Source organism: Larus michahellis, chromosome 3 (assembly GCF_964199755.1).
Source record: "Larus michahellis chromosome 3, bLarMic1.1, whole genome shotgun sequence".
Lineage (NCBI taxonomy): Eukaryota > Metazoa > Chordata > Aves > Charadriiformes > Laridae > Larus > Larus michahellis.
This window is the reverse complement of record NC_133898.1, coordinates 118,665,800-118,809,978: the sequence shown is the minus strand read 5'-3', so window position 1 is coordinate 118,809,978 and position 144,179 is coordinate 118,665,800. Positions and strand designations below refer to the sequence as shown.

The following is a 144,179-nucleotide window of genomic DNA, read 5'->3' as shown; positions in this document are numbered from 1 at the left end:
ATAGATATATGCAGGAACTCTGCGTTGACCATTGGTGAGAGGCAGGAATGAGCCGCTTTCATGTTTTTTAGTGAAGATGTCTTTATAATAATGTGAAAGTAATACATTTTAAAACTTGCCTTCATTTTTAAGCCTCACAAAACACACAAGTCAAGGTTGAACAAGACAATTTCAATAACTTAAAGTCAGCCATGTGAACTTCTGTATTAGTTTGTTTCAATACAAACTCAGAGAAATTTATTGTTTGTATAGAGACAAGAAAAAGGTATACCAAAAAGGTGTGATTCAACAAGTATAATGAAGACACATGGAAAGCCTGCTGAAAATGATAGACATCCAAATAACAATCGGTCCCTCTGTAGTTTCAGTGTTTCTGTTTCTTCTTGATTAGCTTATCATACAAGACTTTGAATAACAAAGAAAATCAGCAAAAAAATGGAACTTAAGTGAAAGAACTGTCAGAAGCCACAATTTCTCATAAGCACTTCTTTAGGGGTAGTGAGGGCCAGGTCGTGCATGAAAGACCATGAGACCACACCTGGAAAGGGGATGACACATGTGAATTCTGCTGCACGTCACTCCCTGCCCAGAAAGTATGAGCATGCTAAGAACACACGCAAGACTTACATAGGTGGGGATAGACAAGGGGGATGGGGCCAGGAGAAAGCATAACAGAAAAATGTCCAGTCTGACTTCTGCTGTCCATGTTTACTGGGATTCCACCTGTCTATTCCCCAAACCCTTCCTGTCTAAAGTCGTAAATTCCTTTGCCTAATAAATAGGAAATCACTGTGGAAAAAGGATGCCATCCACAGGGAACTGCAGGATTCACCCATACTTTTACCATCGGATTTACATCATGGTTTGCGTCAATATGTTCTAGGTCATGATCAATAAATTGAAAGACAGTTACAGAGAGGGCACTGAGTAGATGCCTGTTAAAAACGTTTGCTGTTAACTGTTTGAGAACTGAAAACTGTACTTAGTGTCCAGCTCTTAGGAGAGAGTATCCTGTGTGCACTGGTTGACGGGGACTTTTCATTCTCATTGGAGACCTCTTGAGGGCTCACGACCCTGTACCTAGTACAGCCCATCTCTGTCTAGTAACAATGAAAAATCTCACGAGTAGAGGATGCATTGTTATTACAAGGAAGGTGGACCCAAAATGTAGTTTTCTCACACAACAGCCGTTGTCTGTGAGCAGCACCACTGTATTTGCATGTTTACATGCTCAAGGAAAAACCTTCTTCAGCTTTCTTTTCCTCGTCCTCTATCATGCATATTTAAGTGTATCACATACCATCAGTCTCATACTGCCTGCCACTCTCTGCCTCGGCTGTGTTCTCTCATCCTGAGAAAATGTGGATCTCAGACCTGGATGGATTGCTTCATTAGGTGCCGCAGGCAGAGCACGCAAGGAAGTCAGGAAGCAGGGAGCTACGCCAGTTGTCTGATCAACTGTAAGTGCCTGTTCAATGCCTTCCTCAGGGCTGGTAGCTGTGTCCAGTCCCTGGCACTGTTAATTGTCCATGTATAAGAACATGGATAACTCTGAAAAGGTTCTCAAGTCTCACTTTAGGTGCCTGTGAATTTATCCTTCCTGTTTGGGAGCCTGGTTCAGTTCCCAAATTATCCAGTGAATATGTTACAGTTTCTCATTAACTGTTTGTTTTCTGTATTCTTTCATGTTCCTGTGTATGGACAAGGAGTAACACCCTAAAGAGGCGTTTGGGGGACAAAATATTGCTTTGTACTCAATGACATCAGTCATTCCATTTTTAATTTGCTGTCAGATGCATCCCAGGGCACAAGAAGAGCAATGAAGGAATCCCATAGAACCATCCTCTGAGTTACAGATTTCCTGCTACAGTGTGGTCAGCACATTGCAACACTGGCCTATTACCTCTGGAAGTTTTCCAAGTCATGTACGAATGTTCAGCTGCGTGACTTATATATGGGATCAAATCCATTTTTTCAGCACAAGCCCAGTGGGTGCTAAAGGATGAAGATATGACCAGATGATTTTGCAGTCATTATAGGCACTTGCATATCTTATCCTCTATTTTTTTATATGGGAAAAGATAAAGATTTTTTAAAAAAACATTAACATATTAAAGATGGGATGAAGTAATTGAAAAAAAGAGTAAGATAGAATATGCAGAATATGTATATTTTGTATACAGGTTGGAAACAGTAAGGCTTTTTAACAGTTTCTAAACGTGCTAAGAAATTCCTCTTAGCAGGATTCTGCTGCCAGTTTGATGACTACAACCACTTGGCCAAACATACAGACAAATGGATAGGCTTTGTAATACCTTCAAGAAACATTTCATGATGGTTTCCACCAAGAATAGGAAAAAGAATCATATTTGAAATAGTTTACCACTTTATGTTTTCATTCTGCTTCTCACAGTCCTGACAGCATCAGGATGAAGGAAAAAACCTTCCTGACTGTGCCCTTGTCTATCAGTCTTGAGTCTCTTGTCTATCCATTGAACTTTGCATGGCTTCCTCTATAGTGTTTTAATCAGAGCATGCACAGATAACGTAGTTGCTTCTTTTCTTCACTCATCCTTCATGTTATCTTCTTTTTGCCTCCTGTATATGGTTTCTTAAGCTGAAGGCTGTGATATTTAGTGAACAAGCTCACTCTTTTGCTGACAGACAGACGAGATTGGCTGCAATCTTTCCAAAAGCACTGCTTCTTCATTTGTATGCACCGCAGCCACCCCTTTCTCTGCAGGCTAGATCAATCTCAGTATTAGGGAGATTATATTGCTGTCAGAAAGCCTTCAGCTTTTTCCTCACATTGCTGTAGCACAAGGCTACATAGTGAAGCCTGGATGAGCCTGACATTTCATTTCACCCATTCAATATACCAAAAAGGAATTTTGCTTGAAGAAAAAGTGATTCCAATAGAACATTATGTAGTTTATAGGGAACAGCCCCTCTTCTTTGTGATCAAGTTAGAGACAAAGGTTCTCCTTAAGTATACATGTCCGTTCCCAAGATGTTTAGCCAAAACCAGCCTGCAAATACCATAAAGTCCTGTGGGCAACATTTGGTAGAGTAATGAAAAAATGGGGAAATAGAGTCAAGTTTTCTGAGTTCTGGTCCTAGCTATGACTCACTCTATGAATGTGGCTTAATCTGTCACAAAATATTTCTTTCTCTTCACCTCTAAAACTGGTGAGAACCTTGTAAGCCTTTTATTGATTTTTAATGAAAGCTTGCCAAATATTTTGAGATCAATGATGTTTTAAAAAATAAGAAGCTATATAAACTTACCTAGTGTGTGTTCCCAGCAAAGCTGCATAAGCACGTCCAGCCTTGAGTATTCTGCTGCATAAGATTTGGAATATACAAACTATAAATTTTAAAAGAAACTTTCAGATTTAAAAAACCTCACATTTATTCCAGAGCTTCATATTAGATAGTAGCGTAGCTCAGTTACTTAACAATGGCTTAGTGGTTGCTGTATTTTTGTTTTGTTTTGTTTTCTCTAATGTAAAACTTCCACCCTTGGGGAAAAAAAAAATCTAAACATCAGTAGTCTCAGCTATGTATTTAGATTAAAAAAAAAAATAAAAATCAGGAAAATAGAGGAAGAGTAATAAGGAGATTTTCCCAAGGTAATATATGGACTGGATGATTTCCATTAAGGTCAAAAAAGATGTGATCAGAAGTGAGAGCAGCACTTAATTTACAGATAGCCACTCTCTAAGGCAAGATTCTTCCATCTTTCACTTTCTCACAGAATGGATAAGGCCTTAATTTGCTCAATTGGCTTTATGTTCTTTTTTTTTCTTTGAAAAGTAGAAGTTAGACAGAAAAAGTGGTGCGTTTACAGTCTCTCAGGGCATTTCTGGCTGCATCTCTTGAAATTGTATGTAATCTCTGTTTATGCGAGTGGCACAATTGCTGCTTTCAATGTGCCCATTTGGGTGTGTGAGAATCGCCAAAGTGGATTGCAGATCCAGGATCAGGCACTAAATTCTGCTTGCTCACTTACTTTGGGTGACTGTGCATGGATATGAAAGAAATTCAGGAATGTGGGGCAAATCACGGTGGCCTGTGGACTAGCGAGAGTAAACACACAGTTAGAGTTGTCCTAAAAGTCAGAGGATGTCAACGTGACGTTAATGAAAGATTGTGATGGACGGAGTCCTAGCCATACGTTGCTGTTTGGCAGCTTGCTTCTTTGTATTGTGATTAGCGTTATTAAACATCCACGCATTTCTCACCAGGTGTGTTACTAGGCAGAAGGAGCATGTATCTCCATTCAGAGTCCTGTCAAGGAACATTATCTTTTGTTTTGCAGTGGATTGGGTTTGCGGTGGGTTTTTTTCCTTCTCTCTTTCTTTTTTATTCTCTGTTTCTCAACTTCTGTTAGTCCTGTCCCCACCCACCCACACCCCCCCACACACACCCCCCCAGCACTTCCTTCTCTAAAACATATTCCAGTCCTTTGGATATTCCTCCTATTTCTTGTTGATTTGTGTAAGGGCAACATCTTTGTAATGGTCAGTGGTGAAATTCATTGCCCAAGGTTATAACTGAGGCCACAGAAATATGTGGGCCAGATGTCTGGCCTCTAGAACGCCTGTCATGTGAAGTGTTTGGGGTTTTATTGCTTTGTTTTGCAGCAGTAGAATGATTCCAATTTGTGAGGAAAGTGCTGAAAGAAATGGGAAAATTTAATCCTGTCTTCTCCGCTGGAACTGCTGGCACATATATATGAGAGTAGAGACCTATGATAACAAGAAAATTACTACCTTTCTGTAATTCTGTTCTCATCTGAGCAGGAAATATGCAATGAAGCAGAGCAGTAACCACTGAGGAGGTTCAGGGACAGCCCTGGGAAGGTTGTTTTAGCACATGAAGACAAAGTGGAGGCTGTTCCTTTTGGCACAGCTGCGGGCCAAAGTGGTCACAGTAGCAAACCCCAAACCATATGTACGGGAACAAAGCAAGAAGTGTGTTAGTGGAGACCGGGATGGGTCACCAGAAAGATGAGCTTTCTTCCCACGCACTTGGTCTTACCTGCTGGATCATCCTAGGTAAGGCACCGCACTGCCTTGAGCTTCTCTTCCTGTTGGCTGCAGGTAATAAGATTATCTTTAGAAATATTTGCAGAATTATGTGATTTCTAATTACGGAAAGTTGCATATTTATTATTATTTGTGAAATTATCTTTAGTTTACAAATGCAAATAACTTCCTTCACTCTTCCATGATTTTTTCCTCAAAGTTTACAACGTACGAATAGATTAAATACTCCAGTCAGCTAATGAAAGAGGGAAAAAACATGCAAAACTGAAGCTGTAGACATTAGGAAATGCAGTTTGTGAGAAAATTTTGGAAAAGTTTGGTTTCTGTGCCAGTCTTTTTGCTTGTTTTTATAGATTAAAATTTCATCTAAGAACAGCTGACTGGGGACTAGGTATTTATTTTTTAATTACAAACACCTATTTCCTTTAAGACAGAACCGCTCATTCAAGAGCTTACACTTGCTATTTCTCATTTTTCCCAGCAAGAGATCCACAAAAGTATTCAACACAGTCATATTTCTTCCAAACCTGCAGCACTTTGCAAGAGCCCAGCTTGACTGTCAGGGATTTGAGACGAATTCTCCATTTTCAGCCCTGAGCTGGAATGTCAGAGATTCTAAACTGGATTTGCTCTTTAGGTTGATGATTATGACTGGCTGGAGGAAGCTGGGGAAATCTGACCAGCCGTTGTCTGAATTTAATTACTTCCATGTGTGCTGAACTCTGACAGTTAAAGGAGAATTTTTTTATTGCAGTTTTTTGTTTGGTTGTTGGGTTTTTTTTATATTGACATTATGACCCATGATAATAAAGCTACTTTTAGCAGATAGAAAGAGATGTCAGAAAGAAAGCAAAAAAACTAATTTAAAGGAACAATAGCAAGTTAAGAAGACCTTTGAATTAATGTATTGCATAGGTCTGACAGCCTGAAAATGGGAAAACTTTAGCTATGTTCCACAGTGCACAGTTGCAACAATGATGTAAAAATAGAGGAAGATCAGTCTGTGGAACTGTCACTCACATTTGTGACTTCTTATTAGTGTGAGAATTCCCATACAAATGAACAGGAAACATCCTGAGTTCCCCGGTGCCAGTATTTAATAACAGTGCTTGAAATTTGAGCTGAGCTTCATAGAACCATAGAACAACAGAATCATAGAATGGTTTGGGTTGGAAGGGACCTTAAAGATCACCTAGTCCAACCCCCCTGCCATGGGCAGGGACACCTCCCACTAGACCAGGCTGCTCAAAGCCCCATCCAGCCTGGCCTCGAACACCTCCAGGGATGGGGCATCCACAACTTCCCTGGGCAACCTGTGCCAGTGCCTCACCACCCTCACTTTTCCTTCCTTCCACAAGCATTCAGCTCTTACTTGGATTTTGCTCAGAGCATGATCCTTTGAAAATAGTGATGTTGAATGCCTTCTCCCGTTCCCCTTTTAAACCAGGGCTACTGGGTACGCAAGTATTTGCCGAAGCTATTACACAAACAGAACTAGGACATTTTCAGTTTAAGTGTACATAATACATTTGGCTTATACGAGCCATTTCAAACAAACCGGAAGAATTGATGGAGCCCCAATTGTCAATAAAGCCATTAGCTTCAGGGGAATTACTCACTGAAGCGGGATGTGTTTTGGATTCCACTGAGGTTTTTAAAGGGAAAATGTGAGCAGCTTGTCTTTCACTGAAAGAGCCCTCCTGACTTTAGCCAGTCCCTAAACTGCACGTATTAATCTTGTGTTTTAAAGTACTTCAAAGCTTCAGGACTACTTTGAGAAAAGCACACACTGGGTATCAATAAGTTATGCTATAATAATTAATGTGGTTTAAGTTTTGAACATATACCAGAGCTATGAAATCTTAAAAAATCTTCTAAAAAATTACAGACTGTGCTCCCACAGCTATGCAGAGCAGTCCTTGCCTTTTGTCCACATGTAGTTGATTTCTTTAATTTCTTCAACATAAGTAAGCGTCATAGTCAGTGTAAGAAACGTTTGCAGTTTGAGTCTGATGGTTTTGGAGGAGGACAAAATCATGAAGACTACCTTACTTGCAAATGAAAGAGGCTTTATATCCACATGACCATCCAACTCCCTTCTTCACCTTTGTTTTTTTTATTTATATATTAACTTACAGGTCATCCCTAAGTGGGTTTGTAATCTGAGTAGCTATTGCAAATCCTGTTCCTCTATTGCATTTTACCCTGTGCTGAGGGAGCTCACTGCCACACGAGAAATTGTGGTCTGACCATGGACCATGTTATGTCTATTCATTAAATACTACATAGGTCAAGGCTGAGAACATTACTATTCTCATGTCATACCATCACAGTTCACATCTGTAGATGTGAAAGAATGGAAAATTCACTTACCTGCATAAAATAGAGCTTTCGAATACATGTAAGCTGAAGATATTTTTTACTTTTAGAATATGTATTCTCTCTTCACCCAAAAAGCATTTTAATTGAATGACACACGGGGCTCATTTGAGCTGGTTAAACGCGGGTAACTGAAGCACTAGAGTTCACAAGTCTCCTATACAGCCATTTCAAGGTGGATGTCCCACATGCCTGACGGCATTTCAAATGGAAGTCAATACCTATGCTTTGTGAATTTGAAACAAGCTGCAAATATCACCTGTTCCCTAGGAATTAAAAATTTGAAACGGATAAAGAATTACTAAAAGGGATGTGACATTTTTTACACAGATCAACTCAGAAGCTGGCTGCTGCACTTCAATTATACCTGGATAAGTCAGGGAGTCATAACATTTAAAGATTTATGATTGTCTTCCTACATTGGAAAACAAATTATTTCAGACTCCTAGTTTTTGCATCTTGTCTGTAAAATATGGAAAAAACTTTCTATACGAAAACTGCAAAACGTGAACAAAGGCTAGCCAAAGAGGAGACATTAGAATCACAGAATCATAGAACAGTTTGGGTTGGAAGGGACCTTTAAAGGTCATTTAGTTCAACCCCCCTGCAAGGGACATCTTCAACTAGACCAGCTTGCCCAGAGCCCTGTCCAGCCTGACCTTGAATGCTTCCAAGGATGGGGCATCTACCACCTCTCTGGGCAACCTGGGCCAGTGTTTCACCACCCTCGTCTAAGGAAAAATAAGGTAGATTATAAGGTCCCTTCCAACCCCTACCATGCTGTGATTCTGTGATCTGTGATAATTATCCAACCTGTTTCTTGGATATCCTGAGCATACTGGGAGTTCACAGTGTGTTTAGTCCATTCATAGAAAGAGGAGTTCTTCCAGATCCAGTGCCGAGCAGAGCTCAGGAGGGGTGACATCCATTACCTTTCTCCATAGCAAGTGGACTTCTTTTCTGGGGAAAACGTTCTCCAGCTCTACCTCCCCCACCCTGGAGGAAGCAGGTTCAGCACAGCAGTGGCATGTTTCCCCACTTGCTGTGCTCCTTTCCTTTCACAGTTCATGAACCTTCTTTCCTTCACTTTTCAGAGGGATACACAAATTGGCAACTTCTCCTGCCCAAGGCCCCTCTGAGAAGAATTTATTCAACGACCAGCGGCACTTCAGTGTAACCCCCAGGAGAGGGTAAAACAGAGCTGCTTCATTAAGAATCAGATCAAGAAACAAAGTGTGCGTTCGATCACTGTTTGATTCCTGATTAATTTTTTGGGATTATTTTTTTTTTTTATGGAAGTCTGGACGTAGGATGTGGCTCACCTCAGACCTCCATGTGGAACAGGACTGATGATGATGAGTACTGGCCATGCTCTGTAGAAGTCAGACTGAGCACAATGCTGCTGTTATTTGGGATTTGTCAGATAGTATTTTGGGAATGGCTGTAAAGCTGTATAGTCTCATTAAACTTCTTCCTGTGATACAACATGAGGCAACAATGCTTCTTCCTTAACGAAGGGAGAAAAGGAAACTGGAACATTAGTTAGTGTCCAGGAGAAGTATGCTTGCATCGTAATAGTTTCAGAAGTAGTATCATTTTATTTTGTATGGTAAACTTCATGTCACAACACAAGACCATTATGATGCAACGACAAATTCTCAAGCATATGCCTATAAATGCTCAAACAATATTTGCTGCAACACAGCTCCTCCTAGGCAGGAGCAGAGCAATTGTATGGTCAGGGGCAGATGGGTTACAATCCCCAGAAACTTCCAGTATTGTGAAGGGAAAAGGGAAGTTTGTAAAGATTAAAAAAAAAAAACAAAACCAAACAAAACCACCAAGCTGTTATTATTGCTGCTATGGAAACCGAACAAAGGACAATAACTACTTGCCAATTTCTTTGGCTCCTACAGTGAATAAGCCTAAAATTCTGAGATTTCAAGGCCAAAAATTGCTGTCAATAACTAAATATTTTGCTATTCTGGGATTTACGAGCACATTAAGAAACGTCTAGATTTGGCACTTCAGGGCAGAGATTGTAGGTTGTTTGAACTCAATGATCTCAAAGGTCCCTTCCAACCCTGAAGATTCTATGATTATTCTATGATTACCTTGGAGTTGTTTAGTTTCTAAACCTTTGTGAATTGTTGTTTTTTTTTTCTGAAGGGCAATGCATTATAAGTACAGGAAGCATGCTGTTATGAAAAGGCAATTAATTTTACATGGAGAAATCAATTAAAGAGTTGATCTGGTCCTGAAATTAGGGATGTATTCACCGCATTTTATTTATATCTATGAAGGACAATGCTTTTATAAAACGAAGAATCACGTTAAGTTTAAAGGTGTGCCTAGTCCTGCACAGCACCTGGGAACTTGTAAGGGATGGAACATCATTGTTCAGATGTTTATTGTCACGCAGTTATAACATGCTCATTGCAATTGTATCCGTGTAAGAGGCTACGGCTGAGACTCTGTTGCTTCTTACTCACACGTATTTCATCTCTGAAAGGGAGAAGCAGCCAATGTATTTCTGCCCAATAATAACTTAAGTCATGAAATATTTTTTTAATAACCAGCACTTTTGACTTCATCCGGAAGTGAAGGTGCAGCTAATTTAGGACTTGGAGTATGAATTTCAGTATGGTTTCATCATGTTTTCCCACTCTGAAAACACTAACTGAATCCTGAAGTTACTGGTATGAAATGGCAGCGTTCGTCACTCAGTTGGGAACAATGTATTAGTTGTTTATTAATTTAGAATAGTGCAGGCAAAGTTAACCACGGGAAGATTGCATCTGTGGGGAAAAAACTATCTAGAGTCTTCTGGCAACTAAAATGTGAGGGAAGTCCCTTCTGTTCTCTTTTGCCTGGATTTTCAGTGGTTGTTCTTGTTGAAAAATATCTCTCAGTAAGAGATGGACATCTTCCCTTATTCAAGTTCCTCAAAATGCTCTCTACTGTCAGTCAGCATCATCTTCATCTTACCCAGTCTGTGTTTAAGGCATATGGTATTCTTCCAAGTAATTCTCTTTGCCAGATGTTAACTTGACTATCCTTCTATGTGAAAGAAAAAGAGATATAGTTTAAATATCACTCAGCTGTAATTTATCTTACAACATCTCGGTGACATGAATATTCTCGCTGTGGGAGTGCAGAGGAAAAGAAAAATGGTGGGGTAGAATGGGTGCTGAAGGTCTTTTAAACATGAAGGACCCCTTAATTATGATCTCTAAGAAATATTAAATAGTTGTCCAACACCATTTTTTAAGGATATCTTCAAGCAGAATAGATAAAAATATTCAAGGTCTGAATTCTGAAAGACTTTGAATAAAAAATAGTCATGGAAATCACAGATGGTAGAGGAGGCAACTCACCACCAGCAATGTTCCCTAGAAAGAGTTGGTGATTTTCCTGCAGTATCATTTCTAACTTGTCTTGCAAGTGCACCTCAGCCATAGCGAGTGTGATAATGCGGAGGAGGAGATGCTATCATTCAAAATAGTAGCAGCTATAAATCCCAAACCCCTCAAAATTAACACCTAAATTCCCAAGGATTTCCAATCCTATTAGGGACTCTCCTACTAAAGAGTTCCATAAATTCATTTTCAGCCAGTCATTTGCAGGAGCCTCTGCACTTTCTAATACAACCTTTAATGCAAAGGTTTCCTGAATATAATATAAATGCAATATGGTAGCACCAGTTGTTACCTTGTGCTTTTATTACATACTTATTTTTAAGATAGACAACTCTAAGGTGTTTTCCTGTCAAGAGTGCACAATTCTGGAAATCCCTTGCTATTATGCATATAACATCCAAAGGCTGTGCTTTGAATTAGAAGGAGTTTCCAAATGTAGATTTCCTCATCGTTTTCCCAGTATAGCAGTGAATGCAAATGACACATCTGGCTGCGTTTTTCCACCTTACAATCCAGTTATGACACAAATCTGCCCCTGGTTTGCCATTCTAAGTCCACAGACAGTAGTCATTCAGTCAAATGTTGACATTTAAATTATGTACAAAACCCTATAATTGCACCATTGCAGAACTGCTGGAGTAGGTGGATACAACCATGAATTTGAAATTCAACAACAGGCTAATTACCGTATTATTTTACTGTACCCGCAAAGCCCATACAGTACTTCTCTGCCATATATAAAGCTATATTTTAAACAAAGTTACTTGGATATCTTGTCTTTTCTTTGCTTTCTATTTTGTAGTAAATTCAGTTCCTTCTATATTGATATAACAGCAAAAGAACAGAGTAATATCGTATCTATAATTGATGACAGATATAGGTAAATTGTGGGGTGAGGCCAAATAAACAGTATTATTTACTGATGCACTAAATGAAGATTCTTTCTTGTCTGTACTTGAATAAGTAGGGCTACTCTTAAAATACCCAACCTTTTATTTGGAAGTAAGTAGGGAGAGTGACGGGGGAACCTCTGTGTTCACAGAGATATTTGCAACCCAAATCAGCTTAGTTTTGCCATGCTGGGAAAGGGAGGGGAACTGGTAATCTCTGCAGTCCTAAACATAGCTCCACTAAATTTGTCTACGATTCTGTCAAGACTAATCATAATTTTGTCTACTACAGAACGTGTTCTTCGCATGGCAGCAGCTCATTCCGACACTTAGAAAATTGCAGGTGGATTTTTGGCTGTGTGAAGCTGAAGAGTAAAATTCTTGCTATTTTTAGAGAAGTCAAAATTACACCCTGCATTTTTAGATGTTTGCGGAATAAAGGCTTCAGGACTGTTGGTCCAAAGGAAGTTATTTCCCTTAGGCCAGATTTTCAGGTAAGTGTTAAATAATTAGTTTAAATGTCACCTCCATTTGCTGGATGACCCATCCTTTCCTCTGTAACAGATATAGTGGAACCATGGAGGAAAACATTGATGAAGAGTTCTTAAAAGGGTTAATAAAATTTTAGCCAAATTATTTTCAATGCAAAATTGGAGCTTTTACGTAAATGTTTCTATTTTGGTTATATCTTCTACAGAGAACAGGCAGTACAAATCATTCTAGTTTTGTTCTGACATATTTGACCTTGTTGCTTTTTCTTGACTTTTCCATTTTGACATTTCAAACTTCTTTTGAATGAAATGTTTGATAAATGTGAATCACTTTTTTTCCATTTTTCTTGTCCTAACAAAGTTAGATGCTTTAAACTTTTCTTCCCTTGAAGGATAAAAACTTTAAAATTCTGGTGTGCTTCCTACAGAAAGAGGATTCCACTTAAAAAAAACATTCTTTCAATCTGTGGACCTGATGTCCAACAGTACCAAAACCTGTGTGGAACTGTCTTTGCAAAATAGTATGCTGTCTTGTGTACTCCGTGACGTCTGGTTCCCTGGCACTCCTAACTCTTCTCCATGTCTATGTCTATGCTGGTAAACTGAACAGGGAATGGGCCTGAGCTCTGCCGTGGAATCATCCATACTCATAACTTGCTATGGTCTATGGCATGGTTTTGGCTCCAGCTTCCTACCGCTCCCTCAGCCATTGCCTGGGCAGGCTTCAGGGTTTGCACCTGCCAGGAGCGTGAGCAACAGAAAGTTTGGGTTTGAACCCTCTGTTTTACGGGAATAAGGAAGACCAGCTGTAAGGACACGGACTGCGTCATGGTCAAGAATGTGCATGATCTGTATTATCTGTGCAGATACAGCAAAGAAGAAGAGGGAAGACCTACTCTTTGAAATGTCTTTGTGGAAGAAAAATGTTCACTGGATAAAAATCATACTTCTGTTACAAGACATTCATTAACAGCAGTCTAATTTTTTATAAGATGAAATTGAATAGCACTATAGCAGCTTCTGCTCTCATGCCACACTCCCTCCCTGGGGCCTGAAAGAACTGGAGAATATTTGAGCTACTTGTTAGTGGGATCAGAAGACAACATTTGTTCTTCGGAGTGTATGCGAAGCCAAAAACCCAGAATGGCACAAGGGGTATGTGTGCGGTTAGAGGATTGAGGATTGATTTGTCACATCAAACAGGTAAGAAAAAAAGGGGAATCAAGAGAACAAAAGGATATTGTTGTGGTTTAAGTATTTCTTTCTTGTATTGTTTTTTTTCTTTCAGTTCTTCCTAGGTACTAATCCTTCAGCTATATTCCTAATTTTTTGTTTCTCCTACCTGTTGATTTGGTCTTTATCTTTTGGAGGGAAGTTATGCAATAGTTGGTCTCTTATTGGGAAGCACGAAAACTCAGTATTTTATCATCAGTATTCACTGCACTATTCAGATAAGAATTCATTCTGAATATAGCTGTGTGAGAGGAGATTTACTGCAAACTACTGGTCTCTGCACAAGGCTACAAATGCCAATAAGATACTGGGGGCTCAAAGATAATGCTCGGTGCTCTGCAGCCAACATGCAAGGGTCAGCTAGATAAGTGAAAGGCAGATTGTTTTACATCATACTGGTAATTTCCATTTCATTTGGCATTTTGTTCCTGCTGAATTATATACTTCATCTAAATCATGTAGAATCTGAGAAACTTTTTCATTACGTTTTTTGCATCTAAATAAAAAATAATTAAAATAATTTCTAGGCAAAGGAGTGGAAAAATTTTAATTTCTATTGAACAGATCATGCCAATGCAAATAGCAACAGTGAAAAGATTTCTTTAAATTGTCTGTTCTTTCCCTCAAAGTGCAAGCAGTCATGCTGTCAGCACATTTTACTTGCACTTTCTTCGCTCAGATCTTAGTGCTGTTCAATAGTATTCAGCTCCAAAATGGATCAAAGTAGTGCATCACCATCCAGTTCATTTCACTAGATTACTCAAGATTGTCAGTGTATAAGACCTGCTTGCCCTGACTCCCCTTTGTCTCCGTAAGTCCAAACTACATATGTCATACATAAAATCAAATGACAGTGTGGAGGGTAAATAGATTTGCATACTAAAGAACTTCAATCACAGATATATGCAATTTTATTGATTACATGACTTCCCTCTGCTGCGGTAGAGATGGTGCTTGGAGGGAGAGGAGCCAGCTGGGTTGACATAGAGGGACCTACATGACCTCATTCCACGCAAGACACAGTGCAGTCCTGCAGGAAGGCTTGGTGGTGAGCGTAGTGGTTCCTCCTGTGTTATGCATAGTCCTGGTGCAGGCTTGTGGGGCTTCCCTGGGCTCTACTCTGCTCCATGCGTTCCCCAGAGGATGAAGAAATGGTCCTGAATCCTGGTGCATGGCTGCAGGACTCCCATCTCTGGAGCAGGTTTTCAGCCATCTTTGGTTATTCCAGGACTCTTCAGTGTTCTTAGCTGTAGAACTGACTAAAGAACACCTTGCTGATGATCAAACCAACTCCTTTCTGATTTGCTGTTAGTTTCTGATTTGCTTCACTATTGTTTGTGCTTACAATCTGCTTGTTCTGGACACTTCTGGACACTTTGGGTAGGAATTCTTGGTGTTCTACAAGTTTTCCTAATTTGGCTATTTCCTTGATCACACCACACCAACTATTTTGTTGTCTGAAACAGAGGGTTGATCATGTTTTCATCTACTTCTGCTACAGCAAGAAGTTGATTAAAGTTCACATGGAACAATGGTATTACAAGTTGGACCCATTGGGAGCAGTCGTGACTCCTAGATGTCAAGGAAAGAACATCTGAAAACATGCAGATCATCCAAAAAGGCAGAAAACCTTGGCAGCTCCATTTCTATATTCTCTGACATTAATCTTAATGAAAAGGCTTAGACCCCTGATTTGGGAAGAACGAGGATCTCACTGACTGGGTTTCAACATAGCAATATATTTTACACTGTTCTAGAAGGAAATTCAGAAATTTAGCCTGGACTATATTAAACTGTATGTTTTTACTCTGTGCTTGAATTTCAATTTCTAAAGCCTTAACTAGAGAGATTTGTAACCAAGGAAACAAGAAGTGGTATTTCTCTTATTATTCAGTAAATTTGACACAAACTACAGAAAGCATCTATCCATTAGCACTCTAAAGCTAGAATGTTGTCCTACTTCCTTTCCTATAATTTCTCTCTGCCTCTGATAAATGACTTATAGCTTCAGTGTCAGATATCACAGATATACAAACCACGGTAGGAGAAATAAAAAAAAAAAGCAATTATTCTCCTTGGCATATATAAAGAAAGATTTATGATTTCTGTTCCCTCCGTAGATGAAATGCTTCTTGCAGAGCTGTAGTATATTACCCAGCAGTTCCCTCGGCAAAGGGTCATAAGGGGGGGTCAAAGATTCCAGAATGTTATCATTATCTCTGTTTTCAATTATTAACGGTTTTGACAGCTTTCAGTCATAGTTAATTCTAAGAAAGTGCTTCTAAGAATAGTGATGATGTTCTGATTAATACACATAATCAGGACTGAGGAGACGAAAGTTAATCCTATAAGCTGGTTAGAGAATTCTCTATTTTGTTTAAAGCAGTGTTCAAGATTTCTTATGGTTATTTAGACCCCAGCCAGGCTAAGTATTGAAAAGAGTATGAACATGGTTTTTTAGTGAAGCAGAGAAGATGGTTTGGACTAACTAATTAATGCCAAATGAACTCTTTGGCTTCCACTGCAGAAGTGAAAATAACATCCTCCATGACTTACAAATGTAGCACGGAATTTTCCATTGTTTGGGGTTATGTTTTGTTTTCTTCTTTCTCTGTCCACAGCAGTCGGAAGTGTACCATGTAAACTATTCTGCCCAAACTAGAAGGGTTATCCATGTTGCTGTCAACGATGCGTATGCAGTTTGGGTTGCAGACACAAGTCATCCACCTGCCACTTGCGATGAAGGTCTTGAATTGTGAAGGTGCAAGCAGCAATCAAGTTATTCAGTGCCTTTTACTACGAGTATGTGATTTATTATATCTGTCATAGTACCAAAGCAATTGGTGATTAGTGGAAATAGGAGGAAGCTAGACTTGGTGCACATAGAAATTCAGATTAGATTAAAGTCTTCTGCAATAGCTATACCAGATTGGCAATATGATATGATTTATGAACTGTTAATTAAATCTACCTTCTCTGTGTCAGATTAAATAGACGTCCATAAATATCTTTATCTAAATTGACAGCAGATAGCCAAGCTATAGCTTATATGATGACTGTGCATGGCATACTGATTAAAAACTAGACTCAAACAACTAAACAGTTTGTAAATATGACCATAAAAGACAATCACAAGCGGAATAAATTCCCACTTGTCAGCTACTCTTAAATAAAATTGAGCATAAGATCAATATATAGTTCTTGCATTTTCTGTAATCACGTAATGAAAATACTTTTATAAATACATTCAACATATTTTATTAAGGTAGAAACACCTATGCTAATTGCTAGAATAATATGAATTCCTTGATTCTAGTAGGCTGCTAAAGTTACCAAAGGTAATTTTGTTATTTGCTAATAATTTAAAAAAATATAAAATACCTGATTTTTATTATTGTATTATGATTAATTTTATGGCTATGATGTGTGAAATATGGGAAATAGCTTTGCCCAGCAAATAAAAGTCATACCTGTGACATTCAATTCTATATATTGTAATCTAAGCAATCTATTTTGTAAAATGAGTTGCACAAGGATGCATTTTTCATCACTTAATCCATTACAGAAAACAACTTTCACCATGTGTTGTAATCTTTGTGCTTTGAGCTCTAGCAGCTTCAGATAGAAACTCAGTACTGTTACAGCAAATTCTATATTTTCTTCTACATAATCTCATCAACTGGTTCATAACTTGTAGTACACATATCATTAGAGTCAATTACAAGAAGCAGGAAAATGGTGCAGTAGAATATTTTAACAGTTAATATGCAGAAGTTAGGGTTTTGTGCCTCTCGATGCACTTTAAATCTTGATTTTCTTATTCACTTGAGTAATTCCATTTTCATCTTTATGATGGTTCAGATAGCTAATGTGACTTCTTTTTGATGTAGTATTATGTATTTGCATAGCACCTCTCCTCTAAAAGGGTGACTACATGTGATAGTCTTGGTCTGTGTTTCTTGTTGCCTGCTATGTTACATCCTATTCAGAATTATTGAAGGCGTAATGCTGATGGCATTGCAATTGTGCTATTTACCAACAGACAATAATAGTGAAAAGGGAAATGATTATTAATGAATGTCAGAAAAGGGGACAGGTGAAATTTAGAAAGCATTCCATATTTCCAAGATTACTGATACCATATTTCTGGGAAGGAAACTCAAAATATTGTACTTCACAATATTGGCTTGTTGCAGTGCTATCACAATTTCTTTTGCAATAAAGGAAAAGTTATCACCCCAAAGTAATCAGATAATTAATTCTGGAAAAAGAATACAGGACAAAACGGAGGGTTCTTGTCCATGTTACAAAACTTTTACCACATCTGCACAACATTGCTATCCATCACATCAGTGTCATTTGATTCTGTGTGCTTTAGATTGGATTTATTTTGCCTGACTTGAATCTCTCGGTCTCTATCCAAAACAGAGAGACAACAGACTTAATTCAGTTGTCTGAACATAAGCATTCATGTCTATTTGAGATAGCCCAGAGAAGCCTTCAGCTGCTGCTACAGAAGGATACAAGCCTCTGCCAAGTCGTGTGTTGCATTTATCAACCCCATGCAGATGTTTGGACAGAGCAGGACACCCCAAATGATGCTAGACAGCCTGTGTTTAGGTATCTGAATTGAGACCACACGTGGACATATTTTCAGAATATAAATCATCCCATTTGTTTGAGCCATGTAACTCACAACGATGAAACACAATGCGAGAAGGTACCCTTTCTCTGCATTTAGTAGAGGCAGTCTAGGGACTTCATTCAGTTCACTTCTGTGGTTATGTTTCCACTAAATATGTGTTCATCATAACAGATAAAAATGGAAAAAAATAATTCAGACAGTAATATTTCATAATATGGACTTTGAAAACTGAACGTTCTGCTTTATAAGAGCTGAAGTACAGCATAGGCTCCACTGACTGTATTTGTCTTGATCTCCATCGGGTATAATAGGAAGTCAGACATCTCTAGCTCAATCCACCAGCACATGCATAGATGTCTAGGGCATGCGAGGTGTCTTAGGAAGACCACAAGGCATCTACAAGGGGCTAATAGATATGACACAGGACCTGTAGAAGACACACGCCTTTCCTACTAGAATTGCAGCTACAGACCTTAAAGGATGGCCCTAGCCATCTGAAATGGTACTAGATAACTGTACAGGTAACTGAATTCCACTTACAGTGTTCACCCAACAAATGCAGTGATACTTTCCCTTCCCTTCTCTTACTATAGCAACTCAAGAGTTAGAAAATTAACTAGAGTTTAATTTCTACCTCTGGTTTAGGACCTTTTTTAAAAATTTGCAATAACGTCTTGGCCACTAGGATACTACATCCTCTTACTCTTTCCAGACTGATCTGTTCATGTTTGTATAAATATGATTTAATAGGCTTTGGAGCATGGATTAGAAAGCCGGTGTTTGACTTCTCAGGGGACTGTCATAACCTCCAGCCTCCAGAGTCAGTTCAATGCCGCATCTCAGACCATGGCTGGCTTCCACGGCAGCCCCAGAATAAGGCAAGGCTCCAGTACAGTCACTGCAGGTAAATGCTATAATAACTCATCTTTTAGGCAGTATGAGAGGAACCCAAATACTTTTTGCTGGTTTTGGAAGGAAGATTCTGTCTATTAACATTAAATCCTATGAATCCTGGTTTACGTTACTAAAGAAAGCTTGTTTCAGTACAAAACACATTTTTTTAAAAGCGCACACGCTCACAGAAGTGCTGCATCTTTTCAAGATATTTTCCCCCTTAACTTTCCTTGCACAGGCATTTGCTATGGTCTTTGTATGGAAAATCAAACACAAAGCAATAGGTCCTGAATTGGATGTGTGATTTCTGTAGAAATACCTGTTATTTCTTCCTTATATCTAGATTCTCCAATGTTGCTATTGGACAATAAATTTAAAATGCATTACCTTAAATTTTATAATGTGCTGTTACGTATTTATAATAAGAGGTATTCATGAAAAAATGCAAAAGATTTTTGAAAACTCATCATATCAGAGAGGATAATTTTTCTAAATCCAAAGCAATTACTCAAACAGCTAATAATCCGTTGCTTATTAGTACAACATGTTTTTTTCAAGCATCTGGATGTGGGTGTTAATCCCTAACAGCTGTTAGTGATTCCCTGCTGTATTCCTGTATTTTTATTATTGTAATCCATGTATCTCTTGAATATTAGAAGCATTTTAATATGTAGAGTTACCAGGCAACTGCTCAAGACAGCTTTATTTTACGTTTCTTGCATGCTTCATGATACTGCTCTATGAACAGAATTATCAAAGCGAGAGAATAGAAGAGTAAACTGGAGAAGGAGATCAGCTAAAGGAGACAGCAACTTTAGAGGACTAATTCTACAAAATTCACTCTAATAAACCTCAAAGACTCAAAGGGTGTAGATGCTGGTAGCTTTCTACAGCTCCAGCCTTCACACTTGGCCGTGTGAGGTTGGCTGCAAGCTTCTTACCACAAATAAGTTTTTCAAGGACTTAAGTCCTTCCGTCTTGGCCCTGAAACTGTACCTGTGTGGAGCATGTTCTCAAACATACAACCTTAAACACAAATCTAATGACCTCAGCATGAAAAAACAGCTTAAAATGACAGAATTTGTATGTGGTGGTTGTACTCATAAAACGAGGTGTGTGTATCCCTCATTTTATTTACAATCTAGTTTTTGCACCTTTTAGGTGCATCTCAGCATATTTTTAGGCCCTTTCCCAATAACAAGGGAGCTCAAAGCTTACATCTTTTAGATAAATCTGATATTTCCTATAATCACATGATTTCTTAAAGCTGCCATGTTTGGAAGGAAGCAACTACATATATTTGACATACACTAGTCAGTATACTTTGGTTACGGTTAGACTGCCTATGGTTAGATACTAAGGAACTAGCATACCATGATGTTTTTGGAAAACTGCTATTTATCTACATGCTAAAGCTGGAACTTTAACAAAAATACAATTTAATAAGAGATACGAGGAGAAAGTGGCAAATAATATCCCCTTCTGGAAGACAAAGTATTTCTGAGAATGATGATACCAAACAGGACTACAGCACAAACAAATGAATACATGAAATATTGTTCATTGAAAGGATTTTTGTTTTAAGGCTACGTATTTGTTAAGGCAACATCATTTGGTTCAGTCTAGAAAATAGAAACCGTGTTTCTTTGCTTCTGTACTTCTAACTCCACGTGTGGTATAGCATTGTAGCATGAATTCTCTGTAATATTTTTTTTTCTAGAAATAACACCCACAAGAGGCACTGCAGGAGTTAGCACATCTCCTGCAGAGCTTGTGTTCGGGCAAAATTAATAAATCTTTCTGGATAAGAGCTGACATGCAATAAAGCCACGTGTCTTTTCCCTGCAAGCTCTAGAACTCCAGCTCCAGGTACTCAGCTTACTGCCACGATAACAGGGCTGTTACCCACAGGCAGTCGCCTTGGGCTTTGCAAAGTGGTTATGCTGCCGGCATCAGAAGCAATATAAATGCATTTACATGCTACTATGCTTGGACTCATAATTAATAGTCCAAGCAGAATAAGCTCCAGCATCTAATTTGCAAGCTGCATAAACCGTTTCTGCATAAATGAGAGTTTGTCATTGATAAATGCAATGGTATGCTTTCATGTAGTTAATCATATAGCATCTAAACATGCTGAAATGCTGTAACATCCATATTTCCCATTAAAAGGATGCTCACCTTACAGTTACAGTGAAAAGCCCTATATGATAGCTCGAAAAAAATAGCTGTGTGGTATTAGCAGGAGAAATCTGATAGTTTTTCCAAACTACAATTCAGGGTCAAATTGATTTCAGATTATCTGGATTGTGAATTCACATCAAAAACTGCAGCAATCCTTTCTTGAGCAACTCAGATCTGAGAGCTGCGCTAGTGGTTGCCATAAATTGCCACTGGGGAGAAAGAGGACTGAAGAAAAGACAGGATGACTTTCTCCGCCCCATCTAAAACCATTGCGGGAATCGGAGCAACAGCTGCACATGAGAATACAGCATGTCTCATACGGCATAAAGAACAAAATGGACCAGGTGGACTCACACTGGGAGCTTTTAATTTCTAAGTGTTTTATCACAACATGCAAAGCTCAGTTTTATGTTGCAAGGACACAAAGAAGATTTGCTTATAGGGGTGGCTTATTTGATCCGTTAGTAACTGGCCACACAATTTCAGACTTTAACATCCTGCTTTTCTACTGACAAGCAGCTGTGGAGTTCTACCTGCACCTGTGGGTCATAAACCATTAACCCTTCAGGCATTACCTGAAAGACTCGTCCACTGATTTTTGAAGATAGGCCAGCAAAACTCAGCACTAGAAGGGCACAAAGCATTATGATGATCATGCTGTTGCAGACGTCGTCTTCTCTGGAATTACACTCACCGGCCTTCCCCCAGTCCCCTGAGGAATTCTACAGGATAATAAAGATGATCTGGGCTTCATTTCTTAAGGCTACTCCATTTTAGCTGGAGACGGAACACGGCACTGTAGATAGAATATGCTTCTACTAAACTGTTTTTTGTGCAACATCTAGAAAAAGAAACCAGCTTTGTGTTTTCTTTTGCATAATACATTAACACCCTGTCACCTATAAATACTCAGACTCAACCTCCTGTCAGATTCCATTTGTATTTCTATTTAACGTTTTCTCCCCCTCCTTTCAGCACACTGGTACTCTGTTTTTTACTGGCTTCTTGAGAGCTTGTTTGCACATGAAATTAATTCAGCAACTCCTTCTGAATATTCCTGTTTTGAAATAAAAGTATCTTATTCTCATTTAGGTTGATCTGATTTCTGGACTAATCTGAATAAGTGATAAAATACTCTAGTCAAGGTTTCTAAATATATTGGTATTAAGGAATGACTACTGCAGATTAGTTTCATTCTCTACCTTAATCCAAAGTAACTTTTAACATTACTCTTAAAATAAAGTCTATTGCTATTAAGACTCATCCTGGTGAAATGAGACTATTCTTGATGATGAAATTATAATTAAATGAATAATATAATATAATATAATATAATATAATATAATATAATATAATATAATATAATATAATATATTATATATATTATATATATAATATAATGTAATTAATGTAATGTAATATATAAGTGCTAACATAGTCCTACCATAGTGAACTTTTTTAATTATACTTTAATCATATTTGATATAATTCTCAGAAGCTATGAATGATCCTGGGAACAGAAGACTTCTCATCTGATAGAGTTCCTACTTTTTGCATGGATGGAATGAACATTGCAATATGGAAGTGTCCAAAGAACTTCTACAATGAATACTTCTAATTTGATTAATATGATCTATTTAATTAATTTTGTTTCATCTATTCATTGCACCTCTGGTCGCTTTGAGCCACTTTCAGCATGAGGGTTATAGAATCATAGAATCATAGAATCACTGAGGTTGGAAGGGACCTTTAAGATCATCAAGTCCAACCTTTAGCCTACCCTGACAAGAGCCACTTCTAAACCATGTCCCTCAGTGCCCCATCTACCTTTTTTTAAACACCTCCAGGGGTGGTGAATCCACCACCTCCCTGGGCAGCCTATTCCAATGTTTAATAACCCTTTCAGTGAAAAAATGTTTCCTAATATCCAATCTAAACCTCCCCTGACGTAACTTGAACCCGTTTCCTCTCGTCCTATCACTTGTCACCAGGGAGAAGAGGTCAGCCCCCATCTCTCTACATCTCCTTTCAGGTAGTTGCAGAGGGTGATAAGGTCTCCCCTCAGCCTCCTCTTCTCCAGGCTAAACAACCCCAGCTCCCTCAGTCGTTCTTCATAAGGTTTGTCCTCCAGACCCCTCACCAGCTTTGTAGCCCTTCTCTGGACACGCTCCAACACCTCAATGTCCCTCTTGTAGCGAGGGGCCCAAAACTGAACGCAGTACTCGAGGTGGGGCCTCACCAGTGCCAAGTACAGGGGGATGATCACTTCCCTAGTCCGGCTCACCACACTATTCCTGATACAGGCGAGGATGCTGTTGGCCTTCTTGGCCACCTGGGCACACTGCTGGCTCATATTCAGCCGGCTGTCAACCAACACCCCCAGGTCCTTTTCTGCCGGGCTGCTTTCGAGCCACTCTGCCCCAAGGCTGTAGCGCTGCATGGGGTTGTTGTGACCCAAGTGCAGGACCCGGCACTTGGCCTCGTTGAACCTCATACCATTGGTCTCAGCCCATCGGTCCAGCCTGTCCAGATCCCTCTGCAGAGCCAACCTACCCTCAAGCAGATCAACACGCCCGCCCAGCTTAGTGTCATCTGCGAACTTACTGAGGGTGCATTCGATCCCTTCATCCAGATCATTGATAAAGATATTAAAGAGAACCGGCCCCAGCACCGAGCCCTGGGGGACACCACTTGTGACTGGACACCAACTGGATTTAACTCCATTTACCACCACTCTCTGGGCACGGCCATCCAGCCAGTTTTTTACCCAGCGAAGAGTACACCTCTCCAGGCCATGAGCAGCCAGTTTCTCCAGGAGAATGCTGTGGGAAACAGTGTCAAAAACCTTGCAAAAATCCAAGTAGATAACATCCACAGCTTTTCCCTCATCCACTAAATGGGTCACCTTATCATAGAAGGATATTAGGTTTGACAGGCATGACCTGCCCTTCACAAACCCATGCTGACTGGGCCTGATCACCCTGTTCTCCTGCATGTGCCATGTAATGTAATGTAATGGGTCCCCACACCATTGCATTGACTACGGATGAAGTCTGGAGGGTTTGAGTCAGGAGAACTTGTTTCTCAATCTCTGCCCTTTTTTATGATGCAGACTGCTGCACCCATACACCTTCTCAGCTCTGGTGGATTGCCCTCATTTTTGGGATATTCAATCCACAGCTTCCTCCTCCTCCTCCACAGTGTCTTTCTATGTCTGCGCTGCAGAATGAGGCATGTCCTGGGAAGAACGCTGAGCACTGGGACCCTTTTTCCACACTGCAGCACTGACCAATTCCCTTCCTTTTCCTGGAAAACTCCAACAACATCTCTTCAAGACGAATCCTAGGATGAGCTTGGGGGCAGTTTGCCCCCTAGAAGGCAATATCATTAAGTCTACCCCAAGTTTGGTTCCCTCTGCCCCACCCAGTTCCCCATACCCAAGCACCCCTTGATCATTCTGGGGCGATGGGCAGGCTGCTCCGTACCTGCTTTTCCTCCTGGCCATGCTGCAGGCAGCCTGAACCAGGAGAAAAACTCTCTAAAAATGTTGTCTCTGGGCCACAGAGCCATCAAATGAGAACACATGGCCTACTGAGATGCTTTATGCTCTTGTGCAGTCTGTCGTGGCGGGAGCTAGGTCAGGACTGTGGGGTTTTGTTAAATAAATGAGTTTAATTTACTCTTTATTCTTACTCCTTCACCATCACCTCCCTAAAAAAAAAAAGAAAAAGGCTGTTATTATTATTATCTACTCCTACCAGTGAAACATTGCTTAGAACTGGCCTTAAAGAGACAGGAAATTACCTCAGTGCAATATTATATCAATTGTTGATGGCACTCCTGAAAATCTTAACATATCTTTTTGTTTGAAAAGTACATCTGTGTATGTATATGTGTATTACACCTGAGAAAAGCTACTGCTTAGTGAATAAAAGCATATCGTCAATGACAAATTTGTCAAAATCCCAATTTTCTACAGGCTTTTATGATGGTACATTTTTCTACCAGGTTTTATATGCCACCAGTGCAATTGCTGAGAGTAAACAGATTTGGGGGGGTTACACAGGTTAATTTACCTCATGACATTGTATGATTGCTTTGGAACACAGCAATATATCTACTATACCCACTGCTTAGGTCCTAGGCGCTAGCAACATTATTTAAGGCAAGGACGTGTCATAGGGATTCTGCCCTCACTCTTAGTCCTGTATCAGGCAGGAAGAGCAAGGTCTCTGACTTCAGAAGATTTTTATTTAGCAAAAAAAAAGAAAGAGAAATCACTTTTTTATTCTACACTTTTTTTTTTCTCTTTCTGTTATTTCCACATCAATCTTTGAGCTAGGATACAGACCAGAATTAAGATTTCTTACATTTTAAATGTAGCGAGATCCGAGATTAACCTGATTTCTGAAGGGAGAGGATTCAGTATCTGTTGTTTTATTACCAGTAACTTCAAGCATCTGCCTCTGATCTCTCCCTGGGCCTGGGATTATAACAGTTTTTTTCTGTGTTGATGGAGGAAGAAAAGAAAATAGGAGCAAATGTCAACACAGCAATGTCTTTGAAAGGTCAAAATGAAACACGTCGTTAGATCCTCCACAGGAGAGGAGAGCAGTGCACAAGAAAGGGAATGGCCATCCCTGAGGAAATGTCCTGGTATTCCTTGCCAACAGCAAGGAATTTTTACTGTGTTGCCAGCAAGGACACAGCTTCCAACATGGTGTCTTCAGAGACAAGGAAAAGCCAGTCTGTGACCTCTACATGGACTCCACAGCACTGCCCGACTGCTGGTGCCTCCGCACTGCTCCTTAGGCATGGAGATGTGACAGGTTCAGCCTCCTAAAAACCTTCTAGGCAGTTTCCAAGTCATTGTCAGCTCCCATTGACAACAGACCTCAAGGCTCTTTCGTCTTGTACAAAGGCAAAACAAATATCTGAGATTCATCTGGCTTTGCTTTACAATATCTAATTTGACTGGGAAGCAAGTCACTTGTAAATATAAACAATATTTGACTTATTTTTACTATTTTTTTTCTAATCAATATCCCAAGGAATATTCTAAGGATTTTTTTTTTGATACTGACTTCAAGCATTTAAAAGATGTGAGTCTTACGACAAATATTATTTAATGTAGTGTAGTGAGCAGTTTGTACCAGCGCTAGATCTCTAAAGGATGTGCAGAATTTCTCTTTTAAAATCTGGTGCTTTTCCACAGCAATTAACTGTCATTTCTACTCACATTGTGATGGAGTCTGGTTTACAGGAATCTCAAAGCAGCCCGAATCCCGCAGGCTGCCATTGAGGAGCTTGCAGAAGATCTGTCAACAGCTAATCAACACCACTTCACCTATCCACCACCTAAAGCTCATTATGATCACTTGTGAACGACATTGTAATATTAGCTGCAGGGTGAAAAAGCACAAAAAAAAATGGCACCAAAATAGCTGTTAAGTCACAGGAAAATAGAAACAAAATTAAAAAAAAGCTTTCCCTGATTCTTCTTTTTTTTTTTTTTAATTTCTTTTTGTTAGTACTGAGCACCATCTGCTGGATGGTGCCAGCTTGCACTAATACCCATCCCGAGGGTGAAGAACAGATTATTCACGCACACACAAGCTGAGTGAGGCAGGTCTTGCCCCCACATACAAAAGCAACACGTGTTTTATACAAATATCCTCCCAATCCTCATAAAACGTAGGCGACTGATGTATGTTTTATCATTTATTTCTAAACGCATGAGAGCCTGAGTATGTCAACAGATTGCATACTGTGGTTGAAGTGCTAAAATAAATCAGTGGTCAGTGGCACGGCTCTGGAAGGACAAGCTGTAATCCTAATTATTAGCCTCGTGTTTACTTGGCGCTAGAAGATACAGATGTAAACCAAGGGTTTTAACCTTCCACACTCATTTTAGGCTTATTACCCTGCCTTGTAACGTAGCAGCCATACTCTGGCATATTTGCTTCTTAGGAAATCCCAACCGAATTTCTCCAAAACATCTGGTTTCACCGACTCCGGTATTTCCCCATTAGAGACTGTTAGACTGGTATGAGTAAAACACAATCCCAACGATGCCTTACCAACTACATACATGTAAACTGCAACGTTAAAGAAGTGTTACCGCTGGCTTTTATTAGTTGCTTCTTAAACATATATTTTTACATGCATTTTGTAAAGGTTAGTTTTATGTCAGGCATTTCATGCAAATCATTAGGGAAAAATGGCAATATATTTTTATTACCTGTTCTGAGTCACTAATGTACAATTATTGCCTGTGTGGAGCTGAGTACAGTTATGCAGAGAACTGTACCAAATATTTTTGAGCACAAAAGTAGCCTTGACCGAGTTATACCTTGAAGAGAAAATAAGATAAAGAAGGAAGGCTCTCTTCCAGAACTGCCCTTTTTTTTTGTCACAAACCCCCTAATTTCTCCCTGAAAATTGAGGCAACGTGGAGGTGTTGCTGAGGGCAAAGGCAATACTAAGTTATGCAGAGGGATGGAGCAAAATAGAGCCTGTCTAGAACCCCACTCGAGAGTGGTTCTATCCACATGCCCCAAAATTCAAGCTATTTACTCCATGAAAGACACGTGTCAAACAGAAATTGCCTTAGGAAAATTTCTATTTTTTTTATTTTTTCCCTTAGTAGCATAGGATATGTAGGCCAAATGCAATATACAATCTACAATGCTTACAGTAAATAAATTCCTTCTACTTTGGATTTTATTGTGACTATATCAAGAACATAAGACTCTAGATAATAGTATATACCTGCAAAGGGTAGAGCAAAAGCAATCATTAGGAATGCCAAAATATTTTCATCCTAAAACATCCTCTTAATTTCCTTAGAGGCTTTGCTTTCTGGAATGAAAAATTGTTTGCCTTTTTTTTTTTTCTCTTTGTCCCAGTGTGACTGTTCCAGCAATCTGTATGATAATACTAAGAGTTTTATAAAGAAAGAAACACACTGCTGGGGGACAGAATAAAAAAGTGGGACATTATCTTATGCCATTGATATTCAAAAAACAAAATCAGCAGCACTAGAGTTATTAGTGTGTTCCAGATGGCACAGTGCAATTGTCATTGTGCTCCAATAGAAGTGGAAACAAAAATACTAAGATTTACGGAAAGACGAAGGAGCCAATGCTCTTACTGCCTGAGAAGAATGTTCTTAACATTAAGACATGTTTACTGAGACCAAATCAGAATGTTGTGGGATAATTTAGGTTGAAATGGAACTTTGGAAGTCGTGTGATGCAACTCCCCACTGAAAGTAGAGTCAATCTCATTGTTGAATCCAACTTTGAAACCATGAGGCTGCTCAGGGCCTTGCCAGGCCAAATTCTGTGTCTCTTTAAAGGTGGAGATTCCAGAGGTTTTCTGAGACACCCATTCCAGTATTTCATCACCTTCATTATGGCAATTGGTTTTGTCCTACTAATCAATTAGAATTTTAACTGTCTGCAATTTGTGTCCATTGCCCCTAGTGATGTAGGCTGTGCACCTCCAAGAGGAATCTGGCTCCATTTTCTCTATAAACACTCACTAAACAGTTGAAAAAAAGCAATTACATCCTCCTTTGCCTACTCTTCTTCGGGCTAGATGAACACATCTCTCTACAACTGTCTTCATGTCATGTCGGCCCCCTTATCGTCTTGCCGGCCCTCTGCTGCACTCATTTCATTTGATCTTTCTCTTATTTGCACTGAGGAGCACAAAATTGGACATAGTACTATAGATGCAGTCTGACAAGTGATACACTGAATAGAAAGCAGCAATCATGTCCCTCTTTCTGCTGGCTGTGGTCTTACTAATGCAGTCTGGTATTTTCTTAGGCTTCACTGCAATACATACACATTGGTTGCATATAAACTGAACACAGGTGGGTACTTTGTTGCTGTAATATAATTGTAATGTTGTTGTGGTGCATTGTAAGTGATTTTCCAGAGAAAAACCATAGTTAACTGCAGTTATTATTTAATTAATGATTATTTCATGTAAGCCATGGTATTTATTCTTGAGATAACGTCTTAGTGAAACTCTCAAAGCTGGAGAATCCCTCCTGTGGGCTGTACAGCAAAATATCATGCAGGCAGATGCGCAGCAAATGTAACTGCAGTAGAAGCGCACACCGCTTTGCACTTCTGTAGTTAGTTTTATCCAACGCTAATGAAGCTTTGTAGAACTCCTACAGAGCAGGTAATTATTACATCCATTATGCCGAGGGGAGGAATTGAAGCATAAATAAGCAAGAGAACTAATTTTAAAGTCTGCAGTGATGGTCTAAATGACCTCTTACTGAGTGGGAGTTTTAGGAATGATTTAATTAGAGGAGAACTAGGTCAAAGCCAAGTGTTTTTGAAAATCTCACACTACCTTTTCCAACTCAAGGTCAAGCAAAGAACAGAAGTCAAGAGAAGGCCCTCCTAATCCTTTAACTTATTTTGAGCGCATATCATACTCATAAACAGTGAATCACATTCCTCCTCCTCAGGTGCTAACGTTCCCATCAGGAGCAACACAGAATAAAAAAGGGGAAAATTGGTTAGTTCCACAGTTGTGGGAGGGAAAAATAGACATCTAGCCAGACAGAAGTTAGAGTAGATAGCTTCTTTAAACCATTTGTGTAATTCAGATATTCAGTGCTTTCTCTGCAGTACGTTGGTGTCCAGGACACTCTTCACTCATTTCAAAGGGACTATTTTCCATGAACCCCATTTTTATAAGGGCAACCTGTCAAGCTACCCTTTTAACAACATGTTTTCATAGCATGATTAGGCAGTTTGCTTACTTTCAAATCTTGAAATGTCTTTTAGAAAAGGTAGGGTTTTTTTTCTTTTTATTTAACAATATGAAAAATTTTGTCAAAAGCGAAATAAAAGATCTCAAAAATGTTCCTGGGTGAACAGGGAAATTTTTTTTTAATTGTTTTCTTGGAAAAAATTTCAGGAATAATCTTGAAGGTCTTAAAATTAGGGGTACTTATTATATCACGACAAACGTTAGCACTCTCGAAAATGTTGAAGTAATAACTGAAAAATCAGGAAATGGCTACACAACTGGTGATTGCCACTAGATGGCACTGTTTTATGGCACCTGATTTATTCTAAGTGTCCTAAAGCAATAAAAAGATTAACAAAGATTATAAAAACAGCAAAGGATGCATATACAGGCTTATAAAAATAAAATTAATAGTAATAAATGAGCAGGAAATATAAAAAAAAGTTAACTAAATAGCAGATACAGTAGAAATATGGTAGAGTTCCTTCAGCAGTGACACCTCTGCCCCTTTGTTGTCAGGAGGTGGACAGGAGCTGGAAGTAAAGACAGCTGGTCTGGTTCAGATTAAGCAAGAACACATCAATATGATTACCTAGAATTTAAATTTTCATTGTAAGCCTTCAGGTTCAGGAAATAATACTCAACTGTCACCCCAGCGTTTCTCAACCTTTTCCTTTCTTTGAAAGTTAAAATTTATCCACGCTGATTATTATGGTCAGAAAAAAAGATATTTGACAAGAAAGGAGCGTGGCCACTTGTGCAGAATGTGTATTATTCGCAGCCCTAAAAACGATTTTACCCAGGCTTCCCAGAACAACAGCATGACACAAAGTACCGTGTTTTGATCCTGAGGAACAAGAATTTGTTTCACGTTGGGAGAAAGGAGGATCAAAAGAGCTTCTCGGGCACACCCAATGCACTCAGTTTGGTATTTCTGGTTGAAACAATGCTTATTCAGACCTAAAAAGTTGTGGCTTTTCTATTAGTGGATTGCTCCGTAAACTTCAGGTAGCTTTCTTCTCCACATTCCTGCATGAATGTCAAGATCAATTCTACCTGGGAGGGCATGTCCTACACCACCTCTGCATTCCTCAGGGAACAGCTTGTTCCCAAAAGCATATGAAAGAAGGCATTCATTCCCACTGACCTGAGTGGGAAAATGTAAGTCATTAAATCTTTGATCAGCAATCTTAAATTCAACATACAAGTGCTGCTGGGGATCACGTCACACAATTAATATACAGCCTGTCTTTATATCAATGCAGGTGAGGGGAAACTTTTTTACTTTTTGGAAAATGTCTAACTGCAGTATTTTTTTAGGCATATCTTTGAAAGACAGGCCCAGGATATTTGTGTCTGAGTTTTCCGTTGCCACTCATCAGAAGTAGATCTGTGTCTTCACATGAAGCCAAAGATAATAGCAAAGTCCCTAAGGAATTTCAAGAAATCACTGCAATTTGTTCCTTTTTGGATTATGTAAATAGAACCATTATTTTTTCTATTTCTGTATTTGGAACATGCAAGAAAAGAAAATGCCTAAATACAAAATAACATTGCATGCACAGCAATATTACCTCAACAAAGAAACATCAACCTTACAAGCACTGCAAGAGGCCTTTCTAAAAAGTATTCATTTGTTCATTTAAAACATTTTTCATCCTCTTCTTAATGGATTCATAGAATCGTAGAATCGTTTAGGCTGGAAAAGATCTTTAAAGGTCTTTAAGATCTAAAGATCATCAAGTCCAACTGTTAACCTAACACTGACAAGTCCACCACTAAACCATGTCCCTCCGCACCACATCTACACATCTTTTAAATACCTCCAGGGATGGTGACTCCACCGCTTCCCTGGACAGCCTGTTCCAATGTTTGATAATGCTTTCAGTGAAGAAATTTTTCCTAATATCTAATCTAAACCTCCCCTGGCACAACTTGAGGCTGTTTTGTCTCATCCAATCACCTGTCACTTGGGAAAACAAATTAACACTCCCACCACCAACAACCATAGCGAAGTGCACTGCGATAGTCAGTCCTAAAAACTATGACTCCATTAACCCAAGGTCCACTCACCCCTAATATAGGAAACAAGCTTTGCAGCCATTATTTTAGCAGCCTTCATGGAAGAGGAAAGCAGAAAAAAAGGCGAGTAGGACGAGGGATTTGGGGTATATTTCAATCTATTCAAGTCAGGAAATGAATAATAAAGAAGAATCTTGGCAAAGGGTTTCTCAGCTCGGATCTTTATGTGTTTGCTGGGAAGGGAGGAGAGACAGGAGGGGGTAACAAATGGACATAGTATTTGGAAGATTGTCTCAGAACCCTTGAATATTCTGCAGATAGTTCAGTCTTGTCATGTCTCTAAGCAACAAGATCTATAATATGCACTTGCACTAGCATAGAGTAAATTGCCTCAAATGCAAATAAATTTTAAGCCAGAACTGAATCTTTAGTGATTGCTTTATTATCGCAGTAAGTAGGGGTATAAATATTGTCATGGGTTTAAGACCCTCATAAAGCTTATTATTTTTCAGTATTCATAAGAGAATAATATCTAGAAATTATTTCTATTCAGAGTTCTGACTAATGCTCAAAATTACTCTGTGGGCAAGAGTCTTCACCCATAATATTCACCTCTCAATATTTTTCAGAGGTCAGTGATGGCAGAATGTAGAAATCTATGGACTACGTGTTATTTGGTTATGTTATACTTTTTTGAAAAAAAATGTATTTTTTCCAAAGCTTGTGATGTATATGACACTGAAGGTTATAAAAAAAATAAACTATATCTCGAAATAACTTGGGTTGAACTATGCAAAAAGTTATTTTGTCATTCTGTTAGAAGCAGGCTTCTAAATATCCACATGAAACATGAAGTATGTACATGGAACATGAAGTATGTTCATGGAAAGATGATGGAACAGCTTGTTCTGGGTGTCATCTCAAGGCATGTGGAGGGAAAGAAAGCTATCAGAAGTAGTCAACATGGATTCACCAAGGGGAAATCATGTCTCACTAATCTGATAGCCTCCTGTGATGGTATGACTGGATGGATAGATGAGGGGAGGGCGGTAGATGTGGTCTACCTTGACTTAAGCAAGGCGTTCGACACGGTCTCCCACAGCATCCTCATAGGGAAGCTTAGGAAGAGTGGGCTTGATGAATGGACAGTAAGGTGGATAGATAACTGGTTGAAAGACAGAGCTCAGAGGGTCGTGATTAGGGGCACAGAGTCTAGTTGGAGGTCAGTGACGAGTGGTGTTCCTCAGGGGTCAGTACTGGGTCCAGTCCTCTTCAATATAGTCATCAATGACCTGGACGAGGGGATAGAGTGCACCCTCAGCAAGTTTGCTGATGACAGAAAGCTGGGGGGGTGGCTGACACACTGGAAGGCTGTGCTGCCATACAGAGAGACCTGGAGAGGTTGGAGATATGGGCAAAGAGGAACCTTATGAAATTCAACAAGGGCAAGTGTAGGGTGCTGCACCTGGGGAGGAATAAACCCATGCACCAGTACAGGTTGGGGGCTGACCTGCTGGAGAGCAGCTCAACTGAAAGAGACCTGGGAGTCCTGGTGGACACCAGGATGACCATGAGTCAGCAATGTGCCCTTGTGGCCAAGAAGGCCAATGGCATCCTGGGGTGCATCAAGAAGAGTGTGGCCAGCAGGTCAAGGGAGGTCATCCTCCCCCTCTACTCTGCCCTGGGGAGGCCACACCTGGAGTACTGTGTCCAGTTCTGGGCTCCCCGGCTCAAGAGGGACAGGGAACTGCTGGAGAGGGTGCAGCAAAGGGCTACCAAGATGATGAGGGGACTGGAACACCTCTCTGATGAAGAAAGGCTGAGGGATTTGGGTCTCTTCAGTCTGGAAAACAGACGGATGAGGGGGGACCTTATCAACACTTATAAATACTGAAAGGGTGGGTGTCAGGAGGATGGGGCCAGGCTCTTTTCAGTGGTGCCCGGGGACAGGACAAGAGGTAATGGGCACAAACTTGAGCATAGGAAGTTCCACCTAAACATGAGGAGGAACTTCTTTCCTTTGAGGGTGGCAGAGCACTGGCACAAGCTGCCCAGAGAGGTGGTGGAGTCTCCATCTCTGGAGACATTCCAAACCCACCTGGACGCATTCCTGTGTGACCTGCTGTAGGTGACCCTGCTCTGGCAGGGGGGTTGGACTAGATGATCTCCAGAGGTCCCTTCCAACCCTATAATTCTATGATTTTATGTTACCTGTATTCCAAGTGTTATAAAACATAGAATCATAGAATGGTTTGGGTTGGAAGGGACCTTAAAGGTCATCTTGTTCCAACCCTGCCATGGGCAGGGACATCTCCCACTAGATCAGGTTGCTCAGAGCCCCATCCAGCCTGGCCTTGAACACTTCCAGGGATGTGGCATAAATTAGATTTAAATCTTTCTGGTAATTCATGACATTCATCATAAAATGTACAGGCAACAGGAGACAATACCTTAAAATGAGAAAATAATGTTTTGGAGATTAGAAACAAAAGAGTACATTTATCAGAATTGAAAATTGGACTTTTGCATTTTTATACTCTGCTTTAAGGTCACTAAAAGCATTTCAAAATGACTGAGTAAGTCTACTATAAATGATCAAATTTTACATGACGGAAACAACATGCTATAGCACAAAGAATAAAGAGAGGATAGTAATGAGCCAAATGCTGCATTAAAAAGTTGTGAATTTGGCCATCAAAATAAAGTTGATGCTATTGAAGAAAGAATATTGGTCATGGGAGATTCATTTATTCATTAAACATGCCAAAGTAGATGTATAGCAACAACATGTTGACCTGTTAACATCTGAGGCCAATGTGTAATTGATAGGAATTGATATATGGTCTTATATACAGAGCAATACAAATTAGTTATGTTGGACATGAATCTGGAGAAGGCTTAGTACATTTACCTTACTTGATAAAGTCTCTTTTATTGACAGTTTTGTCTGAAGTGGATAGTCTTGTTAAATAATTCTAAAAATAATTTTTGCTTTAGATGATTGCTTAGACTTCATAAAATATTCTCTCTCCTACACAGTTACTGAGTGACAGAATATACAAACAGGATTCAAATCCTGATTTGGACACCCTCAGCTCAATTAGGTCATTGCAAAAATTGCCATCTGCTGCTATTTAAGAAATGACGCAGGACTTGTGGAAGACTTGTGTTTTTATAGTGGTTATTGGGGACAAGGCCTGATGCTCTGAGGCATCTCATACACCATTACCTACCTACGTGCAGGGGCCAAATCAAGCTGTAAGTTTTGTAAACTATAACCAGATCTTTAGACACCAAGCACACATGCACATTCCTACATGTAGAAACCTAAGCATAGGTGTCTCCATCTGGAGCTGAATCCCACCCTGGTTATCTTTTTATAAGGACAGTAGAGAGCTGATGTGGTTGCCCACACATTGGCATCTAGGATTGCTTGGCATGTCTTAGAGTGTTTGACCTGGTCCCTCCTGCAACTCCAAAATGGCCTGGATCACCTATGTCGTACTTGACAAATCTCTTTCAATTCTTTCAAACACCTGAGGCATCTCAAACAGTAGTGGATGCTTATGTGTGAGCAACTAAATGGGGGATATTTGGTGTTTATGAATCCTTTTACAACGCAAAAATGGCTCATCAAGCACCTGACACCTGTAATTTTTCCTGGCACAAAGTAGGTTTAAGATCCAATCCGTTGGGTTTTTTTTCCCCTTCCTTTGTACAATGATGTCTTACAAAGTCTGGTCTCTGCTTTCAGATAGTTTAAATGGTATTAATCTGACCTATTTTAGACATTTTCATCTGATAAGGTCTCCATAGACTACTTTTATAGTCAAGGAGACTACGACACATTTCTAGACTGCAATTAAACTCATCCTAAAGTATGTGGCTAAAATAGGTCAGATGAATCATATGCCCATTTCTCTTCATTGTCTATGAAGTATGGCTAGCTTAGATGTAGACAACTAAAGTTAGGTCAGATGAATCATGTAATATGGTATCCCTCAAGGACAGAGTTGGAGGGAGGAGTTACATTCCTTCTGAAGTGACTTGCTACCATGTTGTCTGCGGTTGTCAGAAGTCAGAAAGATTAATTCTACTTACATATTTTTATAAAGTATGATTGTCATTTCACATGTTCTTATTATTTGTAAGTCTCAACACATGAAGAATTTCACACTGAGACAATAGGTATATGATTATCAATACTTGACTGAGCATTTTTTTGATAACACAAGAATTTTAAACTGGTTTGGATTAAAAACAGGAAGATAATCATGTTTCCATGGAGTTAGTCTTCAACACATGATACGAAATTTATGTTGTCTTTATGTCTTTCTGCCATCTTTATGCTGAACATGGGAGAACAGCAAGCATTTGATAGAGTATAAAGTGGATCAGATAGAAAATGAGTTACTGTGCATAAAACCAACCCCTGCAAGGTCCATGCCTCACATAAATTAATCATTAAAAGAGACTTGAACTTACACAGATGGTTTATACTAGAATAATTATTGTTATCACGTGTTCCTGACATTTTGATCTCCTGCTAGGAATCCTAAACCTAAATTTACTATATCCTCTAAACAAAGACTGAGAGTTGAATAAGGCCTTGCTGGGATTAATATTTTACTAAATGCTTGGTTCAGCATAGAAGAATCCCCTTTATTGTTGCCCCAATTCATCAAATCTTCTGTTGTGCAAATACAGCTTGTGAAGCTGGATTGTAAGCAGATCAGTCAAATTATGGGAGTGTTGTGGTTTAACCCCAGCCGGCAACTAAAGACCACGCAGCCGCTCGCTCGCTCCCCCACAGCAGGATAGGGGAGAGAATCAGAAGGGTAAAAGTGAGAAAATTAATGCATTGAGATAAAGACAGTTCAATAGGCAGAGCAAAAGCCACACATGCAAGCAAAGCAACACAAGGAATTCATTCACTACTCCCCATCGGCAGGCAGGGGTTCAGCCATCTCCGGGAAAGCAGGGCTCCATCACGTCTAATGGTTACTTGGCAAGACAAATGCCGTAACTCCGAATGTCCCCCCTTCCTCCTTCTTTCCCCAGCTTTATATGCTGAGCATGACATCATATGGTATGAAATATCCCTTTGGTCAGTTGGGTCAGCTGTCCCAGCAACACTGTTTTCAGCACAAATCCAAAACATAGCCCCATACTAATCGCTATGAAGAAAATTAACTCTACCCCAGCCAAAGCCAGCACAGTAAGTTAAAAATAACTGGCATAATCTGAAAGTCCAGCAAATATGAGAAGAAGTACAAAGCAGGTATGAGGAGGAGGAGTAGGATTTACTGTCACGTTGGCTTCAGTGCCAAGAAAATGCCACGTTTACTACTAGGCAGCTAATAACCGCGTGTGGCCATGACAAAAGCAGATCATGTTTCTAAAACTCAAGGTGCTGAACAACCATGTAAAGACAGGAAAGTTGAAACATCTTTGTGATGGAATTGGGGACCAAGAATTCCATAAAGAAGGAAAAGACATGGAGGATGGAATCTGAATATTTTTCAAAGGGAGTTCTGAAGAACTGCACCAGGATTCAGATAAGTCCCAGCTCTTGAGCAGTCTGGAGATTTAATATTGAAGGAGGGACATACATATCCTTAGCCAGAGGGCTGTGAAGCATCTATAAGTTAGTCAGATGAAAGATGAGAGAAATCTTTAGAATCTAAATATTACATAAATACATGTGTTCCTATATTTACATTAAAACTGTGGTTTATAAGCCTTTATGGCAGTATTGTTTACCTTTGCTCATACGCCTTCATAATGAGAAGACTGCTCGCTCTGGCAGCTCCCAGTTGGGTGACCTGGTTCTGTTCCCCATCCCCTAAGCCTGGAGCTTGTAACAGTTGGACACTATAGTAATGGATCAAAGTTCAGTTATGTTTAACAACTTGCGTTTTCACATTAATTGAAAACAGAGAGACCCAGAAAATGAAGTTTCATAGACAGGAAAGAAAGTGAGACGGAGAAAATAACCTGAGTTTTGCAATATCACTTCATTAAAAATGATTTTATGTGGCTTAGGACTCTTTTTTGTCTCTACTTTTGAAGTACATTAGTGATTATTGTAATAATGTAATATTGGTTTTGTTGTTGCACCTCCATGCATTCTGTATCTTCTATAACTACTGTATCTCTGGGAAACTTATGAATATTGCAATTTTTCTGCTGCCTTGAATTTTTCACCCTTGGTTTTCCATGAAAAACCAAGGGAACAATGGAAAGAGAAAACCCCCAAAACATTAAACAAGTATTCAAATGAAAGATGGTCTCTATAAAAAAGATCATCTTGAAATAAGCCAGTAGACCTCCCAGGAATGTTCTTTTACAAATACTGTGGCCGTTGGAATGAGTACCTCAGCAGCCTAAGCGTGCTACCATAACTGGCCTGACTTTGTTAGAAGGCATCCCAACGGGGGGGGGGAAGAAAAAGAAAAGGAAAAAAAAAAAAGTAGCGACATTTTAAAGACGTGCGACGATTCTTAAGGATTGTACTCATTGGCTATGACGCAAATATCTAATGTTCCTAGTGTCACTTCCTACAATCAGCACTTTAGTATGTGCAATAATTTGTTGTTTTTTTTTTAAAGAAGATCCTATTTCACTAGATCTTTTGTAAGGGCTTTTTAGAACTTAGGTTACATAGAAGCTGCCAAGACCTATATTTGCCAGTTCTTTGAACAGTTAAGCCTTCTCTCAAGTGACCTCTCTGGCCACAGTTGGGACACCAGCCCTCCACTTTGTTACTTTGCTTTTAGAATGCTTATGAACAAAAGCTAACGGAAAGTGTATACCTGTAAAGAAGAAAAGCCATACAAGGCTCGATCGAGAACCAACCTGTATGTTTACAAATGTCTACAAATATTTGACTTGTGACAGATCCCATGTTACATCTGAATGTCCGTAGTGCCACATATGGATCTCTGAGGCAAAAAGCGATGAAATGCCCCAACAGACATTGCAGGGCTGCCAGAAACGCCAGCCTCTGATGAAGATTCAGAACAGACTTGTACTAAAAAAGGATGACTGGATTTTTAAATAACTATTAAGAAAAATTATTATGATTTTCTGACATAACCAGTGAGAAGACAGAATTTAGGCGCTTTGCTTTCCTTAGGAAACTTTTTGCTCAAGCCCAGGGTATCCTAGTTTCCACTAAAATTCATATTTCTTACAGAGGTAGAGTTGTAAAACAATTGTAACAGGACAGAATTTTGCAGGCCTTGGCCTGGCTGCATCATGGAAGGGGCCGTGACTGACCCTGGTCCCCCATCCTGGGCTGTGGCCCTGGGGAGCTGTGCTGGGGTGTGAGGGCACCCTCGGCTCTCCACACTCCTGCCCCTGCCCTGCTGCTCCCTGACATGTCGCTGGAAACACAGCCATTCCCAGCCTTTCCCAAGGCGTCTTCTGCAGAAAATGAATGGGAGAAGCTCAGCACCCCATACCCTTTGCAAGGGACCTCCAAGGGCAGCCTCGATGACAGGGAGCATCCAGGCTGGCAGGTAGAGCTCTGCTCTTGCGCCTTTGCCCTTGGTGCACATCAGGAATGTGTCGGCAGCTTGTGCTCCTCACACAGTTGAAGCAGAGTACCCATTTCTCCTTCCTAGAACGAGCTTAGTTTGTGCAATATGGGTCTTAATGCTTGCTCTAAAATGTCAGCAATTTTAAGCAAAGGCTCAAATCAAAACCGTAGGAAACACTACTGATGAAATGCTGAGGTATGTGTGACATAAAGTGGAGATTTTGAGAACTGCTTTCCAGATTAAGCCATCAAATTTCAGCCTTAGCCCCAGCTACCACAACTTGCATTCGTCACTCCAGCCATCACCTGTATGTTTTGAGATGACAGCTGCTACAGGAAGGTAAATTTCTATTATCATGTTAAATTTGTGTCAAATACACTCTAAGATCTCTTCTTTCTCTTTCCTTCATAACAGGTACCATTCCTATAGCTGTGTCAATATTCCCGGCCCATTACTGCTGCTCTTGGCAATTTACCCAGGCCACCACAGCTGTCATGCCCTACTGAAATACACATGGCACAGCACAGTCCTAACGCGTCCAGCTGTGAATGGAAAAACAGGGATGAAGAGTCACCTTTTTCCTTACTGCACGTAAGCAGTCTCTCTGTAATTAAAGCGATCAGAGATTTTCTTCATCAGTTTTTCCCGTGGCTCCCTGAAGTTCCACTCCCAAACTTCATTAAAACTCAACCTGTGCAATGTTTTTCTGTGCAAGGTATATAAAGTCTCCCCTGAGAACAATTGTTTGTGAAGTGATGGGGTTTTGCTGCTCTGTAAAATAATCCTAATATTTCTGTATATACACAAACACAGGTTACTTTACACATGCACGTACTTCATAAGCAGTTCCTTTAATTTTGTTTGAGCTACATCAGTTTATGCTAGCATAAATTGGCCCTTGACAGCTATAGGACTATGTAGATACAGTGTTATAAACCTTGTAAGACTTCAAAGATGAATCCTCATTACTAGAGGTTTTTTATGTTCTATTATATGCACAAGAAAAGGCTTCAGCCTGAAGGGAAGGAAATCAGAATTCTCAGGTTTATTTAAGAAAATCCAATATCACTGTTCATTTTCAGCTCTTACTTTACAACTTCATGCTTCATGTTTTCTATATAAATCTCCTCTTGGTATGTCTGTGACTTTTCACAAACATTGCACTCTGGAAGTTCAGTGCCAGCTAACTTTGCCTTCTATCATTTTTTCAATGACAAGAACGTGCGCACATGTGTTTCCTGCTCGAGGTGAGGTTCATATTTACAGGATATGGAAAGTTAGCATGACAAAAGTAATGACTGTGTAGAAGGAAATTCACTTTCGTTAACAGGCATCCTATTTACTCTACTGTCGCCTCGCGTGATACGTCGCTTACCATTTCAGACACCAAAGTTCTTCTGGTGAAAACTTCCTGCACAGAAAATGGAAACTTTGACAAAAAACAACAATAACAAAGAAGATATGGCTGAGTTTACCCTGGAAAAAAATATATCAGTTAGATCCTTTTCTCAGATACACCCATCCAGCTCCCATTGATTCCACTGGTCACATGTGAAATCCACACCAGAAGACGATATTGAATTATTTGGTTTAATAAAAAATTGTTGAAAAAAACCCTTTTCTTTCTTTACCCACAGCATCCCAAGCACTGAGATGCCTGGCTGTCTTCTAAATCTTCTAAAGTTTAATTCTTCTGGCGGTAGCTGAGGAAGGATTCCCAATCAGCAGAAAAACAACCAGGGAGGTCAGACAATGATCCTCAGCAGCTATCTATAGCATTACTGTGGGATGAAGAAGGAAAGGAGTAAGTTTGCCTTTATAAATCCTCAAAAAATGGACCCAGAGACCCAGTCATTGAGTAAGAAATATGACATTCAAACCTGTGGCTGGATTCACAGTGTCGGGGGAACTGCAGCACTGACTGACGCTCTGCCTGAAGGCGGGCACCGCAGGAGCAAGTCATTCCAAGGAAATAACTTCCCATACACTTAACACTACCACAAGTCCTCCGCACTTAAAAACTATGCTCCACGTGATTGCAAGTCAAAGCATTGAAATTGGTATAAAAATGGGAGAAATTCCCATGAATTGGTACAAAGATTTTTTTTTAAGTGTTTTTTTTTTAGGGTTTCTATAACAATAATGGGAAAAAAACTGTTTATTTGAGTGTTGCCAGAAATGGCATCCTTTGCATTTTTGTTTTAAAAATTAAATATTTGGATGCTAATTTCACTCACTATTATAATCACCTGCAACAGTCGCTTTGTGAAGGCTGTAACACAAAAAATTTAAAAGGCTGGAATTTGCCCTCATGAGAAATTATATTCTGTGAAGCAAGATGTGACCATAAGTAAACTCATATGAATGACTGGATTGAGAGTCATGGAATAATATTCTTCTCTGCTCTGTGATGCATGAATTTAATTTTACACAGTGATATGGATCACTGAAAATGATCATTTCCAGGGTTATGGAAGAGCTTGACACTGATTAGAAAGCATAGAGTGCAACTGAATTTAGGTACAAAAAGGCTGAGAATCAGCTTAAAGATCTGAAGCTTTAGCATTTGAGAAAAAAAAAAAAAGTGTGAATGGTTCACTGGTTACAAAAATAGACCGAGTGTTACAACAGCAAGAGCATATAGACGTTACTTGTGCAATAAAAATATGCGTGGTAACAAATTATATTGCTGTGAAGAGCAGATGAGGAGAGACGCCTACAGAAACCTGATGCTGCCTTTGAACTTTAAAATTTTAACTTAATAAGCACTCCGCTGGTGCCGCTTAGCAAAGAGCTGTCACGAAGGGCAGATTTGTTTCACAGCAGAGTTGCTTTATTAAAAATCCCCAGCATTTCCATAAAGTCCTGATTCAGAAGCAGAAGGAGGAGTTACGCTGAACTCGACTGCTGACCTGACAGTGAGAATGGAGCTATTGTACCCAGCACTGAATATGCATTGCTGGGCCGCTTCTTGCTGAGCTTCACACGGCAGTTCCCCTCCGAGGGAGAGGAACCCCTTACAGATCTGAAAGTTGCTGACTGCCAGACAGCTGAAACCCTGAAACGGACCCTGAAGTCAGTAGGTTTCACAGCCGTTAAGAGGTTAAAATACAACTTCTAACTTCTCCCTTTTTTTCTCCGTTGGCTGTAGGGCAATGGGTGGACTGCAAGCCCCGTGCAGCAGCATGGCCCAAGCCATCAACTTCATGCTATTCACACAACTGCAAGCTAGATGTGCTCAATTAATAGTAAAGATTGTCAGGGAAGCAGAGCTGGAAATGCTTATGTGGTAACGCATGAATCGAACCTGCTTGTTTGAATAAAGCACTAATTGCCTCGCTGACTCTGTTGCATTAAAGCCTCCTCTTTATACTGTGCTTTACTTGGTGGGAAGGAGTCAGTACAGTTCAGTACAAAATGTGATACAAACTAATGCTTGGGAAGGAAAAACTCTAATGGCACATTATGTGTCGTTCATTGCATGGCTTTCCCTATTACTGCTGAATATTCAGGATAAAGAAAACATCATCTGTAATCGCTCGTCACACAAATAAAACACAAGGAAAGGAAACTTATTCCCTCATCTTGATCCTCACCAAAAGGCAGAGCTCCTTTCTGCCCTGCATGCACTACCAGGAAGACCAGCATCCAACCAAGTCATGCATTTTTTTCAGATTTTAACTGAATTTCAAACCGTGTGCTGAAGATAGATCTGCTCATGATTTGATCTAGTAATGATGGCAAGAAAAGATAACTCATTTGTTTCTTCCCTTGCTGTCTTTGAGACATAGAGGCTGTCTTACCCAGGAAATTTTTTCATGCTTTTTCAATCTTCATCCATGGTTTTCTTCTGTCTTCATCCTGATGGGAGCTGTGGCGCAGTTAGACATTTTCTTGTTGAAACTGCACTGAGATACAGCTCTCAGTTCAGTCCTACAGCTCCTTTTAAAAGTGGTACCTGCAGCAGTAAGCCATCTCTCATAAGCAAAGAAATGTAGAAAATGCACTGAAAGACTTACAGCAGAGAATATGCTTCACTCCTGTAATGGGGTCTATTAGGAGCCGACAACAAGATTTTTATGAGTTTCTTTTGTCTTATGCAAAATTAATTGTTCCACAATTCAATGCTCAGTTGCTCCTTCTAAGAACTGAATGAACACAACTTTTGTCACAGGAGAAACAGCTTTCCGTTGCCACCTATTAATGAGCTAGAAAAGACTGTTTGCATATCATGTTGTCAGAGAAATATTTTGTTTTGCACCACAGTGACAAAGCTGAAATAACTGTACAAGGCTGAACTGCAGAATGTCAGACTAGGACTGTTGCAAGAAGCAATGCCAATGCGATGAGAGACGCTTTCTGACTCCTAGAAACTTCTTGTTGCTACTGGTAAGTGAGGAGGGAGCTCCTCTCCCTAGAATTAAAACTGAAGGCAACACCGTGATGTAAGATGGCTTTGGGGTGAATGAATCCCAAAAGACATGGGAGGGAGGGTGACAGGGGACTAAATGAGGTGGCATTATTGGGTAAGCAGCAGAAAGCGAGATGAAATAAGATACTTATTTCCTATTCGTTGATGGGAAAAATGAGGCAAAGACTTACTCTCTGTTGTATAATGCTTTTAGGGGGAACTAACAGCAGCTCTCTAATGCCCATGAGAAGGTTATCAAGAAGACAGGGCCAGGCTCTTCAGAGTGATGTATGAAAGGAGGAAGAGATACGGTGCATGTACATTGAAAAAAACCCAGGAGGTTCAGGTTGTAAGGACGAGCCTTTTCAACACAAGGAAGTCAGAGGCAGACGTCTTGCCCAGGGAGGTTGTGCAGTTTCCATTCTTGGGGGTTTTCAAGACCCGCCAGGATAAACACTGGAGTAACTCAGTCTCATGTCAGAGCTCACCACGCTTTGAGCAGGAGTTTGGATTAGAAACTGCCTGAGGCCCCTTCCAACATAAATTATGCTATGATCCTGCGATCCTATGATTGTTCAGTTTATTGTGGAAACAGGTCTTTTTCCATCCGTACAAACGAACTTTCCATTTATCCTTATAATTGACTCGGCATTAATTACTATTCATTATAAACATCTGCTTGACTGATGACTCTTGACTTTTCATAATTACTGCTGTATTTTTCAGATTATTAATATTTTATTTCATTTACATATAGACTCAATGTTTGCAAGAAGAGGTGTAATGGTTATTTAGAGAACTCAGGAAAATGTGTTTAGCTCTCCTAGACTAGATGCCAGAAAAGGATCAGCTAGTTTACTACCAATAAGGACATTTACCTTTTTTTAAGTAGTTTTAAGATCATCTAGCAGGAGGATGGTATATGGGCTACAATTATTCCGACTCTAATAAGACAGAAAAAGAATAATGCACTTTTGGAAACTGAAGAAAGCGTTATCTCAATGTTCCAAACACTTCTATTGCTGTGCTGTTTGTATTACAAACCAGACAAATGATAGTCTAAGCTTGGAATGCCTAGATTGTAGAGGACTTAAATTGTTTTCATGTTGGCACCATCTCAAATGGAGCCTTTCACAGTGCTGTTACACTTAAATTTTCTTTGAACTTTTTGACTAGAAGAGAGAAGCTGTCCTTTTGAAAGAGGCACCATTCTTGATTTTTCAGATTTTAGGTGAAAAAAAAAAATTGTTAATGGAATGTGGGGGTTTTTGTCATATGACTAAAAAATGTAAGACAATTCTAAACTTATTTGTCCTCCTTGCTCTCGAATAAAAATGGAAAAGGAAACAAAGAAAACTGCCTTGCATGTAGTATAGTTCCTCTACGATTTGTGAAACATGGGTGAAAAGAGAACCCTGCAGGAAAAATCATTAGATTTACCTAGTGATTTATACCTACTCTGAGATTTGTTTTGACAGAGCAAACAACAGATAAATCCAAGTACCTTTAATAAAACTCATAGCATGTGCTTTAAGGTTTTTGCTGTATCAGAAGAGACAAATAATTGTAGAAGAGAGAACCCAGATTTGAATTCCTTAAGGCTGCTGAGCGCTAAGCAGATGCAGACCCCAGGATCAACCTGCCCGTTTCTCTCCACGTTGTGCTGCAAGTTGTCACATTTACTCATGTCTTCTCGCAGAGCTGGCAGGTTGAGCATATTGTAATAGGGTTCAGTGAAAATGAAGTGACCCAGGAAAGACACGCTATTTAAACTGTTTAACCTAACCTGCCTCATTTTGACTATATTAGCAAATCACCCCAGCAAATCTTTGGGGACAATAAAGGCAAGAATTTGACAAACAGGTGGGAGTGGTGATGTCCTTTACCGACACAGTGGAACTGAGAAGATAACGTCCATTCACAACTTAATGCTCCTACAAAGGAGAGCTTGGATCCTGCAAATCGTTTCTAAATAGTCTATGCAAGACAAGGTATCATTGGTTTGATGTATTCCTTAAACAACTGTGCTGCATACATAAAGTATGTGTTAAATACAGTATTTAAAGTTGCAAAGTTAAGAATTCAAGAATTAGGAAATATCAGAATCAGTATTTTAACATAGCTTTCCTGCAGTCCAGTTGGACACCTATCCTGCTTTCTGGCTGTGTGTGTTAGTTTATAAACATCAGACATTCATGTATAGAGTTTGCAAAAATATCGTAATGCATATGTATGGGGATCCATACTGAGATTGTACAGGCAATTCAAACCCTAGCTTTTCCTCTTACAAAAGCTAAGAATCTAATTTAGCAACACAACCATTGCTTTAGCACACTTGTGTAATTTCCTGTAACAACTGCTCATCACTTCATATATTATCAAATTGGAGTCCTGACCTTTTAACTCTCTAACAAAGATTTCAGCCAAACTTAAGTTCACTGACAGCTGTGTAGCAATTGGGCAAAATGAGACGACGGACATTTCCATTTCCATCAGCTGTGTCCTCCTCTCCTTCGATTGAGCCTGCTGTACCCAGGGAAGGCTCTACTGGTTAGCTCACGACGCAGGTTCTGAAAAGTGTGTTGGTCAGGATGATGCATGAAGGTAAATTGAAAAAAGGCTCCTCTACCAGCTGAAATCTTCAGCGGCTCAGGAGTTGCTTCAGAAACAGGTCAACCACTCTTGCTATATGTACACTTAACTCTGATGTAAGGACAGGAAAAGTGACGGAGGCCCATTTCAGTTGTCCAGTTTGAATTTATTCTGGGTATAATTGAGTCCTACTGATCAGCAGTGGAAGATTATTGTCCTAGAGTGGAAAAACAATAGCTATCATGTTCACTGAGGACTAGCTGGTAGGGTCCAGGTTCGGTCAACCAGCTACGCTGCTACAGAAACTTTCATTTATTGTTGTTGCCTTAGAAAGAACTGTACAGGCCTGGCTGTAAGAGTATTCACGTTCAGTGATTTTGATCCAGGCTGAAAGTTCTTGAAGAACAGAAGTTTAAAAAAAAGGAATTAATTACTTTTATAGATGTTCTGCACTTATGAGGGTATTATATGCAGTACTTTCCTATAAACAGAGCTTTGTCCCAGCTGAACTCCTTAGATCTCAAAACAAACAAAAAAGGTTTTGATAATAATAGAATATACTGAAGATACACAGGTTTCTGTAAACCTTCTTCTGTAGCAAATGCAAACAAATCATTCACACACGCCCACCAAAACCAGAAGACAGCTTTCTGAAAAATGTCCTTTCAATGCCGTTCACCAGAAATATGGTAGAAACTCCATATGTATATCACTTAAACTTAGTGTTTGCCGTAGATACTGCATTAGCTTATCAAGTTATCAAATCAGCATGCATAGATGTGGTCAATGTCTGGAGCCTTTGATCTTCCTCTTCCCTCCACAAGTTCTATGTGAGTTTGGGGAAAAATGTGGCATTTTCAACTCAGAAAATAACAAAGCAGAAGCAGGGCTGTGGTGTGGGATAATCATTACTTCACAGGACACAGCTGGGGTTGCTACTGCTTTCCATTTTGGAGTAAAAGTATGTAAATCATACCAGATAAGCGTTTTAGCCGGGTAGATACATTGAAGGAAATCTTCAATAGATTATTAAAAAAAAAAAAAAAAGAGTCACATACATAGATTCCTAGCCATCTATCTATAGCTCTGAATGATGGAAATTATCCATCTTGAATTCTCATGATTCTTGCAGTATTGGTTACTTCATTTGCATAAAATGAATAGAATAAATTGTTACGAATCCAAAAATATACGGTTGCCAGGATACATCTTGCTAGATGCAAATGAAAATGGGTTTGTGCCGACCAGCTTAAAATAGTTTGGTACTTAGACATTTTCTTATTAACATTAATAGTGATAAATGAAATATTACATATCCAGTAAGCTGTTGAAATTATTACTATATTTTTTTTGCAATGGGAATATTATTACAAGCAAATCTGAAATATTTTTTGTACAATGTAATTCCACTAAAATACTCTGCGGTTGCATTGTAGAAGCAGCATACAGAATGAATAAATATTCCATGTTTGCTTCTTGATAAACTTCTGAATCCAAAACGTAAGCTTCCTGTTAATTGTTTTTATGATTTTCAGTGCTACAGCATTAACAACAAGCATCAATCCGTGTACAGGCACACTATTATTGGCACACTGTTATTATGCTTTGTCCATGTATGTGTGGATAATGTAGTCACAGTTGAGACCCATACCCAAAAATGTCCCTGGGTCTAACCACATTCCTATACAATTACACAGCCAAAGTCCCATTATTTAATGTATATTATTCTGACTTGCTAAAAAAAGGACAAAAATATAATTTATTTTTATTTTAAGCAATATATTTTATAAATCTCGACCATTTTTAAGCTGTGTGCATGCATTATCACTATCTTTAAAAGTCTATACCAGAAGCTTAATCGTATCACTTTCCTGAGTAAAGTGGTTTAATTTGAGTAAGGCTGACAAAGGAAATGAGTCTGCATCGAATGCCTAATGAAGATAATTAACGTATAAAACAAATACTTTTTTATTGTGTGCCATTCAAGGTGTGTTCATGTATTTTAAAGGGGATTATACTTCCTATATATTTACTCCCAAACAGGTAGACAAACACAGGTCAGATTTCCAGCTGTATTTAGCCGAGACTGCTGTATTTTTGGTGAGCGGTGTAGCTGCTCTAATCTGCCATGGTTGGTCCCTTGCCAGCAAAGGGCTGGCTGCCCAAGCTTCTCCCAACATCATGCATCAGTTGGTACAAGAAATAAACTGGGGGTTTACTGCAATAAAGGCGTAATGTATGCTGAGAAAGCAAGCCCTTCAAACTGAAGTTATCTACAAGAATCAAGATGCAGAAGTTTCCTCTACTCCTTTATTAATGGTGTGTTCTTTGAAAGGAGAGAAAAATACTGACAAAATCACAGCAGCACCAATTCTCTCATAGGAAACAATTTCAGACACAATGCGGAGTTGTAAAATGATAGATTAACTCTCTCCTCTCCTCTTTTGGTTTATTATGTCTCAAAAGTTACTGGCTTTATTCCTAATTTTCAGTGGTATAACTGAGAAGAAAAATATGTCCCTAAATTCAAAAATAGCACTGAGGTTCATCTTCACAAGTGATGAGCAGCTACAATTCCAAACAATATCAGTGGCACCGTGAATTATGCAAGTGATGACAGGATCGTGCTGAATATTCATATAATTTACTTCATAGACTACATTAGCATTACCCTTTTTTTCTGTGTTAACCACAAAAATAAAGTACTTCCAGACTGAGATGATTAAGGGGCGGATTCAATGGCCACTGAAATTGAAGACACTTTCCTTCGAATTTGGTAATCTCTGAACTAGGCTCTAAACCTTTCTTTTCTGAGAATGCTCTTTGTACCAACCTTCTTCATGTCAGTCTGCACAGAGCTAAAATGAGCATTAAGAAAGATGTCATTTTATTCCACAAATCAACTCCTACATGTAATACTTGAGAAAACTGCTAGATAAATACGTTAGTTCTGCTTAGCAAGTTAAACATCAAAGGCTGAAAACTCATGTTTCCATCTGTTCTGAAGCCGCTGGTGGCATCCAGATGATTGTTAGAACAATTCTGCATAAAACGATGAGTTTCAAGACTTGCATACTTTTCACAGAAGTCTAGACAACACTGTTCCAGGTAGATAAAAACTCAAATATTTGCCAACGTTATAAATGACTTTACGAATCATTCCTATTTAAAAAAAAAAAAAAAAGATTCTCTATGTCACCGTTCAAGTCACAGCAGATGGTATAAGGCCAGCATCTTAAAAAATTGGGAGATTGCTGCTATGCTGCTATGTCCCAGTTGAGCCATGGCAACCGGCTGTGTATATATTGACATAACTGTGAAACAAAATGTGTTAAATTCCTCTGAGATTGGAGATTGCAGATCAATTTGGATGGGATTCAGTGTGAGATTCAGACTCCTACATTTTACACATCTGTATGCAGGTGTCTTCAGCCAGGTGTCTAAGTTTCCACTGTTGTGAAGACAGATTCGCTCTGAGCTATCCGAGCTACTGTATGGGTCACAGGACCTACAGGAGAGCTGATGCTTCTGGAAGAGCAGTAGAAAACATGCCAAGATACCCAGGGGCATCCTAAAAAGCCCTGAATGTTTCTGTTTACCCCACCTGTGGATTGGGACCTGGGTCAATAGAGCCTGGGTAGCTTTGAGTTGTGACAACACAGTCTCTTAGCAGCTGGTCCATTGCGTTGTCCAGCGGATAATTGTAGACACCTACCTGCTTCTTGTGATGTGTGAGACACTCATATGAATGCACCAGATCTGGACCCTACTACTGAGTGCAATGGGAGATTAGACATCTAATTAATGCCTAAGAACATGCCGGTGTCTGTATACCTAAATTTAGAGGCACAATTCACCTGCGTATATGCAAGCACATCCTTCCACCTGGGAAAGTTTAGGGCATGTGAGGTACTGGGATGGGGGTGGTAGAGATGAGACAGAACTTTACAGGAATCCTGCACTTCTCCAAAGCAAAAACTGGGTGCTGTGTGAGATCCCTCACAGAGTCCAAGTGATTAGAGACGACTTCATTGAGGAACACGACCCCACGTGCCTCAAACCGACTATGTCTCACACCAGCACTGGGATGACAGTTTTGCACTGACAGTTACTGTAGCGTGGCTGATACACAAATAGCTGGTTAAACAATTACTTCCTGGTCTCTAACGTCATTGTCCAAAGCTGAGAATCTGAAATCTATCACTCGCCTGCCATTCTCCCTACAGGCTGTTCAACTTCACTCTTATGGCAGTACATGACGCTAAAGCTATGTAGATTTTTACGGTTCATTTCATCAATATATAGTGGTCCCTTTGTTTGGTCAGGATTTAAAAGTTGGACTTTTTTGACTCCTAAATACTATCCATATCCAGAATCGAAATACTCTTCTGGATAAGTTCCTGATGCAGTCAGTGCAGACGATCTGAGAGCATTCATAACATGCACTAATAGAGTCAGAATATTTCCAAATGATGAGTGACATCTGCTTCTTCTTTTGTAAAAGCATCCAGTTAAAGACATGCCCATTATACAGCAGTCAGAAGGCATGCCCCAGAAAAATAAGTAAAAGGGAACATTAAGCTGCTAGCTGGGAATCTGGGGTTCAGTTCTCTCTCCTGGTTCAAGTTTTCCACGTGACTGTTCTTCACGCTTGAAAGTGGAGCAATGCTATTTACTTCTTTTAAAAGGTACTTTGAGACTTGCGGATCAAAACTGCAAGCCAGCAGCTTAGTGTTCTGCTAAGCTGGGTGCTGCAAGGGTAGCTATATTAAATATGTGCTACAGTAACAGACACCCAGCCTTTTAATAGACTAAGTATGTCACTCGAATTACTTTCTAACTAGAAAATTTGGAATTTTTGGAGCAAAGAAGAACGCTTCAAGGACATCTGGAGACAGCCTGGGTAAAGGCAAGAAGTTAAAGTAAGTGATGCTGCTCTGGGGAGTGACGGGCCAGAAGGTCAAGTCCGCGGCGGACCCGATGTTCCCGCAGGTCTACCAAACCGCTGGGCTTCAAGGGTGCTTCAAAACTTGCCTTACTCATGAGAATCACACCTCTCCGCACGCGCAGGCCCTTTCTTCCACGCGTCGGAGCGCAGCTGTGAACTCTGGGGTTCGGTGTCACGGAGCTGTAATGGCTCTGTGGTCAGCATCATGGCTTCGCACGGTAAACGAGCTCGGCAAGCAAAATCCTGCTAGGAACAAATAACCAGATATTTCTATGCTGCACTTCCAATATTGGTACGTGTAGTCTCGTTTTCTTTTCTTTTCTTTTCTTTTCTTTTCTTTTCTTTTCTTTTCTTTTCTTTTCTTTTTTCTTTTCTTTTCTTTTCTTTTCTTTTTTCTTTTTCTTTCTTCCTGTAAATGACTGACAGACTGGCCTTTGGGGAAGGGGGAAACCAAGCGCCGCGCAGCCACTATGGCAAATTTTAACCTTATTTAACCCTCAGAAACAGCGAGAGGAAGTACAAAGCGTTTTCACGAGCTGTGAATGGGCTCAGATCTGGGTCTGACGTCTGGAGGAAGTGCTGCCTTCTGCAAAGCCAGAAATGCAAAAATATGTACTTGCAGTCCCGCTGCACTCAAGTATTTACACACGGTCCCGTCCCCCACCCAAAAATAGAGCCCCCCAGCTGGGAGGAGAAGGGATGGGATCTCTGCGAAACGGGAGGGATTTGGGTCAGGGCCGATGTCCCCGGGCGGGGGTGACAGCGGCACCTCTCCCTGCCCTTATTTCTAAAGCGGACACCCCGCACCCCCCACATGCCGGGCTGGGGCAGCCTGAGGGCCACCCCCCTCCCCGTCCCCCCTGCTCGCATCCGCGCCTCCCCTTCCCCCTCCGCTACCGTCCCCTCAACCCCCTCCCGCCCCCGGGAGCGGCCCTGGCCCCCCCCGCCCCACTCCTCAGCCCGCGGCGGAGGGGAGGCGGGTCCGAGGGAGCCGCGCCCGCCCGGGGACGGCCGCCGGCGGGAGCCGCACGCAGCCACCGCGGGGCGGGCCTGCGAGCGTCGCGCTGGGCCGGGTTGGGCCGCTCCGCGCTGCGCCGCCGGCTGTCGCTGAGGCGCGGGGGATGGACGAGGGTCCCTGCAGCGGCGAGCGGCGACGGGCGGCTCAGGTAACCGGGGCGAGGGATGCACAGCGGGGCCGGGGGCTGCGCAGGGGGCGGGCGCGCTGAGACGCTTCTTCCCGCACCAACCCCGCCGGCAGCCGGGCGGGGACGGGGCTTTCTCCTCCCGGAGGGCTCCCCTGCTATGTCTGCCGAGCCCCTCGCTGCCGCCTTTGTGGCCGCTCCTCGGCGCAGGGTGAGCCCTGTCCCCCAGCTGCCCCTGCCCCTCGCACCGCCGCCGCGGCGGTGGGCTGGCGGTGGCGGGGGGACACACGCCGGGGGACAGCGCCAACTGTTGCCGACCCCAGGCCGTTTCCAGCTGCGGGGCGGCGGGCGCCGGGAGGGCTCGCGTCGCCTATGCTACCGGCTGCGCTTGGAAAAGCGTGGGCTGCGGTGCGAGCCCCCGCGGAGCCGTGGGGGAGCCGGGGGAGCCGCCGCCCCCGGGCGCAGGCCCTGCAGGCTGGAAGTCTGCGGGGTTTGGTTGCCGGCCGGTGGGTACCGGAGCCGCCGAGGGGGAGGGCAGCTGGGGTTCGGCGGGTGTCTGCGCCTGCCCGCCCCCCCCCCCCCCCGGGAGAGCCTGGCTTCGCTCTGGGAGTCAGTCAGACAACAGGTCGTAGCGCCTTAGTGGAGTCAGTACGGGGGTGGAGGCGGGGGTGAGAGGGGGGATTAAAGCTCACAACTTTGGTTATAGCCAAAACTTTGTGTTCCAGCCGCTGCGGGATGCAGGGTGCTCCAAGCGGGGTGTTTCCAGAGGGATGCACCTCGGCGTGAGGTGAAAAACGCGATCTGTAATACCACATCCATCTCGTTGTTTGAATCTCTCTGCCTGCGCCGCGTTGAGATGCGTTACAGTGAACAGATACCACCATCCCCCCACCCCCCCCCCACCCCCGCATCTATTCTTCCTAGTATTACTTTTTTCTCCAATTTAATTTCAAGACCGGTTCGCTTTAATTGTATTTATCTGGGTTTTGTTACGCTATGGTCTTGCTAATACATGACGCCACCGTGTAAAATCGAATGCTGCATAATTCACTGGCAACACAGCAAGACTCTTAACCTGGCGTGCTTTCGGTGGTGGTGCTAATAACTTGCCGAGGGTGGTGATGTGGGTTGGTTTCCAGCCTGTTCCTGGTCGTCTCTGGTTGCCATTCAGACAATTTTTGCGCTCTGGTTTTATTTACCAGCTCCTAAAGGCAGTTTGTGTGTGTATGGGGAAAGGGTAAGTTAAAGGGGAAAGGGTAAGTTAAAGGGGACAGGGATGTTTTTGCTTTGCTTTTGCTGTTCTTACCGTCTGCAAGGTCAGAAAAACCATAATACGGCTTTGGCTGTGAACTCTTAGGTGGGGAGATTGGGAATGAAATGCAGTCGTGACATGAGGTTTCTTTGTGGGCAAAGAATTTCACATGCTCAGCACTGCTCTGCAAAAATACCCCAACTCATATTACATGGGGAAGAACCGAGCTGATACTTCCCTTTTCTCTGTTATGCTAACTTTTATGTTTTTACAATATGTAAGGAAGACTTAGACATCAACAATGTACTACTTTATTTTTTTTTTAAGGAATAAACTTTGTAATTTCTCGCATTTGATTCTCCTTTCTACTCTCCTGTAATAGCCCTACCCCCCATCTCACCAGGCCCGAATTAAAAACTCGTGATAAAGCCCCATTACACGTGAATTTAGCTTTCCTAGGGCAGGCTTTTAAAAAGTGTTTAAATGAAATGAAATGACAGATTATGGGAATAGTGTGAAGAGTTTGACTTAAATTAATGAAAAACATTAAGTAGCAACCAAGAAAAAAATTCTTCAGCTTCAATTTGAACCACTGTAGCATAGTCTATCTGATCTTTAAGGCTTCACTTGAAACTATGGTACGTATAGGAGAGGTTCTCTGGTTATTTATATGGTTTCTTAATGCCTGACCAATATTTTATTATATCCTGTGCTATAGTTTTTCCACTACCCTCCTGTGCTGTTTTTGCAGTGATGCTTCCTTTTTTTTATCCGTGAACCTCTGTTCTTTATTAAAAACAGAAAATAAACAAACCACAAGTGATTGAAAAGACAATGTACACCAGTAATTAGAATAAAAAATGCTTGGTTAATTTACAAGGGAAAAATGGTGATCATCTTGGGTACTACTGCATAGTTACTGTCAGCAGATGTCATTTCACCATAATAGTGAGTCTATTAGTGAATTTTACAGTGCTGGGAAGATAATTCATTGTTAGTGTGCTTAGCTTGTCTTCATGACATCATTTTTTGACACTGTTTTGTCAGGCTGAAATATCTTGTCCTCAGCAGTATGGTAGTCTCACAAAGACATTGAGGATTTGCATGTGCAGTATGTTGCAGATGTCCACATCTTCTGTGTTGTACAAAATGAGAGCTTAAAATGTGTGTCAAAAATACTAGATGTTTTTTTAGATGAATAACAATTCCCATACTTTAACAGAAATAGTATTTTATAGGTGTATAGATACTATAAATAAGACCTCTTTAATTGATCATATTTATATGTATTTCCAAATACCCTTTTAATTAGAGTTTTTGGAGAAACTGTAAAAGAGTTTTGTAGAATCACTGGCAGCCTTTACCACTAGGTGCATAACGCATGCAGTAGCACACGAACTTGTTCATTCAGTTCACATATGATACAAACCAGAAAAATATTATTCTATATTCAAAACCTGTATGCAATCCAGACATCATTAGGTCTCCTGTTAAATCCCTGGAGACGAACTGAGCATGTCAATGTGACCTATAACATCAGTGGACAGGGGAATATGCATACTAATAATATATGTTGATTTGAAGGAGCCAAAACCTCTTAGTGTTTCCTCCGTACTGAATTCAGTGTGTATTTGGATCTGTTTCAGTATTATCAATCATTCTTTTAGCAGTGCTTTCTACTCACGTTATCTAGGAATGCAAAACAGTAACATTAAATCAGAGAAAACAGTTTGAGAGGCATGAATTAAAATATGTAATATATGGGGCAGCTTGAGAGTTGCAAAAAACGCAGCCATAAATTTGAATTTTGTTGTTTAAATTAAAATTGTAATAGAAGCTGCTATGCACTCATGTGTGAATGATGATGAGAGGGATGTGAATGATGCAAGATGCACAGGTCCTAATTCTTGGGAAGTACTGAGTTTACCATTCTCCTGCTTTCACAGAATTCCAATTCACACTACCAAATAAAATGAAAAACTTCTGTTATTTTCTGTCTTTATGTACTGCTTGATACAAGTTCTTCATTTAAACTGGTAGCAGTAGTTGCTTCTACAGGAAAAATAACAGTAATAGATACAGGACAAATACCTTTTAGGACAGATATGACCTGGTGCAGCACTGACACACAGGAGCATGAAAGAATTTTATTTATTATTGTGGATTTGAAATGTTTAGAAATAATCTCATGGTTGGCATCTTCATGTTTACATTAAGTTAAATATCAGTCAGTTTTACCTTAGTTCAGGAATGGCTAATTTCACATGGTAATGGCTGAAATACTGTTGTCTAATTTATGAACTTATCAATAGACTACATAACCAGTGCTCTATGGCGCTTTTTTTGGCATTTTATCCTTTTTTTTCTCTTGTCTCTGATAATACTTGGGTAGGGCTGTTCGTAGCGGCAATGTACAGGTTGAGTTTTAACATCATGGTTTGGATGAATGGCAGTGCAGAAGGTGAAGATACTGCGTAAGTCTGAAGGCATATTTTTGAGTAAACCTGTGTAAGGAATTTGTGAGGTTTGTAAAATATGAAGAGTTCATCGTGAAGGTTCCAGCGGCAGTGCAACTTGTGCCTTATCACAAGCGATGGTCTGGTCTGGTTGAACTCTGAAGTTAATAAATGTCATTCATGAAGGTATCATGCTCAGACCTGTTGAAGAGCATCCATATGGCGTGGGACTGGTCATGTCTAGAATATACTGGAGCATACTGGGAGCTTGAGTTTGGTCCCCTGGTTATGTTGAGCTCTGGGTGACAGGCATGTCTGGGCATTGGAGTTTGCACAATTTAATAACACTGTGGAGGTGCTTTGGTGTTTTTAAGGGCATGTGTAGACTTACAGTGATGTTTTAGATAACAGCCATTCTGTACTCTCCTATAGCCCCTTATAGGTTTAATTTAAGTAGTTGTTAGAAGCTTTTTTAATATATAATTTATGGGATTTGGGGGGGAGAAATCCTCTTGCTTGTTGTAGTACAGCCTGAATTCATGAATTATTTCAGTGGCCTATTTTAGAATTAGATGCCTCAAAGCCAAGGTTGATGGTCTTAAAACTCACGTCTGAAAGCACACCGTTGTCTGTATCTTTTTACTGTGAAGAAAATCAGATGCACAGAGCTTCATTTTTGCAGCCATCTAGAGCTGTTACCACCGTGACTGTTCTGGAGAGTGGCATCTCTCTCCTGCCTAACTGCCTTTGGCATCCTGCGATGGGAATGTTCCCCCAGGATTTGAAAAGCTTGTTTTGCTAAGAAATAAGTAAGTGTAAGCTATTTTCTCAAACTCGAGGAAGAAGTGTTTGCAATGATGTTTATCTCTCCCTCTTCTCCTTACATTCAGTGGCGCATTAGTTCTGTCCCTTACCCATGAAGTGTGAAGCTTGATTCTCTGGGCCCTTTTCAGTTTAAAGCTGCCCTTCGTTTCACCTGCAACTGTGTTACTTCAGAGGAAAAAAAAAAAAAAAAAAAGAATTAATTAGACCAGAGGGAGAGTGACTTCTGCCCTGTGATCAAGGCATTCAGCTGAGGTGAGGGAAATCTTGTTTGTATGGGTGTTGCCTTCCTTCATCCAGTAAATATTTTTCCATTTCGTAGTTTCAGCAGGAATACTCTAGGGTAGTCAGTGGGTTAGGGCACTACCCTGGCATGCGGAGATGTGGTTGTGAACCTGCCTCTTCGCTTGGGAAGAGCCTCCTGCCCACTTTTACATCCTCTGTGGTTGCTTTCCTGATGCTCCTAAATTGCTGCATGGTGCTTGGGGGCATGCTCCTGCCGTCTCATCCGAAACTGCAAAATTGCATGACTCCTTTCCTCATCAGCTTGTGAAAGGGATGACTTTGTATCTTGCTCCCAGGGAGGCCTGAAGGTTTTACAGCCCTTCTTAATAACGTAGGTACCTCTTGAGCTTCCAGCATAGGTGATGTTTAAGGTACAGCCTTCACAACTTTGTTTCCTATTAGGTTAGATGGCTTCCTGCTTACTATCCAAGTTATATTTAATTTCCATTATATACCCAAATTTATCATTGCTACATTCAAAATTCTCTTGTGAGTCCATTTTGTGCTTCTAGTCTCGTATGGACTAATAAATCTAAGAAAAATGTAGGTCTCTGGGGGTTGAAGGTCAGAATTTGGCAAGACTGAGGTTTCCTTCAGAGAGGAAAGTTTTTATTTTGGGGTTAGAACACAATTTGAGCCTGGTCTGATTCAGTTGTCCAGCATAGGTATCTCATCCTTGCTGAGATGGTTTACAACATCCACTGCGTCTGCGCTTGGGTAGTGGATGCAGGATGGCCGGGAGACCCATGTCCTGCTTGGAGTAGCACCTACTGAGAAGACGGGATATTTTAAGACATTTTAAGTACTATTTGCCTCTCTGCAACTGAACTGAGCCCAGTGGTGTCCCAAGACTATTGTTGCCTAGGCTGAATGTGGTTAGACTGAGAAGCATGAGGAAGGGGTTGTTTTCTTGCTTTTCAAAGGCATTTCAAAGAAAACCTACTTTCTCTTCTGTTTTCATTATTGCCAGTGTATTTGGTGCCTAGCCTGACCATTATGATTTTCATTTTGCAGCCGCCCCAGATTAAGTCTGGGAGGTTAGCTTGAGTTAATGGCTTTCTGGGAAAGGAGGGGAGGAAGTTCGTCTTCTGGTTTCTCTCATGCATATTAATAGCAGCGTGGAGCTGTGGGGCAAAAATTCATTACTGTCGGTTGTTAGCTGGTAGGGAAATGCTGAGTGATGGTGCCGCTTAAGGAGCTGAATTGGTTTTGGAGAAGAAGGAAAATTCTCTCTGGTAACTGATCCATATGATCCCGTCTCCAGTAAATTGATTCCAGAATTGTGTTTAATGAGAGATGCCTCCATGAGAGATGCGCAGTGTTATTTATCTGGTACAGATGATTTGCTGGCCCTAATATTTTGGAGGAGGTTCATTTAATGCTGTGGAAAATGGAGGAGGAAAGGAATGGTGAGGGGAAAATGTTATATTATTCCTCAGATTTGTTCAAACTTGCTTAGAATTTTAGAAGGCTAGATTGTTAAATTTGTTATGTTTTATTTCCAGGAACAGTCTAATTTTGTCTCAGTTATGCTTTCTTCCGCCCCCATATACATGGTCTGACTCCGTGTCCTGTTGCTTTGTAATTGCACAGTGTTTTGCTTCAAGGACTGTTGGTGACTCTTTCAGATAAAGATAAAGATTTCATGACGGACATGGGCATCTTTAGAAGCTTCTGGAGATAAGTCTGTAATCATCTCCCTAATAATTGATGGCAGCAGAGGAGATGGGAGCTGATGTTTCTGTAACCGTTTTCCCTATGTTTTTGTTATTAAAGCATAAATGCGCTGTAGGACTGGAACACTTCCCTCGCCCTCTCACAAGGCTGTGCTGCGGCAGAGCTCTGTAATTCCAATTACCGCGGGGACGGTTTGCCATTCCAAATGAGATCATGATGGGGATGCTGGAAAATGAGCCTCTCTCAAAATGTGTTTCATGCTCTGAATACTTGAGAGATTTTGTTAGAGTGCGATACTTAGGCCTACAGGGTTTTAATTAGAGAAGGTGTTAAAAAAAATAATCTACTTACTGTTTTGTATCAGTATCTCTTGTATTCAAGAGGAAAATAGAAAATATTTCCTGATCTTGAAGTATTTTGGGAATATGTTGCCTGTAGAACTGCAGGCAGATTTCTGCAACTAGATAATCTTACTACTTTATTTTTTTCCCAAAAGACAAGGAGAGAGCACACATATTAGAGGCCAAAGAAGTACACATAAACTGCTTGTCCATTTTCATACTGTGAGACAAAAAAATGATTGGGGTCTGACCACTTACGCCTTTGTTTTACTGAGGTTTGGATTCATTATAGCACAGACAGTATCATGTTGTCCTTTACTGAACTAAAAGTAAATCAGCCAAAAAAAAAATCCCCTTTTGTTCTGCTGCTGAGGAACACTGTGGGCTGCCAAATCCTGGCAGTCTGAGTCACCACAATCGTAATAAAGTGTTTGTACTTTTGCGGTTGCTGTTATTCAGTGTCTTCTAATTTATTCATAAGGCGAAGGGACACCTACAGGTTAAAATACTACTTTTTAAAGAAATATTCCATGTTTATACTGAAATAATATTTTGTCAAAAGAGAATTAGATACACACTGGTTACACTTTACCATTTGTTCCTTGGAAGCTTTAATCTTTAACAATAACAAATGCATATATTTGACAAATTCCATTTTCTGTGTAAGAGCATGATGGGATTATTTTAAGCTCCTTACTGAACTCTGCTGTTTTGGCCATCTGATCTGACCTGATAATGATCTGATAACCAGGGAGACTGTTTCCTTCCTTTAAAAAAAAAAAAAAAAAAAAAAAGTTTTTAAGGACAGAGACTCTGACCCTGGAAATGCTTCTCTGTGTTTTATCTTTGATCCGTGGGCTGTGACCCAGCCAGCATAACTTGTGGAACTGAATTTGGTTGTTTTCAGGATCGCTCCCAAACAAAGCAGGCAAATACCAAGCTGCGATATCCGAATAAAACTCCGAATGGCTGCACGTAAAGCTGAGGGAAGGCAAGGTGGTTCTGAATCAACGACGGGTACCTGTAAGGCTGAGACATAGGCTCCCCAACTCCAGAGAAGATGGGTGCAGGTGCCCATCTCTACGCTGGGGGGGTCTGGCTGACAGGCCCTGTCGCCCGTGCTTGGGCAGGAGATGGGAGTTCTTACAGATTCTTGATCCCATCACCTGTATGTGGAGAGGAAATAGGTTTCCATAGAATTTCTCAATTCTTTAGCTGTTTATGGGTAGGAGTCCTCATGATTTAGGTATTTAACTCTAATATCGATTATTGAGGCAGAAACAATGATTTCTTTCTTTCTATTGATAAAAGAACAACGAGGCTTTTATTATTTTATTATTTTTTTTTGCCTGATACATAGGGAATTCTGGATGTCATTTACATTTCCCCAGCATTGAGCTAATGAAATTTCCACAGTTCTCTTAAAAAAAAAAAAAAAAAAAAAAAAAAAAAAAAAAAAAAGCCAAATTTGCTAAGTCAGATCATTAGTAACTTTCTCTGACTCCGTCTTGTACAGCTGCTGAGCAAAGGAAGGTGGACCGAGCCGGGTGTGGGGGTGGTGGGCACCAGGGCGGTGTGGGACATGTATGGAAATAACATGTGGCAGAAAGTACTGTAATTTTAATCGCTGCTGTGAGTCATACCATCGCTACAGCTGTTTCCCAAAGAAGAGGTTTGCATGCTACTGGCAGGACATTCACACAAAGAAAGGAGATGGTAGATAAGCAAATGCAAATATGTTACATGCCCTCTGTCCTTTAGTTTTGAATACATTCTCTAGTGACGAGTTCAGCGTGAAACACTCGGTGACATGTAATTATATATGCATTAAGTAAATGGCAGTTGATTCATGGTATGCCTCTCTCGGGGTATGTATTCTTAATGTGCTGAGGTAGGGCCGGGTGAGTGGCAGTAGAGCTCTGAGCTTCTCGATTCATGTGGCAATGCAGTCTTACTCGGCCTGCTGACTTCCTTTCTCCTTTTTTTACCCATAAAAGGAGAAAAGCGCTGCCATATGACTCGCTTTAGAGAGAATCACAAGGTGAGGGTTGGGGGGAGGTTATTCAGGTAGCTGTGTGTCTCTTACATGGTACGAGACATTCTGCTTTCTGTGTTTAATGGGATTTTACTAGCAGAGTATGGGGTAGTAGTTCCTTCAACTGACATTGAAGTAAAACATTTCATTCTTCTAATAACTTCTTTCTTTTTTTCCTGTATGGATGAGAGATTCTGAAGGGAAGTTGGCTCTAAACGATTTCGTAAAGAAGATAAAAATCCCAGTTGTCAGGGATTAGGCTGTCCGCCAAACCTGCAGACACTTTCCTGTTGGTGGTTAAAGAATGACTGTGTGTGGTATTCTCCCACCTTGTGCCAGTGACTGTAGGTAGGCATACCTAAGTTTATTGCTTAATTTTGCACTGTTAAAAAGTTTCATCTCCAGTTTTCCAGAAGACAGGCTGTTCAGGCGATCCTCTGATGGCTTACGCAGAAATCAAATCTGGACATCTTGGTGCTGTTCCATGTCTGGAGAAGTCCTTGAGCCCACTTGCTCTGCAGTCTTACAGTGACTTTCAGTGTACAGTAAAGGAAGAGTTGCCTGACTTCCTTTGGCATATTCTGACAAAAAGCATAGCCTTCCCACTGATGAGGGTCACACTTTCTCCACAGAGTGAAGGCAATTAACAGCTCTAAATAAGTTCCACCCAGCTTCTGCCGTGAATTACTAGGAGGTGTTTGATGGGCTCGTGATTAAGCATCAGAATGTGCAGGATGATCTTGAACTGTCAGCTTCAGCCATGCTGCCTGCTGATGTCCTCCATATGTGTTCAAAGCCATCTCTGAGTCAATAATTCATAGTATTGATCAGCTTGGCTTTAGTCAGCCTTGTACGCTCCCTTTGCTTACTGATGCTGTGGAACAGTTTGACTTGGGGGCATGTAGTCAGCTGTCTCTCTTCTTGCTCAGTCCAGCACAAGTCGTTTTAGAAATCACAGCAGACTGGATCTACCTGTAGAAACCAGACTTTTTTCTTTGACAACTGTGAAAAGCGTAGATCTTTGACCCAAACAATCACTCTCTTGTGAAAAGAAGCATTTTGTCAAGTAGTCCAGAGGGAGCTGGAGAAAATTAAGATCTTCATAACGAGCAGTCATTTCCCAGCATCATCATTCTCTAGTGTCACTGTGGTTATCCAGGGAACAGAGCAAAAGGACCATACTAATTCTGGACCTAAAATCACATTTTCTTTTTCTTTCGAGCTGCTTTATTATTTTTTTTTCCACATCAGGAATAGGATGCCGGCCAAGATCTGTGAGAAGCAGATGTCTGTCTCATGCCAGCAGAGTTATCATCGCTGGGATTTAATACATTTGTTACTTCACTTGTGTGGGAGGGTTTTTGTTGTGTTGTAGGTTTTTGGTTGTTTTTCTTGGAAGAGCTGATAGTGAGTTTTCTGTCTAATTGGAGTGATGGTCTTCAGTTGAGTGTTGATGTCACTGCTGGGGTAGATGTGTCATCTTATCATCTTTTTGAAAGACAGAAATTGTACCTGTAGTTCAAGGCACGATGATTAAAGTATTCCCTAGTAAATCAGGGTGTGGGAGTTCGTCATCTGTAACTATTATGTTGGAGCAGATGGCTATTAGGTGGACTATTAGGTGGACTCACTGGACCAGATTGGCAGCCAATACTCAACAGTTATAAATGGTTCATCAGGGTTTTACAGAATAATATGCAGTTTTGTCAGTACTGTGGTGGATTGACGCTGGGTGGATGCCAGGTGGCCACCAAGACGCTCTGTCACTCCTGTCCTCAGCTGGGCAGGGGAGAGAAAACATAATGAAAAGCTCGTGGGTCGAGATAAGGACGGAGAGATCGTTCAGCAATTATTGTCACAGGAAAAGCAGGCTTGACTTGGGGAAATTAATTTATTGCCAATCAAATAAAAGTAGGATAATGAGAAATAGGAAAAAACCTTAAACCACCTTCCCCTACCACTCCCTTCTTCCCAGGTTCAACTTCACTCCTGATTTTCTCTCCCTCCTCCCCCAGAGCAGTGCAGGGGGACGGGGAATGGGGGTTGTGGTCAGTTCATCACACATTGTCTCTGCTGCTCCTTCCTCCTCAGGGGGAGGACTCCTCACACTCCTCCCCTGTTCCATCATGGGGTCCCTCCCATGGGAGACAGTCCTCCACCAACTTGGGTCCTTCCCGTGGGCTGCAGTTCTTCATGAACTGCTCCAGCGTGGGCCCTTTCCACTGGGTGCACAGTCCTTCAGGAACAGACTGCTCCAGCGTGGATCCCCCACGGGGTCACAAGTCCTGCCAGCAAACCTGCTCCAGCATGGGCTCCTCTCTCCATGGGTCCACAGGTCCTGTCAGGAGCCTGCTCCAGTGTGGGCTCTCCACGGGGTCACAGCCTCCTTCAGGCATCCACCTGTTCCAGCGTGGGGTCCTCCATGGGCTGCAGGGGGACAGCCTGCCTCACTGTGTTCTTCACCGTGGGCTGCCGGGGAATCTCTGCTCCGGCGCCTCGAGCACCTCCTCCCCCTCCTTCTTCACTGACCTTGCTGTCTGCAGAGTTGTTGCTCTCACATATTCTCACTCCTCTTTCCCAGCTGCTGTTCTGCAGGGTTATTTTTCCCTTCTTAACTATGTTATCCCAGAGTCACTACCACCGTCGCTGATGGGCTCAGCCTTGGCCAGCGGTGGGTCCGTCTTGGAGCTGGCTGCATTGGCTCTATCGGACATGGGGGAAGCTTCTGGCAGCTTCTCACAGAATCCACCCCGGTAGCCCCCCTGCTACAAAAACCTTGCCACACAAACTCAATACTCAATACCATTACATTTTTAAGACTACTTCAAGGTAAGCAGAGTTGGGAATGGAGAAGCACGTTAGTGAGATGATCCGTAGGTAAGCAGTTGTGAAAGGGGTGGATGTTTTTGTAGTGTCAGTGTAATTTTTCAGTACCCTGTGACACCACATAATCAATTATATCTATACGAAGTTTTAAACACAGTGATTCTTGCTAAGTGTAATATTTACATTCAAATTTGCACCAGGGTAGTTGTGTTTTCCTTTGGAAAAAATTTATATCCCTTTGTTGTGTTTACAAAGATTTGTTGCTTGTGTTTCTTTTTATGCAAAATAAGGGTAAATGTTTTTGATTTGGATTTGCATGAAATGTTTTGAAGTAAGTAATTTGGGATTTCTGACTTAGAAGAAAGAAACAAATTTGTGAAGACATATGTAAGTTTCTGAATTAATTAAAACCCCACAGATTTCTTCCCAAAATGCTAATCTTGTAAAGTGAATTTCTTCCTTGCTCACCACCCCGATGAGGGTAAAGTTTGGAGGAGCAGAGTCTCGGCTGCTGTGCATTGGGATGCTGTCAGTAGAGCTGTGCCCGCTTTATACCAATGGACAGCCATGACCAATGTTCTACTGGCAGCAGTCCAGCCTTGCTGGAATTAAGAAGTCAGATGCTCACCTTCAGTCTGTCCGAACACATTAAAAAAAACTCCTAAACCTATAGAGTGCAGATTTTCACGTGTGCTGTATATAATACATGTAGAAACAGAAAGGCTTAAGTCTTACATGGTTATTTGTTCGTGATTTTAAAGCAACAACCACCTAGGTGAGGATGTGATATTAAAGCCAGAAGCTATAACGCCTGGAAAAGGTGACCTGTTAATTCTGAAATGCATTGGCTACTTGTGGAATTAACTTCTAAAAATGACGTTCTCCAGAAGCAACTGGGTACTATAATCGTGATGCGTGTTCATAGTAGGAACTAAATAAGGAATGGATATGGCATGCCACTGTACTGCTACATTTTTAGTGCTGTTCGTGACACAGTTTTGTCCTGTGCCAACTAACGCTCTCCCAGATAATGCCCAAGCATAGTTCTGGTGTTAGGAGAGGCGGTGGACCATTTCCAAAAGGCTGTTTGGATCTGGCCAGGCTTTTTTGGAGGGTTTTAGTTGTACAGCCACGAGCTGTACCATGCTCGCTGGTTCCAAGCCCAGAGCATGGCTATGTGCCCTGGTCTGTTTTATTTTCTGACATATATATGGCCAGGGATCCTGCTTTCCAGGAAGCTGAGAATCCCAGAAGCTGGGATTCAGCAAGTTCTTTAGGAAAGCAATGGTAGGACAGTCTTTGCGTGCTTAGAAGGATAGGGGAAAAAAAAATAATCTATCAAACCTGAAAATGAGAAGCTGTGTCTGGAAGAATAATCCAGAGTAATTTAAAATCATAGAATAATTGAGTTTCATATTGGTTTTATAAGAAAAGCCCCAGGAAATACACAGGTGTAATTAGCCATTTTGAAAGTGCTATTTTATTTTTTTTTTTTAATCTATTTATGAAGAATTATGGCCTGGCATTTTAAATGAAAATGAATAAATTAAATATAAGCAGATGGCATCTGCAGTGTCCTCAACCAGAGAATATATATCCTGGCAGTATTGTAAAATTTATCCCTGTCCTAAGTTTTGCCTTCTGTTAACTACAGGAGCAGTAGCAACCTGCTAGCCCAAACCTGAGTTGGCATGATATTTGTTTTCCCTGGGAATCCCTGTCTCAAGCAGTTGTTTCAGCCTTTTTCTAATTGTCCGATTGCCTTCTGTCAAGGAGCTGCAAGTCTAACTTTACATTTCGCAAAAACTGTAGGGCCTGGGGATTTTTTTTGTGGTTTGTTTTTTGTTGTTTGTTTTTGGGGTTTTTTAGGTTTTTGGGGGTTTTTGGTGGTTTTTTTTGTTTTTTTTTTAAGTAGTGTTAAAGCTATTAGCATCCTAATCACTTAACAGAGTCTGGTCCAGCAGACAACTTAACGGGTTGACACTGGTCCGTGGAGCGCTTCCATCTGTCTGGCAGCCTCTCCTCTATGGCAGATGAGGGATCGCTGTGGGGACAATGTAGGCTGCCTGCTGACCTGGCCCCCGGATCCCTCCACCTGACAGCGGTCCAGCGGTCAGGAAACCGAGCTCCTGGTCCCCACACGGACGGTGATGGGCCAAGTGCCATTCCTGGGCTGGGAATTCCTGGCGCGATTTGTGGTTTGAGGGTTGCGTGGGGAGAGGATCGAAGCTCAGGTCAGGATGCTCTAAGGATGAACTGCCCTGAATTACCTGTGTTACCATCGACATCTCTTACATCTTTCTGCATAGTATTTAAATAGTACCAGCTTGGTAGTAGAAGCTTTAATGAGCCTGTGCTTTTTCAGGATATACATTGATAGGGGTGTTCTGCTGCGTCTCTGTTTTTTTTTTTTTTTTCTGTATCTTAAATCAAAATACAGATCTGTAACTTCATTTTGGGACATATGCTTTGTACTTTTTGATTAAAGGACTTCTAAAACATGAAATAATATTACAGTTGCATAGTTAAGATTCAGTCTGGCCTCTGACACACACTTCACTTTATTTAGCTCCTGTTTCACCTGTGAACTGCAACATCATGTAGCCCATTCTGTAATGCAACTTCACTTAACTCTTTATTTGCAAGCAGAATTAATTTAGCATCTTTGCTCTCAATGCTTTGTTGAATACTGATCATACAGCCTTAATTATTTCTTACACAGCAGGAAACTTTCAAAGTAGCAGCTGTGTTTTGCCTTAAGTCAAATTGGTTGTGGACTAAGTCTGCTGAAATCCCTGAGTGGATAATAAGCTTTACTCCCAGCAGGTCCCCCAGACTGCTATGCTGAGGGTACTGAGCTGACTTCTGCGTTTCCTTGTATAAATGCATTTTAACTAGGGATAAATCGACTTACTGGGTGTTGTCAAAACAATAAAAGAGAATTTTCTCGTCTGCATTAATACGTGACGGTTTGCCTCCTTGTTGACATCCTTCCCTTAAAGCAGCGTTAAGGTTTTTGCTAAGGTTTCCACAGTGTCTTATTTGTTTCTGTCCAGTTTTATCATGCTGGCCTTTAAGAAGTGATCACTTTCCTTTCTTCCTGACTCATGAATTCTCCGGAGAAGAAGAGCAGTTGCTTATAAACATGTTTCTTCACCCCGTGTTTAGGTCAGAGTGTTGAAAGGGGTATCTTGGTATTTAGTTATTTTATAAACGTGTTAAAGTGTTGTCCCTCTTGATTCCCCCCAGCTTTCCTATGGAAGACTCTGATACCAATCTTGGACTGTTTTTCTCCACTTTTAAAGAAATACCCTGTTTTAACGACCCAAACCTGGAAATTTGAAGCTCTTCCAGTCAGAGTAGTTCGTCCTCTTTTCTCTCCCATGGCACTTGCTTTCCTACTTAGCGTTTATCTCAGTCCAAATGCCTTCCCTCAACAAACTTGCTTTACAGCCCGTTCCACGCAGTTATTGCTTACTGAGTAAGAATTGCTTCCTGGCATCTATTTGTAGTCCTTTTTTAATGCCTGTTTCATACTCCTGTGTCATATTAGCTTTACAAATTGGACCGACAGAATTTTTACGTCCCATCTGAGATTGTTTTTGGTTTGATTCTGGTTTAGACTGAAAGAAATTTGGGTATCTGGGATAAATTTTAAAAAAGGTTAAAAAGCAGATTTCCAGAATGTAATGTGTATTTTGTTAAAAATCTAATTCAGTGATGGCTACTACTTAAGTTGTGCTTAGGACAGCTATTCCATATAAGTTGCAAACTTTTTGTAATTTCATGAGTCAGGTGGCCAGGAGATACTCCTTTATAGTTGCTGGTTTTTTGTTTCCAAAATTCAGTTTTTCTATGTAAAAATGTGTTTGGACTTCCAAACGTAACTGTTATAGTCTACTTCCCAGCCACGGTCTGTAAGCTTTTTGTGAGTATATTTTGCACCTGTTATGTGAGATCTTACTGTTGCCAGCAGTGTTAATTTTCTCCACATAATGCAATTTATGTAACAGAACAAAGTGGTCTAACATAAAGATATGGAAATTATGAATGTAACTCAAGAAAATTCTCATTGACCTTTCTTTTGGTCTATGTTAGATCTCAAGATTTTTAATTAGTCTCACTAGGCTTAAGTGCTCTGAACATACTTTTTTTTTTTTAAAAAAAAACAATCCGATTGTCTGGTTTTGCAATATACAAATTCTAAAGTTTCTATAAAATATATTTTATCTTCTGTTCTTGCATGTATTTCACAACTTTTATGCTAGTTTGTTTCTTATAGCAATCTTTTATTTTTATTATGTAGAGTTTTAGCCTGGATTTTTTTTCTGTCCCACTTGCAATTGGTTTAAAGGTTTCCGGCAATTTTTTACCATAATTAAATTTGTAAGTCTTGTTCTATAATTAATTAATTTTCTTGAAAAAGACATTTCGGTTCAAATACTTCTGTAGAATTTGGTGGGATATGTCCTGTGCATTTGAAGGGGAAGCAGTAGTTGTTGTTCACTCTCAAATTATGATCTTTGTAGTCATATTTCCATTTAATACTTCTAGAAAGAAGCAGAAATTTAGTACCTTTTTCCCTTAGTAAGGTCCTTTTACTTCTGTTTTCATTCTTACGATAATGGGTCGTGAATTCAATTAAACTGTGTTGCCTGTGGCTTCCGTGACTAAAAATTTCTGATCTTTCCACATTGATGAACTCCTTCTGGAGTGGATCAAATAAATGGATCAAGTTGTGGCTCATATAAATACAGTTCTGCAGGTACCTACTTTGGTTTGAGATTTTTAATTGATTAATTAATTTAATTTAGGTGTTTAGCAGCAAATACTTTCCTCCTCTTTCTCAAACTGACTTAGGGCCTCTTTTCGTTTTGTGACATTCCTCCAGAGCCAGTTGATGTTGTGTCAGCATAGTCTGTGCTAGACTTGCCCTTTCAAAGCTAAATTCCAACTTTTTTATTTCTGACGATCATCTGAATTTCACCATTCTCTTCCTTTACCTGCATTGTTTCTGTTTCTGTTCTTCCCAGTCTCCTTTTCCCACCTGTAATCCTTTCTCATCGTTTTCATCCACTCTGTTCTGGCACCTTTGCATTATCTCATTCCTGGTACTAAATCTGCTTTCATTTGTGTTCAGCATGAATCGTGCTGCGTTCTTGCTTAACCACCCTTTCCAGTTAACCTTAATTACATGAAGTTTGGAAAATACCTAAATGCTTACTAGCTTGGGAGTTAATGTGGTCCAATAAGTGGGATACCCTTTTTGAAAATTTCTCATGGGTGCTTACTTAATTAGTCCTGGAGTTCCTGTGTCCTTTAGACTTGTCATTTTTATTGTTGTTGGGTCAAGAGGGAAGGGGTCATAGAATCATAGGATGGTTTGGGTTGGAAGGGACGTTAAAGATCACCTTGTTACAACCCCCCTGCCATGGGCAGGGACACCTCCCACTAGACCAGGCTGCTCAAAGCCCCATCCAGCCTGGCCTTGAACACCTCCAGGGATGGGGCATCCACAACCTCTCTGGGCAACGTGTCCCAGTGCCTTACCACCCTAACAGTAAGGAATTTCTTCCCGATAGCTAAATCTCCCCTCCTTCAGTTTAAAACCATCACCCCTAGTCCTATCACTACCCTCCCTGATAAAGAGTCCCTCCCCATCTTTCCGGTAGCCCCCTTCGGGTATTGGAAGGCCGCTATAATGCCTCCCCAGAGCCTTCTATTCACCAGGCTGAACAACCCCAACTGTCTCAGCCTGTCCTCGTAGCAGCGGTGCTCCGGCCCTCTGATCATCTTCGTGGCCCTCCTCTGGACCCATTCCAAGAGGTCCATGTCGTGTTTTCATGTATCTTCGACCAGTAAACGCTATAGAAAACAATGGTATCTAGAGCTGGGTTTTTCAACCCAGTGGGGCTGGAGGGTCAGAAGTTGTCTCTTCTTCTACATCGCCACTCTGTAGGAAATGGGGGTTTTCTGGGTTCTGTGAGGTGCTTCCAGTCCTTTCCCTGTCCCAAGGTGTTCCTGCTGGGAATGTTCTTCAGTGCCTCCTTCACAGCTTCTTTCCCATGTAACCCGTATCACTCTCTGGAGTTAGTAAAGTGTCCTGAACATGGTAACAGTAGTTCGCTATTTTGTTGCGCTTTACTATGGGATTAGTTGACTTTTTGCTCTGGGGTATAATGCATAGTGGAAGATACGTTGCAGCAGTAGTCATTGCTTTAAAAAAAAAAAAAAAATTGGGGGGAATGACTATGTTTTGAAGGCATTTAAGTAAGTTTTCTGATTTTTACTTAGTCATTAAAGCAGTTTTGTTAATAACAATTCTTTTAAACAAATTTTTAAATCCACAGGTTGCAGCCTCTTTATAAGTATCGGGAAGGCTCTGGATCATCTTCGTCAAGGTAGGAGTCGACTCTAGTACTTTCTGTCTGCACAGAGCAGCTGTCTAGCAGATTTGAACGTCATAAATGATAAACGAATACTCAGCCTCCCTTGAATGGCTTCCTGTTATGTAGTTTTATTGTTGCACCTAACCGACGCTTTCAAAATGCTATCTGGGTGTAATCTTCTCGCCTTGAGGCTTTTATTTGTTTGCTTTTCTTATTATAGAACAACAACTGAGAATTCTTTTTCCCATGTACTTTTTTCATTTACTCCACTGTTTATTTTGAATCATTTCACTGGTATTGTTCTGGTTTTTGTAAACCCTTGGGATAGAATTGGCCTAGGCAGAGAATGGGATTTGTTCTCATCCCTTTTGACGTCCTAATTCTGTAATATTTTTTTTTTTAGGCATTCTACTGCCTCTTTTTTTTTTTTTTTTTCCCCCCCCCAAATCTTGACCAGGTTCCCATCAAAGTCTCTGAAATGTAAGTTCTAAACACCCTCCGTTGCTACAGAACTGGAGAGAATTTGCAGCCAGCAGCAAAATAAAGCAATGCTGAAAATAGACTTTTTTCCCCTGGAGAAAGGGAGTTCCCTGACTTGACCAGCTACTAATTGGTACAAAGGTTTGTTTACACAGAGGAGCTATTCCTAATTAGTTCCCTATGTGGGTGCTCTACTTGAAAAATTAGTGTTACATTCTGTTTTAATTTAATCTGCTTTTATAATGAATAGTTACAATTTGCAGTAAAGAACATATTTTTAGATGGAAAAAAAAAAAATCTGCACCGCACCACCCCCGAGTTTCAAAAGATAATTCCTCTTTAGGCAACGATCAAGTACTCTAATTATTTTGAAATTAAATTAATAAAAATCCATCATTAGTTTAGAACCAGTTTTTAGTCATATCTTTATAAATATAGCTGCAGAAGTACAATCATGTTTTTCAAAGCCAAAACGTAATTCAGCTAATTTATGACCTGATGACTTGACCTCTGTTTTTCCATAGTCATAAGGATAGTGAATGAGAATATTTGGGAAGAAGAGTGTTTGTGGAGTTATATTAGCATTGTTGAGGTTATGGTTGGAAAGGAAGTTCATTTCCAAGCTTTTCTGTGGCGGATTTCTTTTTCTGAAGTTGACTTCACCTTTGTTCTGGGACCAAGCTTATGTTGCTACGAGTTCTTTTATTTAGAGAGTTGAAAATGTGATACAAGAGACAGACCTTAAGAATAACTGTCCCTAAAAATCCTTATGAAGGGCCTGGTCCCCTTGTTTCTCTCTCAGCTTTCCCCCCCAACACTTGCAGAATGAAATGATCACTTTTAAACATGTAAATTACATTCTTTATTTTGGTACTTTCAAAATATTGGAAAATTCATTTCTGAATTTTGATCTGCTTTAACCAGACCTCTTTCAATGTAAATATTGTTTTAAATAAATGTAGTCATTACAATAAATTGCTAAATGTTTTGGATGTGGGTTTGCGTTTTCATTATTTCAGTACTGTTTCGTTTAATTTTTAATATAATGAATACCAGTACCAGTGAGCGTTATTTTCCTTTGGCTGTACCAGTCTTGGCAACAGCTCATTATGAAATCCAAATTAAATTTAATCTGTTCTGCAGAACTATATGGGATAAAAAAATCAGTTTAAGTACCTGATCATTTCAACCCGGCAGCATTTTTGAATGGCATTACTTTAAAAGGTTTTGGAAGTTCCAAATTTTACTCTTAAAAGAATAATTTCAGTTTTCCATGGATATAATCTGGATATTTCCTTTCAAAGTCAGAAAGTATCATCTGAAAATTGAGAGAGATCCCAAGTGTAATCTTGAATGTTTTTCGTGACAGACAGACGTTGAATGTTTAGCATCACCTCTCTGGATTTTTGAATGTGAATTGGAACCACCCTATTTTGAGGTAAGACATAACCAAGTGCTTGTGTTAAGTACCCTCTTTCTTTTATACGTGATTTGTGAGAAAGCTGAAGAATGCAATGTGCTGGACTTCACTTTGTACAGGGTGTTTATGTCTTTGTTGAATGCTGTTTGAGATTTTAAGTAATAACAGTTCGGTTATTTTAAATTTTTTACTCCTTGAGAGAAGCCACACCAGCAACTCTGCATCGTCTGTCTATGGGATTTAGTTTTATGATGGAGTATGTAGTTGTTTGATTAGCTTGTTGCCATTCAAAGTGGTGGTACAGCTCCGTCTGCCCCTTCTCTTGCATCAACACCTATTCATCTGGGATGTGCTGGCTTGGGGAATTTGCTGCTGAAAATCTACAGGATTGCAAAGACTTCTTGGAGGATTAATTTTCTGTCAGCTTTGACCTCTGCATCAGTTCACTGTGGACTCAAACAAGTACTGGTGTCAACACAGGGAAACTGGTGCCAGTACTTGCAGCAACAAATTGTTGTATTGGATTTAAACATCTTGCTTCTCTCTGCTCCAAGGAAGCATTTGATACATGAGGAAGACTATCAGGGGGTTGTGAACAGCTGCAAACTTCAATACCTGAGGAGGAAGCAGAGGGTGATAGAGAAAAGCTAGAAGGTTTTGATCTGTAGATGTAATTACAAGAGTATTTATTATTGAAGATTACCTTCTTCCTCGTAGTGAAATACCGGAGGTCGTGCCAATTTGGCTACTCGTGTTTACCACATAGATTATAGGGAACAGATGGGAGATCTCAGTATCACACTTCACATGCGGCCAAGTTGTGATCGGCATTGCACCAGAGCTCCAAGGCTACAAGTCACAGACAGCGGTTCTGGTGGTTCTGACCCAAACACGCTCCTGCTTGTCAGCCCTTTCTGGGCTGCTGGGAAACATGAAGCAGACGTGACATTTGAACTGGGCGGTTGTAGCATGTAACACTCAAAATCTGAAAGGGAATAGTATCTTACTATATTTATAAATAAATACGTGTTTATGGGAAGAAAGGCCATGCAAGATGGTAGCTTTCATCTGGCGGTTTCTCAGAGAGATGGAAGCCATTGAGTATGGAGAGGACTCTTTAAGCTAACCCTACGTTAGTAACGGTGAATGCTATCATTAATTTAGCTGCCACGAGAGGCATCCAACAAGTTGTGCTGTGGGCAAATGCCCACAAAAAACTTCATTTTTTTTTTTTTTCAGGTAGAAACAAGCCCAAGGTGGCAGCAGCCTGGCTGGCTTTCTATCAGAGCAGGCTTGCAGTACCCAGGTGAACCCAGGGGTCTCGGTGGCAGTCTACAGAGTATAGGTGTTTGCTAATCGTGTGGATGCTTGTTCAAAAGAAATAAAGCCACCTGCAGAGGAATTTGGAAGGTGTAGAAATTCATTAATTTAAAGCCACAAAGGATTCTGGGGAATGTGGAGCTGGCGTAGTTGAAAGCCAGCAATATTCCTGTTTTATGTCATTGGCCGGGCGAACGAACTCAGGTCCAAGGGAGGAGGTGGGTGTGAGAGGTGGAAGGAGAGACTTATTAAGATTAGAGACTAATCATAGCTTTGACAGTTTCTGCGGTGTAGGAAATTATTCTTCTCTGCCTTATAAACTAATGACGTGATACTTGTAAGGACCATATACTTAACCAGTGAAGCTGCTATGTCTATTTTATTTTTACACTTTATTTTCTCCCTAAAAAGGCCTCCTAACCTTCTATTTTGTTGCAGTTGTAGGGAATTTAAAATAGGAATTATCTATATGCCATTTAATTTATTATTTTTTCTAAAAATAGCATTTCAATTAAAACTTAGGGCCCATTCTACTTTTTAAGTGAAGAAAGATCTTTATGAGCTGGAGAGATCTCAAATGTAGTGCTCTGGATGGGCTTATCCACCATGGTGGGGGGACTGAGATGAGCTGAAGGGAGATCTTATGGATAGGATAAGTTGAGTGAAAAGAAAGAATTGAAGGAAAAAATGATGGGAATGGAGATGAACACTCTAACATCTCAGAAGAAACAGGCAGTGATGAGAAACAAGGAGTGTGAAATGAGGATCTGCTAAATTATGGACTCTTTTAAACTTAGTCTGTAGAAAGTCAGTATTACTACAGTGTAGTTCACTGCTTTTATCAGTTCCATTGGTAGGAGTTACAACTGGTAGGAAAATATTTTAGTAATTTTTTTTACCTGATACATTTTTGAAGTCCTACCTGTTTGCTATTGCAGACCTTTTAGAGGTGTTGAGACAAATTATTTTTTCAAAATGAAGCCCTTAAATATGCCTTTAATGACCTTAAAGATTCATTCTTTAAGAAGACTATGACAAAATATGGAGCATAGAAGCATCTAAACATTTTTTTTCTAAAATAAAAGGTTCTGAAAATCAAATCTTAATATGACAATGACAAGCCAATAATAATTTCTAAATACTAATGCAGCAGAAGCAGTTCTCTGTGCTCATACCTGTGAGCTGTTTGAGCTGTGCTGAATGTCTTGATAAGGTTTTAAATTTCTCCTAGTGCAAAGAGAAAGATGGAATCTCTTAGATGTTTTTCAAATGACCAGTATCCCTTACAACTGTTCTGAAAAGTATGACATGAATTATTGTTTCAGTTCTCCAGAATCTGAATTTTCTTACCAGTTTAAATATTTGTATAAACGTTTGCAGAAATGGCTTTGTGTGTACGTATGCATGTGTCGGGTGATCTATTAATGTTGTCTTTTAAAAGACCTTAGGGAGCAGGAGAACGTGGGGTGGGAAGAGAGTAAACTAGTCGTCATTTTCAATTTCCTGTTTTCTAAGAATACATAGGAGAGTTTCTTAATTGACTAATAATATAATAATAAACATAAGTTGAAAGATGAACTATGATGATATTACTCAAGTCTCTGGATGGTAAGTATATTTTAAAAATAGTAACTAGTTGACAAAAATTAGGTGTCATTTTGTACCAAAACTAGTGTGAGCTGTTAAGATGAAGGTAGCAGTGCAGAGAGAGCAACACCAAACGTTTAACCTAATTCTGACAATGAAATCAGATGCCTAGAGTGCATTTGGGAAGCTTCACTAACTGCATAAGGAGTCTGGATTCATGCTTAGGTGCCAGAATTAATATCTAAAGCTGGATCTTTGGACTGAATCTGGAGTTCACACACGAATGTGCCCTTAGGTGTCACCTCAAGTATGGCAACTTTTACTAATTTTTCAGCTAACATGATAAAACAAAGAGCAATGTGGCTGTAGAACTTCAGAATACATTTTTTGATGTTTTTTAGAAAATAATTCAAAGTTCAGAAACAAGATGATAATGTTTCACGTCTGTTACTAGGCAGTCTTTGAGAGATTGTTCTTTTTTATGCTTGCGGAACATCTTCTACAGGCGCGTTCTGTACCATCATGAGGAGTACCATGTAATGAAGTTTTCAACACAGATTACTACTTAATTCATTACCAGGTGTTTTACAGATAAAATGCAGAAACTTGTTTCAGGGAGAAATGTGAAGAAAAGTACAGCAGTAACTATAGTTTGTTGCCGTATGTTTTTGGCGAGATGTGTTTTCCAAAGAAGTGGGCACACTCTCAATCTGGAATTCAGCTTTAGACCTGGTTTTGGTGTGTAATGACAGACTGTGACTCAGTCAGAGCCTAAAATTAAAATGCTTTTCCTCCATTTTTGCGTCCTCAAAGGAAGATGGACTCCCAGCAGGTGTTAGTGATGAGGTGTTTGCTAATTTACAGCAGCGAAACTTCATGAAGTTCTTGAAATAAAGGGTAGAATATTTTTCAGAAGTAATAAAACCTGGAGTCTATTGACTTCTCCCAAAACAAAGAGTCTTAATTTTTCACCGATAGCGAAAAGTAAGGCTCTGTAATACCTACTTTTTAAATAAAAACTCTTTCAAAGAGATTTTTCTTTGATGAAAAAAGATTGTGGACATCTTTTTTTGCCACGTTCACCTTCATTAACACAACTTGCTGACTTCCTTCCTCAGCTGCAGTTCTTCCTACACTCAGAGGTCAGAAAAGAGCAAGATCAACAGGCCACACATCTGGCTGTCTCTCTTTCCAACTGGAACAAAGAAATGATTTTTTTTTTTTTTAATGGCTTTTTGAGTTAATTGTAAACAATTTGGTTTTGGAGTCGCTGACTTGCACCAAATGTTTGTCGTAGGCGGATGTAGGGAAAAAGGACTATGTCCTAATGCAATTCCTCTGTGGCCAGCAAGGAGGGGAAAAAAAAAAAATCACACACACAAAAAAAAAAAAAGAAGGAATGTCTTGATCCTTCTAGCATTGAAGTATGCTCAGAATTTTGAGTGCGTGTGTAGGACATTTCGCAAGCTTAAAATATATACTTTGAAGAGGCAGAGCGACAGAAGGAGTTGCTCATTTCATTTTCCTTTACTCTTTGTATATAGTGATACTGATTCCTCCCCCCACCTTGATTTTCAGTAGCTGTTTATATATGTACAAATTGACAGTGATAAAAGACCAGGCACAAACAACAGGAACAGGGGGAGAAAAAACTATTTTACAATGAGAGTTTTGTTCTAGTATTTTTTTTGTTATCTTTATACTGTTCCTAAATGCCTTGTTCCATTAAACATTTATCAAAAACCTATATTTAGTCATTAATCCTTAATTAACATTTTGAAAACTAATCCTTTACCAATTAGTGAAACGTAATACTTTTCTTACTTTCACAATTATTGTAATTTTTTAAATACCTTCCAGCATCAGGTAGCATCCATCTAATCTATTACATTTACTTTTTTTCTGAAGTGTTTTATCTAAAGTATATATCTGGTGTGGCATTTGGTACTTTCACACTTCACAACAGGAAATACTAGAATTGTTGATGTACAGCACTTCTGAAACTCCGTCTACTTTTAAAATACTTTATTATACCTTTATGTGTCTGATTTGGGCTCATATTACTCTGATATTTTGGTTGCTTTGTTCAAGATGTCTGGCCTGATAGTTTTATTTCTAACCTGATCGTTCTCCTAAATATTTACAAATGTCTTGATGTGAAAGGTAAATCGGTAATGCCGGTTTACTAGTACATCTGACTGTCTGGAACGATGCCTAAATTTCTGACAATAAAGTGAATCATCCAGAGAAAATGTTTTCTATTAATCTGTCTGTAAGAGGAAAAAAGGCACTGCCCTACGATTATTTTTTGTCAAAATTAGGTGTTTGAGGTGATAATGCCACTTAGTGGATAGCAGCCTTAACTGCAGCCTTTTTTCCAAACCGAACCAGGTAGCAAATGGGAATCTTGATTTATATTGGAGTTTTCCTCCTGACTAAAATATGCTGATTGTAGCATGTTTTAAAATAACCTTTTATTATCAACTTCATTTCGGGAAGTTCACGATAACCAATTCAGTTTGTGGACGATATTAAAATGTAGGAGTCATTTATTACAGAATTTTGAACTTTTTATAGGAAAATAAGGATCATCTTATTTGTGTATTTAGTTTGATTGGAAAGATTAAACAACATTCTAGGTCTTTTTGCACTGGTTCTTTAAGTTAATGACATGTAATTAGCAGTATGGTGATAATTTTGGTGTTTTAGGCGATGCTTGGTTTTGGCACTCTAGGGTTGGAAGACTGGTGGCTGGGACAAGCCAGTTCTTCAGGAACTGAATTGAAGAGGACCTGGTGGGAAGGGGTTAGTGCCTTTTCTTGTGTGACATTGTGGAGGGCACATATAAAAGGGGAGTATAGGACTGGGCTGGGCCCTTTTTCAGTTGGGCTTTTGCAGAATTCAAATAATTCTACTTTGGAATATCAAAAAAGTGAGATAGACACCAAATGGCAATTCCACCACTGACATGTGCAATTATTACTTCTTGACTATATTATTTTCATAAAGGCTCTTCTTTGCTAAGTAGTTTGGATGGCAGTATTAATAACTTGGTGTATTTGATATAAAATTTAAATATATAAAAATTCAAACTTCTTATCTGAGACCGTTGTATATATGCATATATATAGTTTATATCCTGTATATATTTTTTCTAATATCAGTGTATCAAAAAAATCCATTCTTTCTATAAAAAAAAAAAATAATAAAAGAATACTACCCTGTGCAATTTAAAGGCTTTTTTATGGAAAAGATTTTTTGCACTGTTGAAACATATATTGATTTTAGGTCTTTCCATTCCTTTCCAGTCTTTAAACTGTGTTCTTTGAACTTTTTTTTCCCTAAGTATATTTCCATTACTTCCCATCAACCCCCATCATCTTCAGTCACTGAGCATTTTTTTACTTAATCTCTCAGGCTTTTCTGAAGTTTTCAGTTACGCTGGTTTTGTTAGTAAGTCGGTTGAATAAACAGCAACTAAAAGAATGATTGGTTCAAAGGAGAAGGAAGAAAACGTAATTCAATTTCCAGGCATGTTTCTGTGCTGTATTACAAAACGGTTTTATTAATGGTAAATATTAACACTTTTATTTCAGAAAATTACTATCTGCCATTTGTTCATTGTGGAATTGGGAATATTTGAGGGCTTTTTCTGCCCCATCCCATCCTCCAGAGAACTCACATCATCTAAGTCATGAGCTAAGAGGAACCCAAGTTTTAAGACCCCATTAGAACTGAAATCACACGGGTTGTCTTCCTCCCCGTAAATCTGTACACTGTGCCACTGTACAACTGCTTGTGTCCCTGGACACCTGGAGCAGATGGCTTTGAGCCAGCAAACAGAAAGTTTAGTTAAGTCGATGATTTTAATCTTGATTTCTATTAGTGTTATGGTTTTAATCTTGAGTTATCAATTATTTTTTTTCCTGTAACAAGCAACTATTTCTCAGTTCTTGGTTAAACACACTGCTTTGCAGCTCTCTGTACATGTGTATATGCACGTACATTACGTACATTTCTGTGTGTGCCTGTGTAAGTTTTACACAATTTAAGTTTTTTAACAAGTTACATGGCTGTTTCTAAAAACATTTTTAAATTATTTAAATATTTGTTTATAACTTGAATTTTTGTTAGAAAATGATGAATGATGCTTTTATGAGGGTCTATTTCTTTCACATTTGGCTTATGTCACCTCTGTTGAAGTGTGAACGGGGAGTTAGTTACGACTAAAAGTCAAACCAACAAGGCTGTTAGACCCTTTTTATGTAAAAATTAAACTTAAATTTTGCTCTAAACCTAAATATAGTGTTTTTTTCCATAGTTTCTAGTTCTAAAAGGCTTGATTTGCCTTTTCAAACAGTGGCATTCAACAGAGCAAATAAGGAAATTTTGGATGTAACTACCTCGCTCCATTTTTGATTGCAGATAATTGACATTTTAAAGCCAGTGTATCTCATCCCATGTATCTGGGTTTTAGCCAGAGACTACAAAAGGAAAACCAGATTTATTCCTTCTTTCAACTTTTAGTCTGCTTCTTAACTTCAAAAGAAATAATACTAATCGAAACTTCTTGGATAAGGGCAAATAAAAATGGTATTTCTGTTCACATGGGGGAAAGAGGACAGCTGCCAAGGGGTGTCTTTGCAGGGCTGGGGTGCCCTACGAAGAATGCTCACCACCTTGGCTCACTATCTGCTAAGCCTGATCACCCCTACGCTGGTTAACATTCCAGTAGAAATCATGCTTTTCTCAATTTTGGATGCAAATTTACAGTCACAGTTACTTTTAAACTTAAATTCTGAGTTTTAAGTGGGAGGCAAAGGAAAGCCGTATAAATATTTTCTTTTTTTTTTCATGTTGTTGCTCGTTCTGAAATGTGATTATTTAAAACATGAACTAGCTTAGTTTGGCTTGATTTAGAAAAGTAGGAGTGGAACAGAAATTCATCCACGGGTAGTGGAGTTCTCATCCCTGCAAAGGTTCAGGTTGGTGCGTGCATCTCCTGCAGCAGTGAGGTGGCACCGGTGATTGAGTGCAAATACAGACCCGTGGTTAGGTCCAGTTGTGGCCTTAATAGCTTTGCTCTCTACAGCTACCTGAAAGGAGGTTGTAACAAGGGTCGGTCTCTTCTCCCAAGTAAGAGGCCATAGCACAAGAGGAAATGGCCTCAAGTTGTGCCAGGGGAGGTTTAGATTAGATATTAGTGGTGTTCCCCAGGGCTCAGTATTGGGGCCAGTTCTGTTTAATGTCTTTATCAATGATCTGGACGAGGGGATTGAGTACACCCTCAGGACGTTTGCAGACAACACCAAGTTGGGTGGGACTGTTGATCTGCTTGAAGACAGGAAGGCTCTACAGAGGGATCAGGACAGGCTGGATCAATGGGCCAAGGACAATGGTATGAGGTTCAACGAGGCCAAGTGCCGGGTCCTGCACTTGGGTCACAACAACCCCATGCAGCGCTCCAGGCCTGGGGAGGAGTGGCTGGAGAGCTGCCTGGTGGAAAAGGACCTGGGGGTGTTGGTCAACACCTGGCTGAATATGAGCCAGCAGTGTGCCCAGGTGGCCAAGAAGGCCAACAGCATCCTGGTGTGTATCAGGAACAGTGTGGTGAGTAGGACTAGGGAGGTGATTGTCCTCCTGTACTCAGCACTGGTGAAGCCCCACCTGGAGTACTGTGTCCAGTTTTGCCTTTCACTATAAGAAAGACACTGAGGTGCTGGAGTGGGTCCAGAGAAGGGCAGTGAAGCTGGTGAGGGGTCTGGAGAACAAGTCTTATGGGGAAGCAGCTGAGGGAGCTGGGGTTGTTCAGCCTGGAGAAGAGGAGGCTGAGGGGAGACCTTCTCGCTCTCTACAACTACCTGAAAGGAGGCTGTAGCCAGGTGGGGGTCAGTCTCTTCTCCCAGGTAACAGGCATTAGGACAAGAGGAAACAGCCTCAAGTTGCACCAGGGGAGGTTTAGATTGGATATTAGGAAAAATGTTTACACTGAAAAGGTTGTCAAGCATTGGAACGGGCTGCCCAGGAAAGCAGTGGCATCACCATCCCTGTGGGTATTTAAGGCACGGGTAGAGGTGGTGCTGAGGGACACGTTTTAGTGATGGTTGATGGTCGGACTCGAGGATCCGAAAGGTCCCTTCCAGCCCACACGATGGGGTGCCGAGGCGTGCAGGCTGTAAGCATTTCGGAGGAATTAACCCAGTTTTTATTTAGAGCGTGAATTTCCTTCGGCTTTGTGTGAAAAGCGGCGGCGGCCGAGCGGCGGCAGGGGGCGCCCTTGCCTCGCTCCGCCCAGCGCGGGCCCCCCCCGGCCCCGCCCCCGCCGAAGGGGCGCCGCTCCGCGGGTTTTGCGCGTCTCCTCCGCGGTCAGTGCGCCCGGCGGCGTTGCGGAGCTGTACGGCGCCCACCTTTGTGCCGGCCTTTAGCTTCGCTCACCGCAAAGTGGAACCAATTCTCTGTGTTTTTTCCTTTTAATTCGTCATAAATTAAGTGGTGTACAATGGGCTCGTGATTCATCGCCGCCCAAGTTTGTCAATTAGCTAAAAACAGATTTTATAGCAAAGCAGGAGTAGGGTGTAAAGTCGCTACTGCGCATCAATTTTATTGTCTTAATAAAAAGTTACTGTGCAAATTTCACTGCTAAATTAGGACTAGCTTCCAGTAGTCATTTGGATTAATCGCTGCGGAGCCCGACAGGGTCATTGCGTTATTTTAATTTTCATTTACACATACAAGAAATCTAATTGTTAATTAATTAAGGATGGTTTTAATTCAGCACCATCCACAGTATTCCTTCCTTACTTGTCATCTTAGGCAAATATCGGACTTCTTAACATACCGGAAAAAGTTGTAATGGCTTTTAGCAGCTCATGTTGGGTCACAAAAGCTTCTTTGGTATTCTGTGTAAATAAAACACAGTACTTGAAAATAGATTTACTAGGAGCTGCGCTTCTTAAAGTATTAGGCACAATGCAGAATTAAGAAACTCTTTATGTTTTCATCACTGAGAAGGCTAATGTGCTTGCCTATTAACTGCATGCCATTTTCAAGGCAGGCTATTTTGCAGAAAAATGGCATGGTCCCAGTCTGCCCCTGTACTTTTTAATGAATTGAGTGTCCAGTGTGAAAGAATAGGAGTTAATAAAATAATATTAGAAATGATTAAAATATTACATAAAGCTAATTAAGAGAAAAGGAGGCGTTTTATTGGAATTTATACTTTTCTGTAACTCCTGCATAATTACAGATTAGACTAGTGTTTCGGAGAAAACTTGTTCTTGTTCAGTATTCAGTCCCCTTGTCCCTTAACTTGACACTGAGAGCAATTTTTTGAAAAATTCTGGAGTTTAGCGACTTTCTTACCTGCTTTATGTTTAATTTATAGTCCAATGTAAAAATTAATATTTTTTTTTCTTAGTCTTTCTGCTTACCAGTCCATCTGCATTTGTGGGATTGATTTGTTTGTTTTTTTTCTTGAGTGGAGTATTTTACATTCTTATTTACAGAATTTCTTCTACTTAGTACCTCCAGTTTATCAAAGTGATTTTTGAATTATGATCCTATTTTCCAGAATATTTTAATTCCCTTCTAGCTTAGTCCATATTTTTAAAAGGTATTTCCTTCTTCTCTGTCTGTCACTAATTAAAAGTATTGAACAAAAATGAGAGCTATACAGCAGATACGAGATACTGTTTAAAAATACCATCCTCTTTTCCCGGTAAACCACTGACAACTCCTTTGTCAGATTTTTGGTGTTACGGCACTTTCTCTTTTCTCATCTTCAGTCATTTGTCAAATCTCCCTCCTTTACATATTTCTTTACTTCCTGCAATTCTTCTGGGTGCTTTTACAGACATATTGATTTCTAAGTCTTCATTTTATCTACTTTGTCCATTGGAATAACCTATTCTGTATTTTCATAACTGTTGAGTTTCCTGCACTCCCTTTATCCCTTAAATGAACTTTCCAAGAGACCAATTCTTCCAGATATATGACATTACTGAATCTGCTTTTCTTGAAATCATGATCTTTAGTTTGACGTTTTCTTCTTGTTTAGTGACCTCTGCTGTTTTTAATTAATTTCTCCTGTATTTCCATCCTTATATTCAGTTAATTCTCCCCATAACTATTGAACAAGTCTAAAATAGCCATTCCTCTGGCAAACTCCTCTGTGTTGTAGAAAGAACATTTATCACTCCAGGAGCTTGTACAGTACGTGGTTGTTAACGCTCCTCAAGCTTCTTCCCCAGTTCTGTTACTCAGATGCCTCCATAGTTCAGCAAAACCTTCTTTACCACTTCCTTAGGATTAGGTGGTCTCTCAAATTGCTGTCTGGGGATGATACCCGTTCTTTCCTCCTTTACCCTCACCCAGAGACACATAGGAAGTTTTTCTTTTATCTTTTCCTGAAATTTTAAATTAAAAAAAAAAAAATGTATTATCCTCCAGTTTATTTACAGTGGGTTTTTGAATAATTTCTTTTTTCCTAGTGGAACTCTTGCTATTTCCATCAACTGCATTGCAATGCAAACTGGTCAGCAAATTTTCTTATTTTGTGTAATGAGATATGAAATAAGACCACTATTACACAAGTGGAAGTATTTTAAACTAATAGCAACTAATCCCTACAAAGATCCACATTTCATCTTTAATTCCTCAAATCTTGAGCTATTGATACATATAGTCAGCCACAGCTATCGCAATTCCAGTAATGTCGATACGTTTCTTTGATCAGAATTAATTGTCTGCTTAGTATTTTAAGATATTGTTTGACTTCTCTCCCCTTTTCTGGAAAAGAATACTTGTAAAGATTGCTTCGGATCTGCATCTTATATATTATTACCAAACCAGAAATACAAATTTAGCTGGCAAAATGCATTATGTCCTACATACTGCTGCATTCAGAGCAGATCAGTAGCAAATATGCAGTAAGAAATCCAGTCACTGTAGGATTTATGCCTGGCTTGACTGAGATTAAATGTACTGTTTTGGCACTTATGTATTAAAAACAAAAGTAAAATAGATAAAGAAAAATTAACATGCAAAGACTTATTCCCGTTATCAGCTGGCACAAATAAAATCACTCTGAGGAAGGTCTTTACCAGAGTTGCGCGAAGAACTGGAATATGATGGTTTTCATCTTGTTTTTTCAGACACTTGCATTGGATTTTCTGTGAGCATAGTACAAAATACTCTGTGGCATAGTCAGAAGGCTGAATAATTGGCAGTCATTAACACGCAGAAAGGACCAGCAACATTTTTTTCTGTTCCTGATTTTTTACCTGAGAGTCCTGTTTCTGATTCTGTGTCAAATAATATTATATGCTCTAGAATAGATTTTTTTTCACTCATTATATTCACAAATGTTGAAACTAGATACCTTTTCAAATTCCCAAGTCCTTAGATTTCCAAAATTTGAGTGTATTCTAGGATGGTTTATTTCCTTTTTCACTATGATTTTGGGTGAGAGAAGGCAAGGACGAGGAAATTTTAAGCAGAAAAGGATGGTGTGGCTGCTCTTCTCTTACAAGAGTTCAGAAGAACTAAGTCAAACTCCACCTGGAAAAAAAATGAAGTGGTTTTGTTCAAAGGAAGAAACACTTAAACTAGTCAAACCTGTTCTGCTTCTGTTAAAGATATCTCTCTCCCATCTATCAGTTTGGTAAACACCAGCATCCTGCTTTGCTTACCGAACAGGATCCGCTGATAGAGGCTCCATTTATCCTGTGCAGGGAAATTGCGTCCCTGTTTTCTGTATAAGCATCTGTGCATGCGATGCCCTATGCAAACTGGGTTACTGTAGTTACTGTACACTCAGGTCGAAGGATCAAAGTACAGAAGTGTTTTTTTAATTTCAAATATAATTTCATTCTAATTACTTAATTTACTTCCATTCTACTTTTTTTGTTGGGGTTTGGGTTTTTTTTTTTGTTTATTATGACTCATGAATCAGAATGCAGATATTTTGGTTGCTTGGTTTTCATCCTTTCATGATGGTTCCTCTGACATTATGCACTTTGAAAATAGATAGGAGTTCTGTTCAAAGTATGTTCAGGTGTGAGGGTTGGCATGTAGAAAAATATCCCCCTTGGATAAGTTATAAGTTCATCGGAGGTAATCTTTTTTTTCTTTTTTTTTTCTTTTATTTCACCTTTTGATTTTAGGGAAACCATGAGCCAAGATCTTTAATCCTTGGGGCTATGGATACTAATATTGTTGGCCAGCTCTTTTAATGTTTTATAATTAGTGAAAAATGTATTTGTCATTACAAACCATTTATTAACTCCCTTTGACTTGCCTCACCTTTTTTGTAGGTTTTAATTGTGTCCTGCAATCTGCGCATCAGTTAACAGCAAAAGCTCTTGGCTTGAAGCGTTGCTTATCTAGGAATTGTAATAAAATAATTGTTCAAAGCAGAAAGGATTCTTTTATCTTGGGTTATTTTCACCTTAAGCAACTTTCTTCTCCTACTCCACTTTTCACTTCTTTACGTCTGTTTTTTGCGTTTGAGTTTTATTGGAGTGTTTTAGTCTGCTTATACTTCACCTGTGTAAGGAATGCGTGGCACTGGTTTTTCATCGCTTCTGTGTGTGGGTCACTTCTTGGTGTATCTTGTTCTGCGAGTATATTGCTTATATTATGAAAATCTTATAAATGCAGTATTTAGAGCCTAACATTGGGGATAATTTGATTATTTATTTTTTTCTGGAAAATTAATATAGCTTGCCCTCTGAAAAGAATTTGGATGTGTTTTTCCCTTATCCATGCCTTGTAGAGAATACTGTGGGTAGTTCACTGGGAAATATCTTTGGCGGTTTTTTGCAGTTAGCATCTCAAACACAAATATATGACTATTTTCACTCTTTTGTTTTCTTAATATAATGATACAGTCTTATGCTTCTTTCTAGAATAAAGTCCACAGAGGAATAACACCACTTTTCAAAACTAACATCTAGTTGCAAAACTGAGGCTATTAAACATCAGTTGATATGTTTTTCTTAATCAATGCAACTACAGTTTATAAAATTTAAAGATTTACCAGTAAAACAACTGAAGATAATAATTCTACCATATCCATGAAAATATTCTTAACTACAAGAAAAAGGGAGAGATGATTAAAAAAAAAAACAAAACACCTCTACTGTGGAGTTTGATGAAGATATATAAAAGGTACTGTATAGAAGCAGGACTAATGAATTGACAAAACGCATAAAGGAAGGCAATTGGTAAAATAAGACTGTGCAAGTAATATTTGAGGGACATGTAAAGCACAGTTTTCTGCAATTCCTTCATTATATTTGACACCATACTCAGGTGCGTTTGGAGCACTGTACCGAGAGCTGAGTGACCCGTTGGAATTTGCACCCCTTGGAGAGGTTGCAGAGAAGGGCAGTGAGACTGGTCAGGTATAATAAAACATGAACTGTCATGATTGAGCTTAAAGGCCTTTTTGAAGAGCTTTAAGAATAGTTTAGACGAACATCTGGGCAGAATGACAGAGCTGCTGTTCCTGTTTTGGGGTCTACATAACCCCACCCCTAACTCCAGTGACGGCATTGCTGTGAACAGGAATCAAAATGCTTGACTGTTCCTGACTCCAGCACTACGCTTTTCACAGCAACAGTATTCCCGGTTTCTTACCTATGGTAATATCCATTCTTTTGCTTGACCCTTGCAGAGCTCAATTCCCATACTGATGGTGAGAGGGATAAGTAGGGGATGTGTGGGGGGGGAACCCTTGTGAAAGCAGTCTCTGCCTGTACCTTCCCTCTGTGGATGGCTCCAAGCACTGCAGCATTCCAGTTTTCTTGGAGCTAGTCTTACACAAATACTTTAAGAGATCAGGGGGTTTTAATGTGTATTGCATAGGAAAAAAAAAAGGCAAAAACTTTAGTAATAGAGTGGGCAAATGCAATTAAAGATGATGTTTTATATTTTCCTTCCTCTCCCAAACAAAAAGAGTGAGTGATACAGGGCTTCCTTCAGAAAACAAAATAAATTATCATTGTTAAGAAATTTCTGCATTTTTTTATTCTTCATTCATTTTTATTTTATTTCTGAGTCTTCCACTCCTGCTGTTTCCTTACAAGCTCCTCAGCAAACTTTATAGGTGAATATCGCAACAATTTGGAATCGTGCTTTTGATCTGAGAGTTCATCTTGGGTTCAGATGCTGGTGGTTTTTTGAAACCACAGTTAATAATTTATGCAGTAAGGTCAGTTCTACTGCTTTAATGGTGGTAATGTGCTTAGTACAGTACAGTTCCCTCAGACTGCAGACTGGATGCCTGTCTCCACCTGTGTAGGTGTGCCATTAGAAGTTACCGTTCCTCATCATTCATCATCACTCCTGAATTTGGGAGTCTCTGTTTCTCCTGAAAATCCTAATGGATCGGCTCACGGGAACACTCCCAGCCCAACTGCATTAGGATCATAGGATGGTTTGGATTGGAAGGGACCTTAAAGATCATCTTGTTCCTGCCATGGGCAGGGACACCTCCCACTAGACCAGGCTGCTCAAAGCCCCATCCAGTCCGGCCTTGAACACTTCCAGGGGTGGGGCATCCACAGCTTCCCTGGGCAGCCTGTTCCAGTGTCTCACCACCCTCACAGTAAAGAATTTCTTCCTCATATCTAATCTAAGTCTCCCCTCTTCCAGTTTAACACTGTTACCCCTCATCCTATCGCTACACTCCCTGATAAAGAGTCCCTCCTTTAGGATGATCTAAATGAATTTAAGTAGTAGTTACTTGCTAATCCAGCTCATTTTGACAAAAGCCTTTTAAACTATGTTTATGTAAGCGGCCAGATTTAGGAAATAGTATCTGGCAAGGGAGCACCAATGAGCAGCAAAGGGTTGAGCTGGTGAACGTCTCCTTTTTCACTGGCACGAGGTTCAGATGCTTTGTCTGTGTGTTAAACTTTCAGTGTAGCTACTACAGTGATGCTGATGGTTTTGAGTTTGTACTGATTAAATTAGTCCTGTCAGGAAGGGGAAATAAAGTAGTATTTCTCTAGCAATTTATATAGTACTATAGCTAAAACTATAGTACAAAACTCCACACTTCAAATTTATATAATTGCTTAAAAAAGTGTGTAAACAAAGATTTTAAAGAAGAGTTAAATAACAGGATACTTAGCTTTGGACGTGCAGTATTTAGTTGATAATACTCAGTTTGTGAACATTTACTAAAGTTTCAAAATTGGATTTCAATATATAATAAGTATATATTTCAGTATATGTATATAAAATCCATGGCAGGTTTGAAGGGTTGCATTTTGATTTGGTTTGGGTGGGTAGTATTTTATTTCTCACAATTCAAAAATTAAATTGATTGGTTTAATGGGGGAGAAGGAATTTATTTTCCCATTCTAGATAATGCCTCTAGAATGTCAAAACTAAATTAATTACATTTTAGGAACAGAGTGGTATGTTAGAAAGCCACCCTGTGTTATTATTTTTAAAGGCTCAACATTTTTAAATGGGCTGCTGGATAATATTCTTGTTCATTACTGTTTTTACAGTTTATTTATGTCAGTGTGCCAGTAATTAAATGTTGAGCATGAAAAATCGAGTAATGAGTTTTAAACTGTCAACAGTAGCCTAGAAAGTATTTTCTATATGCTTATGCAATAAGCTTTAATGGTTTGGAAAAGAGTAGAAAACATGAAAACGCAAACATCGTTGTCATGTCAACATGTCATCATTTTTAAAGCGTACTGTTAAAAGTTGGAATTTTCAGGAATTTGGAGATCCCGTAAGAGAAGCTGCTATCATTTAGGAGTGCTGCAACAGCAATATTTTTATACATGCATTGCGGCTCATTTCAACATTTAAACTGATTTAACAATAAGTAAAATAAAATGCTTTTCAATTTAATGAAATGTAATTTTATGCTCTTAAGTTAAACCTTTCTGATTTGCTTCTGTGCATCAGCCGTTTATTTGCATTCGTGTTGCAACCACAGTATATATGCTGACCTGCTCAGAATTTAAATCATTAGTTAGTTTGAAATCTCATTAAAAATTACCCTGGAAGTGACTTGCCGTTCCTGAGGTTTGGAATACTTTATTAGAGTTTTCAGGGAAAGACAGTTTGGAAGATCCAAGTACTGGGAAGCAGCAAGCTATACAGAATAAAATAATTCAATCTGGGGCAAGGAATTATGTTTATTAGCACTTCCATTAAGGTGAAGGCTGGCCTTTTAACGTGGAGTTAAAAACTTAGTGTTAAATGATGAGTTACAGTTTGAAGTGAAAGTTTCTTGGAATAGATCTAGCTTTTAGTTTTGGTTTTTAGGAAACGGTAAAGAAATGATTTCAAATCGTAAAGCGTGTTTAGCAGCTGCCTGAACCATATTTCTAGATGTTGATGTTGAATATTGCTATTTTTTGGTTTGATGTACATTGGAAATACATAGTGTCAAACCAATGCTTTCGAGATCGCTGGAAAACTAGAGGCTGAAATACTGTGAAGATGGGTATAAAGTTTGTGGCAGGGTTCTTGTTTCATACTTGTGACCTAAATAGCTGAATCAGTTTCTACACAGGGATTGAAGGGGGGGGGGATAAAATGGGGAAAAAAAAAAAAAGCTAAGAAATATAGTAAAACTTCAGGGAAAATACTCAGAAATCTCCAGAGCCATGATGTGCTGTACTTCTGTAAGAAGGCTCAGAAACCAGAGCTTGGGCACATGGCCTCAAGCTACGCGATGCAGATGCGGGCGCGTATCCTCGGGTTTTTGGCAAAGGGAGCAGCTTTCCCGCTGTTGGAAGGATGCTGTCGACCAAACCGGTCTGGGGCTGCAGTCCTGACTTGGGCAGTAGAAGAAATGCTTGGATACTCTCTGAAGATCGAAGGCAATGAGGTAAGATACGGCTTAAAACGAGTTGAAAGCGAAGAATCCGAACTGAGTCAGTAATTTAGGTTGTGATAGTATTTCATAATAAAATACATTATTTCTTTCAAGGTGATGAAAAGGAAAATAAGTGTATGCACATTATCTTGTTCCTCTTACATGATGCTGATAAAATGTATTATACCAGTGTGATGAAAATGTTAAATTATTGAAGATACAAGTTTTAATGCTGTATAAAATGTATTTTGCTTTGTTTGCATGTTTTTCCCCTTTGTAGGCTAATCAGAAAGTCAGACTCGGTTCATACAGTGCAGATCTTGTTCTGAAAGTAAAATTGTAAATTTTTTTCCTGCATATAAGTGTATGTAACTTTATGAATAATGGAGAATGTTTCTTCATGTTTCAATGTTGTATATGCAAGATGTTACTAATTGTAAAGGGCTTGACAGTCTGCTCACTGGATTTGTTCTGGAGAGAAAATGTTGAAGTATTTAATGCAAAACAAAACCATTTCTTTAACAAAAACCTGGTTCACGTGAAGCTGCATGCTCTGAATGGATTATTGAGTAAATTTCTATCATTTTATGGAATCACTGTGACTGCTTTGAAATCTTCAATCCTTCCATTACCTTCCTAGGTTTTCCTGCTATAGAATATATCCCTTATATGCATATAGAAATTAGGGTTGGTGATACTTTTTCTTCTCTAGTGCTTGGGGGAAAATTTGAAAAAACCTTTGTCTCCTCATCAGGAGTATCAGCCATGTACATGCTTAGAATAATTTTTTTGTGGTCTGTTTTCTTAAGTGGGAAAAAAGTTAAACTGAAAAATAGATGAGCATCAGATGTGAGCCCCAAGAGCCCCCCAAGGTTTAGAGTACTGAGAATACTTATCTTTGAGGCAAAAATCAGTTTTCAATCTGAGTTTTAAATCTAAAATTACATTTTTCTACATCCCTCCAGGCAGACCTCTTTATCCTTCTATGTGCTTTTCATGGTTTAATTTTTACGTTTTCTGAGAGATAGTTTAAGTTTGCCCAAGAAAGCTGTACTTGTACGTAGTTTTAGAGTAATGTATCTTCCTAAGGACTGTACAGGTAAAAAAACTTTTCTTCAAATCTCCTTCCTTTTTGCCTTTTTTTGCCTTCCATAGAGACTTGCTTTTTTGAGCATTGGATATTTTTACTTTTGGGCGTTTTTCATGACTTGAAATGCAAAGATTTCCAAGATGATAAAATCTAGGAATAATAGATAAAAAGATAGAGTTTGTCCCTCTTCTTTTTTTTTTTCTTTTCTTTTTTCTTTTCCTTTTTTCTATTTCCAAAAATGCATACATGTATTTTTAAAAATTAAAAGGAGCAAGCTCTTTAGCTTTTCTTTCTGATAGATTTTTATAGTAATATTTTATAAAGCTTTACTGATTAGAAGCAATTAGATTATTTTTTTTCTTAAATTGAGTTATTTTTGTGAAATAAGATGGATTTATGCTAAAGAATCCAAGTCAAGGATTAAGACCTCTTTTTTTACACTGGAATGGTATTCAGTAATCTTGAGTCCAGCAAAACAGAGGATTTACAAATACAGATATTGTTCTGAGTTTGTTTCTCTTGCGAAGTAATAAACTCATAAATATCTGTATTTCGTGATGTTATACTGATGTTTAATTTCCAATTTGCTGAATAGAATTATTTCTGTATTCATCCAAGGTCTTACTCTCTCTGTCCCCATGCATAAATATCACAGAATTGACGACCAAAATGTTTCTCATGGTCCAGAACTTGCCATAATGTTTAATATTCGATGCAGACTGTGTCAAGCCCTTAGTTGTAGTATTCTAAGTTTACGTATGTAACTGTTTACGATTTTGTTGCATTTACTAGGTTTGCTGGGATGGGTAATCTTCTTAAGGTCCTTACCAGGGAAATTGAAAACTATCCACATTTTTTCCTGGATTTTGAAAGTAAGTTCAAACAATTACAAGACAATGAGAGAATCTTTTTCCTGACTTAACAGCAAACTGAGGAAAATCTTAAAATCTGATTGCTTGCAGTGTGTATTTTCCAGCACAACCAGTCTGTCCAAGTCCTTGTCGCGAAAATCATTTGCTTACTCAGGACTCCTTTTCTCTTCCTTTTCTATTTTTCAGGAACCAAATGGGAAATCTTTTAAAAGTTCTCACTTGCACAGAGCTTGATCAGGGGCCAAATTTTTTCCTTGACTTTGAAAGTGAGCAAAGCTTCTTGCCTGGCTTGCCTTCTTTGCTTATTATTTCCTAATAAACTGCATGCGCTTACGCATCATAAAGCAATTCAGAAGGGATTTGCAAACAAATCAAATTACACTTCAGTTCAATATGGCTTTTTTGATATTTATAAAACCACACAAAATTATTTAAATTGATTCTGAGCAGAGAAGGGGGCAGAATGATAGATACGGAAGTCAAACCTTACCTTGAATTAGTTTCAAAACATTTATGAGCCATTGTTAAATTTACATATGGATGAACTCAACCTCAGCTTTCTTTAACAAATCAGGGTTAAAAAAAACCCGTCTATGTTACTTCCTTGAATGGAAATATATATTGGAAATAAAAAGCTGAAAAAAGATAAGCAGTGGAGGTGGCACTGTTTTTGCCTGGTTCAGTGATGATGTAACTGGGATTATTATAGTTTCAAAAAAATAATGAAGTGGTCAAAGTGTATATGCTTGATTGCATCTCTCTTAATTGCATGGTTATCAGTTTGCAAAACAGTGTTTCGCATTCTGCAAAACAGTGTTTCGCATTCTAATTTCCTTGTCACATCTATATCTGATTCAAAGCTATTTCACTTTTGGTGGTTACAGTTTCCCTGCATGTACTTCTAGACATTGTCTTGAAAACTGGTCATCAAATCCTTAAATATGGGTTTAATCCTACTCCACCACTTAAGTGAAATGCTTTTTATTTAAAATGCTAACAGTGTGTGGTATTTTAATACCTTTATTCTAAGAAATAATAAATAAATAACAAAATGTTTTGAGAGAAGCCAGTGCTTTTAAAATAACTTTGTTTTGAACCATGGTTTAAGAGAGAATTTCAGTGATTAGACACACGTTTTATCACCTTGAAATAGTTCTCTTGAATCATTAATTCCTGAATTATTTTTCTGAAAAAAAGTTACTGGCATGATATGAGGCACTATGTGTGTACGCACTCTGAAGCACTGGTTCAAAAAGTCAATTAAACACATACTTCAATCTCATGAAATTGTTCAAACATGCTTTCTTGGATAAGAGCTAGAGTGTATGACTGTAGCTTTGCACATATCTTAATCTTCTTATCTAGATCTTATTTACCTCATTATGAAGAATCAGTTTTAAATCATGAAAAAAGTTAATTGGTTAGTTTGGGTTCAGGAGAAGGTGCTGCGAGCCGTGTATCCCTTTTTCTCTTCTGTCTATATCATTTGAGAATTTCATTGTAAACCTGGGATGTCAAACCTTTATCCAAACCACCACGTAGTATTTTTTTTTCCTATCAACTTTGTGAGTGCTTCAGTAGTGCTCTGTAGCTTTGCCAAGCTATTGTGAAGGTTTTCAGCTGCTCTGAGCTCCCAGGTTTGATCAGCCCCATCATGTCCTGGATGGTAAGAAAGTTCTCCTGACCCAGGCTTGTCAGAAACAGGTGGTCTGGCAGTGGGAAACCTCGGTGGAGTGGAAGGGGTGGTAAGAGGGGAAAATACCTGTTTTATTTGAGTCTTGGCAGCAAAGGTTGTTGTGTTTTTTTTTTTTTCCATAAGTGCATTGCCAAGAAGTGAACGGGATGAAGCTCCCTCTCCCATGGGAGGTGACGGGTGGTTAGTGCAAACACGTGCGCACACTAGTCAGGCACATCCACCTAGAGAGGCACAGAACTATCAGCTCCAAATTGCAGTGAGTTTGATACTCCTGAGTGACAGGTTAAAATCTTTTACTTGTGAAATAAAGTCTTGGAGGGTTTTATGGCACTAAATCTGTATTGTGTCAAAGGGATGTGACTGAAAATGCCTGTAATTGCATGCTTTGGTCTCCTTTAATTAGCCATTGTATGGTGTAAAAGGACACTCTTAGTTAGTGGACATGAGTAAGAGCCTGCTTGTGTGTTCGCTGGACTTGAGACGTTCTGTGGTCTCAGTTTTAGGTTGGAGTTCATGCATGAATGGCCACTAGAGTTGGCCATTCAGAGGATGAGGGGTATGCCAAGTTGATGTGTTTGCTGTATTTCATTGTTCGCATCAGGATATTGCTCTTTCTAGGTTTTTGTGCACTTTTCATTGGCGGAAAGCTGAAATCTCAAAGTAATCAGCACTGCTTATGAAATGTTTACAGATTTTTTGGATACTCCTGCCCTGGTAATTTTTGTATTGTACCTGAAAGGAAAGCGTGTGACATACTACTTCCTGCTGTGCGTACATTGTACTGCACAAATACTGCTTAAAAAAACAGAAGCTGCCCTTTTTCTCATATGCAGGAGTAGAACAAATACAATCTGTCTCCATGCCTCAAAAATCAGAGGCTTTATGGGCTGATGTTGGTCAAAAGTAATATAATTGTTTATACAAAGAAAGTGGGAAAAGGACATTCAGGCGTTAAATTCATTTGACAGTCGATTTGATCTGTGCTGCTTCAAAGGGGTCATCCCATGGGTGGTGCTTCGCGGTATAGTCTCATAGCCTTATGCTGGAATTGCAATGTACAGACACATGGTTGCACCCATCGTGAATGATAACTGTGGTGGGTTGACCCTGGCTGGACATCAGGTGCCCACCAAAGCCGCTCCTCAGCTCTACAGGGCAGAGAACATAAAAAAGAAGGCTCGTGGGTTGAGATAAGGGCAGGGAGAGATCATTCAGCAATTACTGTCATGGGCAAAACAGACTTGACTTAGGGAAAATGAGTTTGTTTTATTACCAATCGAATCAGAGTAAGGTAATGAGAAATAGGACCAAAAGTTAAAGCACCTTCCCCCCCACCCCTCCCTTCTTCCTGGGCTCAACTTCACTGCCGATTTTTCTCTCCCTTCTCGCCCCGCGTGGATCAGGGGGACGGGGAATGGGGGTTGTGGTCAGTTCATCACACATTGTCTCTGCTGCTCCTTCCTCCTCGGGGGGAGGACTCCTCACACTCTTCCCTTGCTCCAGCCTGGGGTCCCTCCCACAGGAGAGACAGTCCTCCACCAACTTCTCCAATGTGATTCCCTCCCATGGGCTGCAGTTCTTCATGAACTGCTCCAGCGTGGGTCCCTTCCGTGGGCTACAGTTCTTCAGGAACAAACTGCTCGAGTGTGGGTCCCCCATGGGGTCACAAGTCCTGCCAGCAAACCTGCTCCAATATGGGCTCCTCTCTCCACAGTTCCTGCCAGGAGCCTGCTCCAGTGTGGGCTTCCCACAGGGTCACAGTCTCCTTTGGGCATCCACCTGCTCTGGTGTGGGGTCCTCCACGGGGTACAGGTGGAAATCTGCTCCATTGTTAACCCCCATGGGCTGCGGGGAGACAGCCTGCGTCACCGTGGTCTTAACCTTGGGCTGCAGGGGAATCTCTGGTGGAGCTCCTGGAGCACCTCCTCCCCCTCCTTCTTCACTGACCTTGGTGTCTGCAGAGTTGTTGCTCTCACACATTTTCACTTCTCTCTCCCAGCTGCTGCTGGGCAGCAGTTTTTCCCCCCTTCTTAACTATGTTATCCCACAGGTGCTACCACTGTTGCTGATGGGCTCAGCCTTGGCCAGCGGTGGGTCCGTCTTGGAGCCAGTTGCATTGGCTCCATCAGACATGGAGGAAGCTTCTGGCAGCTTCTCACAGAAAACACTCCTGTAACCCCCCAGCTACCAAAACCTTGGGTGCAAACCCAGTACAGATAGCAATGTGGAAAAATGAAGTTGCTAAGAACTAGCTGTTCAAAAAAAGCCCCACCAAACTACCACTTTATCCGTCTCCCCCCACCTACTAAATACTCCTCCACTTAGATCAGGGTGATGCGGATGACACCATGGTTGGAAGAGCCCCAGCAGTGACATGTGAATGGAACAGAAATGCAGGAGAAGATGGCAAGCAGTGGTACAGACTTACATATCTTAGGTCAGTCTTGAAGCTACACAGTAAGGTCAGCGTAGTAGATTTTTATTTTATTTTTTCCCTTTAGTATCCTTAATTAATGCACATTTTACAGGCACTGTGTTACAAGGTTGAGTTGTTCTGTGCAACAGGAATTAATTTATTTTCTTGTGAATTATTGTTCTCCCGGTCAGAATTCTATGTTTTGATGAAAATTTTGAGGAGGACATTTTGTATTGCATCTTTTGAAAAATGCCATTATGAGGGGGTTTTTGTTTATTTTAAAATATATTTAATTATTAAGTCGCTTTTCATCAGTTCCATTCTCACTTTTCTGTGTTTTTTACCAACTTGTTCTTTTCATAATTGGCCTTAGTCCCTCCAATACACCTCTTCTATGCAATACTTGAGGTCTCAAAAAATGGAGAGATAAAAACAGAAACACTTCAAAAAAAAAATGTTTTCTCACCTAATTCAAATGCTGCCTTGTGCTGCACTTGAAAATTGGAAAGAATCATGAAAGAAAAAGAAATTAGTATGTTTCAAGATTTCACCTTCCATTTTTTTCTTTAAATAACTATTTTAATCTTTGCCCAGAAGATTTTAGGCTGGGGAAAAAAAAAAGTTTAAAACTCCCCTTTTCTGCAGCTGTCTATATCATCAGTTGCAATTCTTATGACACCTTTCTACTGGCGTTATTCTTGATTCAAAACTGGGAACCAGGTTTCATAACTCCATGGTCATACTTGAAAAAGCTTGAATCCAGCATTAATTTCAGTTAATGTTGTATAGCAAAAGCGGTTCTGTCTGCTCTCCGGTAATCATTTTGGAGTTAGGCAGTTACTCTGCATCTTTTGCAGAGTAGCAATTTGAAGATCCATTCAGTCCAGCCTTGAAAGCAAAGAGGGAGAAATGGGAACTGTGGTAACTTCAGCAAGTGCTATGGAGAATAGCATTCTCCTGTGCAAGTGAAAAAAAGCCTTTCTTAATTTGAGGTGAAATGTGAACTATATGCATTCAGCCAAATTACTCTTTTTTTTAAGGTTGACTGAAAGCTTTAAATAAAGAAAAGGATCTCTTAATTCCTAGAAAGTGAACTGTATTGCTATTTTACACTTGAATCTTGGTGTGGTTATTCTTGTTCAAACTGCTACATATTGGATTTGATTATATACCACTTATTTTGCCTTAATTGCTTCTTAGCTCTCAACTCAAAAATAATGTTGGGAAGAGTGAGTGCCTGGCCAGTCTCGAGTCAAATGGATTTTCTCAGCTCAAGAACTGTTTTGTTCTTTAGATATTGACCTTATTTAAATTAGTCACAGGTAAATGAATTCTGGGTACATGAGGCTCTTTCCATAGCAGCGTACAAGTGTTCTTTTTTTGCAGAAAATCTACTGTCAAATTACTCCTGCCCATAGAGGGCCTTTTTCAGGCAAAGTAAACAAATAATTCCACAGGAATTCTTGGAAGTAATTTGAAGGTTGAGGTAACAACTGTTTGCTTTGAACCTAAAAGGCTAAAGCTCATAGGTTATCAGGAGGTCCCATCCTCTCCTCAGATACAAATACTTTTTATAAGACAAAACTCTATAAACCTTAACCTGAGCAGGTGCCCCTTTTTACTAAATGTTAGCTGGGTGGGCTCATTACTTGATCCTAATTTAATCCCACACCCCCAAGAATCAAGGACACACATTTTCTAGGATGTCCTCCCCCCATCTCCTGAAAGATTAATGAAATTTTCAGTTATCATTGTTCATGTATGATTAAAAGTGTATATGATTAGAACATGTCTAGCAGCAGAACAACTTCCCACTTTTTCTGTAATAGGATATTAATTAATACCCTTACTCCAAAGGCAGGAAGGCTGTAGATAGGCCTGTATCCAGCCTGTGGGAGAATAAACTCTTGTCTCCCGCGCTGCAGAGAGTGCCCTACGCGAGAAGCTATGGCTCAGTTGGAGAAAGTCTGTCTACTCCGTGTCTGTAGTGGAGCTGATATCCCTGGCACAGCACCATGCCCGTAGCAAGTATTAACAATTTAGGGAGCTTCACTTTGTTCTAGCTAGTTTAGAAAGGATGAAATTCAAAAACCCAGCACAGGCTGGGCAGGGTAGTGCTTCTACCTAATACTGTTCTTAATATATGGAGTGTAGCAGGTTCTGGTGCCCTCTGAAATATGTTATTCACTGCAGTTGTACTGCCTTTTGTCTTTTCTAAGGACATAAACTAGCTTTTCATCTAATTTTGTCCCAGATTGGAATGGGAAAAATCATTGTCATGATGAGAAAACTGAAATAGGATTTTAGCACGATACAGTAAAACACCTATACCGGTCTCTAACTTGCTGTCAGTGGCTGGTGGAGTTATTGCCCGTGTTCAGCAGTGGAACAGGGCAAGAAAAGCTGAAAACGGCTTGTAGTACCTCTTGTTTTACTCACTATTCTTTTTCAGGGCTGTCAAGGCCGGATGGCTATGATGTTTTTTACAAATAAGACTCCACATTCACTGAAATGCAACCACTGACTAGCTTCAGTGGGCATCCTGTTAACCTGCAGCCTGTTTGAGCAAGGGTGGAATAAAGTGCTGTGCTTTTGGTCTGCGTTTCAGACACAGGAAGGCTGTGTGGGTTGGAAGTACTTCTTTTAGTACTGTCTGGTATCTCTTCATTAAAATTAATTATTAAGATATTGTTATAACTCATAAAATTAATTACTGAGATATTGTTATACTTGATTTTGTATTGGTCAAGGCTTCATGTCCATTCTTTTTACATTTAATCTTGTCCTATGAGTACTAATGTCTTACCTACATAGCAGTTTCTATGCTTTTTCTAACGTGCACTTGGTGAAGAATAAGGCAGATACGTTGTGCTGTTACGGTTTTTGTGAAACAAACGATGGGTATTTTTCTAAGGAAAAAAAAAAAAAAAAGATGATTCTACCCTCCCACCCCACCATGCATCTGAAATATTTAATGCATCCACAAATGTATTGTAGTTGGTCCAGCTTCCCCCCCCCCCCCTTTTTTTTTTTTTAATGAAATCTGAAGCCCCATCCAAAACATGGAATAGACCATTGAAAGAGGGCATTTGTTCATGGAATGGATGAATTGTCATATCCTGGATATGTCTCGTAGAGCCAATAGAATTGCATTTCTCTCCAGAGCTAAAATTTTTGCTTTCTAAATGAAAATTTGCTGGTAGAATCCATATATGGAAGAGTAAAGCCTGCTTTGACTCTTGAATTAATATAACAGAGGATTCATTTAGTTGTCAGGTTTAAGGTTCATATTGGAAACACTTGGGTGAAAAAGTTTCCAATTTTGTCTTATTAAAGACAGCGTACTCTGAAGGTGTGGGTGCTGTAAAAACTCAGACTTGAAATGCAGTAAGTCCAGTGATTATGGTAACTTATTATTCAGAGGGCTTACATTCAATGTGGCTTAGTCGGTGGCTACGGATTTATTTATAAATGGGCTCCAATTACTTAAGCATGTGCTGGTTCTCTGGCGATGTGGGGTGAGAGGTGAGCACTGCCAAGCAGTGATTCCACGCTGTGATTCAGAAATGGCATTTTTTTTCTCAGAACAGAGACACAAGCTTTGGTATTATTGGATAGAAAAACAATTTGAGAAGCCAAAATCTGTCACGAAGAAGTCTATATTCCTTTTAATTGTTGCTGCTGCTGTTGTTGTTGACAGCAAGATGAAATCTTTTTCAAAGTGATTGATTACATGTTTTTTAGATGACCATTTTTGGCAGGCTCTTCATGTAAAATCCCTTTTGAAACATGGACATGGTCTTATCAGAACATCTGTTCGCATAACATATATTTCATAAGTAAGATGCATGTTTTGTTTTTTTTTTTAAAAAAGCCTGAATCATCCTCCCTACCTTTATTTTTAAGCTAAACGCTTCCACCATAAATATGAACCGCTTCTGCAAACGCAAGCTAAGCCTGTTGCTCTGTGGCCTTTGCAGCCCTTTCCCTCTCCCTTCCCTTTCTTTCCCTCTTCCACCCACCTACCTTCCTCCTACTCCTACTTCCCCACGTGCTGGGATACTACGGAAAGCTCGGTTGGTTTCAAACATTCAACCTTCCCCCAATTTCCACAAGTTGAATTGGGAAAAATGGAGAAAGACCAACAATAAAGGGTGTTAGTCACGGTCATTTTTAAGTCCCAAAGTGCTGAGCGGTCTATAGTGTTACATTTCTATCAGGAGCTAATGTTTTTTAAAGCAAATAAATTGGAAAAAGTAACATAGAAATACCTTGTTAACCAGCCCCTGCTTCAGGTGACCTGAACGTGCACATTTTACACTCATGAACTGTACTAATAAATTACTTATTCTCTTTTGTGTCTTAATAGTCACTGAAAATGTTATTTAATTTTTTATTTAGCCATTAAAATATAGATATTGATTTATAGGTGACTCCTACCTTCTTTCTCTGTTGTTTTATGGTATGTAAGTGTTCAACAAGATTACTAGTTTCTTCGTTAAACTCCGAAGCATTTACTGTTTTGTTCCCCCCTTTATCAGAAGGTGACACACCTGTTACGGCGTGTACCTGAGATTTCTTGCAGCTTGGGGAAAGAACCAGTCAGCGACACTGTAAACTTAACGGGACTAATAGTTCATTTCAACAGCCGTGTCCCAGCTGGAGTTTTCCTGTTTGGGGTAGTTTTTCCCTTTGGTGCTACTCCCCTTCGCTTTTTGGAGGATGGTGGAATTTTTTAGTTATGCGAAGTATTTTGCATATAAAACCCAGCTGAGTAAGCACAGTTTGTTTTGACTTTTACTCGTTCCGTCTTTTAAACAAGATTAGGGAAAACTTACAGAATAAAAGGAAACGTCAGATCAGTATTGATTCCTGTGCCCAGTCTCATGGGACTCATGGTGACCTGTGAATATAGAAAACATTTTAAGTATTAGTTGCCTCAGAGCTATGGATACATAAGTCTCAGCCATTGGTGTCTGGTTGGTGTAAGGTCCGTAGGTGACACATTTAAGCAAATGATCCTAACCCAAAACATCATGGGGAAGCTTTGAGGACGCCTGCTCTTTCCAGACTCTCCAAGTTAAACCGGTTCATTTGTTTCTAATGCGGGGTGGGTAAATGAATCCTGTACTGATACATGGGTGGGAAACTGTGTCTCATTTCTTAAAGAGAGTGAGAAAACTAAATAGGAAAGGTTATTTTAGTATTTCTTGTCTATTAATGTAGAGATGTATAAAGTATCTCTTCCTAATCGGCGAGTTTTTGAACTGTAGGTATCTCATTGCTTTTAATGAAAACAAGTAGTCCTTAAGTCCTAAGATTCACTTTCAGATATTTTTTTTTTCTTCCAAAAACATTAAAATTCTGTTAAAAGCTAATACAAGTTTAAGAAAAAGAAAAATTAAAAGTTGTGTCTCTAGAAGTCTGCTGGGACAATGTGTTATGGTTCAACCTCAGCTGGCAACTAAGCACCATGCAGCCGCTCACTCACTCCCCCCACAGCGGGACGGGGGAGAGAATCAGAAGGGTAAAAGTGAGAAAACTCATGGGTTGAGGTAAAGGCAGTTTAATAGGTAGAGCAAAAGCCGCGCATGCAAGCAAAGCAAAATAAGGAATTCAGTCACGACTCCCCATCAGCAGGCAGGGGTTCAGCCATCTCCAGGGAAGCAGGGCTCCATCACACATAACTGTTAGTTAGGAAGACAAACGCCATCACTCCAAATGTGCCCCCTTCCTCCTCCTTCCCCCAGCTTTAATGCTGAGCACGACACCATATGGTGTGGGATATCCCTTTGGTCAGTGGGGTCAGCTCTCCCAGCTGTGTCCCCTCCCAGCTCCCTGTGCACCCCCAGCCCGCTTGGTGGTCGGGCGGCGTGAGGAGCAGAAAAGACCTTGACTCTGTGTAAGCACTGCTCAGCAGTAGCTAAAACACTCCTGTATTATCAACACTGTTTCCAGCACAAACCCAAAACACAGCCCCATACCAGCTACTATGGAGAAAATTGACTCTGCCCCAGACAAAATCAGCACAAAATGTGATTGTTTCTACAGATACTGACTACAATTCTATATATAGGTCATCCAGTCTTTAGTCAGTGCCAGTTGGCTTTATGTTTTAAAGCAAAAGAAGGGAGAAGATCTCTACCTTGTCTAACGTGTTGATCTTCTAGGGATAACATCACTCCCTGGGGTCACACTGCTGTGCAAATCCCATCGGATGGGATCTGAATGGGAAAATTGATCTACTTCAAATGTCATTTCTCTGAACAAGAAAGATCTACAGGTCACTCCCACCTTGAAAACTCATCATTGACAGAGCTGGATTTATTTTAGTAGCAGGAATGATCTCTGACATACATAAGAAAAATGTTTTTAACAGTACTGTATCTGTGTTTTACAAAAGGAGAAATAAATTACCCTGGTTAGGGAAGCCTGGAGGAAAGTCAAAGTGGCGTAATATCCCACTGCTCCATCCACTGAAAGGCCTGATTTTATCCCCAAGCTGCAAGAAGAGTGAACAATTCTTTGTAATCGGGACTGTGGAGCTGATGAAAGAGAGGGACATTTTTACTAAAGGACTGGTGCATTATCCTATTCTAATAATATTGCTTTATGATACTGCTTCACTTTAAGATCCAATGTTTTTAGAAGAGGTATTATGAGCCAGAGCATACAAAAACTGCACTGCTTTTTTTTTTTCTTTGCTATAGAAAGTAAAAACTTGAATGTTAGCAGAATGGCAGTGTAGGATAATTGTGTATTTTAAAAAAACACATGAGAATGGAGTTATGCATAGTCGATATGAATATAATGTATTAAGTAGAACTGAGTAATCTTGCCATTTGTATTGCAGCTACCTTCTGACTTCGTGCATTTTGCTTTTCTGTTTCTTAGATGCACAGCCCACAGATGGAGAAAGGGAGGTATGGAATCAGATCAGTGCAGTTTTACAGGACTCGGAAAGTATGCTTGCAGACCTTCAGGCTTACAAAGGAGCTGGACAAGAAATTAGAGATGTACGTTTGTTAATGACAGTTTTTTGGAAGCAGAATCAAGCAAAACTCAATGTGTTCCTCGCTTCTGTTCTGTATCCAAGCACATTCTATGAAACGATATGAAAATCTTCATTAAAATTGTGTTTACAAAATCTGTTACAGCCTAGGTGTAATGTTGAATATAAAGCCCTAATGTCAAATTGTTAAATGGTGGCTGCTGGAACTTCTCTTAAGTTTACTATTAGTAATTATTTTTCACTTTGAGAAACAGCATTTCATGCGCCTCATTTCATATATCTTATGGTAGAAGTTAAAGTTGAGGACATGGAAGAAGTAATACTCAGATGTTAGAAATGCACTATTAAAAAGGTTGAAAACAGTTGTTCTTCTGTGTAAGTGAAATAATGAAACAAAGTAAATTATAACCTTACATCGACTTTGCAGGCATCTTACTCTATGAAATTGGTCCTGAAGTACAGTTCTGAACTGTAACGTAGAATTTGGCTCAACTGACCAAATCTTTGCCTGCATCAGCTTTGCAGTTACTGTGAGCTGTTGGTTACTTAAGAACCTGAAGATTTCAAGAGCATCGGAATCTTAAAAAAAGGCTATTTCTGTAACCTGTAATCATATAAAAGGTCTTCCTTGGTGTTTCTGACATATTTTTTCCCCAAATAACGTGTTAAAACATATTTCCTGTGTGTCAGTGGTGCATTTGAATGAATAATTTTAAATAACTATGTTACAAGGGGAAAGGGAAGGTGGAAAAAAATGGTATTTTTTTGACTCACTAATTTCCTATTCCTGCGCAATGTAATTTCTCGTAATTGTTCTGTGTTTCACAATACTTACTTTCTAAAATGGTGAACTAGAAAACTTCCGAACCATCTTTTGCTTGTTATTCACGGACCACAGTTCTTTACAGTAATATTTTCATTTCAGGCAATACAAAACCCCAATGATATCCAGTTGCAAGAAAAAGCATGGAATTCAGTATGTCCTCTGGTTGTAAGGCTGAAGCGCTTTTATGAGTTTTCACTCAGATTAGGTGAGCCCTGTTCTAGTCTGTCTGCTCATTCGGCTACTTTATATATAAAGAGGTAGGAAGTTTCTTTTTCCACAGACTTTTAAACGGTTATTATTCTTTCTGTTTGATATCAGCAGACATTTAACTGTAGTTACGTTTATCAAGGCCTATTTTTAATCTTAATTTAATTTCAAATTTATCTTAGTTTGGCAGTCTATCACTTAAAATAAATCTGCATTATCTAAATAGAGTACAAGCAAAGAATGGATGAAGTTTTTCTCTGGTGCCTGCCACTCTTCTGCACTCCACTGGTCCATATGGTACTAATGCAATTTATTTTTTGTGATTTGGATCCTTCCGAGTTTTAAAAGGAATGTAAACCAATAATATTTTGAGACTTTTTAAAAACAGGGATAACAGAGGGAGAAGGGTGTCAATAAACTCTCTCACAGGCTGAAAATCCGAAGTTGGGCATGTTTTACACTGGATTTGTCATCCCTACAAACCCCCAAAAATATGTAATTACTCCTTGAATTAGGACTCTGGAAGAGAACCAGTATGCAAAAATTTATGTATAAAGTGGGAGAGCTCCCAATGCAAGGGAATTCGTCTACACCATCCTGCTTACTGAGTCTTTCTCTTGTTGAGTTATGTTAGTAATTATAGCCGCGGGAGCTGAATTACATTGCTATCGGTGCCTAAGAGGGCGCTTTTAGTAACAGAGATGCCAGAATAATCTCTGTACTGAGCTGGTGGCTAATTGGGAAAGATGAAAGAGTTGAATATCTGAATGCAATGAAAATGCTTTCTCGAGAATTTTCTGTAGGGAACCCGGATAAAGGGTGATATAAAGGGAAAAGAGGTCAGCGATACAAAACGGAGAGAAAATGGCAGAGAGCCCGAAGAGGCAGGTCTCTTTGACTAACGTTTCTCACCTTAGAATCGTATGAAAAAGCATTTCTGTTAAGGCTCTGCATGTTCAGAGGGTTTCTTCCCTTCAAGCAAAGTATATTTAGATACTTGCTTAAAGGTTTGTCATAGTGTGGACTGAATAGAATTTGTGCTTCTGATTTTTATTCAGAGAAGGCCCTGCAGAGCTTATTGGAGTCCTTGACGTGCCCGCCTTATACTCCAACTCAGCACCTGGAACGGGAACAGGCTCTAGCGAAAGAGTTTGCAGAAATCTTACATTTTACTCTTCGTTTTGATGAACTTAAGGTTAATAAAATCTTTTAATACCTCCTGAATTTTTTGCATGTATTTTGAACGGAAAGTGATTCTTTCCTATTTGTCTTCCTCTCAGATGAGAAACCCAGCAATTCAGAATGACTTCAGTTATTATAGGCGGACAATAAGTCGCAACAGAATAAACAACATGCACGTAAGTAAATAAAATCTGATCTGCTGTTCACACTGAGGTATTTATTACTATGCGTTTATACCATTAGTGGTAGTGTTTTTTCCTTTTGATTTGCTCGCTGTCATGTTCTCTCCTTCACGCCAAGAGTTAATCAGCAGTCCGGATGAAGTGATTAGAGTGGAACTATTTGTGCAACAGTCTGCTTGCTGACATGAGCATGTACTGTGTCTTTATCTTGCTGCTGGCAACATTTTAAAGAGTTTTGTTGACTATTTTTTCTCATGTTCTCATCAGCTAGACATTGAGAATGAAGTAAACAATGAAATGGCCAATAGGATGTCCCTGTTTTATGCAGAAGCCACACCAATGCTGAAAACGCTCAGTAACGCAACTACACATTTTGTGTCAGAAGTAGGTAATGGGGGAGAAAAGGTCTAACACAGACATTCGTGATTTTAATTTTGCAAGATGGTTTACTGAACGTTGTCTGTTTTTAACCCTTCTAGAACAAAACGTTACCAATTGAAAATACAACGGACTGTCTAAGTACTATGGCTAGTGTATGTAAAGTCATGTTGGAAACACCGTAAGTTCTACCTTAAATCTTGTTTTTCTTGCATGATAGAATTTGCATTGTATTTTAAGTAGCCACCTGGGATAAACACAGGTTTTTTCCAAATGAAATCCTGTATGTTTGCCTGAAGTTGTTATCACATTTGTATACGCAGTGTGACGTGGTATTAGAAAGCCTTGCCTCCTGTTTTAACCACCTTATGATACTCTTCATGAATCAGCATTGAGTTTTGTCAGGGAGAGCTTACAAGGTCAGCCTGTATTTCCACAAAAGGTTAAAATACAAGTGTAATGTTATGCACTCACAGGCTTCGGTGTCTGTGTCTTGTCTCACCAGGGCCATAGGCCAACTACTGTCTCTTGATTGCCCATGCCACTGTTATTAGCACACTAAAGGGGCAAGATTTTGGCTTTTCCGAGTAGCGTTCTCACAAATGATACTATTTTGAGGATCCTTTGAGTTGATCTTTTTGGATGCAGCCATCTTGTTCTGGATGCGAGAAACTTCAGCTGTATGAAAACTGTACAGTTGGTATAGCCAGTGGGGTTACTATTTAGCTATGCATTTAGTCAAGTCTTTTTTAGGTTAGATATCTCTTTGAGTGGAAAACACATACAAGATAGAGCCGAGGTAGTCTTCCTGTCTTTGAATTGTTTGTTCGTGGTGCCATGGAAAGGGTAAATTCCCGAGGTTATTGTGTTTGTTTATGAAAATTCTGGAGAAGTGTATGTAGGTGGTGGAACTCATCTCACAATCCAGGGACATCTTAGAAGTAGTCATTGAAAACTAGCCTTAGGTATCAGTTCATTTTTTGGCAAAAGTAGAGAAACAGAAAGTTGTGAGTGATCTGCCAGAAGATTATCTGATATTTAGTTCTAATTGTGCGATAATCAAGCATTTTCACATCAAAATGTATGTAGCCTTTAAGTCTGTTTGTGTTACGGTGCTGTGTTATTTAAACAGAAGAATAAAAGTCGAAGTTATTGTAAACTGACAGGTAGTATAGTATAGATTTTAGTATTTTTAATGATATGTTTAAGTGAAAAAATCAAGTTTTATATTAAACCAGTGAATGACAGTAGACAAATCTATGTATTTTCTACTCAAAATGATATTTGCTAGAAAAATGGTGATAATTTCTGTTTTTCAGGATTTCTCTGCTATAGTTCATTTTTCATTTTCTGATGATGGTTTCAGGGATTAGAGCTGATAGAGGCTGTCTTAACTGTTGCCATCCATATTCTTGGTTTGCAATTGAAAAGTCAAAGAAAAACTCCTTGGAATGAGTTCGGTCCAGTCCTCTCTAGTGGGCCTCCACGTTTTAGATGGTTAGTGAAGCTGGGCTGTTGAAGTTGCCTAGGGAATTGGTGGGGGGGAGAGAGAGAGAGATAGCAGTGACTGTGACCCACCTGAGTGAAGCCCTGGACTTACTAACTGCTGAAATTAGTCCCCACCTAAATGTTAATTGTTTCAAAGTAGGAATTTAAGCAAAAAAGAGTAGCTTTCCTTTGAGGTCCCAGTGTTCTGAGGTTCCGGTTTCTAAGATTAAACAGAAGTACAATCAGTCTCCATGATACTATGGAAGTCTTCTGTGCGGCCATCGTCTTAGACATTTTGCTGAAGTGAGGATCCGAACTCTGGAGGGGTGTTAGAAGGGGTTTACGTATCTATTTGCTTTCTAACCTTCCTGCTAAATTAACAAAGACTTAAACAATTCAAAGATCTTTAAAATCTTACTAAGATTCATCTTCAACCTTAAAATACAGTGTTCAGATTTCATGCGTTCATAGTCTAGCTTGCAAAATTTTCCAGTAAAAAGTCGACTGTTTGTTTCTTTTGTTCTGTTTTCCAGCGAGTACAGGAGTCGATTCACCAGTGAAGAGACCCTTATGTTCTGCATGCGAGTAATGGTGGGAGTTATTATTCTGTACGATCACGTTCATCCTGTGGGAGCTTTCTCAAAGACATCAAAGATTGATGTAAGAGTGACTTTTCTTTAACGATCTGTAGGTTTGAGAATACTAGTCTGCAGGTTTTTTTTCAGCCCAAGCTTATGCCTTTGTATAAATTACTGTAATTACTTTTGAATGGCAAAATTCAGAAATTATCTTCAACTGCATATTTTAATAGATCAGCTTGTTAGAAATCAAAATAAGGATCAGTCTTCTTTTCTTTGTATTTTCTCCCAGACACAGATACTCATTTGTCTTTGTTAGCTCTGCTTTCCTGACAACTTCATGGTTAACACTGAAATAATTTTGTATTACACTTACCCTCGAATAAGTTCATAAGGTCATAATTTTTTATTACTCATGTAATTTATTTATGCTGAAATGCTCATCTTTGGTAGTAGTTCTGTTGTAAATAAGCAGATATTCCACATTGTCTCTGCTTTGTCTGAGATCTGAAGTAGCAGAACTGAAATGTTATTGTTGTAATGTTGATAATGAGCCTTCAGTTTTAGCTTTGGCATCGCCAGTCACAGGGAAATCAACGTTATTTTTACGTCTGAGATACTGCAAACAAAAAAAAAGTACTATTATTTGGGCTACGTGGTTTTACAAACCTAAATCTCATGCACCACGTCTTTCAGCAGAAATAAACTGTAAGTCATGGAAAAAAGAAGCTAAGTCTTTCCCTTTGCAAGAGGAACCTACTTCAAAAGGAAAAAAATAATATATATATTATTGTGCTTCATGACACTAAGTCTTCGTTAGCGTTTTTCATCTACAGATATCAGTATTTTACCACGGCTCCTCTTTGGCTCTCTTTTAGAGAGGGAAAGATACGGCACAAAGAGGTGAATTGATTTGCTCAAGGTCATGCAGCAGATAGAGCCTGGGAATTGAATGCAGACTTCCTGAATTCTAATTCACTCTCTTGCCTACAGAGACTGCACAAGTAAAATTTTGATAGGACCGACTCTACAGTGCTTGTACTTTGTTTCGCACGTTTATTGTAAAGCCCTGTAATCTTACAGGATAGTTAGTGGGATGTAAATGAGAGACAGGAGATGTATGACTCAGTTTTTAAAAATGAGTACGTGGTCCCAAATTTTAATTTGGTTAATTAGTTTAGTGATTCTTCTCTAATGAAAAAAAAGCCTTATAATATTTCAGATGATGAGTTTGTTTTACTGTGAAAAATGACTATTTTCTCCAAGCTAGTCAGTTCTTGGGAGCCATTTCAAAAGAATTTCAGGGACAATGGAACAAATTACCCTTTCCTTAACTCTTTCAAGACTGGAGACTTTATTTCAAGCTGTTATTTGCAGTCTCCTAGCTTAGACATCCTAACAGCTTTTCCTCTTCGACTGTTTTGGGGATTCTGATTCTAACAAAAAAAGAATGGTTTGAATTTTTATCTCCTTTGAGTTTGATCTGATGAGGCATGTAAACCTGTACTGAGTGATGTGAATAGAGTCTTGAGTTTCTCTAATTCAGGAGAAGTAACTGCATCACTTAAAAATGTGTGCTGCTGCCCTGAGAATTTCATCTGATCAACAATTTGCATAGCTAGTTTTGTCTTCCAGGTAGCAGTGAGCCATCTGAGCAGGGAGCAGTGATTGTTAGGCTGGTCATTGCACAGGAAGGTGTCACATTTTCCAAATAATTTTTAATGGCAAATACATGGACCCTGACTTCAGTTAAGTGTTTAATCTTCCACTTTCATAATAAGGCACAGTTGCTCCTTAGCTATGAAGAAAATACTGACATGTAGATTTAGCACTGAAATGTGACTTGAGAAGGTTCAAATCTTGACTCTGCCATTTTCTTTATCTGTTATTTTAAATAAAGTGGAATTCATCTAGACTAATTTCTGGATAGCTATTAGATGTCTTCATAGCAATTGGAAGAAGTAGGTACTTCTGGAGCACAATTCACTACATCTGAAAGTATATTCTAAATAGGCTAGAGAATATCTCTCTGTTAGGTTAGAGAATATTTCTCTCTGTTGACCAGATACGGAATCTGTGTAGGAGGTCAAATGAGTCCTACCTTTGCTTTCTCTGCTTCATTTCCTCTTTTGTAAATTTGGACAGAGTTTCAGCCTGTTTTTCACAGTATCCTCTCGTTCAGTACGGTGTTTAAAATCATGATGGACTTCTTATCTCAGATTAAGTTTGTAACCACTAGTCAGGAAACTAATCGTAAGTTATCGCCAGTTACGTTTACAACTAAAAACTGAATACTGAAAATTACTTCCTTGTGCGCAAGCATAAAAATAAAAGTCAAAGTTGAAACATCTCTTCTGATAGTTGCCAACAGCAATGACCTGGAACTCTCTTCCAGAATGTTTTTTTAGCTTATACCAGCTGTTCTTGGTATTTAAGTCGGAATTGGAGAAATCATATGCAAGTTAAAATATATACACTTGATATATAATTTACTATCTAAAAATGCTTATTAAAGTAGATGTCGTTTTCTCAAAAGTTAGGTTTTTAACTTAAGATAATTTTTAATAAGTTATAATGCTTTTATTGTGTCATATAAAGCAGCATTAATACTCAGTAGGAAAAATACCCTGCCTGTCTTTGGTGAAATTTTTCCTTGTTTTCAGCTAGTGCAATTCATATATTATTGTTCAATAGTGGCATGCTTCTGTTCCCAGATGAAGGGATGCATAAAAGTTTTAAAGGAACAACCACCTGACACTGTGGAAGGACTTCTGAATGCTCTCAGGTATGCGTGGAATAATTGCTTCATTCAGCCTTAACAAATTCCTCCTTTTTTTCTCTCAATTTAAGCCTTTTCACCTTAGAAGCTTGATCTATTAAGAAAATTGTCCTTTCAGGTTTGCCTTCATCACCTGGGGTTTTCTTAAGTAATACTGATTTCTTGCAGTTCTATTTCACTTTCATAAGCAATGACTATTAATATTGGAAGTTGTAACGTCCTTCTTCAAACGTACTTAAGATTTGTTTTATTGACTGAAATTTAGCCATCTAAAAGGTAAACAATACATCAAAGGTAAACAATATATCTGAGCTATGATTTGTTATATAAAATACCCCAGCAACTAGAACATTTCAGAAGCAAAGAGTAGAATTTATGTTTCTCAGAGGCTTGGTACTTCCTTTCTCTATTTCCCTGCTATTTTGTAACACTTTTTTTTTTTTTTTTTTAATTTTGCTAAATGATGCAACTTCAAGAAAACAGCAACCTAAATCGCAATCCCGTAGCTACGTGTTTAAGGTGCTGTCTTGGGAAGCAAGATGGAACAGTCTGACACTTCTCTGAAGCTGAGAAAGGAGTCTTAGTACCGAGTTTTTCGGAGGTGTATCGAATTCTCTAGCTGCTGAATGCTTGGATAGAGTCAGAACAGCAGCCATAACCATGCTTAGCATGTCTTTTGAATTAAAATTGATGTGGAGTTAAATCCTACAGATACATACAGATACATACATAAGCTCAAGCTTATGATTGGTCTCCCTACGAACATAAGCAGTGGAGAATGTGGTCTTAAATGGAAAAAAACACACTAAAGCTTTTAGGTCCTCCCAAGATATTCCCCAAAGTGTAACTCAGCACCAAACAAACTCTGCTGGTTACGAAATCCCCCCAAAATAGAAAACCCTCTGTGTGATGGTGCTTCGTAAGATGTAAAGCTACGGGACGTTTAAGAAAGCTGCTTAAAATTAGACTTATAGATTATGCCAAAATTCAGTCTAGATTCCTAAGTTCTTTTAGCATTTACCCTATTTTTATGTCTTTCCGTATTTTTTACTTCTTTTGAGGCTTTTACCTGGAAAAAAAGAGGTAATTTCGACCCAAAATTATGACAGTGTCGTAGACTGATGGCAAACAGTATTTAGCCACAATTCTCCACCTATTAACAGGGAATAATTTATTGCAAGAGGTATTTAGAAGATAAGGAGTACCAGCCTATGAGCCGTTAAATTCCAGTGACTAGAGGAACATTTGAGTTCCTCCTTTGTGTAATTGAAGGAACCTCCTTTGTGTAATTCTGAAATCACAATTTCAAAAACAGGCACTGAAGTTTTCAAATTTTTCTAATCCCTATTCCTTTTGTAAAATACTGTTTTAACTTGCAATTTCTAGGTTCACTACAAAACACCTGAATGATGAATCTACTTCAAAACAAATTCGAGCTATGCTGCAGTAGTATCCTGAGACGAGTAGATGTTTGTATTGATCACAGAAGATGTGTATGTTTACATAATTTAATACAGTTTGATGTTAATACTTGTGTGTATTTACATAACCATTTTCTTCACATTGCTAAAATATACGAATCTGTTCATAACCTGACTGACTTTATATAGTGCAGCCTAAGTTTTTATGCTAGCCTTTATCTTTTGACTTTTAAAATACTTTTTTACTTAGATACTTCAGCTACAACAGTTTATCTGTGCATTTGAATTCTTAAACACCTTCTCTATCAGAGAAGTAAGTAGTAGTGAAGACAAAATGGAAATCAAATAAACTGAAATGTCAAAGGTGCCCCAGAAAAGGAACCTTAAAGAAGGAGAATGTTAATAGAATTAATTGGGTATGTTTTAAGAACGTGTGCACAGTTATTTAGTTAGTCTTAGGATCTCCTCGAACTTGTATGAATAGGAGAATACCTGAATGTTCATCACTCTCATAAAATGCAATGTCTTTCCTGTAATAAGTGGAGATCCACCTGATTTTAAGTATTATGTGCTGGCTGACATCCAAACATGTATTGCAAAGAGGTCATTTTACCTCTTTTATTAAGTATAAACTGTACCTTTCAACCATGAAGAAATTAATATCCTTTTTCAGATTCAATATAAATAAACATAAAATATGTTTTAAGACCATTGCTAGATTTTGAAAATTCTATATAATTTTATTAGATTTAGAAAGGAAGGGGGAAATGCTAATGCCTTGACTTAACTAGAAAGCGTTTGTCAGTGTAAATGTACCATGATGAACGTTATCTCTCAGGCAGCTCTACCCAGCACGTAATTATTTTGCTGATATAAACCAGTATAAAACAGAACACTCTTCCGTAGCAGCAAACTTCCCTAGTGTCAAATTGGCCTCATCAGACTAGGGATGATATAAATAAGTTTTAAGAGCTGAGCTGTTCTTAGGTACTTCGTCAAGTTCCTTGATAGTATGATGCATTAGATGAATCAGAGTCAACACAGAAATACCTATCAGCTGACTGCTCTTCGTTGGGTTTCGAGATGTGATTGATGCTTCAAGGAGTTGAGTTCCTTGCCGAGTTGTTTGTTCTTATTTTCTAGTAATTTTTCCAGTAAACGGAATAGAAATGCTTTGCCAAAAGCAGCAAAGCTCATGCTCTGTTAACCGTGTCTTCTGGGTGGTCTGCAGTTGCTGTACATATTCTTGCAGAGGTCACGTTCGGAAAATGTGTTCGATTTTGTGTACTTTGCTTGCATGTATGTGTGAAAACGCCAGTGCTTGTGCACAGATTCAGATTTGTATTTGCTTATTCCTGTGTACGTAAATCAGGGTTTGTGTGCTCTCACTGGAATTTTCATGCATATCACTTCTAAAACCATTACCTTAAGACTTTGAAGATGCATTTGGTCTGCTGAAACTGGGCTGCGCTGTGACGAATTCAGTCATCGAACTCAGTCCTTAAATGGTATTAATATCGTTAAGTTCTTTGGAGTAGGAATTGCCTAAAGAGTTTATTTCTGAGCAGAACCGCCACTATGAGGTTTCTCAAGGCTGGTCAGAACCCACAGGCGCCAGATACCGGGCAGCACCGCAGCTCCAGCGTTCGTGTCACACGGCAGCAGTTGCAGCCGCAGATCGCTATGTTGTTGTCAGGAACACAATTAGAAATCACACTAGGTTTTTTTTTTCTTTTCCTAGAAGCAGTGATCACACTGCTTTTTCACAGTAGTAAATCCACTGTTTACAAACTCCATGTCTAATGGGGGGACATTTACAAATGTGTATTAGGGGAAATCCTGCCTTGTTCATATTCACTTCCAGTTAGGTAAATCTAGGTGGATGGCACGTCACTCTGTTGAGCTTTGGTAACTGAAATTAATACATGCTTACCTGCAATTATTTGTCAAACAATGAAGTCTTATCTTTAAATAGCCCTGAGGAAAGCTATTTGTCACTTGTATAATAAAAATGTAAACCTTAAAGCATTCTGTGAGTTGTCATGTGCTGTGTGCCGAAGTCACTGAATTTCTTTGCCTGCCACAATGTTTTTGTACAGAAGTTTGTTTGAAATAATAAAAAGTTTGGTACAGTAAGCATTGGGGCTGTCTGTATTTAGAGACAACGTAAAGAGGCTGAGAAGTATCTCATGTAAAGTTTTGGATCTGAGGTATAGTGCGCTCACCTTTATGCTTCCAGTTTATAGTTTATTTTAAAAGCACTTAAAATATTTCACTCGTATGCCACAGCAATCTAACCTCACGTCACTTAAACAATTCCTGGGCTTTTCTGATGATTCTTGGCACTTATCTGTCATCTTGATATGGGGAAGTGGTTGATACTGCTTTACAGAGTGACTTTTGACAGTGTCGGTGACTTTTATATCTTCACATTAGTCATCCTAGGCTATGGTGGCCATCTCAGGTTGCATTTATAATCAATAAGGTCACCAGAGGATGATTCATTTAATCTTAAGTGCAAATGAATTTCTCTCTGAAGAAGAGTTATATAGACTAATGGTCAAAGTTACTGATCTCCATTTTGTCTGTGGTTCTCGTTATTTTGGTTCATCATTAGGTAAGGATACCTGTTTGTAGTATGGTAAATATTTAAACTTCATAATGACAGCATTTCTGCTGCTACTAAGTTGCTGTCACAAAGGATAGTTGCTGAGATTATATTTACTGGTATGTGACAGACCACATCACTCAGATAAATTATCTGCTGTTTTCCATGTCTACTAAAATTTACAGAGCGACAAAAAGTCTTCTTTGCTACTTTCTTTGTTGTATTTCAGCTAAATTTAAATGGGAAATGTGACGAAAGTAGCATATAAGATGACTTGTGTTCTTACATTTACTCTGAACCAAACAAAGTAAGACATAAATTCTTCATATCAAATGATCGCTCTTCCCTCTCCCCATTTCCTTCTTGAGAAGTTTAATGGAATCAATATATTCCTACAAAAACATAATGTCAGTAGGTGGATGCAAACATTTGGGAAGTGCTGCATCTTTTTTTATCCCACATCTGGTTTGGGCTATAGAGGGCTTTGTGTTCATGTTTAGATATCTCTGCAACCCATTTGAATGTAGGCAAGTATCCTCAGTGGCAGCTTCCATGTTTGCAGAACAGGGCTTAAAAGAACAATGAGAAATATAAAAGAACAATCTGCTTGTTACAACAGAACAATCGTCTTCATGGCTCCTTGCTGGACATTCTCCGGTAAGTCCGTCCATGGACTTCTTGTACCAGGGAGCCCAGACCTGGTACCAGCATTCCAGATGTTCTTACCAGTGGTGAGTAGAGGGGAAGGATCACCTCCCTGAGCCGGGTCCTGGCACTGTTCCGTCCTCAGTGGGGTGACGAAGAGAATCGGAAGGGTAAAAGTGAGAAAACGCATGGGTTGAGAAAAAGGCAGTTTAATGGGTAAAGCAAGTGCTGTGCACGCAAGCAAAGCAAAATAAGGAATTATTCCAGTGCTTCCCATCAGCAGGCGATGTTTGGCCGTTTCCAGGAAAGCAGGGCTCCATCGCGGGTAACTGTTACGTGGGAAGACAAATGCCATGACTCCAAATGACTTATTGCTGATCATGACGTCACATGGTATGGAACATCCCTTTGGTCAGTGGGGTCAGCTCCCCCAGCTGTGTCCCCTCCCAGCTCCCTGTGCACCCCCAGCCCGCTCGCTGGTGCGGTGGTGTCAGAAGCAGAAAAGTTCTTGTCTCTGTGTAAGCACTGCTCACCAATAGCTAAAACATCGGTGTGTTGTCAACACTGGTTTGGTCACAAGCCCAAAACACGGCACCACGCGAGTTACTGTCTCTCCCAGACAAAACCAGTACGGATTCTTGCCTGTCCAATTCCATGAGTCTATGAACATCAGAAGTCAGGAAATACAAAGTTTTGCGTATCCAAAAGTTTGTTAATAGTTGCAGATAGTTGGAAGAGGTGGTTTTTTGTGTTTGTTTTTTTTTTCTTTAAAATGTAGGACACGAATTACTGTTCTCTTGCCCCAGGTGAATTCTCTAATGCAAAATCACAGAATGTATGAATTCACACGGTGAAGCAGATGAGGTGAAGCAATGGAAGCCAGTGAGCTGAAACAGGGACATGAATTCGATTCACCAGGAGGAGAGCAAAGCCCATTTTGGTTAAAAAGCCGATGTAGCAGATGTAGTATTTTAACTTGGTAGTCTGTAATGTTTCTTGCTACGGGCTAATAAAGGTGAATTCCAGACTGCCACGTAATGCAAATTCTGCAAACACAGAATTCTCTTTCACACCGATTTGACATAAATATAACTCAATTGATTTCAATAGAGCTGTTTCTGATTGACGTGGGTGTAAACGATACCCTTTGTCGTTTCTCAGTCGTGGCCTTTGACCTATGTTGCTTATTACTGAGCAAACTGAGTCTTCTGCTAGTGCAGATCAATGACGTGACACGATAATCTTGCAGAGATCTCTTGCGCTTGACTGCTTTGAAATTAAAACTAAAATGAACAGTGCTGTAGGTGTCCTAGAAAATCAATAAGTATGTAGTTAAAAAGTAGACCAAACAAGTGCTAATCCCGAGTTTAAGAGGAAGATCTATCATGATTTTTCAACAGATCTTAATTTGGGGTCCAGGTGGAATTAATATACCTCTCTTGGATATTTGGGCTGTGACAATTAAATATGTAGACTTGGGTATTAAGGACTTGACATACCTCTTGACATTTCAAAATTGCTACCAGAACTTAAAGGTTAGAATATTTCTATGTGGCTTGGATCAAAATTGCTGTTGCAGCTTGTGATTGTTCTCATTCTGATTCTGCATTCACTTCAGTGAAATCCTAGGGTTTAAAGAAATTTTCCATGGATTTTAATGAAGTGGCAAACAGCTACTCTCTTACTGCCTTGAAACTGTGGAAGAGTTTGTCTGTCTTCTCTAGACACACGAAAGAAGTTGGAAGAGGACGGTGGAAGGTGATCAGCCTCAACTGGTTTAGATCTTCCGTAATGAAAAGAGGACAAAGTATGAGGCTTGACACGGATGCATTCAGAAATTACCCTGTCCTGTGGGTCGTGTGACATGGCAATGTCTGCAGGTCAGATCATGCGTGTGGACAGGGAACTTCTGAGGGGCTTTGAGCAGGAAAGGATCCTACCCAAAATGAAGAAACTTGTCTCTGTACAGACATGATTTTAAGATGCTATGGTAGGAGGAAGCTTAAGGGTTCTTACTAATCTTACCTCCCATTCCGTGGCAGCAGCACAACACTGTGCAGAGCCTCAGCTTCCACTCCAGTTGCTGCCTGAGGGCCCACCTCAGGCTGTAACCTCTGCTCTTGGATGCTTGGCTTTATCCCGTTAGGAGCATTTGAGGGAATGCAAGGTGGCCCACCTTAGCTCACCGCTGCGCAGCCTCCGTCTGCCTTCTGCTCCTGTGAATGGAGTCTTCCCAGTGAATTCAGAGAGATGGGAACTGAATCTCATTTTGGTAACATTTCTGAGAAGGTTATTGAAAAAAAAGTGATCTTACACTGATTTTGCAGCAGACGTTAATGTTTGACAATTTCTGATATACTTCTAAATTCAATGCTATGCATTTATATGATTCTTTTTTTTTTCTGCAGTTCCTGCTTGTGTCTTTATAAACTCAAAGAAATGTCCGACAGTGAAATACAGCAGTTCCATGTTCTTCTGTATTTGATTTGGTTTTTAAGGTGGTTGGGGAAAAAAAAAAAACAAAATCCATTTAATGTCTTTTTTTGTCTTTTTTTTTTTTCTTTCTATTGCACATAAGGCTTTGATTAATTATAGGCACTTTAACTAGTAAACTCAGGCTTAAATATCATGCAGTGTCATAGCTCAAAGGCTCTTTAATAGAAACCTTCCTTACAGTGGGCTTGAAGTAAGATTCTTACACGAACTTCACGGAACAGGTATACGTGGTCCTGTTTACTGAGATGCTGAATATATCAATATAAGACTGAACCAGGTATTACATCTCTGCGGCAGTTCTTAATTTGGAGAAAGAAAAGTTTTGTTATCTAGCCAAACTAATTAAAGGATTCTGTGGTGATTTCTGTTATGTGTATGATATGAAATGTACATATTTGTTCTTTTGATTAATTTTGGATTACACATACTCAGATGTACATTCGTAGTAATAGCTATGATATTTATACAACAAAAGATTATTTGTAACCAATGACTTAGTTCTTCGCAGCTGTGTTTTAAAACTACAGGGTGAGTGCCGCATTTGGGGCTGTCATAGTGACCTTAGCTTTATTAAATTTGGAAGCTTGAAAAGTTAATGAAGATTCCTTTTGTTGAGTGGTTTCACATTCACATTGAGTCCCGCTACTCTGATTATATGTTGTACAACTGTAATTACTTTAATTGAGATATGCAAATAAGACCAATTTTTTTTTTCTTTATTTTTGTCATTCATGATATAATTGCCTGGATCTTCAAATAACACAATCCAGTGTAGGTTAAGTGAAGTCAGCAAAAGTCTCAAATTCATTCTGTCTGAAAATTAGTTTCAATTATTTTGTTGAAAAATACTGCTTCTGAGACAAGATTATTTTTCAAACAAGTATCAGTAGTCCTCCTTATTATATGTATTTTCCAAATAGAAACTGGAGTTTTATTGATGCAGGTATCACCTGAGTAATCAAATAGTTTGAATCAAGAGGCACAGTGTAACAGAGCTGAGAAAAAAACTGAACAATTTTGGTAAGAGTTTGACACAGGTGTCCAAGCCACTGATCATCGTTCGTGTTGGAAAGTTCGAGATCCCTCAGGTCTTTCATACTTTCAAACTAAAATTTAAAAAAATATCTGTCCTCTCTTCCTTTAACTCTGACCCCAAGAACAATTTGAAATGCGGCATTTCATAAAAATCAGCCGATAAAGACTAACAAGCAAACACTCGTGGGTTTTAGCTCTGTGAGGTGCAGGCTTCAATTTAATTCAGATTATTTTCATGCCAGGTAGTAGTGGGGCCGTTTCTGTGTAAAACAAAGGCCCATGAAATAGCAGGAATTCCCACTTTCCTCATGCGGAAAGCTGGTCTGGGATTTTGTGTGTATTTGGAAAGTCCATTTCTCCTGGGGCGTTCATTCAATTGTATCGCAATTGTATTAGAAACTTCTGCTGAAAGAATTCCTCTGAGACGTCTTTTATTGACTTCATGGGTCAAGAAGCATAAAAATGAAAGATAGCGTTCTAGACTTTGCAGTGGCAGGTCATTTACCTCCCTGATCTTGAAAGGAGAATGAAAATAAAAATAATTCATGGTGAGAGTACTGGCATCAGAGCTGCTAAAAGGACATCCTCTCACCTTCTTTTTAATGGCATTCATTTTTAATTTATTTTTTTTTATCATCTCTTCTCAAAATTAGAAAATATGTTTTTGCCTCCATTTGAAGCAGATGAATTCTTTCACAGCTTTGTTCATCTTGACCCGATACGCTGTTTGAAGCACAGACTTTTTTGAGTCCTGCCTGCCACAGACGTCTTGAAAATACAGGTGGTGGGTGTTAACAACCTTAATTTTCCTGTGGCATTTCAAGGGACACCACTCGCAACATCCATGGGCTTTGCCTGAGGTAGCAAATTATGTCCTCCTATGTGCAGTGCTCCAAAGACCATGGAGAGACAGACCTCTAAAGACCTTCGTTCTTTCTTGAACTCCGACATTAGGGTGGACTGAGTCACCCCCAGAAATGACTCTTTCTTCACTGCGGACACTCAATTATTAGCTTGGATGAAATGCCAGCTCTTACAGTGATACTCAGGAGGGTCAACGAAGCATCGAAGTGTTCCCAGTATCTGCAGGTTTTTGCTTTGAGCAATGTCTAGTGCTGTCCTCTGCTGGGGTTTCTGCAACTGCGAGAGAGAGACAACACAAACAGCAATATAAAATAAATGACTTGGGTTTCATTCTCATTTAGTTGTTTTTTGAGGATCTGATCCAGCAGAAGGAGGGAGGTGATTGTCCCCCTGTACTCAGCACTGGTGAGGCCACACCTTGAGTATTGTGTCCAGTTCTGGGCACCTCAATACGAGAGAGATATCGAGGTGCTGGAGCGAGTGCAGAGGAGGGCAACGAAGCTGGTGAAGGGCCTGGAGAATAAATCTTATGAGGAGCGATTGAAGGAGCTGGGACTGTTTAGTTTGAGGAAGAGGAGGCTGAGGGGAGACCTCATCACTCTCTACAACTACTTGAAAGGACATTGTAGAGAGGTTGGTGCTGGTCTCTTCTCACAGGTCATTAGCGATAGAACAAGAGGGAAAGGCTTCAAGCTGCAGCAGGGTAGGTTTAGGCTGGACATTAGGAAAAAATTCTTCACAGAAAGAGTGGTCAGACACTGGAATAGGCTGCCCAGGGAGGTGGTGGAGTCACCATCCCTGGATGTGTTTAAGACTCGTTTAGATGTGGTGTTAAGGGATATGGTGTAAGGGAGAACTTTGTAGAGTGGGGTTGATGGTTGGACTCGATGATCCCAAGGGTCTTTTCCAACGTAAATGATTCTATGATTCAAAATTGATTCAAGTCATTAGCCTTCAAGTTGCCAAGCTGAAAACAAACCAAAAAAACCCAAAACAAAACCTCTTAATTCTTAGAAGTTGTAACTTTTTCTTCACGTGCGCTAATAAATCATGTTTTCTGTCTGGTAGCACTCAGCTCCTGACAGCATCACCAGTGATGCTAATTTCCACAGCAGGGTTCAGCAGTTCAACCTTACTGGGTTACTCGAAACTGCATTTGATGTACTCTCTCTGGTCTCTTCCATCTGTGTCCACTTTGAATAAGCATCCTCTAAATAGCACGTTTTAAGACATGTTACCTTACATTTGCCAAAATGTGAATTTCGTGCTCTGCCACAGTAGTGGAGTAACCCAAGATTTCCTTAGTAACGTCTGGTTGTGAGTCTGCAAACTCATTGTGCGTTGTAATCGCAAGAATCTTCACAGTTTTCTTTTATTGCCATAAATAACTCTTCAATTGGAAATATTCAGTAGACACTCAAAGCATTTACATCAGCAGCAATATGCAACAACTAATAAAATCACAGAGCTGTTTTATCACATACATTCTAAAAAAAGAAGTCTCTACTTTCAAAACTGCAGTGCTTACTAAAATAAAAACCTAAGAATAAATAAACACTGAATAATACATATTTATATTATCATTTTCTGGGGTTTTGCTTGCATTTTAAAATAAATGTCTCCACCGTTTTATGCCCGTTGTTGTTTTTGCTTTCTTTGAGACGTGAGGAGGGTCTGCTGCTGGGGTGTGCGTATTCCAGAGCACACAGAGGAAAGATCTGCTCCTGAAACCGCTCCAAAAGTTTTGCTCGTCGAAGCAAAGAATAATAAACATTCACCTCAGCTGGGGAGCTCAGCATCGGAACAAACCGTGTTCAGTGGCAGCTTTCAAAGACGTGTTCATATTTTGCAGTTGAATCCATTGAAGGAAGTTGCAAACTACCGACGGGCAGACAAGTAACATAAAAGGATTCAGATTGAAGTTGAGCTCCAACTTGAGCTGCATTCAGTAGCAAGTCTGCATGCATCTTGGCTGACTTGGGATCAGGTTTAAACTGACTTTTCATGATTACCTTTATTTCGAAGACAGACCAAAAGCAAGTAAAGTGACAGCTCGTTCTCATCGAAAGTTTATTGCGATGATGTGAGTGAGAATTTGTTCGAGTAAAGTTGAGGGACTGAATCATTTACCAAGACTGAATTTGCTTTCATTGTTTGTATTTTTCCCTGAGTTAGACTTGGCTACTATAAATCGTTTTGACCTGAAAACATTCAGAAAACTGTGGGCAAAAAAGTCTCTGCTGGTATAACCCTATTAATACAAGTGTCCCGGACATAAAAAAGCTTTTTACCACTGATATGGTATGTTGCCTGAGACAGACATCTGTAATGTGCTATTTATACATCATCAAACGCAAGACAGCGTAGGGAAGGACAGAATTCGCCCCTTAGTTTAATCTTGTTAGGCATTTTAATTTTTCTTGGTTTTCATTGCGAGGCAGATTTCTCCTTTATTGCCAGTGCTACTCTGGCAACTTTTTTTCCCCTGTACTTATATTTCATAGAATTTTATTTTTTTTTTACTTCTAGTCAGATCTGCTTTTGTCTTACAGGGAAAGAAAATAAAAAGGCCAGCCTGTTATCTCACGTTTCAGTTAAGTCTAACATATATTTGCTTTGGGGTAAAAAAGGTTGAAGAAAAAAGGGAAACGTCAAAAATGAATAATAAATGGCATATAAACAGAAGCAGATTTTCTGTGATATGTTACCCCTGATAAACTTGATAATGTTTCCCAAATGTGTTGCTTTGGTTCAGATCCAAATCTACTGGTCAGGTTTTATGTGCTATTTTTAATTTTACTGCTTAAAAAACTTTACATCATCTTGTAGGAATTCCCTCCTACTGCATAGCTGTATCTAGTTATTTGTAGGTTAAAATTCATCTTAATATAGATTCATACAAAACATGTGTTACCACAGAGGCAGCAAAAAGACAGATCTGGGTGGGTAAAACAAGCTGGATTTGCAAGGAAACTCTTTTTTTCTTTTTAATGAAATATGCTTTCCTTTGAGGTCACTCCCCTGTTTGATATTGTAGACTCCAAGGTCTTTCCATTCAGTAAACTTTCCTTGCCCTTTAAACAGTGAAATCGGAACGTGAGAGGCGAATACAAACAACCAGGGGCAGGGGGACCTGGAAACATTTGGGATCCGCAAAAAACCTCTAGAACCAGGCAATGAAATCAAGAGGTATCGCAAAACAATTCAGCTCTCTGCAATACATAAAACTAGAAATTGTTTCCTTCAGGTGCCGCCGCACTGACTTCGTGGGGTTACTCCTCTCTAGACTCATCGTAGTGGGCACATTTTTAGAGAAAGGATATTCCTCAACATAAAATATTAAAGATGTGGAAGCATTAAAATGGACGGAGGAAAGAAAGGAATGATGCTTCCCGTGGCACATAGCACTGGCAATACTGAGATGAGAAAACACAACCCTCGGAATGGAAAAGCTTTGTGGCGTTACTTGCTGATCAGTCCTTTAGCTGGTGTTTTCTCACCATTACCTCCCAGCAAGTAGTAGATACGCTGCAAGTAATATCCTTAAATACTGAGTTGATGCTTCGGTGCCCCAGCCTTGGCTAAATTCACTATTCTGGAGTAGGTTAGGCCTGACGGACTTCATCATTAAGTATTTGATGAACTGACTTAGCACAGACTGTAGTTATATGCCATTCCTTCTAAAGGGGAGGGGAGGCAAGTGCCGGCCCTTAAAAATCAGGAAAGGGTGTGAAAATGTTAGACCATGTCAAAGCAGTGTAGGGTCCTTAACAGAGAGGAAAAAGTAGCAGAAGGAGAAGCAGCAATATCAAGTCATTTGCCTCTGTGAGGTTTTGGTACTGCCCCTCACTGATTGCCCGTAAGTAGCTAAAGAAATGGAGTCTGGGAAACTCTGTTACGGGGTGAATAAAAGCCCTTTCTTGAGCGCAGACACTCCAGCCGGGCCAGGGCACGGGGGTGAGCACCGAGACCTCTCGGTGCCCAGCATGCTTTGGTCCCACCCCGTATCCCAGCATCCGAGAAGGTCTCCTACAGCTCGAGCCTTTGCTCCGTCAGCTGGGACAAGGCTGGTTTGGAGGCAGGGAAGGAATAAGGGTGAATCGTGAAGCTTACCCCAGACAGCTGTGGTTCAGGAAGATGGAGATGCTGGGCAGGGAAAAATACAGTTCATTAGACATTAGTTTGGTATTACGTTTTACCTTTTGTGTAGTTATTCCTTTAAACAAACACCAAAATGTGTTCATTTGTATCAAGGAAAATGTTTAATTTTATTAAGTGGTATTATATAAAACCCTGGCTAGCTGATGAAATGCAAACTCTGCCATGCAGTCTAAAATACGAGGGACTTACATGTCACCTCTCATCCCCTGCTGAAACACCATAATTCATTTCAAATGTAAGAATGTATCCTGATTGAAGTTTGCGAACATTAAGGCAAAACGCTAACATTCTAACATTAACGTTTTTAAAGCTCCAGTGGAAATCAATGGATAATTTATCCCTATGCTGGCTCTCAGTAGGAAAGCCACCTTTTTGCCTTTGTTTACCAGTTCATATAGCAGGGGTAATTATGCAAGGCTAGACCATTTAATCAGTGGGTTAACAGGGCTTGCATGAGTACATTGGAGTCAGAGATTACGTTTGTTTTTCTTCCTTATTTGAGTGCCCTTTAACTCTAAGAGTGGTTTGCTAAAGCCATGAATTACAATTAATATAATCTGAGAAAGGTGAAGTGTAGCATAATTGAATATGGGTAAAATGTTACTCTCTCTCTCATGCCTGCTATAGAATTATTATCAGCAGATAGTCAAAGTAAGTAAGAAAAGAACAAAAGAAAATCTAGTAGTTATAATGATGGATTTAAAAACCACAGGAGATGGACAAACACCGAATTTTGGGAACCCTTCTTTATCTCAGTTCCATCACTCCTTAGTCTTACCTGGGGAAGAAAAGACCCTTCTCTCTTTTCACGTAAGCTGTTGAGCACAATATTTTGGAAGCAAATTTAATTCCAGTATTACGTGGTTTGTGTTTTCTTTGGTTTTGTTTTGGGGTTTTTTTTTTATATGCCTGTGGGAGAGGTGGGAGTCCAAGCTCTGCCACATCCCGCAAAGAGGCCGAAGAAGGAAGGACGAGGACACAGCAGCAGCAAGAATAAAAAGAGAAAAATGGTCCGTATATAGGATTGGGGGGGAGGGGTAGAAGCAGCAAAAACACAAAAAGCCCTCTGAGTGAGTTGGAAGAGGGAACAATGCAGCTTTATACAATCCACGCTCCGTGGAGAATGATGTGTGCGCGGCTCAGAAAACGGGTTTCCTCACTCAGACGCCTGTGTAAACATGGCTTAGGAGCCCAAGTCGTCTTTTACGTACTGTTTATATTCTCGTGTAATTCCATTAGTTTAAATGACATCAGAAGGTAATTTAAAAAAAAAAAAAAGTTTTCCTTTAATCTAAATGCTAGGAAAAGAAATTATTATCCCTCTGGTCAAAGCCTAAGAAAAGAAATCTCACGTGTTAGATATGGATAGCGTTGCTCCATTCATAGTGGGAAGGTCACGAGGGCAATATAGGAAACTACATAGGCCTTGTACCCTGTTGAAGTTTAGAAGGGCACAGGTACGTCCTTGGGGGGCCTCTCTATAAAAGCAAATGAATATAAAGCCTAGATATGAGAGAGAATGATATCTAGAGAAGGCAGCTGAGGTCTCTGGTGAGCTGAACCCTTCCACCTGAGTCAGGACTACTTGAAGACTGAGGAAAGACCTCGGTGTTGGGTTTAGCTGTGGGTATACAACACCAGAGACATGAAGCCTTCTAACCATATTATTTAGGTTGTGATTTTCACTTGTGAGAGCAGGTTTTTTGTTTGTTTTGTCTCCTGCCTTGTTTGGAAAGGCAGAAACTGGAGGCTGTAGGTGAAACAATTGTAGGACATAAGGATTACTTCAGATGTTATCTGCAGTAAGCATTGGCAGCAGGTTGAGTATCTGCTCCCTGACTTGTGGAACAGCCTTCTCTCTGCTTTGCCCTGATACTTAATCATAACCAAACTGGAAAGGCAACCCAAAATTCTTACAGGTGCCACAGAGGCACAAGATCAAGGTGTTGCACTCAGAAGTCAGCGTGGAAATAAAATAAACTTCAAAGGGGGAACTGCAATCTTGTAATCTCCCTACAAAGGCCATTTATATTACTTAAGTGCAATACTTTGCTCCTATCCTATTTAATCCTGTTTTCAGTGAATTTCCTATTTGTCGAGATTATTTTGAACTCGTATTTCTGTCCTTCAGTGTACTATTGGGGTTCAATTGCAGGGTCCCTTTACAGTGGCTGTGGCTGAAATGGGCATCTCCCCCACCCGCCCCCAGCTCTGTTCACGCATTCCCACCCTATCCCACCTTGTCACCTTGCAGCCTGCAATATGCAGTTGAAAACTAATCCTTTTGGGGTTTTTTAGTCAGGTTAGTTCCAACCGCTACATAAATGATTGTGTCTGAGGAAAAGAGTGGCCTGGGGAAAATGGGACCATTTTTCAGTAGCAAGCTGTGCCTGAGTCTTTTTGTTACACTCTCAGTCCTTCCCACATTGGTATTGTCTACAAATGTAATGAAAGTATTATCTAGCCAATTGTCCGTGACTTCTATAAATATATTGAAGAACATCATTGGGCATTAGGACAGGCCTTTTCAAGTCTCCTTTTGATACATACCTTCCTTCTGGCAATGAGCGACTGATGACTCTAAGTGTGTTTTTCTTATATGAGGTTCATTTAAGTGAATTATTTTGGATTAACCTGGATTTTTTTTTCCATTTTTGTAGGCAGGTTTGTCTATACAACCGTCTTCATGCTAATTTGGTAGTCTGTCAGGTCTCTACTAGATGAATGGATTTAAAATAAATAATTCCCCTTGGACAAACAGATGTTAGACTAAAGAGGTAATTCTTAAGCCTTCGCCCCTTTCTGGAATTAATGCTCCTGGTATGGACAAGTGTAAATAAAGAAATTCTCTGTACCAAAAACAAGGAATATATTCCTTCATCAGTCTTCAAGAATGCTGTGTCTAATTTTTAGGAACTTTTTCTTCACATCATATCAAACAATCTCCCAAATTGGCACAAATCAGAATAGCTCTATTTAATGAGCAATTTTAATTTATCCAAGTGGAGGATGTGGCCTTACCAAGTACTGCATTCTGAGGCAAAATACTGGCAGTTTAGATTGACCCTGTTTAACTGCATGGTCTGTGTAGAAATGGAGGCTCCTATTTTAGTTATAAAACCAAAAAAAAAAAAAAAAGAAGCAAAAATAGTAGAAGACAGGGAAGATTTCAGTGTGAGCTGAGGCTAAAAGGCAATTTTTACCTAATAGCAAGGTCACACCACCTACAGAATTGCCAAAACTCGAAGTGACGATCATTGGGACCCCTGGGCATCAGCAGCATCTTCATTGGTGCCAGGAAAGCAGAGCAATTTGCAAATTATACAGAATCCGCAGGATGGGTTTTAGTTGCACTAGTTTCATGCAAAGCATGGACTATTTTAGATGCGTTGGTCTCTGAGGTCAAGCGTTAGGTGCTGCAGACGTAAGGTGTGCTCACACGCTCTGTGGTATGGTCCTCAGAGTAAGAATGGTAAAATAAGGGATGGGTATACTGCACCGAGCTCCCAGACAGGAATATAATTTCACCATGGTGCCCTATTCCACCAGTCTTTGCCAGGGTGTAAAACAAATTCAGGAAGTTTTCGTCATTCCCATGAAAAAGAGCTGTAGTAGCACCATAGTGCAACTCTTCAGAAGAGAGAGGATTTATCTGGCTCTGATAGAATTTTTGATTCGATTCTCAAATTAAAAATGTTAGAGTAAACACAAAAACCCAGCAGGAAGTGGATGAGAGATATGTGCAACTTCACTGCAAGAGAGCAAGGGTTTTACCTGAGGAGACCCTGGTATTGGAAGGAAGAGAGCTTACGTGTATGGGTGTGAGACAAGCTGTGATCTTTGTCATGTTTTATTTTCAAGTGGAGACATAGCCTGAGGTCATCGGACACACATTTCCCACTTCCTTAATATCCAATCTGCAGATTAAGTCGAAGAAATGTGAGTTGCATTTACCACCTCTTCTCTTGCAAATGAGACCTGCGTGCGGTGGGGGCAGGACAGTTCTGGCTTTTTTTGCAAACACAATAGCCCACGGCTGGATCTAAGATGAGGGCGAGTGACATGGCAGAGTTTGCATCCGTATACAGCAGGCCCCATAATTAAACAATAATTAAGCAATATATTTGGGGGTGTCTGCATTAATTTTTTAATTTGGATCAGGGGAATGGGGTTTTTGAAGCAACTTGCTCGCCCATGTGGTAGAACAGTCTTGGAGCACGCGAAGCAACTACTTTCCCCTGATATTAAACCAGGAGGTGTGCTCCAGAAGTTCACTTCACAGCTCTAGGTGCTAATAGAGGTGCTTAGGAAGAAGTTCTTTACAATGAGGGTGGTGAGACACTGGAACAGGTTGCCCAGAGAGGTGGTGGAGGCCCCATCCCTGGAGACATTCAAGGCCGGGCTTGATGAGGCTCTGATCAACCTGATCTAGTTGAAGATGTCCCTGCTTACTGCAGGGGGGTTGGACTAGATGACCTTTAAAGGTCCCTTCCAACCCAACACATTCTATGATTCTATGATTTTAATGAACATTCAGTCTGTGACACCAGAATAGATTTAGACTTAGGTTAAAACCCCAAAATACATATACAGGGGACATCATGTCCTCAGCACCAAGAGTTTTGCTCTACAGGTCCAGTCCTCTTGGGCCACACAACTTCTTAAATTGGACCTAACCCAAGGATGAGAAGTCAGCATTGTCTGACTTCACACTTTGGGTCTGTTTAGTACAGACATGACTAAGAAAGGCCCAAATTCATTGTTATTTAATGCTAGCCAGAACATTAGTATACACTGCTCTATGCAATGCTGTTTACCACAATCAGCAGGACAATTTGGTAAAAGGCTCAGCATCTTCCTTGATTTCCCAGCAGTCACAGGAAGATGTAACTTGCATCAATATTCACATTAAGGAAATATTTGTATCAAGCTGACCAAAGCTGCAGCATCTCAAACAGGAACGAAAAAAAAAAAAATAATAAAGCCTCTCAGAAAACTAAACCAAAAACTTGCAAAGCCCACCTTCCTCCCAACCAACTGAACTCCTGCCTGTGAACATCAGTTAGTAAAGCTCACTGGTGTGCAGCATCTTACATCAAAAATAATTTGAGAAAAATAATCTTCCCTTTTAAAACCCTACTGTTGCAGTGTTGACTAATAAAACATAATGGAGAAGTGCTGTAAAAATTAGAATTCATAGAAAACCGGACAAAATTTTTATTTGTGTGTTGAGAGGTGCTCCATTGGAGGCAATTTCACCCAGGTGACTGAGCTGGGATCCAGTTTAGGATGACCATCCCAAGGTGCCAAGAGTAATTCAAGGAAAGAAAATTCTCTCTCCACTTTTTCCCATATTCATTTTCTTGTTCCTAACAGTTGCTTGTAATAATCTCCAAGTGTGGGAGCCCAATAGGGTGAAAAAATTGAGAATTATTTGCTGTCAGCGGCAACCTGAACTAATTCTGCTGTATTAGCATTACGCAGGATAATTTCTTGCAGAAGGCTTTCTTGGGAATATTTCTGACGAAAACAAATTTGGTTTCATCATGAGATAAAGATGTTTTCCAAATTCTGTTCTGGATCTCTTCTGTCAGAAATATTTAACAGAGAATTATAATCTCATTAGGCAATCTCAGTGATCCAAAATTAATATATGTGTATAGAAAATTGCTCATAGCGATGTTTTTCGATGGTAAGAACACTAGGGAACAAGTGAGTTAAAGTTTCGACACATGGACAGGGACTGTATATAGAAAGATCAGATACTGAATGGAAACGTATTATCAGGGCAATTAAAAGTAAATATTGTGACACAGCTAACTTTTATCAATGCAAGACAGCTGAGCATTAATGGCACAATGTTATATTATACAGTAGTGTTCCTCAGAAAATGGGATAAATGTTGCACAATTCCCCTCTGTGAATAGTTTCATTAAAAACATCAGAAACACATGTATGACAAAGCAAGCAGGTTTTTAATTGTAATTGAAGATTTTGACTATGCCCAGCGGTACCTCTCTGAGTCATAGTGAAGAGAAGTTTTCCCAGGGTTGCTGCTCAGCTGTATTCACTCATCCAGGCCAAATTCTCTGGACTGAATCCAGCAGCTTTACACGAGTGGAAGTTCCGCCTGCTGGAAATATCAAGATCACCTATGATTTCAAAGCAAAACTTATGTGCTTGCAAACAATTGTGCTCCACCAACCCTACAGCCTCATTAAAGCTGGTCTCAGGAATGCAGAAATCACAGCACCTGAAAGTAAGCAAGTTAAAGGAGGGTGCGGGAGGGAACCTCTAAGGTAACAGTTACAGAACTTCGCCTGGGTCTCAAAACGATCTTGATTCTCTAATCATGGTAAAATACAAAATGTTTTTTTAATTAGATTAGAACTATTCCCGCTTTCTGCAAAGTATCACAGAAAAATTTTCATAAATGCCACCAGTTCATGCCTTAAACTGAGCAGAAGAGAGTATTCACATCAACCAAACTCATCTAACAGCGTGGTGGAAATGCCAGCAATCATTTGAGAATGGGCACAAACCTTACTGTCCATACGAAGTTATCTATTCCAAGTTACAGAAATAAAAGAATTAGGGTTTTTTGTTTTGTTTTTTAGACAAATCCATATGGCTTGCAGCTGGCTTATTCAACGAGAAGGGCAACATTTGGTACACAATGGCAAACAGAGCTTGAATTTTTTGAAGGTCTCTCTAACATTGTATCAAATTCCAATTTTTGTCATTTAGAATAGTAGCATTACTGCCGAAAATGGCTTTACTGCACTGCTTTTTAAATGGACTGTTTATGTGCTGGCAATATCTAAATATAATCTGTTCATCAGTAATATGAAGTACTTCACAAAATTAGTAAGAACAGGTCCGTGTGTTTTGTGAGGTCAGGAAATTGCCAGTCTTAAGAAGCAAAACAATCCGAAAGCTGATGATCAGGTTTACCTTTTTACCTTTAAAAGCCACAGCAGTTGACCTCAACTTTCTATCTTGTTGCTTTTCCAGTCCATCTAGCTATCATTTACATTAATGCTTTCTTGTTCAACCTCATAGTGTTATTATTCACCTTAATGGCATGCATTCTTCATTGCTCACCCGAAGTCTGAATTTTTAAATCTGTCAGCTGTATAACACTGTGGACTCAAAGGCCCCTATATTAATCAGTTTCGCTGTGTTTTGCTGAAGTATTAGTTTTTGTGTATTGACTGATAACATAGGGAACAGTGGGCACATCAATCAAGGTCTATTGGGAACAAGCTCAGATGGTTTCTTGTTGCTTTCCCAAGCTTCTTTTTATGTCTCTGAATCACCATCTACAGGTGAAATGACTCCACTGTATGTGCACATCAAAGACAAAACATTTAGTCCTCTCTGTGATTTATCCCCGAAGCACAAAAAAAACGCCCAAAATTAGCTGTGCTCAATAACTGTGCTTGCAGGGAAGGCACACGCTTATGCTGATGCATAAATATTGTACACATAACCCTCCATTAAGTAAGATCACTCATTTTTCATTCAGTCCTTATCCCCTCCCAAGCCCAATTAATTACACTACTATCCCGTTTATAATATTTGTACTTAATCCTTCATGATCCTTCTTGTCTCATTATCTGAAATATAATAGAAAGTAAGCGAAAATATCCAGGTTGAACTGCAGGGAATTTTCTGCTTTCTAATCAGAGATCTATTTTTAGCTTACAAAGTGGCACTACTGCTGTGCTACCAGAAGTTTTAAATCTTAATTTTTTTCTGAGTTAGTAAGTGTGTGTTTGAAGCACATATCCAAGAGGACTTTAGATACTTTAGAACATCTTAGACTTCAGACAATTTTGAGGGAAGTGATTGAATCACAGAGATAAATGTTTATATCACTGGAGAGCTAAACAAGCTGCTGTAAAGGTGCCTAATGGAAAATTCCTCATGTAGAAGCAACTAGACTGAAAAGTCTTGACCTGCCAAGAAGGTCAGATGATAGTTTTTGTCTTTTTGGACAAGCACGGTGTGCACAGGCTAAAATCCTCCTGGGCTGAGACTTGTGAAGGGCTGAATTCAGCTGTCCGGTGAAGGATGGAGCTGGAGGAATCCACCTCTTCAGCTCCTGTTCCTCTCTAAATGTCTCCCTCCTGGAACCTTGAGGGATATATTCCATAACGTTCATGCAATGGTCACATCTGATGGCAATTATGACCGCAAAGCATGGAGTAACTAAAGTGACAGAGGACCGAATAAGGCGCTTATTGCTTTAGGTGGCTAAAGGTGTGATGGGGGTGGTGGCAGCAAAGACTCAGGAACACGGATCACTGAAAGGTCTGCGGGCCTGGTTCCCTTCGCCACACACGGACGGAGCAATGTGGTACCCAGACAGCGATGTCACACACGGACAGAGCAATGTGGTACCCAGACAGCAACGTGACACGCACGCACAGCAATGTGATAAATAGCAATGCACGCAGCAGCGCAACACCCACCCATCCATGCCACCCACACGCGTACGTCTCCTGCCTGCCCACTCCCCACCCGGCCGTAGCACTCAGTAGGTGTCTGTCTGTCCCCTCCACATGGTCCAGCCGCCCCCCCCATCACGGCCGGGCGAGGGGGCGGTGGGGCGGCCGGCGGGGGGAGAGGAGGGCCGGGGAGAGCCGGGGGCGAGGGCTGGGATAATGGGCGCAGTGTGTCGGGCCATAAACCGCGCAGTGTTGGGGAGGACACGGGGAAGCCGTGTCGGTTTCTGCTCATCCATCACCTGTCAGGGCTTCGCTCCAGCAGCCCTGAGATGAAAGAGCCCCGCTTTGTCTATTGTCTCTCTCGCTGGTCACTCTGGAACCATTCCCGCACCGGAGCCTTGATGTTAATCCCAGTGAACCGGGGGGCTGTCAGGCCAACACGCCAGCAATTTAGTAAAAAATCATTTTTGGGGTAGACGCTCCGCTGAGTTATCTTCCCTATCGTGTTGCTCCGTGTCTTTGCAAGCCATGCTAATCTTTTTCCCATCAGTGACAGGGCTCCAGCGACTCGCTGACATGTGCCCGCAGCCTCCAGCCCTCTGTGGGATCACTGACAGTGCGGGCTGTGAAACGCTGCACGTAACTTCCCGCAAGGTTAGGAGGGGGCAACTTTTAAATCTCTAAACCTACAGCAAATGGTCCCTTTCTGAGCAGGCATTGCTGAGGAATGACTGACATGTCCTCACTACGGGATCCATGTAGTTTCCCTCTTTACATTTATTATTTTCCCTCTTTACATTTTTTACTAAGCCTTTTATCATGCTTATTTAAAAAAAGAAAAACCCACTCCGCCTCACATACATAATCTTTTTTTTTTTTCCTAGGGCATGCAATTTCCCTTCTTAACTGATGTTTAACACTTAAAGCTTGGCAACTTTATCTTTATCTTGGGAATCTTAATTAAAAAATAGATATAATCTCTCAACCTTGGAGAATCAAAGCTCAGTGTTATGGAGAAGTTGTAGTTGCAGAAATGCTAACCTCTGTCTTGGTAACCAGTTTAGGCCTTTTTCTTGTCTCTCAACCCCTTTGCAGATGAATGCATTTACCATAGCTGTATTACAGATAAATACCAATGTGCCAGTTTTTCAGTATCTTTCAGGCAGATAATAAACTTCAGAATGACCTGTTAGGCATATAGTAGTAATGTGTCAGGAGCACTGGAATGTCTGAACACTGAAGTTCAGTCATATGTACCGTTAGACCTGAGTTTGTCAGAGGCATCTTCCAAACGATTCTGCAGGAACAGCTTGTCCCAGTTGCAGTTTGAACACGGGCAACCTTTTTGGAAGCACCAAGAGTGGTGACAAGCAGAGTCCCTCAGGGGTCTGTACTGGGACCAGTACTCTTTAATGTCTTCATCAACAACATAGACAGTGAGATCGAATGCACCCTCAGCAAGTTTGCCGACGATATCAAGCTGAGTGCTGCAGCTGACACACCTGAGGGACGGGATGCCATCCAGAGGGACCTGAGGAACCTTGAGAAGTGGGCCCAGGAGGCCCTTATGAGATTCAATAAGGCCAAGTGCGAGGTCCCACATGTGGGTCGGGGCAAACTCCAGTATCAGTACAGACTGGGGGATGAAGGAATTGAGAGCAGCCCTGAGGAGAAGGACTTGGGGGTACAGGTGGATGAAAAGCTGGACATGATTGCAGCCAACTAAACTAAAGAACATGTTGCCATAGGTCAAGGGGTAATGGTTTTAAACTAAAGAAAGGTAGATTCAGACTAGATATAAGGAAGAAATTTTTTCCAACGAGGGTGGTGAAACACTGGAACAGGTTGCCCAGAGAGGTAATAGGTGCCCCATCCCTGGAAACATTGAAGGTTGGGTTGGATGGGGCTCTGAGCAACGTGATCCAGTTGAAGATGTCCCTGCTCATTGCAGGGGCGTCAGAGTAGATGAGCTTCCAACCCAAGCAATTCTATGATTCCACAATTCTAAGAGCTCAGACATGTGTTCATGGTCAGCTCACGCCGGTTGACCTGGGAGCCCAAGGAACGGGCTTTGGTGTGGTTTAATTTCTAAGTATAGACACCCTCCAGTGCCAAAGGGAAAAAAAAGGACACAGGATTTTAGGTCCTCTGGTTTCAGATAAACAATGCATTTCTATTCTGCATGTAGTTCACAGAGGGCAGTAGACATCCCTAAGAAGATGTAAGGGCGCTGGGCATGACACCATGTGCTATGGGCACGATCAGTGTTTCTGCCTAGAAGCAGGCACTAGAGCCACTAGAGACACATCCTTGAAACTGCCTGTCAGGCGTGACCATTGTGTGACCATTGCAGGGCTCCTTCATGCTCTGGGATCCCTGGCTCCAAGAAACAGGCATGAGCAGAGGACAGAAAGTGAGGCTGCAAAAAGTGCCTTGACATAGCAACGTACAAAAAGTGAAGGCTATTTGCAAAAATCGTGCCTTCATATAAGGTCTTGAACTGTCTTAAGTGGAAAGGGATAAAGTTCTCAGAGGGACAGAGTTCTGGAAATAAAATAAAATCATGTTTTCAATAGATATTTTTCCCGCATATCATTAGTATGGTATGGTAACAGAACTGGAATTTGAATGGTATGAAAAGAAGCAAATGTATTTTTCACATTGACATTAGCCTCAATATTATTTCTTCATGAGTCAAAACAGAGTGGACCTGTCTCACTTAGTGAAGTCATTTTGCAGTAACAATGGCAAAGGAGTTCTTGGTTAGTGATTCTTTGGATTCCATTTTTTGTTTTGTTGTGTTCTGAAAATACACTAGCTTTGCCATAACTCTTTTCTTTTTTACTTACTCTTTTTCCAGTGACTTTGGTTTGTGCAAAATTCATTTAATGGCATGCTTTTTGAAATCCCACCTTAGAATGTCTATTTAGAAGCTATTGGAGAATTTTCATGGGAAACTATCAATAAGGTTGACAGAATGCTAGGAATGCATATGTAGTAATGGAATATGATAATATTTTTTAATCAGTTTTTACAGAAAGTAGGGAGAATGGACTTCATAGAATGTCATAGAATGTGTTGAGTTGGAAGGGACCTTTAAAGGTCATCTAGTCCAAAAAGACTTGCAAAAAGATTTCTACAATGCAAATTGTCTCAGGCCAAACTAACCCTACCCAAGGAAATTTTGGGGATTATTGCAGAGGAGGTCTAGATGCACAGATGTCACAGACACACATGCATTGTACTGCGGTATTCGTATGTTGCTAGTTTGAATTAAGCTCAAAATGAGATTTTATCTCTCTTGAGTGCAGGCCCATAAGAATACTCAATTCCCTTAGAATAGTGAGGCTGAACTGCATTAAATAAATTGCACAATGTCAAAATATGAACAAATATAAACATCTTAAGTCATGTTGAAGTGCCGCACTTGAAGCATATATTTCAGGGAAGGAATTTTGAAAACAACGATCTAGCGTGTCTTACACTGCAACACCTGGTAGCCCATAGGAACTTCTGTCCTAGCATTTGTGTTCGTAAGCTTTCGATGATCACTGTAGCATAGCATATTTACCCGATTTCCTCAGCAATACCATTTTAAGAGTGTTCAGTGGCTTCTGCCTCCTGAGATCACCGAAAATACCATTGCCTACTAGTGTTCTTATGCCCTGCCCCAACTGGCTGGTATTATCTAAAAGCAAAACATTTCCTGTGAATAGACCCCATGTGCCATTTTCTGCAGTAGCAAAAAGAAAACCCAGCAAAACAAAACCATCTCCAAAATCCAGAAAGGCCACTTTTCTCAACTACCTACAAGGCTTGTTTGTGCAGCTTATTTAAAAGCTAAGCGGTGCTGCATACTGAATAGGAGAGAACCAGATTGAGGTGTCTTACTGAGATGGGGCTGCACTGGTCTGCAAACGATCTCTTCATCCTCTTGTGAAGAGAATGGGGGCCATGCAAAGGAGTTCTGGTGAGAAACAAGCTCTTTTGGGGTGAGGTACAAGCTCTGAGGGTGGAGGGAGAGTTTAGGAACAGAGACACTGTATAGACAAAGTCAAGGTAGTGCTCAGCACAACACTGTGGCCGCTCTCCTGGCAGTTGAAGGATGTCTTTTCTTAAGTCAGGAGATATTTGCTAGTTCATTTTCTACCGTACTGACATTTGATATGGCATTTCAGGAGAGCACGAGCAACTTTGATGAACCTGACGGCTGATTTCCCTATATCCCCTGTGACCCACGTGTCAGCTGAGCAGCTGGCTCTGTGTGTGTGCTTTTAGTTTGTTGCAAATGTAGATAAAATGAGTCACACCAGACCTCGGTGAAGAAGGTAATACTCTTATGTTATCCTTGGCTGTAGCAATGGGCTGCAGTGAAGTATGCAGTGAGCTGCTGTGGTTCACTTGATGCATGGTAACTCATTAATATTCAATACCGTGATCACGGGTCAGAGCTCCCAGTTTTCTTTAGCTCCTTTAAAAAGTCTTAGGCAGGGATTATGCCTTGGGAAGGACCTTCCACCTTGGAGAGGTGTGATTTTCCCAGGAGTTTAAGCCTGCAGCAGCTGGGGGATGTTCTGCCCTTGAGACTCTGCTGTGAATCACATTTCGGCAAGAAAGAAATTCAAATCCCACCCTGGCCTCTGGCTGGCATAGTAAATCTGTAAAAATCACTCCAGCTGAGAGGTATGGATCCACATAGACCTATGCGGAATGTAAAGCACATAATCCTGTGAAAACTGCCTGGGCTGTGTAGGAGAGGAGCTGTAGCATGCCCAGAATACAGAAGAGGGACATGTGCAAAGCCAGACTCTTCCCCCCACAGGTGATTTGTGAGAGTTAGCATTTGGTCTGTGAGTGATTTAACCGCTGCCTTCTCTCCCCTCAGTCTGTTTGATAACGACTGGGGGGAAAGGTGCAAGTTGCTCCTTGCAGCATAAAAGAACAACAGAGCTGGGTGGCCCAGGCAAAAATAAGGTTTACAATGCAGATTTTTAAAAGGAGGCATTTAAAACAAGGGTATTGTACGCTTTCTGTCAGCTAAAGTGGCTTTTCATGGATATCAGCTCACGGGGCTTGACTGAAGGTATGCCAGGAATGCCGGATAGGTCAGCTGGGTGCTCAACTGACATGTCCTAAAGGAGTGAGGCATGATCCAAGAGCAACGCCAACATGAAAACATGTGTCAGGGTGTGTCAGGACAGAAAATGATCAATACCTACTACTTTTAATAGTCCCCAGTTCTGCGCAGCATCAGTGAGCAGTCCATGAGTTCTTTTATTGATGACACCATGGGATGTGAGACAAGATCCATGGATAAAGAACTTCAGGTTTGCTTTATGGCCTTTCCAATAAGGAGTAATCTTTTTTTCAATGAGATAAGAATTATTGGCAATCCTTTAAATTATAACAAATGCCTGAAACACACCTAAGCTAATTTAGATTTAATAGGAAAGTAATTACAAAGCCAATACAGACCTATTGATTTCTACAATTACATTTACTGGACTTCATCATCTACCTACTGTTACACGCACACAGTCAGCTAAATCTTTCAATTCATATTTTAAATTAGAGGGTCCCTTAGAGAGGGGCCTGTACCGTATTAAGGTTAAAGGCATTGCTGAGTACACGAATCCAAAGTTGTTTAGAATTTCCCCTATTTTCTGGGCTATTATTTTCTAAGCCAAGCATCTGCTTTACGTGGAATTCTGTGCATGCGCATAGAAAATTTTGTCCAAAATTCTTCAGCTGTTTCAGAAAACGAATATATCATTTGAGAAAAGTATATTATTTTGTTCACATTACAGAGGTGATTTACTTTAAGTAATCCAATTACCCACATTCCACGAGGCTTTAAATTTGGCAGGGAGGGATTGTGCCTTTTACAGCATCTCAGCCCGCATCTTCCCACAACAACACGTCACCCCATTTTCTCTGTAAAGTCATTCCTTTTTCTCATTTCATTCTCTGCGCTTTTACAGACTCACTAGTTCTCAGGCCAAGTTTATTTTTTTGTGCCTGATCAGGACATTTGGCCAGAGACCTCCCAAAGCCCCCTCCCAGGCGGCTGGTTTGACCTCTGATTCCCCATCCAGTCTCAGCTCCTCTCCGGCACCGCTCTTCACATCCTGCTCACATTTTCCTCCCAGTCTCCTGCCGCAAGCTGCTTTTTTTATTTATTTTTTTTTTTCACAGAAACCCAGTGTCAAGTTCAAACCCTCATTTCATATTTCTAAAGTTTTGCTGTTCCTGAACTTTACTGTGAATTCCTTCTCCCTATATTTTTTTTTTTTTCCTAGTTTTTACTGGGATCTTTTCCTTTTCTGCAGCACATTTAACCCTGTCTGGATGCTTCTAAATTCCTGTCGTACCACACTAAAAATACAGCCTTTTCCCTACAGGGGACCAAAAGGGTTACAGAGACTGGAGAAACTCCTTGCAGCTTCACCCACACACCTGGGCAAGGGTGAGGCTCCGTTTGCTTCCTCGAGGCTCACTCCTCATGACCTCATTCAAAATCCTGACTCAGATAAAACTCCCCTTGAAATCGATGGGGGATTATATAGACTAATTAAGAACTTCTGGCCTGGAACCAAACATCTTGTTGGAAGCCTAATTAGAGATGATTATAAGTTGATTGTCTACAGTTAATAAAATAGGCCTTCTTGATTTTCTTTCCTGCTCTTCTTGGAAAGTTGAGGGTGACTGCAGGAAAACTGTTTGTGTTGACGTGTTTTGTGCAGTGCTGTATGTAGTTGGCCACTCTTTGTGAGTGTTTAAGACTGTACGGATCTTCTTGCTAAAAAAGAAAAAAAAAACAACTTTTTTTTTTTTTTTTTTTTAGAACATGCTAAAATTCACAAAATTATTTCAGTGAATCTACCTGGGTTCATTTCTCAGGAGACAGGGTAGAAACACCATTGCTTTACCCAGCTGTAACTTAAAAGTTCTTTTGAAAGGAGTGGTAGAAAAATTACTACATGAATCCTGTATGAGATTGTAAATCTGGTTCTATGCTTCATTTCCACTGCTTTTTCATCTCTTTGAATTCTGTAATAGGCTGTTGGCTTTAACGTCCCAATGGGATCTGACCAAGCCACAGTCCAAGCATCACCAAAGTCACACTGGAAAACTCACAAGGAATTTCAATGGGGATTGAAACAGTTTGTGTGTCTTGTGCTTTTTGTTAGACTCCAGAAAATAAGATTTCATTGTAAATTCAAACATGGCAACACAAACAGCCTTATGTAAAGAATTCAATAATAAATGCGTATAGTTTCTATAATCACAGGAATTGCATATGTAGCACTGGGATTATTATTTAAGAAAACTGTTGTTCTTCTGTATCAAAAAATGAAATCAGTTTGTGCTTAGGCCTGACCGCTGATGCCTTGAGTATTTACACTACAAACTAAAAGGCATGGATTGTGTGACAAGTTTTCAATGAACAATACTAAAATGTTAAAAATTGTCATTTATAACTTTTTTTTCTCCCTCCATGACATGTAGAATTTCATTCATACTGACTTTCATGGACAGCAGTTTTCCAAAAATAAGCACAGAACAATAGGTTTTTGTGCAATGTATTTCAGATGTGGTAATCTGTTCTGCCTCCATTTCTTTCCTTGACCAGGTGGGGGTGTTCTTGGCATAACATTTCTCAAGAATGAGATCCACAAATATATGGCAATTCTCTGCTGACATCTGGGAAGAGTTGGTTTTAGTCTATGGTCTAGCTCTGACAGCAAGCATATGGGATCACCATTTTGACTGGATCACAGGAATGGTCTTATTCTGAGAGTCTTATTACGCCAAAATCCACAGCAATGAGTCTGGGCCAACAGTTCTGGAGCAATGCATTACAATTAATATAATCACTGGACACAATGTGGAATAATTGCCCTAACAAAAGTGTTCTGTTTAGTGTTTAAGTTTCTAGCTGGGGGAAAATTTTTGGGGAAAAAAAAGGAACTCTGTTATTTTGCTTTTGTTAAAATTATGAAACAAAATAAGAATTCTGCAAATAGTTTTCTGAAGTCTATAAGAAGTTAGCCTTTTTTCTGAATTCAGTTGTTTATCCTATACCTGTGAGTTACTAAATACCTCCAGAACTGTATTAATGTTCAACTTAATATTTATATGGATGTATACAGACTTTTGTGCTTTAGTACCTGTATACCTAAAAAGAGAAAGGAGTAGCAGTTTACAATGATCCTGTTAGACAGTGAGAATTTTACAGGGTGAAAAATAGCACAAGATTTCAAGTTACACAGAAAGGCTGCGGCCGAGTCAGGAAATGAAGGCAGGGTAGTGCCAAATATAAGACCATCTTTCCTATCTTATTTTGTCACTCTTAAAGTTTACTAAAAATAGGAGATAAGTAGCTCAGAGAACTGGTCCACTTGTTACGGTGCCAAGAACTGAGTGTCAAGAAAATTCATTCAAAGTTTGCAGACACATACATTAGAGCTGTGGACTTTCTCTTGAAGGTGACTTCTAGTTCCCAAAAATGAAAGTGCTGTCACCTGAAAGAGCCGCTCCCTGTTCATGCAGCTGAGGTGTGGATGGAAGGGACCGCTGTTTTCTTCTGTTGTAGTTGTAGCTGAAGTTGCTTTTCCAAAATTACCCCCTAAAGTTAGATTTTGTGTTTCCTTTGTCCCACACAGTGACCTACCCACTAGCCTGTACTGACCCTTGTTAAGCCGAAAGAACTTCTGCACTCACTGTCATCTCGGTAAACATCGCCTTGACAGAGGGCATGTTTCAGCTTTTATTATTTAACTCAAAAGCCAACATTACCCAGGAGATGTAGACCAGGAGGTCTATATACATACATTTGCAGCATATGATGTTCCCTGTGGAGTGAGCTCTATGAGATTACGCTGCATTTGTGTGTATGTGGGGATCTGTGCACATAGGTCTGCCCATCATTTTCATCTACCTCCCAATAACTTCTGAACCACTTAACTAGTTTCAACCCAGTATAACAGAATTTAGCAGGAATTAAATATCCAATTTTGTAGGAATAGGTGGCTGAGCAGAAAAGAGAGGTCATTAGTGGTCTAATCGAGTCAGACCTTCTCTGGTCACGAGGTTGCGGCATGCTCTCCACCCACTGGAGAATTCACACAGAAGACAGCTATTATGGCTGCCCCAACCACAGGAAAAGTTTTAATTGGTACTTACACCAGAGAACCCAACCACAAGACACAAAGCCATAAAAAAACCCCAGGTTTCATTATCTCTGCTGCAGATGGAACTGCCTGTCTCTCCGGGAATCGCTCTTTACTTTATTTGTGGCAATTTCACCAAACTTTTCATCTCCATTTCATTCGAGCTAATCTGTCCCCATCACAGCTGGCTCACTGAGCTCTGAGAGGCAGATGTATGAGGTCCCTGACTAGCGCTTGGTGAACTCGGCTTGGACCATTTCAATGCTAGTGCTGTGCTGCGCCATTCCTCCCCATCCACTCCCCTTCTAATCTCCGAGTACTTTGAGCTATCACAATCTGGCTGTGGATTGTTGAAGGTTTCACAAAGAGACCTCTTACATTTATGAGGGAAAAGAATGTCTGCAACTCCTTTATTTGTCATCTTTTTCCAAAAAGACCACCTCCAGTTTCCCAATGTTGGCTAATGAAGCCAGTGAGCTGGTTTTGGAACAAAAGTGTTTCATCCCTAAACTAACTCCAGTTGTCTGAACAAGCTTGATACAACCTCCTTTTATCAATAAAGTGTTTTACCTGTCTCTGTGAAACCCGGATTTTTCCTGTCTTTGTGACTTGCCTAGAGAATCATCCTCTACAGAGAAAGGCCGGCATCTCTGCAGAGAGACATTCATGGCAGCTATTTTTTAGGACATTTTATATGCGCTATTTGGCAGTGCCTAAATATTTTACAGATACAAGGCGGGTCTAGATAAGTAGATTAGATTAGATATCTAATCTTGAACAGGGTTGAAAATGTGTTACAAAATTGCATTCAAAATACACGGACTATAACCTATCACGAACATAACATGTAGCAGAACAAAACATCCAATTGAGAAAGGAGATTTGGAAGTTAAGTAATTTCTTGATGACGGCCCAATCCTCATTTGAAACAAACTGGCATCAGCAGCCATCAAAATCAATTAAATCATGTTAATGAAACAGGAGCTAAGGGTGTGGACTTAAAATAACATTATTTTATTTTCACTAAATAGAAAATGCTAGGGCGACAGTTGTGCTCTTGGGAAGAGCCGTGCAAGTTGCCATACTCTCTATGCCCATCTCCTCTGCTAGCAGGGGAAGAAACGCTGACACACAAAAGCCTTGTGAAGCTTAGCGTACTAGAGAGGAAAAAAAATTCTAAAGAGAAAGTCTCTGTTTTGCCAGTTAAGGGCTGTTCTAACACCAACTAAAATGGCCGAGATGCCGGTGAAGTCAGCCTGTTTCCAGACCAGATGGGAACTCCGCATTTTCTTTGCCAAGAGTGGGCAACAAGATACAGTCCCACATGATGACCATGGGCCCACGGAGATGTTAGCTGGCCCTTCACATTTAATTTATAGTGCTCTTTACCTGTGGAAGAAGGGAAACCTTTAAGCTGTCATCTTTAGGCTCAAATCAGATGTGCTACTTTAACTAGTATGTTCTTAAAATCCTCCAATTTCTCAGGCATTCTACATAAATTACAAGGAAATGGAAACACAACAGTTAATGTTTTTTTCAAAGTTCTATTTTACCCTTAGGAGATCTAATCAATCCTTTAAATCTCTAATTATAATAAATCCTATTTTATATTGACATACAAGTCTTTTTGATCCAGATTACTTTCCTAATTATTATAAAAATTATGGATAAAGATCCATCTTTAATATAAAATTCAGCAGTACATCACAATTGCATGACAGTACCGCTCTAGATTTTGATGCAGTCTATAGGAGAAAAGCTATAACATACTGAGATTGCTGAGAAATTTCAGAAGACTGCCTATGCCCAAACAAGTTTGGCTGCAGATTAATATCCTTTTGTTTTTGAAAAAATGCCTTGGGATATGCAAAGACCTCGGTCACAGTTTTATATGTTACCCAAGGGCAACAGCATGGAGGGCTTTAACACAATTTAGGAAAGCATCATCAGACTTTTCTGCAAGATTTGTCCTCTTGATAAAGTTATAAAAGTCCATGATTTAATTTGTAAATCTGATGGGATTGGTGAATACAGTGGAACATATTCCATCGTGTATGATGTATGCTCTTCTTTCATAAGATCAGCTAAATGGAAAGGTGGAACAAGAGCTACCAAGGTAGCCCCCTGGGAATCCTTCATGAGCTATCCAGGAATGTACCTATTGTCTTTTAATTTTCTGAAAATCTCAGAGTACCAGAATTTCTCCAACATCTTCATGTGAATGTCAAGAAGGAAAGGAACCACTAC

The 144,179-nt window shown here is 39.9% G+C and overlaps 1 protein-coding gene across 15 annotated transcripts; it reads left to right on the top strand.

Annotated features, from left to right (window-relative positions):
• The first annotated feature begins 52,479 nt into the window (after positions 1-52,479).
• Positions 52,480-114,631, top strand: CYRIA (CYFIP related Rac1 interactor A). Of its 15 annotated transcripts, XM_074581892.1 has the most exons (15): positions 52,480-52,650; positions 70,671-70,721; positions 72,559-72,627; positions 92,253-92,332; positions 92,519-92,598; positions 103,339-103,460; positions 104,382-104,487; positions 105,548-105,684; positions 105,770-105,847; positions 106,121-106,237; positions 106,333-106,412; positions 108,253-108,379; positions 111,012-111,082; positions 112,463-112,525; positions 113,522-114,631. In XM_074581892.1, coding segments are annotated over exons 5-15 (975 nt in total). In that variant the 5' UTR covers positions 52,480-52,650; positions 70,671-70,721; positions 72,559-72,627; positions 92,253-92,332; positions 92,519-92,525; the 3' UTR covers positions 113,523-114,631. The 15 variants fall into 15 exon arrangements, 14 of the variants coding, with proteins under 14 accessions (XP_074437993.1, XP_074437994.1, XP_074437997.1 ...); XR_012586349.1 differs by lacking the exon at positions 113,522-114,631 and having other exon boundaries at positions 110,992-111,082; positions 112,463-112,501; XM_074581893.1 differs by lacking the exon at positions 92,253-92,332.
• The last annotated feature ends 29,548 nt before the right edge of the window (positions 114,632-144,179 follow it).

What these genes read in the sequence shown, in the direction of transcription:
- CYRIA (XM_074581887.1), top strand. Translation starts at nt 92,526, where the DNA reads ATGGGAAATCTTTTAAAAGTTCTCACTTGCACAGAGCTTGATCAGGGG. An exon ending in CTGGACAAGAAATTAGAGAT is followed by an intron (nt 103,461 to 104,381) that starts GTACGTTTGTTA and finishes TTTTCATTTCAG; the next exon opens with GCAATACAAAACCCCAATGA. An exon ending in TGAGTTTTCACTCAGATTAG is followed by an intron (nt 104,488 to 105,547) that starts GTGAGCCCTGTT and finishes ATTTTTATTCAG; the next exon opens with AGAAGGCCCTGCAGAGCTTA.